The 144,179-nt window shown below is 41.3% G+C and overlaps 7 protein-coding genes across 13 annotated transcripts; 1 reads left to right on the forward strand and 6 right to left on the reverse strand.

Moving 5' to 3' along the window:
- Nucleotides 1-532: 532 nt before the first annotated feature.
- Nucleotides 533-29,553, reverse strand: dtnbb (dystrobrevin, beta b). 5 transcript variants are annotated; one of them, XM_078289424.1, is made up of 19 exons: nt 29,379-29,553; nt 27,202-27,248; nt 26,590-26,657; nt 26,194-26,274; nt 25,790-26,003; nt 24,292-24,377; nt 23,456-23,610; nt 23,186-23,291; nt 22,670-22,836; nt 21,374-21,498; nt 9,687-9,777; nt 8,990-9,078; nt 8,028-8,141; nt 6,020-6,116; nt 3,919-4,078; nt 3,376-3,465; nt 3,042-3,095; nt 2,829-2,854; nt 533-2,386 (listed from the first exon to the last, which is right to left on the reverse strand). In XM_078289424.1, the coding sequence occupies exons 3-18, from the start codon at nt 26,654-26,656 to the stop codon at nt 2,841-2,843; spliced, it is 1,710 nt and encodes a 569-aa protein (XP_078145550.1). In that variant the 5' UTR covers nt 26,657; nt 27,202-27,248; nt 29,379-29,553; the 3' UTR covers nt 533-2,386; nt 2,829-2,840. The 5 variants fall into 5 exon arrangements, with proteins under 5 accessions (XP_078145550.1, XP_078145551.1, XP_078145549.1 ...); XM_078289425.1 differs by lacking the exon at nt 2,829-2,854 and adding an exon at nt 14,284-14,358; XM_078289423.1 differs by lacking the exon at nt 2,829-2,854 and having other exon boundaries at nt 23,186-23,288.
- Nucleotides 29,554-29,810: 257 nt separating this feature from the next.
- On the reverse strand, nt 29,811-47,033 carry asxl2 (ASXL transcriptional regulator 2). 2 transcript variants are annotated; one of them, XM_071904003.2, is made up of 12 exons: nt 46,894-47,033; nt 45,138-45,220; nt 43,910-44,018; nt 43,287-43,428; nt 40,936-41,054; nt 37,852-37,972; nt 37,401-37,547; nt 36,921-37,081; nt 36,351-36,447; nt 36,105-36,210; nt 34,675-35,422; nt 29,811-34,560 (listed from the first exon to the last, which is right to left on the reverse strand). In XM_071904003.2, exons 1-12 carry the CDS (start codon nt 46,948-46,950, stop codon nt 32,683-32,685), a joined length of 3,768 nt encoding a protein of 1,255 aa, XP_071760104.2. In that variant the 5' UTR covers nt 46,951-47,033; the 3' UTR covers nt 29,811-32,682. The 2 variants fall into 2 exon arrangements, with proteins under 2 accessions (XP_071760104.2, XP_071760111.2); XM_071904010.2 differs by lacking the exons at nt 43,287-43,428; nt 43,910-44,018; nt 45,138-45,220; nt 46,894-47,033 and adding an exon at nt 41,313-41,381.
- Nucleotides 47,034-48,020: 987 nt separating this feature from the next.
- Nucleotides 48,021-54,012, reverse strand: kif3cb (kinesin family member 3Cb). Its single transcript, XM_071904011.2, has 8 exons — nt 52,594-54,012; nt 52,379-52,480; nt 51,904-52,026; nt 51,156-51,274; nt 49,957-50,073; nt 49,274-49,388; nt 48,572-48,747; nt 48,021-48,171 (listed from the first exon to the last, which is right to left on the reverse strand). Exons 1-8 carry the CDS (start codon nt 54,010-54,012, stop codon nt 48,021-48,023), a joined length of 2,322 nt encoding a protein of 773 aa, XP_071760112.2.
- A 689-nt stretch (nt 54,013-54,701) lies between these two features.
- On the reverse strand, nt 54,702-63,020 carry hadhab (hydroxyacyl-CoA dehydrogenase trifunctional multienzyme complex subunit alpha b). Its single transcript, XM_071904028.2, has 20 exons — nt 62,885-63,020; nt 61,997-62,038; nt 61,817-61,887; nt 61,595-61,728; nt 61,029-61,167; nt 60,801-60,920; nt 59,883-59,985; nt 59,469-59,591; nt 59,248-59,366; nt 58,915-58,971; nt 58,685-58,794; nt 58,464-58,598; nt 57,987-58,158; nt 57,734-57,820; nt 57,502-57,642; nt 57,339-57,407; nt 56,839-57,034; nt 56,588-56,702; nt 56,035-56,180; nt 54,702-55,159 (listed from the first exon to the last, which is right to left on the reverse strand). Exons 1-20 carry the CDS (start codon nt 62,949-62,951, stop codon nt 55,014-55,016), a joined length of 2,292 nt encoding a protein of 763 aa, XP_071760129.2. The 5' UTR covers nt 62,952-63,020; the 3' UTR covers nt 54,702-55,013.
- Nucleotides 63,021-64,927: 1,907 nt separating this feature from the next.
- Nucleotides 64,928-86,913, forward strand: rps6ka5 (ribosomal protein S6 kinase, polypeptide 5). The gene is made up of 17 exons (XM_071904020.2): nt 64,928-65,195; nt 68,192-68,263; nt 68,454-68,672; nt 68,961-69,076; nt 69,206-69,307; nt 69,610-69,693; nt 69,861-69,964; nt 70,062-70,212; nt 70,392-70,553; nt 71,984-72,109; nt 73,742-73,875; nt 75,053-75,146; nt 76,096-76,266; nt 76,633-76,824; nt 79,506-79,665; nt 80,148-80,311; nt 80,886-86,913. The coding sequence occupies exons 1-17, from the start codon at nt 65,126-65,128 to the stop codon at nt 81,195-81,197; spliced, it is 2,433 nt and encodes an 810-aa protein (XP_071760121.2). The 5' UTR covers nt 64,928-65,125; the 3' UTR covers nt 81,198-86,913.
- Nucleotides 86,914-115,975: 29,062 nt separating this feature from the next.
- mbip (MAP3K12 binding inhibitory protein 1) lies at nt 115,976-122,554 on the reverse strand. Of its 2 annotated transcripts, XM_071904016.2 has the most exons (9): nt 122,435-122,554; nt 121,916-122,014; nt 121,373-121,612; nt 120,690-120,786; nt 120,207-120,272; nt 119,375-119,533; nt 118,590-118,687; nt 116,473-116,511; nt 115,976-116,333 (listed from the first exon to the last, which is right to left on the reverse strand). In XM_071904016.2, the coding sequence occupies exons 1-9, from the start codon at nt 122,549-122,551 to the stop codon at nt 116,226-116,228; spliced, it is 1,023 nt and encodes a 340-aa protein (XP_071760117.2). In that variant the 5' UTR covers nt 122,552-122,554; the 3' UTR covers nt 115,976-116,225. The 2 variants fall into 2 exon arrangements, with proteins under 2 accessions (XP_071760117.2, XP_071760118.1); XM_071904017.2 differs by lacking the exon at nt 121,916-122,014 and having other exon boundaries at nt 122,435-122,547.
- Nucleotides 122,555-139,718: 17,164 nt separating this feature from the next.
- nkx2.1 (NK2 homeobox 1) lies at nt 139,719-142,104 on the reverse strand. The gene is made up of 2 exons (XM_071904014.2): nt 141,738-142,104; nt 139,719-140,784 (listed from the first exon to the last, which is right to left on the reverse strand). Exons 1-2 carry the CDS (start codon nt 142,102-142,104, stop codon nt 140,111-140,113), a joined length of 1,041 nt encoding a protein of 346 aa, XP_071760115.1. The 3' UTR covers nt 139,719-140,110.
- Nucleotides 142,105-144,179: the final 2,075 nt, after the last annotated feature.

Consider the following 144,179-nt stretch of genomic DNA (forward strand, 5'->3'; position numbering starts at 1 on the left):
AAGTCGGCCGGCCCGGTGCATCGCGATGATGAAATATGTTGCCCAGAGCAACGGCATGGCTCTTTGACATGTTTTTAATCGTTTTTTAATACAATGGAGTTCTATGGTTGCTGGGACATGGCTGCATTGGGCACCGGCTACATGGATGAGACTTGTTGGCAAAACAAAATCATTGCTGATTTTGTTATTTTCATAGGATTTGTTGACGGTAAGAAATGCATTAAAAAACATCAGCCTTATCCTTTAAGCACAGTTCAGTTTTTTCGACCTGTTGGTGCTACCATGCAGATTTTGCCCAACATACATTATTATTTCCTTCACGAACTGAACACATTACGCTGAAATCATTCCTAGACCTTTATCACATTACATTACTAAAAACCAGACATTGCTCATTTTCGTTTGAGATGAATGGCTACCCTGAATGACAAAACGTTGAACCAGAAGACAAATATGTAAAAGTAACTTAGATCTGATTCAAGTAAATAACCTTTCTGGTCGACAGTTATCTCTGTCGCAGACAGATAGCTTTCCCTATCCAAGGCAGACACAAATTCACACACAAACAAACTATATCCATCAACATGCTCCACCGAGTAGCACTTCAGAAAGTCTTTTTCTCCTTCTGATAATCCACATTCTTTACCAGGCTTTTAACCACTTGCTGTTATTTCCCTCTAAAGATCTGAAGAGTTTCATTCCAAAACCAGACATCCACCATTTGGCAAAAGTGGCATCTGCTATTACAAAATGACTGCTGATATGACAGTAAAATGAACTATGGGATATTTCTGAAGTTATTAGCTGCAGTTTAAAGGATTGAGTGGTGAATAGCAGTAATAACTTTGGCTCACAGTGGATATTTCGTGTTTTGGAATGAAACCCTTCATTTTGAATCATCATTGACCTTTGACCTGTAGCAAACTGAAGCCAGTCTGTGGCCAATGACTTCTAGCAGTTAAAGGACATAACCACCAAATCCCACCTAGAATAGCTCTGCAGTCCCTGAGCACCTACCTTCATTGCACATAAACATTTTCTCTATTCCTTTGTCCTAAATAAAGCTGTCAAAGCATTTTCTACTTACTTACTACTTCCTTACATCCTCACATACTGTATAAGTGTCCATTTTGTAATTCACAACTAAAACTCAATGCCTAATTTGTACTATTCATTTAAACATCCTGAGGTGCTTCCCTACCCTTTACTTAAACAATAAATACTGTTGCTACCAACTAGTCGGTGTATTTGGAAGGAGGCACCGTGCTGCGTGAGTTTTAAAATGCCCTTCAGGTGTGCTGACTTGGTTCTTTACGTCAGTTAAGTTTTCACTGGGACGAAACAATGAGAGTCAGGCCGTTATTGTGTTTATAGTAGCCCCTCGGTTTCTCTGACCACACAGCCCTCTTGTTTGCAAGGGTGGCTCACTGAGCGCACAGTAGCAGCAGTACAGTATGTGACTCAATGGGTGCGTTCACATGCACACAGTATTCTGGATACGAGCTCATATCCTGGTTAAGGTCTTAATGGGGATAAGCTGTTTATTTGCATCTTCATATCCCAAAAGCAGATATCCCTGTGTGCATGAATAGACAGAATAGTCTGAATATTACCATGGAAACTGAGCTGACACCCACTGCACCCAACAGTAAATAGTATAAGGTATAAGCTAATGTGGGCGGATCCCAACTCTCATGTTTGGGATTCTCATAATCGAGACGGGAGCTTATCCTGGCTATTGTAAACGGGATATGGCGTCACCTCTTAAACAGAATACTTGAATTCTGAATGTGCATGTAAACACACTCAATGTGAATTCTGAGGCAAGACACTTCTGACGCCCCAGCTGTCATCATAAACCCACAAAGAGCTGGCGTAACATGGTACAGTACCTAAATCCAGACATGAGTGCAACTTCATGCAAAAATGCTAACGAAAAAAAATACTAGCGCTAATCATACAAAAGCAATGACAGGGAACATGTCGTGAAAATAGGTCATTTTCCATGTCGGGCCGTTCCCCAGGTCATGTGTTTACAGTATTATATACAGAATGATCTGCTTCAATGGAACAGTTGGGGGAGAAAGCACAGCAAGCCATTCCTTAGCAGTCATGAGGGAAATCATTAGGTACTTACAGCAGTTTTTGTATACAGAACAACATATACACTCGCTAATTAGACACATCTTGCTACCTGCAAGGTGTGAGGAAAGGTGTTTCAGTTCACATAGTGAAATCCTGTTAGATTACAGCATGCATTACTCTACGTGCTAATGCCAGGGGGGTTGTTGTTGTTGTTACTGACTCTTCCCAGCTGATGACTGTATGTCCTTATTGGATGGAATGGTGTTGTCTTTCCCTCAGTGCTTCTGTGCTCTCACTGTGCCTGGAAACACACAGATGAAATCATGTTTTAGTGCTGCTGACAGCCCGGGCAGCCTGGATGCAAACATTTGTGAAATACGCAGAACTGAAAACACAAATTACTCTGTGTTCACACTGCTACTGTAGCACCCACACTGGCAGGTTTGATCTAGCTTACTGCAACAAGCGTGTTGCAGCAAAATCCCAGACATAGAGCAACGTCTGATTGCCTGATGAAGCTGTCATCCAAGTGTTGCAGTTCTAAAATGTTCCAGGTGCAGAACAACTTTTCCAGACCAGCAAATGAGGAAACAACGCAGCCGTGATTAACATCGGCCAATATTTCTCTAGTTGTAGAAAATTGATGTATTTTAATCGACTGGATTCTCGAGTTGCTTGCGGTGTGAACACAACCCTTGTAATATGCCATGCGTAATATAACATTACATGATTATAATTCATACTTTTTTTGTTGTTCATTCTGCCTCAGCTGGAAAACAGAGAAAGGAAATATGGCTTATTTACTATATAATGTAAAATGCCTCATTTTCATGATCAAACAAAATAAATGTGCGCCGTTCCAATAGAGTAAATATCTCCAAAAGTTTAAATTAGGATGCATTTATTATTACGACCATGCATTTAACTACAAGTACTGCCATTCAGCTCAGACTTACCTCTGTCCCCACCATTTCTCATGTTGGTCTCCTCTTCCTCTGCACCGTCATCTACTACAAATGAGACGTGAGAATTCAGTGATGATGTTTTTGGTCACCGTGTAAAGAAAACCATGTAAAAAAAATAAAAAATAAAATAAAATCTGAGACACAGGTGACAAAACATACTCAAAAAGACACAAACACGGAGGAACAAATGAGCCCAGAGAATTTAATGATGAGGTGTCAAATCCGTGATTAAAGACTCAACCCCAGGCAATAAAACAGACTCAAAGAAAATAAAATGCAGGTGACAAAACAGAGTCAAACTCTGACACATGTGTCATAGACCAACCTGAGTGGAGCTCTTTCACCAGTGATGACATGGTGTTTGTGATTGAGTCAGCAGCAACTAATAGGTCATTCCGAAGATTTCTAGGTACACCTGGGACACAAAGAGCAATATTCAATTCAAGGTAAAAAAAAACAAAAAAACACTCACAGTTACTAGTTTTGTTTTTACTAGTTACTAGTTTTTAGTTTAGTGATTATGTAAAGTACACATGCCGTAAAGTATTATCATTTGAGGGGTTTCATTTGAAAACACTATCATTTTGAGGGAAAAAATGCTAGCTTATGTTCATTGATCAACATTTTAAAAAAAAACATACAGATGATTGCATCCTCTAAAATGTTATTATTTTGTAAGTAAGGGCTTCAAGCCAATAAATTCAACAGTATTCCATAACAAGTTTTATTTTCATGCCAATAATCATTTGTCAACATAGTTTCCACGTTTTGCAAATGGTGGAGATTTAATTTTGGAATGAAACTCTTTGTTTGTTAATTGACAGGTGCTGGTGTGTTCTCCAAATCCACCTTGGAGGAAGAGCCTCACCCTGAGCGAAGGCCTCCAGCACGTCCCCTCCCACCCCCGCCAGGCAGTCCTGTGGTGTGTGAGTAGGGGTGGACCCAGCCGAGGTGGAGCGTATGGGCATGGGCATGGAGCAGCCCGCACCATGACTGGGGGAAGAATGAGGGGAGCCTCCAGACTGGGACTGCAACAGACAAACAATCAGCAAGTTATTTGACCATCTAAATTTGGTGTCTAATCATGAATGTCCTTGAAGAGTTTGACTTGTAGATGGAAAACAAAGTTTGTTTTTAACTTTCTTAACCTGTCGTAACTCAAAATACAAGTGTGTTACTGCAGTGCTTGCAAACATTACAGATATAAAACATTTTACAGTCTTGAAATACATATAAAACTCATGTTTAGTCATCTCATACTGCCACACCTCATACAGAAAAGTCAGGTAACAGATTCAGGTTCAGATTCTCTGATACGCCACCTTTCAAAGGATCATGCATGCGTTACAATAATTTGGGGGAGTTGGTGTTGCAAAATGTTAATGAATTTGGTGCAATCTTGATTTGCATGGCCTTGACTAAAAATAAATATAATATGGTCAACATAATGAGATTTACATACAATTTACATATGCATGAGCATGACAGGCCAAAGAGACTATTTTTGACCAGTGCTATTAGGCAGCTTTCCACTCATTGTGCACGATTAGTGCACAGCATGGCGTTCTGATTTGGTCATTTTCGTGACATAGCGCGTGGATCTAGGCCTCAGAGTGAAAAAATATCTTCAATCCAATTAATCACTATGTCAACAAAGCCAATTGTGGGGCGACTGTGTTTCAAGGGACGCTGCCATATTGCAATCACAGATTGCGGCTTTAAGGAGAGATGACCTTGTTGCCTCTAAAGGTGACTTTTATTAAAACAAACACAGACACAGATGTGGCAAAAAGAACTTAATCCTTTGAGGGAGAACAAACAAAAACAATGGTCCAAAGGCAAGAAAACCTTATGGTAATCCTATACTGGCTGGCTGTGCAGCGGCACACATCCATACACTATCTCTCTATAGTGCACCTTTACTGGATTGAGGGGGTAATGAGAACCATGTGTGGGTGAGCGGCTGGGGCCTGTGCTGGGTCGGGCGCTATAGCTCGCAGAGAAAGGGGCACTGTGTGTCCCTGGGACTGGTGCAGGCCCGGGCCGATGGCACAGAGCCAGGCAGCAGATGGCCAGCCAGACTGCAGTCACATTAGAAGGGAGGTTGTTAGCGCTGATGAAAGGAACAGGTCTCTGACATTTGGGCTAAGAAAAACACAGTTCTCTCAACTCGCCTGGACCATGGACCTGAGAAAGCTGGTTTTAAAGGTTGTATCTCAGCCTATGGTTTGAGCTATCTCATAACGTAAGAGCAGATAAGAGCAAGGGAATGGTGGGGTAGCCTAGATTAGAGGACTAGATCTCTGTAACCCAGTTAGATAGTGGATTCCTTCCATCATTGCTAACCTCCTTCTTAAAATGTATTATAGGAAAACACTGCAATTTCCCTCTCTTATTCCACTCCTCCTCATACATTTGAAAAGAGGGCTCAGAGGGCATTACAATTCTGCAGAATGGGAATCACATCTGAGTATAGGGGGGAGTATAGCAGCGTTACACTAAGTGCTATGACGAGAGCCAGTCATTGAGCCTTGCAAACTGAATTAAGGGCCACTTACTGCCTGCTTCTGCTCCTCATCCTATCAGCCAGCAAAGGTAAGCAGTGAGAGAGAGCAGGAAGAGTGAGAGAGCAACAGAATTAAAGCAGTGAAAGAAGAAGAAAGGGATTTCTGCATGCACCATAAGGCACTTTAACACGATTTTAGATCACTGTAATTTCGTTGTTTCAAATAAGTAAAGATGTTCACATCTCATGTTATCAAACACGCCACCAAGTATAAAACCCTATCGTGTGCAGTAGATTAGCATCAACAAAATCCGTAACACAGTAAAGAAGAACAGCAAAGTACCGAATGAATTAGGACAGTGTGTTAGTATGCATACACCATCACAGGGTCGAAATGCTGACTCAGAGGTCTTGCTGTCCCGCCTGGAGACTAATCTCTTGGAAACAGAGGTGATCATCCTACCTTTAGCAGCCTCATGAGTCCCTCCAACTGCACCATCAGCTCCCGCCTGCTCTCCTGCAAGGCCGACATGCGCCTCTCCAGCTCATCCTTCCTGTGTCTGTGGCAGAGGGAAGGAATGAAACACGTTTGTAATTTATTATCTATGTGTTTCCTGTAGAATTTTTGTAGATTTGGGGGTGTTGTTGGGGATAATTCGCTACTGGACCCAAAGCAAGGATCATGTTCCAGTAGGTGTTGCAGTTTAGGAGTGGCTTTTATTTGGTGATTTATATTATGATATTTATGGACAATTGTACTGTAATTGCAATTGTACTTGTTATGTATTTTCTTGGGGAGGGGTGGGGGGTTGGAGGGAGAAAACCATATGATGCATTTTCTTTGTATTTATGTTTTCTAGTTGTGGATACAATTTTCTAGCTGTGGCTCATTGACTATCTACTAGTAGATTGCACAAGTTCACAACTGGACACTATACTTCCTCTATACCTATAACAATATTAAATGCTGCTTGAATCCACATAGCCATTGTGTACTGAATGAATATGTGGAGTGATATTCTTTGTTTTACATCATCTCATTGCACTGTATTTGAGGTCCTGCTGCCCTAGTACAATGTTGTGTCAGTATGTAACGTGACACACTGTAAATTGACAATATCTGTACCAATGTAACCGACACAAACACCTGTGTATTTATTGTACTTGGTAATCAAAGTGACTCTGATAACCTTTCAATATTTCAAACTGATCTGTTGTCGGTTCCCTCAACACTAAAAAGAATGACATTTTCTATTCCCGTCTGGTCATCTTCAAAGGTTAAATGTCTGGCCGTCACTTTGGCGAGGAGATCACCGTCTTATCGTCACCCTCTGGTGTTCACAGGATGTATTACATCTAAAAGAGTCCAAAGCCTCAGACAGCCGTAGCACTCATGTCTGTCTCGTCCTCGTATCAGACACTCACAAACATCTGCTGCCTCTATCTGTCTCTGCTCTCTCTTATATCCCAGGGCAAAAGAAAATGCAATAACAGCGCAGTCCAGCCAGCCTCCAAACACCAAACACAGTGCAAGCCTCTACTTTAATAATATCCTTGGTCTCAGGTCTGAATTCTATAGTCACCCTCACAAACAGACTCAATGAGTAAGATAATGTGTCTAAACACTGTTGAATTACAACAGAGAGAAATCCACTGCACCTCAGGCAGCTCAAAAACAAGAAGTAAAGTAGAAAGAGATTATTACTGGAGTACAAGGATCAATTTATGCCTCAAAAATAAGGAGAGGAAGAAGAAGAAGAAGAAGAAGATAAAGAGAGGAATAACTGTGTCCTCTAGTGATCATATCTTTCTATTTTCCAATTGAATTACATCATGTTTTTGTGCTTGAAACTTGAAAACTACATGGTACAAAGAGCAGTGACTGTGTGAGTAGTGAAACTGAGAAAAATCCAAGTCCAGTCCTGCTAAAAGTATTGCAGACAATAGAAGCACTGATGGGTATAATTTTTGTTCATCTGAAATCTAAACCCTAGTCGTGACCTTTGACCTTTAAACCTCACAAAAACTAGCTGCTGTTGTCTGCCTTTTTAGGGCAGAACAGACAAACGAGGAGTCATTCAGGGCAACAGGCGCTGCAGCTTGCTCTCAGGATGAGTCTCTACTCTCTTCCAAGAGTTGAACCCAAGAGTCCCAGCGCCCTGCCAGCATGACAAATGCCCATGCTGCTGCTCAGGCTGATTCAAAAGCACACTCTTGAATCGGAAAGAAAGCATTGCTACTAGAAGAATGAGTTTAACCCACATAAGTACAAAAGACCTGAAGTTGTTTAGGTACTTTTTGTTTTACTACTATTTCCTCAATATGTCACTCTTCCTGTTGTTGGGCAATGAAAACAAACAGCGGCCCATCACTATGCTAGGAGATGTGTGTAGATGTCTGTCAGATGATAGGTTTCTTCCCACAGTGGGTGAAGCATTTAAAAGGTGGGGTGATGGCTGGAGGGTCGATACCTGAGGAGCCGTAGTTCGGCCAGGAGGGTGGGGTTCTGCTGGGCTTTTTCGGGGGTCGGCTGAGAGGCCTGCTCATGCTCCAAACGCAGCCTCTGGATCTCCTGCAGGATCTCCCTGAGGAAGTCAATCAGTCAGTCAGTCAGTCAGTCAATCAATCAACCCACCAGCCAACCAATCAATCACTCACTCAATCATTCATTTAAATGTGGGATGTCTGTGGGATACTTCCACACTGTTATGTAATCAATTTGTGATTTTCAATCCATGCCAGGAGTTAGTTTGTGATGAAGTGTTGCAATTTAATTTTTTAGTGTACTCCCTCAATCTGCCTCATCTACTTCTACTTCAGTTAGTGATTTCCTACATTTCCCAGAATGCCTTTTAACAACCCCCACGGAACGGGCGTGAACTTGTCGCATTCAGCTGTGGGTTATACATGTAGGTGGAGAGAGCGGTAATGATAGCCGAGTGAAAGTTTCTCCCTGTGACGAAAGTGAGAGTCGTATCCCTTACTCAAAACAAAGCATGTCTTGTGGCTGCATTGCATTGTGGTCTATCGCAGCTTCTGTGGGTGGAGGAATTAGTTTCTCTGCTTCTTCTGCGATGGATTTCTACCATGTCTCCCTGAACATTGCGTGCAAAATGATGAGTCTAGAAAGAAGTCCTTGCTCTTTGATTTTGAGATACTGAGACCAAACCCTGATGTTTAGCCTTGATGTTTTAGATAGCTGAAAAAATGCAAGGTACATTGCCAATAGCTGTTTTTAAAAAGTGTTTTAAACAGTGTTTTTTCTCCCCTTTAATTCCCCTGAGGCCACCCATTCTGTAAATATATGCAGTCACAGACAGCCATCATATATGCTGTTTAAAACTAGATGCAATGAGAACAAACAAAATACACTGAAGATCCAACAGTGATTTGCTTGCAACATATCATTGATATCTAAATGACAGAACCCCACCTGTTTTTGTTCTCTAGCTCTGCAATCAGCTGCCTCTGTTGCTTGTTGGCATCGAAGTTGAAACTCAAATCTGTTGGAGGACATTGTTGCTGAAAGACAAAATTATCATAGCATGGAATTAACAAAGGTAGGCAAACAAAAGTCAAACAACAACCGCTATCTGCTGACCGCAGTGAACAGTAATGATGCTCTGCTGGAGCCTTATTATGACTCTGCATAAACACGGGGGCCATTTCAGCTCACAACAGCTCCGGTCTACCTTTCAATATAACAGCGAGACAGCAAAGTGCCCTGCGAAAATGTTCATCTTAACAAAAAACAAACCTCCTTGTTAATTTTACTTGTTTCCAATGGAAATTTTCTTAAAGCAGGTGACACTATCTTGAATAATTTGCCTTATTTTAATCACTTGCTTCAAGAAAACCCTTTAAACAAATGAAACTGCTGGAAATAGGTAAACTTATCTCACCCCTTTGGCAGATTATTTCCACTTATTTTAAGAAAAATAACATTTTAAGTGCTGAGTACAAAATGGAATGACTTGTTTTTTTTTGCACAGTGTAGAATCCTCCAACTCCAGCTTCAACAGTTAAGTTCTCCAGCCACAAAGCAGCGTCACACAATAACTTGTCAGAGCATTAAATGTGAAATGCAGGTTGACTGAAGCCCACCACGGGGCGTCCTGCGTGACACTCACTGTGGAGTTGCCCGCCTCGGCTGCCAGGCGGGCAGCGTAGCGAGCGATGAGGCGGTGCTCTTCATCTAGTCGGCTGGGACTCTCCAAGACACTGCCCAAAGTCAGAGAGAGAGAGAGATACATCACACACACACACACACACACACACACAGAGCAACAACTTCCAACACTGAATCTAATGTCAAAACAAATTATATAAGTAGAAGGACAAGTTTGTGCCATCGCTGTGATTATGTAAAAGAATTTGCATCAAACAAAATAAACTTTCATTGAGGTGACCTTTCTATGTGCCACTTGATTATGACTCTAGTGTTGATGGGCAATCTGTGATAATTGGTTATTACAATGAACTGAGATGGACAAAAGAGAGAATGCAGAATGACAAATGCATTAGTGACTGCGCCAATGCCCATTCCGGCCATTTTACAATTGACTGGGAAAGTCAAATACGCATGTGACTTCAAATGATGGTGGGCGTGGCATATGGCATGAACAGATGACAGGGCATATGCTGTCCCCTCTCAGCGAGCGGTCTGCAGTGAGGAGTGAAGGAGAGCTGAAACGACGCTGGGCTCTCAGCCTCCGAGAGGACGGCACTCCAGCTCTGACTGGGGAGTGACTGATGATTAAGCCCATTAAACCCAATCTGGCTTCAAACACACTGCATCAACAGCTAAAGTCCCTGCAGCCTTGGGCGCCCCGGTCCTGCTACACACTGCAAAGATGTCCATTTCAGCAAGGATTGCATTAAAATCTTATCTCTCTTAAAACATGTGAAAAAAATTGCTAATGTGATAAGATCGTTTCAATTGCTTCCGGTGCTGTTTCTCTTTTTTTCAAGCATTTTCTTGACACCAGCGACAATTTCCTGAAATAAGGCAGAATAAGGCAGATCACTCCACTTCTTTCAAGATACTGTAACCTGATTCAAGAAAATTCTTCAGACAAGTTGATTTGCATTGGGAACAAGTGCAATCACTTCACCCAACTGGCAAAGCAAAATAGGATTTTAAGGCTCAGTCAAGACTTGTTAAAAATGACATTTTCTTACAGTTTACGGCTTCATCCTCAGCCTAAACCAAAGACGGAGCCCGAGGTTTATAATGATAGAGATTAAAGTAATATATTAAAGCACATCAGGATCCTGCTCCGTTGGCACAGGAAGAACTACGACTCTACAGACTCTTTCGGAGCTGGACTGTTCGTCTTGCTGCTTCTCTCTGGGCGATCAATCTAGAAGACGCTCCATGCTTTTGCTTTGTCAGGGAGTTTCCTGCTACCACCTAATGGTCAGTACCAGGCTGCCAGCCTTCAGACAAGGATGTGTGAAGTGCTTATAAGCCCTCCTGGACTGGCCTTGATGCTCTTCTTTACTAGTTAATTTATTCTTGTCTCCCACACAATGCAATCTGCTATAATTAAGTCAAAATCTTGAACTCAAATGTAATATTTCAGACACCACTGCTCGGATTTTGAAGAAACTCGGAGAGGTGACACACTTTTGCGCTGTGTTCTGGCGTTTGCAAAAATCACACTAATTGGTCTGATATGGGGGCTATAATTAAATCAAATCTCAAATTTCTATTTTTGAAAGGCCCTAACTCCTACATTGCAAGTCCAATTGACATGAGACTTGCAACACAAATCCAGTTATCCTTACAAATTACACTGATTGGCCTTTAAATATTTTTAACTCAAACGTGATATGTGCGTTTTGGCGTAAAAAATGTTTTACATTGATTGGTTGCTACAATTAAAGGTTACCACCAGTCCAATTTTGATGAAGTATCTTGTTACTGATTGGCCCAATGGGTGCCTGCATCATTCATGTGGGACAACATGTTTCACTTGTTAAATTTTAGGTATTTAACATATTCTGTTATCCAGTGTGTTGTGCTTTGACTGCAACAGTAGAATAACTTTACATTTACACATATCAGGCCATCTCTGCACAATAAAACATGACAGTGCAGATAAATAGAGGATCAGTTAGTCAACACTAGGTCTTTCCAATGCCTCCATTTTCATGAAGTATATGTCACCCACTGAAGTATTTTAGAGGTTGATAAGTCCCTGTATCCACCTTAGGCAAGTATTGGCAGCTCCTGGTATAAACACACACTTGCTACCCCTACCAGTTGAGTTTTCACATCCACAGACATTTGGTCAATTCTCAGTTAACTCTAAATTAAAACTCATCGAGCTCGAGCCAGGAAATTATTATTTTTTTTATCTTCTGCCGCTGTGGTTCTGCATGACTAACAGGTAATAAATTGCGCGGTGTCGGTTCGCCCTTGGAGGACCAGTGGTGAGCGATTGTCTGTGAGAGAGAGCGAGGCAGGAGGCAGCAGATGCCGTGTCAGCAGAGCAGACAGTATCAGAGACCAGACTGTGATGGAGGCTGGGAGCACGACTCGCGCGTCTAGACCCGAGCACAACACCGTTTCATACAGAGGGCGTGCAGTTTCTAGTCTGGAGCGACATCGCATAGCAAGCTCAAAATCCTAGAGACCAGAATGCCTAGCTGACTGAAATATGAATTGTCTTTTTTATTCTGATAAAAAATGGAATAGGAGAGGGACAACAAGCAGGGACAGGGCTAGTGCTGCTTTTCTCTCTTCAAGCATGACATTCGGTTTGGGGCTGTTGAACTGAGGCAGAGCCACAAGGAGCTTTGCATTATTCAGCAGTGGCATCTTTGACTCACAGGCCCTTCATGTGAAAGGAGGCAGACCAGTGCAGAGTAATTATAACGATAGATTAATATTTACAAACCAAATGTGACAGTATGTCAGCTCGCAGTGAGAGGCTGGTAAGAACTGGCCCTCTGCTCTCTGCAACCAGACCTAAACAAGCCTGCTCCTTCCCTCCTGATTCAACACCTTATCTCCCGGTATCCATACTGACACTCAATACAACCTATTTTGGAAGCGTCATGGTGGCTTAATGCGCAATTTCTGCCCTAAATATGGCAGCTTTGTAGTTGTTATGCCCCCCCCCCAGGCACGAGCATCCTCAGTGCATGACATCTCCCCAAAACAGCTCTGACTCACAGAGCAAAATGTCAAGACAAAGGTTATCAGGCTTCTTCATTACTGCCACAGTGAAACAAACCTCAGGAGAGTGGTGCTTTTCTCTGTACATGCTGCAGCACGTGCCGTCTTCACTGACCTCCACTGGGCTGGATGCAAGGCATCATTTACCGCCTCGGGTGTCTCTATCATGTCAGCTTCCTTCAACCCCCGCTCTAATCTTGATACTGTCGGCCCTCCGAGGCAAGACTGAGTTCCGCACTGCAAAAAATGTCCATCGAGGCAAGATCTAGTATTGATTCTTAACATCTCATTTTTCTTAAAACAAATGGAATATATCTGCCAACAGGGTGAGATAATCACACTTGTTTCAAATGCAAATCAAATCAGTGATCTGCCATATTTCAAGATATTGCCACTTGTTTCAAGAAAATTTGTTAAAACAAGTGAAACTGTATTGGAAGCAACTATAATGAAATTGAAATGATTTCACCACTTTGTCAGATTTCCTTCACCTAAGATACAAATTTAAGACTCAGTAGTAGAATAAATGACTTGCTGAGATGGACATTTTTTGCAGTGTGAGTGCTGCCCTTCAACTGCCTCAAGCTTGCTGCCTGGGCTCTTGGTACAGTATGATAACCCAGCACCACAGAGCACAAATGGAAAAAATATCTGCACACCGCATTCGAGCGCTTTTCAAATTTTCAACCAACAAAGTCTTTGTCACGGAATCAATCCAGTACCTGGCTTCAGACATGTTGGATGTGCACACCTCTACTCGTGTTGTGCACAACATCACGTCTCTTCCCTTCAAACACATGTGCCACGGGAAGTCATCAGAGCATCATCTCTGAGCAGTTCCATCTTGCTAACACAAATTGCAGGGAAGATGTGATAAAGAGATACCGTACGCAAAGGGAAAATCCACTGAGCCTAGACCTGCAGGACAGAGTGCAGGTACATTACTCTCCAAAGCACTCTCCATTATCGAATTCATAACCACAATGCGCTATTAGACGGTTTATTACCATTGTGAGTAAATAATAATAGAGGTGGCCTTTAACTGAGAGGGGCTGAAATGAGAGGACAATTAGGCTGCTTTCACGGCTCCTTGCTATCTGCTTACATGATAAGGCTCCAATTCTATCATAATCTATTTGTCAAATCAGCCCTCTAAGTGGGAGTGCTCACATATTCCTCATGACAGCGTAACAAATTTTCCTCTAAAAATACACTCACAAGGGCATGCTGCTCAGATGCAAAAATGTGTGTCAAGTGTGAGGGAACAAATAACATCTGTAGTCTCATTTGTCTCGCTTTTCTTGTTATTTCGACTGATGAGAGAGAACCTGTCACCTATTCCAAGCACAGAGTGAAGAGCGTGTCATTAGAAGTTGTATAAAACTTGAATTAACATATTGTCACCTTTAAAGTATGCATTACAGTTAACCAATCACCAAAGTGAACCTAATTATGTGGCATGATACTAACAATATCTTCAAAAGGAGTGTGCGGTAGCAGTTATGCCTGGGGGTGCAGAGAGCTGTACCTGAGGCACTTACCTTTTGGTAGGAGTAGGTGCCCCAGAGGACATGAGCATTGTGTCGTTCATGTTGTTGGCCACTGGTTTCGGCTGACTAAAAGACAAGATTAGAGGTCTTTAATGCTACACTGCAGCCCTGTGGTGCTTGTCACCAGGGGGTGGAGGAGAGGACATTTGCATTTTATTAATAATCATGAATCAGCGATCCTGACTCCAATTGAAGTCATTTGTACAAAGCAGGTTAAGGTTGGGGAGTCACTGTTAAGTACTGCATGGAGTGCACAAGAATGGCAACACATTGTACACGAGTTCACTTCAAATTGTCGTGAAATAATTGACTTTTCCCGGAAATGGGGATTTAGATTTTTTTTTTTTTTTAACGCTATTAGCTTAAACCTAATTAAAATGAGCAGGAGGAACAACAGCAGACAAGAAATCTAATTAAACTGGAAGTCTGTGAAAAACTAGCAAAGGTGACATTGCAGGAGGTAATTTGTGAGAGTAAACAAAGCGATGGGGTCCATCTGGCGGCTGAATGAGTGGCCCCGGCGCTCTCTCTGGCGCCCAGACCAGGACCACAGTATCTCATTAGTGGATCAAAATATCTGTCTGCACATCTCAGCCGTTCTCAGGTTCACACTTCCCAGCACGGAAAATAACATGCACTTATGAAGGCACTCCATTTCCATATCTCTGTAGTTGCATCTCCTCAATCGGTCCATAGTATCTTTCTGTAGTTATCAGCCCTTACTCCATTATAATTGACTGGTTTTTAAAGCACAAAAATAGCAAAGCACATTCAGTACAGTATTGTGTCCTTATTGTGCCTATTTCTCAAATCAGCATTTCTGGCAAAAACAAACTATTTACATCCACATTGTGCAGAATACTGTAAGTAAGCAGCATAAAGTACCAAAAATCTTTTCCTGGTACAGTGGCTCTGCGCGCTTCCACAGCACACACAGTCTTTTCTGTGCTGGAACTGAATATTGTTGTGCTTACTAAACAAAACACAACAGGGCAAGAAAAAAGAAAGCGGCATCATTTTTGGATCACTAATTGTATTCACGTCATTTGCAGCAGTATTTGTTCCTAAACCAAATTGCTTATTCCCTGCATTAATGTAGATGCTCACGGGGTCAGCGTGTTCTTTTTAAAGAGATGGTGCAATTATTTATTGTATCACACATTTGAAATTCCCCGAAGACTAGCCGAACAGATTCAAAAGAAAAGCATGGAATAATTTTTTGATGGTCCTTCATGAGTAATTCATCAGTCCTAATTTTTAGTTTCTAATGTAATTTGCACAAACACTAACGCTGCTAATTCGGATAAGTTTCACGGCATAAGAAAACAGAGAGGGAAGAACCAAGGTTATCCCTGCCACTACTCAAACCCGCACATGCTGCCTCGTCTCCTTTGAGGCAGACTGTACACACAAATACTCCACGTAAAAAAAATCACAAGCCAAGGGAAACATATTTTCTTTTCATTTTAACGCTCAATATATTACTGTAATCTGCCCTAAATGTTCATTCCAGACAGATGAGCACCGGTAGAAGTCAAGCGCGGATAAGCGGGACGAGGCACGAGGCATCACTTACCTCTGTGAGGATGGAGAGCCCCTGCCTGGCTAGCCAAATACATCCAACTGCTGCTGTTGCCAGATGCCTACTCTGCCCTCAACTGAGCAGGCAAGCATCTCAATGTACTACACTGCTGCTGTCTCCAAGGAAACTCGGCAGTCACATGACTTTATGACGATGTAGATTCTCTCTCTCTCTCTCTGTCCCTCTCTCTCTCTCTCTCTCAAGCTCTCTGCTCTGGCTCTCTCTCTCTCCAACACACAAAGCAGTGTGTCTGCACATGAAGACACACACACACACACACACACACAATGACAATTAGGGAAATGCCATTTGCTCAAAATATCTCACTTGCAACCTCTAAAAAAGCCTTCCGCCCAAATTCTACCCTCATCCCTCAACAGAAAAACCCGTAACTAGCCTCTATATAATTACATTTACATATCTTGACTCTTCCCCTGCCTGGCACACTTACCTTGAGCAAGTTACATAAGTCACAAGCTTTTCACATCTACCCTATAAATAATCATCGGTGCTTTTTGAGTATACCGATATAACTCCTGTGAAATAGTAGGACGCAGTGAAAAGAGAAAAGAATGGTTGAGCTTCTTATGTAAAGGCCTCGGAGTGACAGTATGCAGTTTATTCATGTTTTATTTTCCCTTGAGTTCAAACCCAGCCTCTCTGTGTACTATTTGGATTCGTTTTAACAGGCTTCCCAACTCATTAACATCACTGTCTGCAGCCCGTGGCCCACTGAATGATAAATGTAGATTAATGACACTCAGATAAGAGTAATCTCTCTCTCTCTGCCCAAACGGTAGACATCACCCTAAGACGTCTCCGGCTCCGGTGGCGTCTCCACCTCTCCGGCAGCCCTCGCCGTCCGGCCAGCCGGCGCCTCAGAGGTCAAGAGGGAATGAATTGACACAACATTTAGGCACTAAAAGATCAAAGTCTGCAATGCGCTAAGCCTCGTGCTACCTGCGTGCCGTGAATGACAATGTACCCCTTTCCTTGTACTTGGCAGTTGGCAGGGGGACAGGGAAAATTAAGTCGGGCTTTGATGGCGTCCCGTTCTCTTCATACACCATTCGCCTCACTCCGTTTCCGACAAACGCGGGATGCATGGCCGCCTTCGATCGCCATCAGCCAGCTAAAAATAATATGCAAACATGAAGCCTCCATCTTCCTGGCAAATGGTCTTTCCTTTTCTCTCTTTCCCCCTGAGCCTGTCAATACCTCGGCCATAAAACCCAATGGATCACCCTCCCAGAAAAGTGAATTACATGCCTGTTCTCCCCATTTTAATGACACTGATGGAATTTGCATTGACTGGGAGAATGAACAAAGATGTAAAACAGCGGAAGCCATTATAGAATGTGAGGGATTTCCGGGGATTATACAGTGAGTCTAAAAATCGGTTGCTAAATATTAAACACGGCACTGAGAATTTGACGCCGTATGTATAATGTGTATTCCACATGAATGCAAAAAGTATGATAAGGTGCCTATTTTCGACTCATAGTCTGTTTCGGTGCTTAAAGTCTTTTGGCTGAAGCGGTGCTAAATCTGAAGGTAAGAAGCCGTATCATAGATTTAAAGTTTCTGAGGCAGACGGTGCATCCAAAACCTATAACTCCTATCCAAAGCACAAATCCCCGAGAATCTCACTGACAGTTTGAGTGGAAGGCAAATTCACAGCTCAGCTCGCTGTTAGTCTTTGCTTTCAGATGCCGGTAAATATTTCAAAACAGTATCAGAATAGCTACACTTTGTCTGAGACGATGCGAGGGGTTGGGCGACTGGGAGTCTCGTGTCCGTGCGATTCGGGAGTTCTGATCAAACCTGACGCTCTACCCTGATTCTGCCATTATCACTCACTCAGAGGCGGATCTTCGGCCTCACGCGCGCACACACACACACACACGCACACACACACATACACACACACACAAACACACCTCAGAAATCATGTTGATGGATGTCATCCAGGTCACAACATGAAACAACAGTGGGAAGTCATTTCTACACTGACAACATTCATCATTTGAAACTGTCTGAACACCGCTGCACTAGTTTTGGAATACTAACAGTAAGTTTCTCTCTCTCTCTGGATCGGTCCTGGGACCACTACTATTCATTATATATATCAACAGTCTCGTTCAAAATGTTTCCAACGCAAATTTCCACTTTTATGCCGATGATACTGTGATATACTGCTCTGCGTCTACACCAAACCAGGCTCTCTGTCAGCTACAACTTGCTTTTAATACTGTACAACGTACCCTGTGTGACTTAAAACTTGTTTTGAATGCCGACAAATCAAAACTCATGATGTTTTCGAATGCAAAATCCAAGCCACTGAACCTCCCATCTATCACCACTTTTCAGGGCTCTGAGATTGAGTCCGTATCTCAATACAAGTATCTAGGAATTGTAATTGATGATTCTCTCTCATTTAAGCCTCACATTCAGCAACTGGTGAAAACACTGAAGTTGAAATTGGGTTTTTATTTTAGAAACAAGTCTTGCTTTTCCTTCGAGGCCAAAAGGACACTTGTTGCTGCCACCTTTATGTCTGTGCTGGACTACGGCGATGTTATATACATGCATGCATCTTCGCAATGCCTACACACGCTGGATACTGTCTACCATGGAGCACTGAGATTTATTACAAATTTTAAAGCCCTTACTCACCATTGCTCTTTGTATGCTCGGGTTGGATGGTCTGCCTTGTCCACCCGCAGACTTAACCATTGGCACATCCTTATTTATAAGGCTATTCTTGGTCTGCTTCCATCTTACCTACGGATCTACATCCTTCAAAAAAGTATGGGAAGTTATCGTCTTCGCTCCCAGGACTTATTCCTACTAACTGTCCCTAAAGTCCGTACTGAACTGGGAAAAAGGGCGTTTAGGTATGCTGCTCCCTCTGCTTGGAATCAGTTGCAAAATTACCTGAATCTTCGGGAGCTGGTCTCACTGGATGCTTTTAAAGTGTTTCTAAATGACTTGGAAGCAAACACATCTGGCTGTAGATGTTTTGAATGTTGATGAAATGTGTTCTTTGTTTTCATTCTAAATTGTTATATGTTTGTTTTATGTCTGCAACCGTGTAACTGTGCTGCTGCCTGTCTTGGCCAGGACACTCTTGAAAAAGAGATTTTTAATCTCAATGAGACTCCACTCCTGGTTAAATAAAGGTTAAATAAAAAAAAATAAAATAAATGTATCCTCACAACAATTTTAGCATAAGAGTAGAGCTTTTCTGGGACTAAATATCTCAGGAATACAGTTTGAGTGAGGATTCCTGTAGCCAACAGGATATTTAACATGGGGATGAAGGGCAGGTAATCACTGTATTCCCTCACAATTTCTCTGAAATCTACTGTTAACAAACAGCAGTCTGTGCCACTCCTCTCCTATGCTTATAGCTACAAAGAGAGCAACAGTAACATTTACAACTGCAATGTTTTATTCAAATGCCATGATCTCAAATTACGGCTCTTTGTCAAATTCCAAACTAATAAAAGTTCTGGATATTTCCAGCGATGCTTATAAATACATGGAGTCTTCTTTGGAAATGATTTGCCAATAAAGATGGTCTTATATAGTAATTCTTCAATTTGAGGACATGCACAGTAAGAGGCGTTAGATCTGAACAGAAAATGAAAATGGAATAAACACGCACATCCATCTAGTCACTCGTGAGTAAAGCAACATATTTTGAAAGGTTGTCAGGCTACTCGGAATTTCACTTAGTCACCACGCACAAATAAAAATGTGAATGCTTTGGAAACCACAACAGACATTTTTTCCATCATCAGAGACGTCAAGTGTTTCAGTGGCCAACTTCCCTGCATCACACATAACAACAGGGACAGAGAGACATACAAACAAGTCCCAGGGGCCAACAGTCACCTCCGTTAACAGTCAGTGACCACACACAGTCCCACCAACCTTCAAATACCATCTGCCAGAGCATAAGAATGCACTTTGTCCATTGCAATCTCTTAAAGTCTTGAAGGAAAACACAACAACAAGAGATTCCTGGAAGTTCTTCCCCAGAAATATGCAGTTGAGAAATACTATATGGTTAGTTTTGTGTCAAAAAACTAACATGGCTTTGCTTTTACAATAAAAAGTAAAAAAAAACCCAAATCAATACTCAAACAGGAGCCTTAGTTCAGGGCAAATCTTTCTGGGAATAAGAATCAATGTGACAGACTTTCATACCATAAAATCCTATATCACCAAACTGGATTCTCCTGGACAGAACTCAATATTCTGGTGGCCTTACGTCATCTAAACTAATCAAAATCACAAAAGGACATGGATTACTGGTTACTGAGGGCGCCGGAGAGACATAATCTTAAATAGTTTTAGACACAAATTTTGTTTTAATCAATATTAATCTACTTGTGTGATGTAATTTCATGCTACATAGCCTATACTGCACAGGCTAATCCAATCGCCTCATCCCTCAGCTAGAGGGAAACATCCGGGTCGACAGTTTATTTTCCGTCTTGTAATGAATTGTAAATTTATGTAAATGTTAACTTCATCTTGAATGCATAACTTTGGTTACAATGCAGAAAAAACCCTTCTGTCAGTGAGCGGGCGTCTCCAAACCGTGATGTGAGAACTGATTCGGAGATGCTGGTATCTATCACGCTGTAATACAGGAAATCATGTTGATGTATTTACATTCTGTCTATTTTTCTTGGCATTCACTGAGCTGGTTTCTCCCTCTGATGTAGCCCACTATCAATTACTCACTGACACTTGCCAGGAGCAAAGCATACAGACAGCTTAGATTTATGATCGTGACTTGAATATGAAGCAGGATTTTGTTATGAAATGTGCCATGAGAAATGATGAATTTTCAAATGAGAAAGTTGTGAGTTTTCTTATGATCCTGCGAACAACTGATCAGTTTTTCATCTGAAACATTATCAGATCTTGTTTTGGTGGGTGCCAAAACCTCACAGACTTACAGTGCGGTCACAATGATGAGAAAAACATGAAGCGACCTCAGCGATGTGGACTACTGCAGATGTATCTCAGTGGTGGAATTGATTATGGAAATTGTACTATTTCTCAACTGAAATGTAAATGAGTGTGCAGGTTTAAGACAGCACCAGAATATAATGCTTTTTCTATAATGACTTCCAGGAGCCTCAAAGCCAAGAGTGTAAGATTTATACCGTTGCCCCAGTTTCATTGCCAATAGAGTGATGAGGACGACTAGGCCGTTAACGGCAGCTGTGGGTAAACCTGCATAGTATATCAGCATTTCCACATTAACAAATAATCAAGGGCTTGACATCTTAGTGAGATGGCACTCTATACTTCATCGTGTGACAGCGAAATGGAAAGATGGAGGCAGTTACATGGCGAGAATAGACTATACATCACCACCATACTGGGCCGTGCTGCGCTGTTAATCAACATGTATGTTAGGTTTCCCTCATTAACGGCACAAAGAGAGGTTACAGATGCCTTGACAACGGCACTCACACTGTGTGGGTGAGCTCCTGCGGTCTCTCCGCCTGCTCAGGGAACACGGGATGCGGCGGCTCTCCGATGGGAACGCAGCCTAGAGATTTACTGATTGCATGGCTCAGCTTTTTGGCCGGAGACTTCTGTGAGGAGGGCAAGACAAACATAACATCTGTCATCTTGTGCGTTGTATCCACTTTTTATCATCTTGTTAGAATGGCAGAAACAGTCTTAAGCTACTTCAGTGGTTAATTTGCATAACTACTGCAGGCTGAAGTTTGTTTAATGTGTCAAAAGTGCGTATAAACAGAGACTTGTGCATATAAATGATGTGCTATTTTATACGCAATTTTGGTAGATGCTTTTATCCAAACTGCCTTACTGTGAATCAAATCGCATTGTTAGCACTAGGGGTCAACCAGTGTGGTTTTCTGAAGGCTGATACAGATATTTTTCAACTGAAGTCGCTGATAGCCGATATTCAATATCTTTAAATTTGACAGTTTTCATGCGAAAGAATTACAAGGATTCAGCGTTTCCCCCAGAAGTTTGTTCTTGACAGGGTGGAAAAGCCTCTGAAGCAGCGTTTAGACCATCATGTACTGTAAACTCTCAACTGAAACTAATGAATTTATTTTAGGTGGGATAGCAGTTCCTTAAGGCAGTGTGACCGATCCCACATGTTCAATGGTAGGGGAAAGATTAAATGAATAAATAAAATATTCTAAAAAATGAAAATTTAATTGCCGGTTTTACAGTAGCTGTGGTCAGGGAGGAACCTCCATAATATCAAAGATGAACGACATAGCTGGACAATATCTGATGTTTAATAAAAGGGAAATATTGGCATTGAACTACAGTACCAAATCTGTCATAAATGCCTCATGTTTTATACTTCAGACAACGTTTTCTGCTTCATGCGCTCAGAGATTTCATTCTAGTCTTGAGGCTTCCTAAACAGTCATTCTTCTCTGTGCAAAGCCGAGAGGGATGGGAATTGGATTTGGGATCCAGTGCACATAACTTCCCTTGTTTCAATTTACAACATAATGATTGAGCTTTGGGGGAATGCAGCAACACCGAGAATTCAATCAATACAATTTCATTTGGCAAAATGAGTAAAACCCCATAAAATCCTTTTTGGATTGCTTTGAGAGGACGGTAAATGTAGAGAAAAGGCTGAATATTCTGCAGTTACACTCAGACGGCGGCTGTAAAATCATTCTACACACACAGAGCAATATTGACTTTTGAATTGTTTGGAATGGGGAAAGACATGATGTAGGATTGAGAGTAATCAAGGCTTTGTCTTACCCAAGATGAGTGCTCCTTCATCTGGTGCTGGTTGCTATGGGGACCGTTGGCGTGGCCACGCCAGAAGCAGCTCTGACAGAGTTGGTAGCCATGACACTGTTGGCACCGATACCGAAAACCCATCATGCTCTCACTCCGGCAATATGAACATTCCACTGGATGGAAGACTGGATGGTGAAGAGACAACAAAGACAAGGTTTTCATTAAAAAAAAAAATCATATGAAGAATTTCATTCCAAAATGAGATATTGATTATTTGAAAGCAGTGACACCTATTCCTACAGAATGATTGATAGCACAAAATAAACTCTATGTATAGTTTAAGGGATAGCAGGTAAACTAATTATGGCTTTCACTGACTGGATCCCCTATAATTTAGAGATATTGAATGATGACCTTCACATATATATTAAAAAATGGATGTATAGCGTTTTGGAACTGAATTTATATGCAGTTGAGGGCCATATCTGACATTAAACCAGCTCACAGCAAGGGCACAACCTCACCAAATCTTACCATTTTCAACATTAGCGAGTCGGTGCATGAGTGGTAGCCACACTAGGCATTGAGGGGGAGGATCTGCCATCAACACATCCAAAAACGTGTTCAGCAAGATCTTCTTCTAGATACAAACACACACATGCAGTCAGTGAGAAGAGTCCATTAATAGAGTCGGGAAAAACAGGATTCTCTACAAGATCTGCAATCTAAAACTGAGTGAAGACAGGGTGGTAAAAGCGAAGTAGTATCTGATTAAAAGGGAATAAGGTCTTCCGGGCCTCGTACCTGCTGAGGGAAGCACGTCCGGACTGAATGCTCTGTGTAGCCAAACGAGGGGCCTTCAAACACGGCCGTGGGCAGCTTCAGCACCTCCCGAAGAAACTGGTCAAACTTGGCAAACACCATCACTCCGCTTGAGTCAGAGATCTGTGAGAAAACATCTGAGAGAGAGAAAATGTCAAAACTTTTAACTTTTAGCAAGAACAGCATGCAAATTACAGGGGAGCTTAACCCCTCTGAATGAGAAAATCCCCTTAAATCGTCATATTTGCTAAAGCAACATATTACTCTGTTCTCTAGATTATTCTAGATTATTCTCTAGATAAATTTCTTATTTATTGTTTTTATTACATTTTATATATAGTTTTAAAGGCTGAGAGAACCAGGGCACATGCATTTCTGGGATTAATAAAGTGATATCTTATCATATCTTATCTTATCTTATTTCATTGCATTTGAATGTACATGGTACCTTTTAAGTGTATATGACAATAAAAACTTGAACTTGAACTCTAGACTTTTCTCTGGATGCAAAATATTGATCACCCACAGTGCATAAACTTAGCAGCCAGTTAAAACATGCCTATTAGAGACAATTAAAGCAAATGCATTGTATGAAATGTTATATTACATATGTTCCAATAGCGCCCCTGTGTGTAATATTTGAGCAACTACATTGAGAGACAAACTGTCGCAGGAGTGTGGAAACCCTGGAATCTGCAGCAAACCAGGGAATACAATTCCAGAAAACCAGGCAAAAAATAAATAAGGCTAATGAAAAAGCTGCAGCTGATCCACAGAACTGAAAAATTATGCATAAAATGGTTCAAAGATTTACTTACAACGTAGCTTGTCCACAATTTTCCCTCCACACATTGTTGCCAGCATGGCTTTCATTGAGAAAACTGTGAGTTTTCCATGGCCTTCACTGTGAGTAGAAAAAAAGGTTTCAATAATACATTAATATATTGCATGTAAGAAAAGATGATATATTCACTACAGAGAAATATTTCATGTTTTAGGACCTTTCAGCCTAGGCCTCAGACCTAGACCTGTCTTAGTAATTATCTCATGAAATAATCTAATGAATTTACAATCAACAATTTTATTTTATTTATTTAAGCTTTATCTAACCTATACTTCTGTTGAGATTAAGAATTTGGAATCAGGAAAAAAGTAGCATAATATACAGCATTGCATATAAGCAAAATTCAATTGAAAACATGTCAGTGTAAAGTCGAAATTCCCTATATTAGTGCTAAAATGTATAGCAGTTCTATAGCCGACCAGCAGGATCATGAACCAAGCCTTAAATCATGGCTTAACAAAGCACAGATCATTATTATTATCATTATTAGTCTGCCTCAAGATCCTTCAAAATCATTTTAACTCGCCAAGGGAGACCAGCTCTTTCATTTCAGATTAATTTAGCAATGGCTTCCAAGCCGAGGTAGCACAGTACATGAAAGCTGTTTCTGCCTAATTCAGTTCGGACCTCGGGGACAGATAGCAAAAACACTTCCTGTGATCTTAGACAGTAATTTCCACCAAGTTTTCCAGAGATATAAGAGCATGAATAATAATACGGAAGCAGGACCATGAATGGCCTTGTAGATAAAAGTAAACCATTGAATAGCTCCATGAATGGACGGGGCAAGCAGCCAATCAATCTGAGCACACAAGGTACAATAATGAAATCGAGCTTTACAGTCGATAATAAACCTCCGCACTCCATGTCAGACAGTGGCTAAGGCACTGGGCAGACATTAGAAGGAGGAATAGACAGCATCACCAGGGCTACTTAAGCTGAAACAGGTGAAGGTGTATGCGATATATTTTTTACTACCAGCATGTCATATCAGCATATTTAACCCAAAATTGGTCTGTTTATAGCCAGGTTTTCTGAGGCCTAAAAGCTAGTTGCATGAACTGTGGCTGTCCTCACATACAAATCTGTCTATTGAAATGAAATATCCTACACTTCTCAGCCCTGATGATATTGTATATTTACGTTATAAATAATCATATCTTCCAAAACCTTTTGATCACTGTTAATCTCTCCTGATCGGTATGCAAAAAGCAAATCTATTCTATGTTTATGAAGTTACATAACCTGGATTTCTCAGGTTAGATTGAATGCTGAATATATACATGTATGTACAGTAGAGTGAAAGGTATAGTTTACTGTCTATCGCTGTTTCTACTGTAAATGAGGCCCCTTTTCATCCCTGTACCATGAGTGTATGCACTGTATTACTATCCTAGTTTTGGACAAACTCATTCTGATGATCACTACCTACAGACTGTAGTGTTGCTCTGCACTGACCGACCGCGCCGTACCTGTCATAGGTGGCCACCATGAAGTTGAGCAGCAGCCCGATGGACTGCTCCACATTGATCTGGTGGGTGGTGGGCAGCCGCTTGTTGAGCTGGTAGTAGATGGAAGACAGGATGGTCTCCAGCCGCGACACATTGATCTCAGCGTTGTGGTCCAATGTGTTGAGCCCGCTGTCACGAAAGGCTTCGATCATGTTCCAGACGTCCACCAGATGAACTGGGAGGGAGGTGGGGGGAGCCAAACAGGCAGACTGTGATCAATTAAGTCTGTATGCATTTTGGAACACATATTTCTATTCATTACACCCTGACATGGTGTCATAAGAGTCATGTGGGGAAGCTGAAAAGAGAGAGAGTGGAAAGTTTTACGCAATTCTCAGAATAGTGAAAAGTAAAAGTTCTCTTACGGTTGCATCTCTTTTGCACAAACCGGAGCTTGCAGGCGGTCCTGTAAGTCGACAGTCTAATAACATCGAAGTTCTGAGCTCCTGTAAAACAAAGCCACGGAGAAAGATTATCCGTCTCCAACAAGCCACCAACAAAACCCTATCACATTCTCCCACTAATGGACGAGAGATGAATACAGTGTGCAGTCAATTCACTGAAAAGAAATTAGACTCTTTACAAACACAAACAGGATTACACCCGGTACATTTAAACACATTCATGTCTTTGTGTGGGAGCAATTATATGTGTGAGGGACTGTGCATCTCCTATGTGATGTAGAGCCAGTGACAGAATTGCATAAGCCTGCGCCGACTGTGAATAGTGAAAGGAGATTTCTCTCAGTCGAGTCCACTCACTCATTTCCATGAAGAGCTGTCTCTTCTCCACCATGGCCTTGCCTCGTTTACTGCCTTCCTCGATCATTCTGTAGCATATCAAACAGCAGAGCATTCACCGCTTACCCACTGGTTTGAGAACAGCATGTGAAGTGCAACACACAGGTCCAAAATCATTTCGATACCATGCAAGTGAATATGCTTTATATACATATCACTCATGCAATTGAAGAGATTGTCTCCCAGAATACTAAATATCAATTTTGGCAGTAAAAGAAACAATTACCTGAAGTTCATGATTCAATATGTCTAAAATATAGAGGATTGGATCTTTATGCGTGTGATATTTTGTCAACCAAGGACATACTACTCTTCAAAAAGTACTGTGTCTTTTATAAATCATTTCTTGAGAGTGTCATTCTTTCTCTCACATTGGAATAAAACTTGTGTTCCTATACAATGTGGATATAACACAGTAGTATGCATCATTTGTGGTATACTGTGATGTAATTGTCATTGTTGACAAATATACTATGACTTTTCACACATAATTCATATGATACATCACATTTTCTGTACAAGTGACAGCTTCAGCATTATGTCTGGTTTTAATAACCTTTAAAAAGTCTTTACCTGTCGCTGGCTGAATGTCAAACAAAGCGAAGCACTAGACGTCGACCCTGTGAAGAGAAGTCATATTGAAATAGTTAGTAAGGCTTTCCTAAGACTCCATGTCTCCATTACTGTGAGAGATAAGCCATTCTTCGCTGACAAAATGTAGTTGACTTTTAAATAAGTAATTAACACCCCCCCTCCCTCCTTCAAGGACTTCATTAACTCTCAATTTGTGCTTTTGTTCCCCTCTCTCCTCCTGTAGAGATTGGTGTGCTGGCTAGGGAACACTTGAGTGCCCATGGTCTGTGTAAATGATAATTCTCCGTGACATCCCGCTCAGCAAAGACTGCATCCTGTGGGCTAATGACACCGACTGGGCTGCAAAGGAACCACTTAATGATGACGGACGCAGAACACATTACGGCCAGCCAATGAGCGATGCACGCTGGGTACCGCGAACGAACGGCCTCGGCCAAGGGACTGAACGCTCAAACATGCCTCAATCACATGCGTGTTCGTGGAGTACACTCTCTGACCGGGGGGGTGAGAAACAAACAGGGGATCTGCATCAGCTGACCAGCTGAGCGTGAGCAGAGATGCCAAGGTTCTGCTACCCTCAGGAACTCTGCAGACAGGCAGTTTTTTCTCTCTTCAGTTGTTTTTTTTTGTGGTGAGCCACAGTTTCCTCTTTATTTTAGAGACACTCTTTTCAGAGTGAGCTCTGCTGTTATGACAGCGCCTCTTTCTAGTCACCCAACTTGTAACTTCTGGTGAGTGGCTCTCAATGTTGTGTACAGAGACCAACAAGGGTCCTTGAAAGGGCCATTTCCACCAAAATTAAGTGTTGTTTCATTTTAGTAGCCTACTATTTCACTGGCTAGTTAGAACAATTGGTATTCTGATCACTGATTTCACTGCCTCCATTGTTATTGCTCCATTTTAAGACTAATATACCATTCTGTGCTAAATCAAAGAAGACCAATTTAATGTTCTGAAATAGTGTTGTAGCCCTGAGAAGCATTGCATTAACCCAGTCAGGATTAAAGGTTCAGTTTCTACTAGGACCATGCATGCACTGATGGCACTTTGAAGCATTTTGGATTATGTGCCAATAAAATTACATATGTATGGGTTTCTGGCTAAATGCAAATCTATTTGGGTTTTTTTGGGGGGATGGCAAGTTTGAGAAGCGCCTTTGCAGTTCGGAAAAAAGGGTAGAAAACATTAGCTGAGCAGTGGGAGACCCAACAGACACACGTCAGCAAAATAACACAATGGTTCATTGTAAATATTTAGCTATGGAGTAACTACAGCAGTTCATATGTAGGCATCTCAGCCCTTGCATTGGTAGGCAACATCAGAAAAACTGTTAATAGTCCAGGACAACAAAGTAATGACAATTTAATTAATGCACAAGCGGATTAATTAATGTGATGAAAAGTCAGAAGTTATCAATAATTTACATACAAAACTCATCTCAATTCATAGGAGCATAGACAGAGAATGTCATTAAAATCACTGTGAAAAAGGCCTTAAAATTCATGTCAATAAACTGTATCCATTATGTGTCTGGTATGAAAGACAGGATTGCAATAGTCATCTGTTCAATCAATCACAAGCCAATGTGAAGGCAGATCTATGGACCCTTCCCCCTTGATACAGTAAGTATGTTGTAATCATCATAGGCCGTAATAAAGGTGCATTTTACTGTAACCGCACCTTCAGCTTCGGGGTAATGACAACATCCGTTGACGCGAGTCAACATAAGGACTCGGCTACTGCAGTATCTTCCGAGCACTAACATCTTTCACTTCCCCATGTCACAAGCCTCAAATCTTACAGTGGGGAACCGAACAAGACTTACAATTCACTTCTGAAGCAACCGCACGACAAACGCGGCCATATTGATGATTTAACTCCCTATTTACCTTATTTCCGCAATGTGAACGGTGTGTCGTGATGCCCATAAATTTCGGTGGAGAAACAATGATAATCCTACATCAGTTCAATTCTTACTGGTCTCTCTCGAAGGCTGACGACAGAATAAGAGGCATACCAGGCAGCTGGCCTTTACCGGAGGAAAATCACGCAGGTTGCGTTAGAGCATCATCATCATCAGCATCAGATGGAGAGGATAAGTGGTCCAGGGTGAATAAGGAGGATATTTCCTCCGTGATTCATCGCCACACTCTCACCTTTGATGAATTCACGCGCTGTCCGCCGACTGTTACTGCTGTCCGAGCGATGAGAAACGATTCGGATGATCCATCATCATATTTCAAGTTCCTCTCCTGTTTCATTCGACTCAATCTTGGGAACTGCGGTTGTAGCAGCACATAAAAATGTACGAGCGCCCCGCTCCGCTCAGCATCATCAGCGACCCAGCGGCAGAGGACGGGAAAGCGCAAGCAGGAACGGAGATGCCATGCGCGTTCACCTACTATAATTTACGCATGTGCGCACGCATGCTGGTTAAAGGCGCACTACTACTACTGCTGTTACTCTGAATCATGACATATTCCTTCAGCATATTACACAGGAGAAGAAACATGAAATACGCAGATTAAATGAAATGTATCCCTCTGTCTGAGATGAGCCCCAATAAAAAAAATGACACACAATCAAAATGGTTTCTTCTGTTATTTATTCATAATAGTCTATATCTTTTGATAAAATACACTTTGTTTACAAGTGCTGATTACTATATTACATTCACCTGGAGTTTAAATGGAGACAAAATGACACGGACATAAAGAAATTCACCTTTGTGACAAACGTGACATTTTAAAACATTTCTGATTGCCCATGACACTTTTCCCAGCCAATTCAATGGACTACTCTTCTAAATGCACACACACAACACATATCTTTTACAAGTCAATGATCAGAGAGGAAAGACAATGGGGAGTGCTGCCTGGATCACGTTTTAACCCTCACAAACATAGAAGATGTCAGCTGCCTTTTGGGGTTGTGATTGGATGTTTTTTTTTTGCAGTTAAATCCAGTCCCCAGCACAATGTCCATATGAGAATATAGTTTCATAAAATCACAGACATTCAACCAAGAAAGACCTATCAATTTATGGGGGATAAATTAAATCTGATGTTTACACAACCAAACATTGGTATAACAGTTTTTAGTTTCAGTCAATGTCTATGCTAAATATATGAGAAACCCGTGAGATTCTACCACTACTTGGCCTAAATGCATTTTCCACATCAAATAATTTCCCACAAATACAACAAATAAAAGTGGACCTGGATTAATCCACTGACCTACAAATGTTGTCTTAAAAACATATCTTTTTGTCTTCATAATGACACAAACTCCCCAAATTTATCAAAAGAGCAGACAGCTTAAGGGATACAAATATTAGATAACACCTCTATGGAAAAATAGACCAACGGATCCATTGAAAAACCTGGGCCATACAGAATCAGATACCTGGGCAATTTGAATTACAAAAGTAGTTATTCTATGTATGGTGGTCTGTCCAGTCTAAACAAAATCATAGGAAAAACGGACAGCCAATATATTATTATAGTAAATACCCTGTTGATTTCAAAAACAATTAGCAAATAGATTTTTATATTAAAATATATTAATTAAAATATATTACTTTGATTAACTAGTCAGACATCAAAAACAAGATCTGATTATTTTGTTTTCTTAAGGTGACTTTGGCATATTACCATGGAAATAATTGCTATAAAACATAGGTCTACTTTGCACCTCTAGGAGATTTCAAAATATTATTGATACATTTTCATTTGCAATCAGCATGCACACCCACAAAAACTGCTGAGGTAACACTTTACAATATCCTTATTCCAGCATATTGTGTTTTACTATGTGGCAAAGTAAGCATCCATTAATACTGCGATAACACTTCATGAAAATCTATCTAGTGCATAATGTACTTACAAGGCTGTAACAACACAATGCAAATACAAAGTATACAAACATAATTGTTTCTAGTTGCATTGTGTTGGTTCACCTTGTACAGTGAGCACATTATATATTAGCTAAAATTTCATTAAGTAATTACACAGTATTATTACGTGCTTACAATACTTCATCATAATACGGAGGCTAATACTCTGGAATAAGGCCATTTTAAAGTCAAGTGTTACGCCTGCCTGTTAATCGGTGTCATATTGTACCTCCAAATCATTTTGTATAACTGAAGCATGCTATGCTGAATCATTCTATGATAAAGCATTTAGCGTTTTATCACAACTTACTGTTCTTCTATTTTCTTTCCACAGTAAAAATTGCTTTGTCATAAACAGTTGGATATGCTCAAGCAAGGTGTGCTACATGAATAAAATAAAATACAATGAATTTCTACATCTAGGCATATAAATGAGCAAATATTTACAGTGAAAGAAAAAAAAACCAGAACGATTATCTTCTTTTTCCTCCCTTACCTTGAGTGTTTTTTTACTGTTTGTCACTGCTGATATTTACTCTAGCTATACAGACATAAAAGGATGATTAGATCCACATCAAGGGAGACAATATCTACAAGTCTAGGCTTTTTGAGGAGGAAATGTAGGCTCACACAGTAGGAACTGACTGATTTAGAGCATGACCTTGGCCTGAAATGGAAAAGATCTCGACTTGCTCTCCTCACAGGGAATATATAGGTATTTTTATATATAAATGATTCTTTCTTTCCCTATGTTTAAACACCAACACAAGTGCTGTACATTGTTACTACCATATACCCAGGTGGATTTTCAAGTGCTTCGCCCTGTAGCTGTTAGTAAAAACAAGGTGATGTGCAATCCTCATGTTTTTTTTTATAAAGTATCATTCAAAATTCCTTTTTATATTCTTTCTGAAAGTATACATTTTCTTTCTAGTTCTGAAATCTGAGTGTGTTCAGTATGAAATGTACAGTTTTATATAAAATAGTTACTGTAAGTTGCACTTCCCTGCCACACGTGCATAAATGCCAAATAGGAGGTACTCTACAACTGATGATTATCATTAGCGCCCTTTTTTGCCTTTAAACCATAACAGCTTAGGCCCCCAATAAAAAGTGTCAGTCTAAAACACAACAACACAGTCATTATGTTCTACAAAAATATCAACATTCATTTTTTTCCCTCCTTTTTTTAAAAACTACACATATATCTTTAAAAAAATATATCACACTAACCCTAGCCAAGTGCAAAACATTGCCAGATTTTACATTTGTCACATATCTGAAAGACTAGTGATTTGAATCAAACTGATTGACGTTACTACCAAAATTGCACAAAACAAACAACTTTTCTTAGATGTTGGTGAAACAATAGATCATCCAGTGTAAATCCTCGGCTTTCCAATAGCAACCGCATGCTGGCTGCTTTGGCTGGAGCATGGCTAATGTGCTTCACCCCAGTAACTGATTTTGTATTGATTCTGAATGACCTGGTTCTGCTTTGTGCCTTGATGCAATACAAACCAAACAAACCACGGTATCTGCTAATTATTATTGTTACGTTCATATCATCGTACCACTAAACACGAGACACAGAGTTTTGAGGGGCCGATGCAGTCATCGTGGCAAAAGGCTCCGCATCCCTTGCACATGATCATTGCCTTCAGACGGCAGTAGCATTTAGACTGGACATCCTCCATGCCGGAGCCCTCCATGAACGACTGTTCTGGCGACGGCTCACCCTGGTTACCGTGGTCTAATGAATGACCAGCAGGTATGGTGGTGACAGTCACTGAGAAAGACATGACGCTCCCGTGGACGCCGCCGCCGTCAGCCTCGGACAGGGATGTGGAGGAGGCAGTGCCTGCAGCGCTGTGGTTCAAAGTGTGAGGTACAGACATGCTGATAGTGCCACCGTAGCACGACCCTACCACGGGCTCCTGATTATCGAGCGTTCTCTGGGTTTGAAAGGCAGGCGGCCGCTGGTGACTGGGGTCCATTCCCACGTGGGGCGACGTAAGATATGGCTCGGAATTTCCTTGATTACTATTGCAGAGTTCGAGGTGCCTTCGGTGTGACTGAGGAAAGGGGCTGGTGTCTTTGGCTCTTGCAGTGGCGCTGTTGTTGTCGGCACCGGTTGCACTATCCTCTGATCCTACAGAAAGAGGCTCAGTCTTTACCTTGGAGCAATCCTGAAAGCTCACTGCTTCATCAGACTTTGTTATGGAGTATCCCTGCTGCTCCATTTTAACCCCAGGAGGGGGAGAGAGAAGTTTCCTGGCTGGTTCCACTTCTTTAGCACCCTCTTCTCCTTCTGTGTTTTCCCTCTTTAAGTTGGACACAGAGGTGTTTGGGATGGCAGACTGGTGCAATCTCTTGCTGCTCTCTGACCCTCGGCCGTATGTAGACACATTGAGCAGGTAATGCCCTGTCATGGCGGGCCTGGGCATCCTCTTACGGCCCAGGAAACCCACAGAAAACCTGGGCCGGTCCTGACGCTCCTCTGCGTGCCCCAGTTGATGGGCTGCGTACTGGAGGGTCTGAGGCCCAATACCCCCGTAAGGCTGGCTCTGTTGGGATTTCCTCTGCATCAGAGCCTGCAGGATCTGCTCCTGAGTCTCTTTATCAGGCAGCTCCCTGTGATGTCTTGCGTATTCTGAGAAAACACCAGCTCGTCCTACTATGGTGAGCTGGGTGGAAATCTGTTTATCAGATCTGTGCTCATCGACACCACCAGTGGCTGAGTGTAATGCCTTCCCCTTATTACCAGAGGGTAAGCCTGCCATCTTCACTTCCACCTTGGCCAATGGCTTTGGGAGGATCTGCTCCAAGGGAACCTCTTTGCCCTGCAGAAGTTGAGTGACAAGTGGGTTGTTTGCAGGGATACAGGAGCTGGTCCTGGTTGTTGATCCAACAGATGAGGGGATTTCCTGTCCCTTCATACCATGCGCAGATAAGGGGGTGGGCTGTGCTGACAAATCTGAAGTCTTTTGAATGCTGTGGGGACCTGCACTCACAATACCAGTAGAATGACCTCTCTGTTTGTCATCAACTCTGAAGTTAGAGGTTTGAAATTGATTTGGGTTTAGCTGACCGAAGGAGTCCAATGGGCGAAAAGGAGGTGTGCTGGTCTGACTGCTGCTGGTGGTGGCTGGTAGCCTAGTGGGTGGCTGTGGGGATGTTGGGCTGGGGCTGGGCGACGGCTGCGTCTGCTCACCACTGCCTCCCCCCGGCCCTGGGCCTGGTACTGCTCCCTTAGATGCAGATGTCACTGCAGCTGCAGCCGCCGCTGCTCGCTGCGCTCGAGCAAGCTGAGCTTTGGCTTTGATGTCAGCCAGAGTGCGAGCACCAGTCCGGCCTGGACTGCTGAGGGGGGCAGGCAGGGGCGTCCTGGGTGACACCTGGCTTGGTGACACAGGGACGGAAAGAATTCGTGACACTGGAATCTGAAAAGTAAAAAGAAAGTGATATTATAGACATGTTTATAAACATGCATGTATAACTGAAAAGCAAAACATCCATAATACATTTTCAATTTCAAAGCATACATCTATCCCTACCTTGAGTGGTGGAACTCTCTGATTAGTTGCTGGAGTCGGTGTAGCAGGGCTTGACATGGATGATGCTGGAGGAGATACGGAGGAGACTGAAGATACTGAGGAAACTGAGGACATACGGGGCCTTTTCTCAGGTGTTAGTTCACCCTCCAGCTCACTGGGAAACTTCCTTTTCAGTGACTCTGTGGAGCCAGCAGGCTCAGGGATGACTGACACAACCTCTTCACTCTCCTCAGCGGGCTTATCCACAGACAGCGGCTGATCTTCTTTTAACCCAGAACTGGCCTTTGGTGGAGGGTTCTTCTTGACAGGGGAGTGGGGGAGTTCGATTTTCTCCTCCTTCACTTCCTCTTTATGCTCCTTTTCAGGTGGAGTAACTGCTGTGCTCCTTTCAATCCGTCTCTCAACCACAGGCGCTGTCACTGTAGGCGTTGGCCCAGACTGCGTAGTTCTGTTCAGCTTGCGATCCTCAGCATACTGCGAGCGCCTAGTCTTCATGGGCTCCGTGGTGGGGACTAACTCTTTTTGAGCAGGCTGTGCCTTTGGAGGCTCCTGTGATGGTGGCGGTATTGGCTTCATGTCTCTAGCAGCGGTAGCAGCAGCAGTCTGGCTGCTGTCCTTGGTGCCCTTGGGATCCTCTGGTACTTGAGCAGCAGGTCCTGTCTGGTGAGGGGGGGACTGGGGCCTGGCAGGCTCCTGATTCAGATCAGCCTCTGTCAGCTCTTTAGATTCCTCATAGCTGAGCCCAGAACTACACACAGGGAAAGAAGAGGGAGAGAGGGAGAGAGAAAGAGAGACAAAGAAGAGAGAAATCCACAAATGAAATGTTTTCCTGAGCAGTAACACAGAGATGGACACAACACTGATAAAAGCACAGATTAAAAAGGTACCTGTTGGGAATAAACGTAATAAAGTTGGGCTTGAACAGTGTAACAATCACTCAAATCAGATTGAAATGACATTTGATTACCAATATTCTTGTGAAGAAAGCATAAAAAAAAAAAACATATTACACGTGTAATTTTTGTTTTTAATTTTTTTTTAATTTAAGTTACTCAGAGCCCCTACATTTGACAGGCAGTGTTCACTTTAGGCATAGTGATTTGTTGTCATGAGTGTTTCGATTTGAGTTGTTCATACATCATACCAACTACTGACAATTTATTAGCTGAATTCCAATGAATGAATGAATGAATGAATGAATGAATGAAGCTAAATTCATACAATTTTATGTATGACAAATAAATATTCTGCACCTGCAGTGCCAGAAAGGGAGCAAAATGTTCCCCTACAGTTTATGAGTGACATTATATCATATACACCAGTATGAAACAGCAAAGTTGCCTGTCTTTTGAATTAATATATTATTTTCCAATTTGATTTTAACATGTAGTAATAGTTCCAATACATTATTATAATGAAGCACAACCTACTTTTCACCATAGTAGTTTTCAAAGAAGGCCTCCTTCCAGTGCTCCACTTTCTTTTCCTTCTCAATTTCTTGTCGCATTCTTAGCTGCAACTCAGGAGTGAATTCACCTGGAAAGAAAAAGAAATAAGTAGCAACAAGCAGTGGAAAAATTTTCTTTTTCTATTTAGCCACATTGATCCTTTGTGATGGAATGTTTTTTATATTGAACTGAATTCTGTTATTTCCTGTTGGAAGCAGTGGCACTGACCCTCAGCCAGTCTCTCCTTCCATGACTGTGCTGCTGATGTGAAAAACTCGTTGTTCAAGGCAGAACTGGTGACCTTCAGAAGGCCATCCATGCAAGCCTGGGGAGAGGAGGGGCAGCATTATGATCATTATCATGACAACCACCATCACTGGCGACAGCGAATCAAATTAGCAATTAAAGACTAACTTTTGCTTCTCATGCATGATGTGCAATTGAACATCTAAGATCAGTGAATGGACACAAATGCATCTACAGAATTTACCGCACACACAACTTTAGAGTCAAGTTTGCCTTATGTACTGATTCTGAAATGTATATCCATGTGTAGAGATGTTCTTTAATTTTTTTTTAAAAGATCTGAAAATATTTTATGAGATAGTACACAATGGAAATAGACAGGAAAGATGAGAGCAAGGGATTATGTGCAATAAAGTTTGCGTGCTGGAGTGATGACAGAACTACATGGTATGTGTCTTAGCATACTGATCCACCCGGACTACCCTATACACTCTTTACACTGAACAGCAGCTTATGCAAAAGAAGCATAAAAATGCATAATTTTAGAGCCACCTGCTGGTCAACTTCGGGCAGAAGTTTCAGCAGCCTCTGTTGGCAGTCTGGGGGCAGGACAGAGAAGGTGTGCTTGTTGATGATTGCCCGCAGGTTGGTGTTCACCAAAATGGAGTCTGGCGTCTCCACATCTATTTTACACTTGGTACGTTTCAGCTGCCCTGCAATACAGAACAGGAGACGGGTATAAGCCTTGACAGACCCTGGAATGTATCACTCTCTTTAGCTGGCATGCTGCAAAAAAAATGTCCAATTTTCCTTATTAAGATTTTTTACAATTCTGCCAATTAGGTGGGATACTTTCACTTGTTTCATGACAATATCTTGAAATAATGCATATCACTCCACTAGCATCAAGGTAATGTTATTTGATTCAAGAGGCAAATTAACTGTTTTAAGAAAAATACGATTTGAAGACTCATTACTAGATACAAGAATACTCAATTTTAAGACTCAATAGACTTGGACATATTGACTTACGTGCACTGAGACGACCTGACCTCTGGGAAACCTTCCTAGCTCCAGCAGGGTGACACGGGTCAGTTTTGACAGAGGAGGAGGAACTGGAGGAAGAGTTCTGAGGGCTTGCAGGACAGTGATCTGACTCTTTCAGTTCCCATACCGATGCTGCCAATCATAAGAGTCATATTTGAGTGATGATACAATGCCTTTTGTTGTATAATTAAGAAAAACCTGCCCCATATAAAATAGTAAAACAGCTATACTTGGGTAACTGCTAATAAAGCGAATAACTTATTTCCAAAACTGTATGTAACATCATGCAATGAATATTAAGAAAATATATCAGCCTAAAAACTGACTCTGAAGATGACAGCTCAGTTCTATGAGCTAGATGTGTACCAGTTGCGCAAGGCAGGCGTGCCACTACTAATTTCACATTATGTGTCTCAACTTAATAGTTGTCACTTACCAGTCTTTGTAGTAATGTTGTCAGCCATGTCTTTGATGGTCTTCAGAAGCAGTCTGGGACTGGAGGTGGCTGGCATTCCCCCCTGTCTACGCTGGTTTCTCTGCTGCTGCTGCTTCAAGGCCTAAAAACATGCAAAATAGGGAAGGAATAAACAGCCGACAATAAGAAAACAAACTGAGTTTAAGTGTGTAACCCTCTGTTTCCCTGCAACTACTCCCCCAGGCCATTGCTGTAAATAAGAATGTATTCTTGTCAGCTTGCCTGGTTAAATAACAGTTAAAACAATAGTGTTGCAATAAAACATGCATTGCATAACACAAGCACAAATCATCTCCATGTTGTAAATCTGTCAAGAAATCTAGTTTGATCACCTAGCAAACAAAGTCAACAGATTGAGGAAGCAATCCAGAACAGTCCATTAGGTGCCTTTCTTTCTTTTCAGCTTTTTTAAATGTATAAGAAATGGCAGATGGAAAATACACAACCGTCTCTATAATACCTAATACTGTAGCCAAATCGTCATCTTCTAAGGTTTTCTAAGCCCAATAAACCAATACAAATTGGTCTTACAAGGCTGAAAATTCCACACCAGCACAGATGGAGTGAATTACAATCTGTGCAATCAAGTGAAATCTAATTAAATGGAACACAAAAGGCACGAGGCAGCCAATAGGAAAATGTTGAAGGGGTGGATTATGAGAACATTAATAAAACCAGCTATAGGCATTTTCCCCTGACGCCTCATTGTTTTTACGTAATCAGCACAAGATGTTTAACAGACAGGGAAATGGATATAACAAGTATAATGAACGCCTAGTGAAAACACCAGCACTGGTTGTGTGCTTACAGATTTAATGAAAGTCTGGTAAAGTTTGGTGAAATTTACTGAAAACTGTAGCAAAGTATGCAAAATTATAGGAGGTCTTATTTTATTTTTATTTTTTTTATTGATGTTTTTGTGTAAATCTTACAATATAGTACAGTCCTTACATGGTATAAACCATCCACCATCATACAGATTTACATTATTTTTCTTAAAGAAAAACGACATAAAAACAAACCAAAACAAAACGTTTATGCCACTTTGCCACTATCGTCATATCAACTTTGTACTGTATATTTTGTGTCACAATAGAACAAATGAGCAACCAATAAATAAAAATAAAAATACCACGTGATCAGATCCTATACATCACAGTGACCACTTACATTATAAGAAGGATAAAGCTGTATTTAGTTCTTGGTCCTTTCAGTTGTCATCAAAAAGTGACCCTACACCTTGGTCAAAATATCCTCTCTCCCTGCAACTCAGTAAGTCACCCTTTCATATGATGCCATGCGAAACATTAGTTCCATCCATTCATCAAAGGTAATAACAGTGGGTGACTTCCAATGTCTTAATGCAATTCTACATCCTGTTGTCGTGGCCATTCTACACCACAGTCTTTGGTATTTAGACAACCTAATATCTTCTGGTAACAGTCCAAGCAAACACACCGCTGGAGAGTTTCTCATTCAACACTTTACTCAAAAATAATACAATTTTGTCCCACATATACCTTACTTTCTCACATTCATACAACATATGTACTAATGTACCCGTTTCTTTATCACATCTCCAACAGGTGTCACTATTTCTCAATTTAAGTTTTGACAATTTACTGGGAGTCCAGTAGCATCTATTTAAAATTTTAAACAAGATAAGTTGTGACTGTGCTTCCCGAGAGCATTTTAATCTAATAGCCATGTGGTATACATGGCTATTAGGTTCTTCCATGTGTCTTCAGAAATATCTTCACATATGTCGTTTTCCCAACTCAATTTTAAACCTTTCAACTTGGGTGCATGAGCATCTCTAATAAAATCATAAAACCTTGATGCACCCACTCTTCTGTGCCATCTTCTATAAAATAATTCTTGAATTCCAGTTATAAGGTCAGGTGAAGTTTTAATCATTGCCAATATATAATATCTAATCTGCAGGAACCTCCAGAAATTTTTATTATCTAGACTATAATCATTCTTAATTTCCTCAAAAGGTCTTAACCCATCTTCCCCCGCTAAATCCCCCAATACATGGATTCCTGATTTGACCCATTCCTCCCACATGAAGGTCTTCTTATCAATTTTCAGTTTTTTATTGAACCATATGGAGGCTCTTGGTGTGAGATATGGGTTAGCTCTAGTTAATTGATGTGACTGGTTCCAAGTTTCTCTAACAAAAGACAGAAGAGGGTTCTTAAAAGGCACAGCTCTGCCTGATTGTGTTAGGAAAGCTTCTAGAGAAGAGGGGAACACCAATTCTTCCTCAATCCTGACCCAAGCTGGTGCTTGTCCTGCAGAATGATTCTCACTCTCCCACTTTAGTTGGGAGAGTGAGAATGCATAGTGATACCAGTCTAATTTTGGCAGAGATAAACCACCTTTTTCTTTGGCTGCATATAGTTTGGTATGGCTAAACAACGGCCTTTTTCCCACCCACAAAAAATCACTAACTATTTTATTATATAACTTAAGCAACTGAAGCGGGAAAGTTAAAGGAAGCATATATATGAGGTAATTTAACTTGGGAGCTATTATCATTTTCACTAAATTGATCTTACCAAGAAGGGAAATATTCATTTTGGCCCAATTCTGCATTGTAGCTTTAATATGTTCAATTACTGGGGTAAGGAGGTCTTATTTTAACATTCAACATCAAAAGGGATTAGAGATGAAAAACCCGATCAAAATATGTCATTCACAACAACAAACAAAAAACGCCAGCAAGACTTTAGTTGTTGAGACACAGCTGAGTAGGAATCACTTTTTAAAATTGGCATTATATGAATGCCAGACCTTAAACTACATGCACTGAAATATCTGTGTACTTGATATGTGTGTGTGTGTGTGCGTGCCTATACATGCACACAGGGGAGAAGGATGTTGAGGGTTTGTATGGGTGCATGTCAATATGAGGGTGTGGCAGGGATTCATGTTACATTTGAGGCGTGTTTAGGTAAGTGGTGAATATACTATATTTACCCCGCCAGATAATTATATTAATGCATTTCAAAATAAAAAAAAGAAAAAATAGATGAGTACCTGTTTCAAAGCTTTCTTGCTGTGTTTCTGAGAGGGAGAGATGAGCTTACTGGTGGGGACAGAGGGTGACGAGCATCGAGGCTGCGGAGACGAGGGCTGCGACTGCAGCTTGGAGGGAACTAAGAAATACAAAAGCACAAAACAGACGTTACAAAATACACACTCCCGAAGGAGGCATACAGACTTTATCACAACATGCTATTGTTGAGATGAAATTGAAGCCACTAACATGCACAAAGAGGCAGATTGCATTACCTTGCTAAAATATCAGATTATTGAAAAGACCTGAACAACTCAATAGAAAGATAACTCAAAACAACTTCTCTGCTGTCTATTTCCTCATCTCTGGAAGCTTGCAAAGCATCTTTTCCACATACCGTAGCTGTGCCACTTGGTTCTTTTTTGTTGCCGTTTTATTAGCATTTGACTTTGCGGTTCTTTGCATTGATTAGTTCAAAAATAATAGTTATCCTTCCACTCAGCTCTAAGACAGGGTTATTTGCTTGCCAGCTTCTAACTTGTGCACAATGAGGAAGTGGTCACGGGTCACACTGAGAAAATACAGTTTCCTGTTTTAACAGTCACTTAAAATATTCAAGTGGCAGAGAGAAATAATGAGAGCCAGTGAGAGCACAGCCTGAGAAAAACTAAATAATTGGTACTTGACGAAAAGTAAATTTTCTGAAGTTGCACTACAGTCATGCACAATCAGGTGTGCAATTCAAGATAAAGCAGTGATTTCACCCCAAAGACAGACAGATAAAAGAGAAAGAAATGAGAAACTTAATTTCAATCTGTGACGTGACCATCATGTACAGCCTGCTTCTCCACTGACAATCAATGGAAGGCATTGTAGATGCAGAATGTTTGTTTAAAGGAAAAATCCACCCTCAGATACTCTTATACTGTTAGATATCATCAATTTGTGATGTTCAGTGCATTCCAGAGTTATTTTGTGATGGGTTGCTGACTTTTTTTGCCCACAAGCTGCCTCATCTACCTCTACTTCAGTTACTTTTTCTACATTTCCCAGATTGACTTTTGACAACCCCAGAGAACGGGTATGAACTGGTTGCTTTTAATCAAAAGGTGGGTATATGGGCATATAAATATAGCTAGCTAGCCAACTAGTTTGTAAACATTGGGGAGTGTCTATGGATTTCTTCCTGTATGGTTGTTGAACATCAATGCAAAATGGTGAGTCTAGAAAGAAGCCCTTACTTTTTGTGTCTGAGGGACTGACACCAAAACCAGATGTGTACTGTTGATATTTTAGAAAGCTGAAAATTTCCTGCCCTCAAACTCCACTGTAGCTGCACTGGAAATATCTCCACATGACGTCCCACCATCTATGTTTGGCCGGTTATTCTCAGGAATAAGAAAAATACACCACCAAACAACAAAATGGGCCCAGGAATGAAAGGCACATTGCCAATAGCTGTTTTTAACATTGTTTAAGCGTTTTAGGGAAGATTTCTCCCTTAAGCTTTTCTACCATTTTACTTGAATTCCCAAGAAACAACTCTGCCTACATCAGGAACTTACACTGTATTGCAGACCCCTATAAAATCAACTTGGACCCTTCATGAACATATTTCCAACTTGACTTGGATTCTACAGTGGGAGATCACAATTCAGGATGCAAGACTAACTCTGCTTTCTTGTTTATGGCAACACTGAAGGTTCTGGCATGTTATTAAGAAGCTATTAATAGTAATCAGGGTGGGGGAAGTGAGGAGGCAATGCCTTCCCCTCCTGCAATAACTACTGTCAAGGTGCCATTAAGCAAGGCACCCTCTACTGCTCCAGGACAACTGCTCAGCGGCCCACAGTAGAAGACTGTGACTATACTGTGAGGCTCCCAGGTGTGAATGTGTGTAACTGTGTAAGTGTGAGGTAGGGTGTTGCTGAAAATGAGCAAGTGTGATCAGTCAACCTACCCTGGTTACATACAGATTAAAACATGCAAACATAACTGTTCTGGGAAATAGGAAAAACATATTTGAACAATATATTTTAGTGGTATTCACCATTAATTACCTCGCAAATCTGGTCTAATATAGAGGGAGAATACAGTGGATTAGGCAAATAAAGTGAATGTGTGTGTACATTGGTTGCATTTTTTAATCCCTCACTCTAAATAGTAAACAATCTTTTTTTTTGGAATCCGCTATGTAATTATGTTATATAAATACTAAATGAAAATGTAACAAAGCTATTATAAATGGTGATTTGTCATTCCTGAATGAAACACCTCATTAGCTTTTTGCGAAAAATATAGCCAATGATTCTGTCAGTTACGCAGTTATGTACAAACTGTTACTTATGATCCTGTAGGCTGTGCACATTACCTCTCCGCCTCCAGCGTCCTCTCCTGCCCTCCTGAGTGATGGCATTGCTGTTGTTTTCTGAGCTTCGAGAATCAGAGAGATTGTCGCTGCTGTCCTCAGAGCCTTCCTCAGACAGCTCCTTTGCCACATCTGAGATGTCCTTCTACATAAAAAAATAATAGTATATTTATTATCTTTACGCAATACACAATGAGAGGTAGAGTTAAACAGAAAAACACACAATAATTTGTATTATATGTATCAAGGATACAAAAAGTCCCCCACTCATAGAATCTCATTTAAAGCATCAATAATTTTAGATCTATTTAGTTTTTTTGTTAGCCTGTTATGGTGCAAACCGTGTCAAGTTTTTAATATTTCGCTGTCTCCACTGTCATCAGGCTAAAATGATATGAATTACTAACTTTATAATGTTAATAGGGATATGGATATACTGGGTGCATTGCTAGCTTAATTCTACCCATGTGTATCTATAGGTCAAACAAAGTGTGAGAAAAGGATGCTTGTGAATTATCTTTAAAGTGCTTATAGATAGGACAGTATTGTTTTACATTATAATTAGCATATTCACACCTTTGGCCTTGTGGGCAGAGCGGTAAAAGCTGCTTTGTTGTCACACTAACCTTCAATGTGTAGACTCCCATTCTGCCTGGGACTTTGTAGAAGATCCCCTCTTCGCCACGAGAGTTTGTGTGTAGCATTGCATTCAGACATGCCAGCGGCGAGGTTCCACTAGATCATGAGAGAGAAACGCAAATTACACATCTGTTCCCCAATAAAACAGACAGCTGGGAGAGTGATGCAAGAAGGGCAAAGCCTGCTCTGATATCTGGGGGGGGGAAAGCTATCATGCACTGGGAGGAAATCCGTGACTTCAGTTCAGATTCACATCAGTGACGCTGGGAGGCATTTTACTCTATGGTTTGTGAGGAATCAGTTGCATAAAATTGGTTTAGGACTGATCTAAGTACTGCAGCACTCCGGAATCCTCAAATTAGACTGGTCTGACATCAAAATGTCTGTTGCATAAAAATCAAGACTGGTTCATTTTCCGCCATAAAAAGTTAGTCAACCTCTCCCAAAGCAAACTTGAGTTAAGACTGCACAATAATCGCTCAAGAGTCATACAAGAGATGTATCTAGATGTACACAGTGAACTTAAATTTATTTTTGCTAACTTATCATACATTAGGCACAAAGAATAGACACAAAATTACAATGTCTCGAGTTTGACAAGGAACGCAACTTCTGAAATTAATTTTGTCAAGCACACTAGCTAGGCCTACATATATTACTGGTTAAAACCTGCCAGATAATTTGTCGCACTAAATCCACACTGACGAAAATGACATATATTGAACTCGCCTTTCTATAAAGTAAATCTACATTACTGACAGCATCCATGCTTTTAAAATAGTTAAACTGGAAACGTCATTTTTATGCAACAGGTGGATTTTGATGTCTTTAGCAAGTCTGAATAAAATACGGATTTCAGTCCAAGTCATACGGTGTCTTTATGCAACTGAACCAACGACATGTTATTGTTAATAACATGCAAAAGGTAAAACCAAACAAAATGGCATTACAGTGAGTTTGTTAAGGGAAGGGGGGCTAGCTTTTTCTTACCTTCTGGATGAGAACAGTGACAATGAAACAAAAAGAAATGAAACAATTAGAAATTGAGTGAAATAGTCACGACTATGTAAACCAATAAAAGGGAAGTACATGATATGAGCAATCAATAAAAGAAGGAGAAAGCGGTGGTGCTCTCTCATGAAAATATGGCTCCTGTGTGAAGGGCATTTGCTGTGACAAGGCTGCTGCCTCTAAGACACCAGAAGAATAGTTTACCTTATTTCTTTCAGCCTCTCTCTTTGGATCACCTGCAAGATCTCTTTATGGCTCATAGGTGTGTTAGGGTACTTCTCCAAAACCTGAAATTATAACACACAATACAAAAAATACAAAAAATAATACATAATAAAATCTATAACAGGATTTAAATGGGCCACAAAGTTGCAATGACAAAAATGACAACTATTTATTTTCTGTAACTACTGTGTAACTAAACTATACACTACTGTAAACTATTTCTATGGACATAACTGCTCTTATCCATCTAACAAAAACTGCACTTTGCCATGTATCAGCTTAGTTATTCAAATGAGAGTGGGCTTTGGAAAAATATGAAGTGGTCTCTGGGCTTTAGTTTATTTATTCAGTTGATTTAGTAATATAGGCTACTTCAGCTGGAGCCTGGAATTTCACATTTATTGAATCTTTCTGACAAGTGTCCACAACGGTATGGACTGGCATAAGTGCCCAATTCCCTTGTCTGTGTAAATGCAAGGTATGATGCTGTATCAGATGCTTCTTCTTGTATGATGTTAGTCCACTCGGTTCCTACAGGTCAAGTTTAATACGGATTGCTACCAACATCAGTTCTGATGGATCATCTGAGCTATACAACGTTATGGTATTGACCCAAATGCTCATCTAGGATCATATCTGGTTATTAACAAGGCATTGGCATATGGCACATAGCTTTCTAAAAGTTTTTAACCACTAAGTTATCATTTTCACATTATGGGTAAGGGTGCTGTCACTCTGGGTAACACTGACATGACATGAGGAGAGGGGGGTGCAGCATGACAGTGGTCACTTAGATTTGTTTTGTTAATATTAGTTCAAATCAAGACATGCGAGATGTTGAGAGTTGTTGTTGCCTTTATTTTACCCACACTCCGTCTATCAACACATTGCTAGCTTAGCTAATCAGTAAGAAAGGACTTTATCAGAGTCATTATGCCATCCAAGTGTTAGAAAGTAACGTACAGTTGCTTATTTGGGACGATGTGTGAACAAATCAGTCTCTGCATACAGTGAAGCTAAAAAGCACGATTGAACAAGAGACAAGCGCAAAAGCAATAACGTTACGTTTTGTGATTATGTAATACATTGTTGAGAATTTAATTACATGTAACTAATCGTTAGCTTGCTACGCTAGATAGCTAGCTACTATGCTAGCAAGACTCAATACTGTAACGTTACTCCATGGCAAGTAAGAGATCTCGCCCTAACGTTAGCATGCCAGAGATTAGCTTGGTCAGCTAGAATGGAGCTAAGCTAACGTAGAGGAAAGGAGATTAACAAGGATACAACACGTTTCAATGTGTTTTATTTGCAAGTTATATCAAACAAACTTGTTGACGAACTGAGTTGCGTTAGCAGGAGCTAGCGAGCTAACTGGCTAGCACGCAACACTTTGACGTGTTTACTTCACGGTTACTTTAGCCGACTTCATATCGTGACAGACATGTCACCCTCACCGTCTAGACACAACACACACAGGTTTTGGGAACATGTTTGGGTGCACACAACATGAACACATTCAATTATATTTGTGCTCTAAAATGACAGATAACGAAAGCTATGCAGCTAGTGACAGCGGTCTTCCAAATGTCTAACCGTCAACACAGGCCTAGCGCCGTGTACGCAACATTTCGTCTGCACCAGCAGGTCATGAACTCATAAACACAGTTGTACAAGTGGGAGCGTTCAAGGAAAACAACCACAACAAACGGTAGATAAAAAACAGCTATAATACCGTTTTAGCGGCTTCTGCCCACGTCCTCCCCTTCTTTTTCTTCTGTCTCTCCCTCATTGTTGCGGACTTGTGCAGAGTAGTGTTGAATTTGTCTGTTTCAGTTGAAATGTTGCTTTAGTTACCGCGTAAGATCCACTCCGTCTGCCATGTTGGACTTACTGTAAAGAGTGTCATGTGACTCCGAAAGAAACGTCATCTTACTGTATAGCTGTCAAAGTCCTCAGTTTCCCACATATATCAAACTACAATCATGATCACGATGACAAGCGCAGACAGCATCATGACCTTAGGTTTTGGGAAAATACATTAAGCACATGAAGAATCATTTCAATCCGTTTATTCTGATGTGTAAGCAAATGGACTTTGCACAATTTCACAACTATTAGAAAATTAAGGCAGCTAATCAAGATAGCACTGCAAATTTCTTCACATTTTTTGGCTCACAAATAATTTAGCGAGAAAGAGGGAAACTGAAGTAATAAGTAATCAGGCATAGCATATGGACTAAACCAGGTTGGCCCCATCCCCTTCCACTTAAACCCGCACCCATTTGTCAATTTTTTGGCATCATAGTATTGTGATGATTATCTATAGTGTTTAGTTGAGCTTCAGGAATCCAGTGACTACATTGTTTCTATCTTGAAAAAACTAAAAACAAACAAACAAAAAAAACAGTAAAATTCATCTATAAGGACTTAAAAGATCCCCCAAACTACTCATGTTTGGCCTGGTTTTGTGATACCTTAGTGCTTTTAAATCTGGTCACAGCTGACATTTTTTGGCTGTGCTATTCCTCAAGGCCACAGTAAGCCAAGAGACTACATGGTTTAGGCAACAGTAGGCAAAAAAAAAGCGAGCAAACGGGGAAGGGTCACTTTGAAGAGCTCCACTGACCGCTGTATTCATGTGACTAGCATTTGTTGAGAATGAGTGAGGGATGACATGTTTATCTTTCCAATTACACCAAATACATGCTTACTGAATTGATTCTCTATCTTGACTTGAAATCAATTTAAAATCAAGAGATACTGAAACCCAATTTTTGCCCACCCCTTGGCTAATGTTGAGTCCTGTTTGCCACTTGGAGCTGAGGCCGGCCCTGTGCATACAGTAAGTATTCGCACATCTCAAGGGCTTGTCTGAACGGCACCTCCCAGTGGAAGATAGGCAGCAGAGGATGGTCTCTGTCTCTGAGGGTGAGAGCAGCACTGAGATCCTGACGTCAGAGAGCTGGACGAGGAGGACGATGGCACGGATGCTGCTTGCGGTGCCTGATACCTGTGTAAAGACACATTCACGTATTATTAAAGCTGCAATAAGTTCGATTTTTACTGTCCTGTAGCACAAAGTTATAATAATATATCTGTAGGCTTTGAGAGGATTGTTGACTCAATGATTACTTTGCCAGGTGCTGAGATTTCTGGCTTTCAAAACTCACTTTCTGGCCTGTATGTTATGGAAGAAAAACTCCCCATGGTCAATAAAAGTAATAGATTACTTAATGCCCCTTTAAGTGACACCACTGGAGAAACTGGGATTGACCCAACATATAGGTATCAGGGGGATTATGATTCTTAACACTGTGATAATGTTCAGTCAGAGTTATTGCATGTAAAGCAGGAAATCTCAGCATCTGTAATCATGTACGCAGTCTGCATTTTCTCAACTGTTCTCTCACCAGGATCGGGATTTCCTGACCCGTGATGCAGCGGTCCTTTCCCTAATGGGAACATTTACCAGAAGATCCCGCATCGGCCTGGGAGAGAAGGCTCTCTCCAGGTGAGCTCCGTTAAGGTTCAAGGTGAACATGGTTGGTGGAGCCATATCTAACTCCAACAGCATAATATTCTCAGCCTATAAGAAGAACACATGAGAGTAAAGGCAAAGTTACAAAAGCATCTTAGGAACACACGTGCTGACTATCAAATAAAATCAAATCCATTACAAATCTGCCATTTATGCAAAATTAATATTGATGTTAAAATCAGTGGCTTACAGATACAGATATCTATTTTCTATGTTAAACCAAAATCTAAAACTATTTTCTATCATTATCCAAGGTATAAATACTATAGATGTAGTTTTAATTAGTTTTTATCATGTTAGAATTTTTTTTAAATGAGATCCAAAGAATTCAATAAAGGGACAGTATAAAGCATACATTTAATATAATATACATAATATATAGTGTTAAATATGAGGAAGTTGTAATTGCTGTAATAGCTAGTAATAGCTGTAATTAATTTGTATGTACATTATATATGTAAACATACAGCATTTGCTTTACCTCAAAGAAAACTATTATTCTGACCTGGAAATTTAGAAAATGTTACTCCGTTGTACTTTTGCAAACTGTCCTCATGAATATGAAAGCACTGACCTGGTATCTAGATGGGGCCCCTGTTGCCGTGGCAACTGCCATCTGTGCATATTGGCTGATTGGCCTCTTGTATCCCACAACCGAGGAAGGCCTTCTCCTGACCTGAGTGGGTACACTGACATAAAGACATAGGAAAGGAAGGTTTGGATTCTGTTTAATGTAAAAATACCAAGGGGAGTGGACTGTCCGGTCTCCTTTAAAAAAAAGAAATCTGTTTCGTGGAAAGGCAGAATGCATAAATTATCTATAGCATTTCCTACATTTCCCAGTATGCCATTTGACAAGAACTAGAGAATGAGTGTGAACTTGTTGCATTCCGGTGTGGGTTATATGTGTAGGAGGAGAGAGAGCAATAGTGATAGCAGAATGTGAGTTTTTCTAGTTGAGAAGAAGCAATCTTGTGGCTGCACTGCATCATGGATTTCTCCCTGTATTGTTGTTGAACATTTGTACAAAATGTTGAGTCTAGAAAGATATCAAACTAAATTGTAGCTGCGCTGGAAATACCTCAGCGGGACACTGTCTTCATTTGGCCAGAAAAATACACCACCAAACAAAATGGGCCCAGAAATGCAAGGTACATCACCAATGGCCACTGTGTTTAAGTGTTTTGGGGTGGGTTTTTCCTTTAATGCACCACTTACAGTATCTTCTGTCAACACTAGTGAGATCAAATCACTGACCTCTCTGATGGAATGACCGGCAGGAACCTCCACTGATCTTCCTCACTGTCAAAGTGCAGCCTGTTCATAATCTTGTTCTTTTCCTTGGGAGGTATGAAATTCTCAATCAAGAGATATCTGCAACATGCAATAAAAGTACATGTGTCAGTTGAATGTAAATGTAAACAAGTGTAAACGTGAAAATTAAACAAAAATTGGAGATGCTCATCACAGCTGGGGGCATCCTAAACATTCCATTGAGAGCTTTTTAACTGTATCTTGTTGAAGAAGTACAGGTTCTGTACAGTCCAACAGCACATATTTGAATGTGATCAGGATGAGCTCTGACACTCTAATTGATCAGAAGCTGTAATTTCTTCTATGGAGAATAAAGTAACATTAGCAAACATAGCTTATAATATATAACATACATACATAGCAGTACTGCTTTTACAACAAAGTGATTTATTATAAAATGCCACAATGTGTTTCTATGTGTGTGTCTTTTGATGATAAAAAGATTTAGATATATATTGCCATACATCACTGTCCCACAGAAGTCCATGCAAATTAAACCGCTCTAGATAAGAACGTCAGCTAAATGCCTAAAATGTAAAATGTAATGAAGAATGCAGAAGTAAGTTCTCCTGTCGTATAATATAATCTAAATTCATTTGCATATGAGGCTTAGGGGAGCTGAGGGAAAAATTGTTGTGCAAGCTGAGTTAAAAATTGAATTTTCACCATAATACAACTTTTACTTCATTTAATTAAGAACAGAAATGAATCAATAAAGAACAGAAATGATTTGTGGAAAATATTTTTTACGACAACATAATGAAATTTGATAGGATCCAGGTACAGCGGAGGTAAGTGTATCATCCTTTTCTGATAGGAATATTACTCTTGAAGACCTCACCATGGTAAAAATAACAAAGTTAGTTAGCTCTCCATTGTGATCAGAACAAATTATGTTTTCTATGTCGTCTCTGTCTTTCTAAACAAGGACATGTTGAAAACAGAATAGAAGGCCACACGTCTGCAGTGATGATGGGGTCAGAAATGTATGCATGATGTATTGATTTCATTGCACATGAATGATACATTGAGACGAGTAAACAAGACAGGAAATGCACATAGACATGAATAATGGTTAGGGTAATACCAAATCCGGTGTAACATCAAAGGTCACATGCGTGATTATTAATGTGGATACTTACTTGTACTTAAGTTCTCTGGTGAGCTCATTCTGCGTCTGCTCAAGCTCCTGTCTGGTTATGACATGCTCATTAATGACATCTCCAATGTCATCCTTCACGCACTGTAGCTTGGTGTACAACTGTATAAAAGAGAGACACATATTACTTAATCTTGCTGCACTAGGCAAGATTTTTTTTATGTAAAAGTACACCTGTGGCCTAAATCACAAAGTAGGGCTGCAATAGAGAAGAGTGTCCCATCATCCCTACTTGAGATGCCGTAGATTTTCCAGATTTTCCAGATTTTCCCACATGAAATTCTAGTGTCAGGTATGGTTGCTGACGGGAAATCTTCTCCACCCAAAAGAAGTGATGTATCGAAACTTGAAGCATGAAATACAAAACTTTTGCCTCTCTTATCGCCGGGTTGGTAAACACGAGTGTGCTGTGTGCAGTTTACTGATGCTACATTACATGATTTCTGGGTATTAAAGCTCAAACAGTTTTCAAACAGTTACCTCTCGCTGCCATTTGGAGTTTATGTGCAAAGTTACCGAATGCAGCTAATCTTATGATTGAATCATATCATAAGCCACAAACAATTATGGGAATAAACAAATGATCTTCCTTATGTAAATCATTTACATTGTTGTATGCATGTTTAACTGTAAATAACACAACCTGATTAAATAATGGTTACAAGAACTGTGATTGCTCCTGTATACTGGGAGTGGGACGGTGACACATATCGGTGAGTGAGTCATCTTACCTTCTTCAGCTTCTTGGTCTTGAGTTCCACCTCCTGCTGTAGGGAGGAGAACGTCTCTCTCATTTCTAATGTCTCCTCACCCTGCAACATCATCTGCTGCTGGATCTCTCTCTCCCGTCTTATCTGCAAATCACAGGCAGCATTTAGGTTGAGTACAAACAGCACGCCCCTAAAAAGGATGCGTCATGTTCTGAACATGTGTGTGTCTAGTGAGCTTAGGACAACCTACAGTTATGCTACTTTCAGCACATTTCATATTGTTATTAATGTATTTCGTGTTGAAAAGTAACACAAAAGTATGTTTTCCAAAGCTAAACACTAATTTGTTGAAAATAAAAATATGTACAAAGACATCGGCACAAGTTGATAGCAAAACCATTACTTCAACCTATTTTGACTAATACATTATTGTTTGTATATCAGCTATTAATTACTATTGCCACATATATCATGTTTCTATGGCATTTTTTTTTACCTGCACTGCAATCTCTTGTCTCTTCAGCTCCAGCATTTTTTGTTGTTCATTTGTGTGGTCAATTATGTTCTTTCCTCCAACCAACAGTTTGCTCTCCATAGCCTGCAAACAAAGACATGATGCAATACATTATTTATGTGCAATTCTTTTGTTCCACCAGTATCTCATTTATCAGATACTGTACTGTACTGTACCATGATGTCAGTGTACTGTACCTTATATTTCTCAATGATCTTCTCCATAGCCTCTTGGTCCTTTTGCATATCATCCACGTTTTTTTCTTTTTCATCCAGTTGCCTCAACTTCACAATGCTTCCCTGGCTGGCATTGGCATTGATCACAACCTTGGGGCTACCGCCTCCCTCTTTCATGTAATGTTCCACGTCCCGTTCCTCCTCTACAGCCTTCCACACCTCCGTGTCCTTCTCGCTGAAGACCTCCTCCTCCATGCCGGCCATACTTTTACTCAGTCTTTTGCTGTCCCTTCTCCTCCTCCTCCTCTCCTTTGCAAGCATCCCTCGCTCCTCCAGCTGAGCTTTCAGACGGGCGATCTCCTCCTGAAACTCCCTCAGCAGGGCGTCTTTGGGATCCTCATTAATCCGAGGCTTATTCTTTATATTCTTGGCCCTGCTGGCGTACCTCAGTGTTGTCAGGGACTCATCGTGGTGCCTGTCTGATGGTCCCACAGTTGCTATCATGACAGTCTTTGCATTGCCACCCAGGGAGTCCTGGAGCAAGCGGGTGAGTTTAGAGTCTCTGTATGGGACATGGGTGCTCTTCCCATCCACCAAGGCTGAAATGACATTCCCCAGCGCTGAGAGGGACAGGTTGATTTTGGCTGCTTCCTTCAGCCGCTCCCCTTTAGCACCTGTCTTGCTCTGGCGCTCGCTGCCTGCCAGGTCGACCATGTTGAGCTTCCCAACCCGGATGTGGTCTTCACCATCTGCCCCTTCCTCACTGCACTCCACTGTTATCACAAAAATCGCATGAGACCGAGAGCTGCGTTCATTCATGTTAGTGAACCCTACTGACCTAGACTGGTCGCCTATGTGCATCACATGCTCAATCTCTGTGGCATTTTTAGTGACCACTGAAGACAGGCCTTTCACATACACCCCATACTCAGGGTTTTCCTTAAGTTCCAGTTTCTTGTTGTTGTCTTTGCACAAGAGATCTCTGATTTCCTCCTGGTAGATTTCAAGGTATGATGCCCTCACCAGGTACTTCTGATTCTGAGTTCTGGATATCTGCGTGAAAATGTGCTGAAATGAATTTGGTATTACTCCCCTCCTCTCGGGATCGTTTGAAACGCCCTGCATCGTATAGGTTTTACCTGTCCCAGTCTGCCCGTAAGCAAATATAGTCCCGTTGAAGCCTTGCAGCACGGACTCCACAAGAGGTCTCACTGTATCGTCATAAATGTCGCTTTGTTTTGAGTCCCAGTCGTAGACGGAATCAAAGGTAAATGTTTTCATAGGCTCATCAGGTGGCGCTTTCGGTTTCCTAATAGTGATCTGCCCCAGCTTGCCATCAATCTCCAGGATGTTTTCACACTCCGTTATCCCCTCTCTTCTGTTGAACGGCCGGCAGCGGACCACCACCCTCACTGCCTCACAATGTTTGGTTTTAGACATTTTGGTCAAACACAATGAGCTCAATTACCTTCAACACCTTAAATTACCATTTCCTAGGGTGTAACGTTAGCCTAGTCTTGCGCGTCTTTCTTCTCCATACAGGTGCGGCGGCGGCAGGTTTATTCTTGACTTTCTTATGGTGAAAGCAAAGCGGCCACAGTCAGACACACCTCATCTTTTCATCGCCGTGGGCCAGTCTGTCCCGCTTTGATCATCCCGATGAACGCCGTTTCTCCTCCGCCCTGGGCATCCTTCCTTCGGCAGACAAGTGATGACACAACATATAAAGGATGCTGCGAAATGCGCCTCCGCCCGGGGAGAAAAAAAAAAACACCCCATCCACTCCGGCCCAACCCACGTAACCGTCCCGCTGTACACACCCTGCTCTGCGGACAATGGAAATAAGACATGTGACCTGCACAGCGAATTGGATTTGAGCAAATCTTCTCATGGTACAGCCATGGTCTAATTCTGTAATCGGTGATAAATTACCCTCCAATTAGCACGTGAGAGCAATTAAAGAGAAAAGGAGTGGGTTTGATTCAATAACAAAATTTAATTTAGTGCTTCAAATATACATCACTGCTCAAACCATGAAATAAAGGCCACGATTTTGGCCTAATGTAAAAAAAAGGAAAGACACTCTCAGAACCCTACCGGTAGACATTCGTTAATGATGACAAATAATATGCCAATTGAGGAACATTTTAATTCTCTTGCATCTATATTTCCTTTACATTTGCAATGTGTTAACAACATTTAGCCTCTTGTATGCTCCTGTATCACATCACACTATATATGATCAAATAACAAATCAATAATGTTACAAGTACAAAAAATAACCTCATACATTTCTGCTCATATTTCAACATCCTGGAATTTCAGATGATATTGTGTTTCCAATATGTTTGTCCCCCTCTCACGATCTATTAATGTTAGGCACATTCTAGTGGCAGATTGCATGAGTTCTATTAAGTGCTACTGGCACACAGTGAGTCAGGTCACTTGTGAAATTTCTTGCTGGGGTCCTTTGCATGGTCCAGTAGTAGTTGGCATGGTGTGAACTGATTTCCATAGACCGCTTCGAATCTCCTCATCTTCTCCACCAGCTTGTCAGCACCGAAGGAGTCCACGAACCGGAAAGGCCCTGAACGCAACAGGATATTGAGAGGTATACTTAATATGATGGAGATATTACAACAGTATACATATTAATGGTTGATATGGATAATGCTCTAGGCTTGTACTCTTTACTCTATGAATAGAATTACGTGCTATTCTACAATCACCAGTGCAGTAATTGAACCATTAACCATCAATGACACTGTAGGTACAGAGGTACCTCCAAGATCACTATTTTATTCTAAAGTGACACATGTCAGCACTGGCCCTGGTCTTTCATAATGTTTCATTCAACATCCATGAGGGGGAAAAAAGAACAAAAGTAAACCATTCCACTCGGTCAGGCTCTTTTTCCATGATAGAAGCCATAGATATTTTTTAAAGAATAATTCTGCACCCAGTTTGAGCTTCTTTCAGCCTACTGTGCGATTAAAATAAGAAAATAAAAAAATACTAGTGAAAAATACTAGTATGATGTACAGTAATACTGTACACTGATAGGGTGGTAACATTTTTTTCTTCTTCTTGTTTTTCGAGTTTTGTTTTGGCATTTTTCCTTTATTTGACAGTTCAACAGTGAAGAGAGACAGGAAGGATGGAAGAGAGAGAGAGGGATGACATGCGACAAAGGTCCCGGGCCAGACCCGAAGCCAGGATGCCATCTGGACGCCCCCAGTAACATTTTTTTTAATCCAATGACGTATCTTTGGACAATTGTCCTTGTACATGGCTGCATCTCCAAATGAACACCGGCTGCTAATTTTAACCACTGGAGGGCGAACTGAGCCATGTTTAGTGAAATAAATACAGTGCCGGCACTACATAGTACTAGTACATACTACATAGTTACTCCTCAACATGAGCTGCTCTCATGACCAAGAGACGTGTTTGAACTCTGACCTCCAAGGCAGGGGGGGAATCCCAGGCCGAACACAGCCCCGATGTCTCCCTCCACTGGGTTGTTCAGGATGCCCTCCTGCAGGCACAGCACCGCCTCGTTGACGAACCGAGATACGAGCCGGTACTGCACATCAGAGTCTGATGAACTGAAGGAAGATTTGACACGTGAGAGAAAAGTCCAACAGTGAAGCATTCTAAAACAAACATTCAATATTTAAGAACTCTGAAGGAAAGATTAGGCATTCGGATTAGTGTTGGGTATCGAAAAATGAATTCCAATTCTGAAATTATAAGTAACAGAAGTGGATTGTTTAGCAGTTTGTCTACATTAACAGGCAACAATTTTTAGCTCTACTTGTGATAAACAATAGTGATTATATAGGTTATTTCAATAGAGGTACTCTCCCCAATAGTCAATAATGAGAAAATACAAAAATGCCCAGCCTTAATTATGTTTACTAATTGATAAGATTGGCATCCTGGCTACAATCAAGATGAGTCACTAAAAATGGACAAATATACGATAAATAACAATTATGCAGTGTTAACTCACACAGCAGGATTTGGTGTCATTTTGTATTTCTGAAGGATTTCATCGATATCTGGGTTGACATCTTTGACTTTGAGTCCTGGTTGGTAGACATAGCAACCCTTTCCTGATTTGCGGCCTTTAAAAAACAAAGAGTTGGGATTCATATATTTAGGACAAAATAAATTATACAATATGCACAAACATAAATGAACTTATGAAGTACTTTAGCCAGTGAACATTATGACACAATCCTTCAACATGATTGCTCATACCCTTGAATCCCAAGTCCACCATGGTCTTCAGAACCTCAACATTTCCGCCACCAAACCGTGAGCCAAAAGCTTTGCCCAGGTCCTCAGCCACATGGGCAGCAACATCGATGCCGACTTCATCGGCCAGTGTTGCTGCACCCACAGGGAACCCAAAGCTTGTGGTGAGTGAATCCAACTTCTTGGGGTCAACCCCTTCCTGTAAGTCAACAATAGGGAAATGAATACCATAAAACCTGTAATAGCTTGTAACAAAATGTCTTGTTCAACTGGACTCGTTCAAAACAATGCTCCATTGAGTACTAAACTGCAACAATTTGTATGTACAATGTCATTGGGGTAGTGTGTTCCCTCTTAATTATTTAGATCGCTGAGGTGGTATTTTTAATAACAACACTGAAGTCAGTGTGCATTTCCACTTACCCATTACTGAGCCAGTATGGCACAGAGTGTGACTAAAGCATTAAGTTCACAGCTGTATTTTGCCTTCTGATGCTACTAACCTGAAGTACTCTAACTGCTTCAGCCAACATGGGAGCCAAACACCTTGTGGTATAGAATCCAGGTCCATCCTGCAAAGATCAACATCCAACAAAGCATTCAAGATCATGGTTGGTAGCTACATGGGAAAAGAAAAAACAACCATGATGCCATGCAGAACCTCACCCCAACAACTATGATGACTTTGCCCTGCTTGAGGCCGACTGCCACAGCAGACGCTGTCGTGTCCTTTGAGGTCTGATCAGTGGTTATAATCTCAAGGAGCTGCATCTTGTCCACTGGAGAGAAGTAGTGCATTCCAATGACCTAGGGTACAGAGAAAATATTCAGCAACAAGTATTTTCTTTAATTCTGACAAATGGATCCTTTGAACCTACTAAGGCTCCCAGTTACAAACCTTGTCTGGTCTCTTGCTGGCAGCAGCAATATCCTTGATGGGCAGAGCAGATGTGTTGCTGGCAAATATACAGTGTGGAGGAATCACCTGCAAACAAATGGTTGTTAGATTAAATCATAAAACTAACAGTCACAGCAAAATTGCCATGCCCTAATGTGGATTTAATGCTAAGTGTGTAAATATCATATATTCCACATTTACAACAAAGTAATTGTAACTTTGGCCTAATGAGTCACTATTCAGTTACACTTACAGCCTCAACTTCCTTCAGGACTTTGTGCTTGATGTTGATGTCTTCAAACACAGCTTCGATAACCATGTCAGCCTTTTCAAAGCCACTGTAACCCAGCTGGCCAGTCAAGTTGGACAGTATGGAGTCTCTCTCAAAGGATGTGATGCTCTTCTTTTTGGTCTTGTCATTGAGCCTGGTTTAAAAAAAAAAGACAAAGAAAGTCTGAAGATTCATCAATGTGTATCAAGCTTCCTCACCTTTCATATTCTCCACCTTGCCCATTTCAGGGTCCTGACACGTTTTTGCTATACAAATTGCATCTATGTTAAAATGTCACATTTATTTGCTCATATAGCTGATTTCAATGTTCTTGGTCCCTTGGCTTGCTAATTACTCCTTCAAAACGTAACTATATCTACTAGCAGCCAAGCCTGGCCTCAAATACAAGGCTTATCAATTCTAGAAAACGGACATGATACTCCTCGCTCAGAGACCCACCCTTTGAAGACCTGCTGCTCTCCCCTGGCCAGTCCGGCCACAGCGGTGTCCTTCAGGATTGTGTGCACACCCTTGTCCACAGTCACCTGGGCAACACCTGCTCCCATCAGACCTGCTCCCAAGATGGCAAGGGTCCTAGTGGTTAACAATAAAGACAGACAATTTAGCTCCCACTTGAAAAGGCACTGGAAGTGTGTAAGATCTCAAGTCTCTTAACTTACTTCACTTCTCTTTGAGGGGTTCCAAAGCGGTTCTTCTTGCATGTAACTTGACCATGGTAAAGACCGATGAGGGCCTGTGATTCTGAGGTTCTTGCCAACTGACCAAAGTTCTGTGGCAAACATGGAAATCAGTGAGATTACACTGACAAAACTCTCAGTAAAATATTATGGCCAAAACCAGATTTGCTGATGATGATGTAAAACCAACATTTCTTTCTTCTTCTCCTCACCTGAGATTCAGCTAAGTATCCAGAATCTGGGCCTTGTTCAACTCCAGCCTTCACACACTGAGAGAGGGGGAAAGGTAATCAGTTAAATAGTCTGTGATGTTAAATATAAGACAAGTTCTGAAAAATGACCCAAAGAGATTGACAAAGCAGAGAAGGCAAAAGAAACTCTGGTACTCAAGAGCACAGCTAGCAAGAAAAATAGTGGTTGGATTTCCTTTGCTACAAATGGCCAATAATTTTAAGTCAGGTTCACTTCTTCAACTTCTTCCAATTCCATCCTAATGAATAAATGTAGTAGTTGAAAATCATAGCTTAGGAAGAGGTTTCACTTACTTCAATGATTTTCAGGGGTGCTGGATAAAGTCCCTTGCTCTGCTTCATAACTTTACCATGGACAGTTTTGTAAATTTGATTTCGTACCAACTCAAAGCTCATAATGTAGTCTTGAAGTTCTATGGAGACAGAAAATAACCAATAAGGTATTTTTATTCATGATGAAACTCACTAAAGAAACGAATAACTGTTATATGTTCAATCTCTCCAGGGCCACTTACTCTGCACCATGCCTTTCTCTTTGCTGAGAGCGATTTTCTTATTGACGATTCCTCTGGCACATTCAATGGCAATTTCCTCAAGGTACTCAATTGTTCTTTCCTCTGGACTCTTCAGCCCAGGTCCTAAAATACAACATGGAAAAAAATGGCAATAACACCATGGTTAGCTTCCTGACAATCACAACTTTTGTCTAAACATTTAAGCTAAAGACCCATGGAAGCACAAACAAATACTGCAAAACCATGTGTTACAACCTGTAGTGAGTTGCTGACCTATAGAAACATTAGAATTTCTACAGTGTGTAATACTTCAAGCAACCCATTTCATTTCAAGCAATTCCAGATTGGGTCAAAAATAATCATTGGTTAATTTTTCCCTCATTACATTAATTTAAATTTAAGATAGCACTTTACCAAGAGGGGCTACTAGCTGGTGGACCAGCCCCATCTTCTTGGCTTTATCTGCTCGGATATTTCTTCCTGTCAGCATCATATCAAAGGCACTGGGAAGACCAACCTAAAGATAATGACAAGAAACCAGAAGCACAGAACATAAGTGAATTGATCCATCATTACATTGCAATAATAATACTAAGAGCACAGTGCCCTGTACATATGGGCTGTTACAACCGTGATATTAAGGTGAAATAGTGGACTGATGAAGAAATGTGAATTTTATGACAAATATATTTCAACTTACGGCTGTCTAGAATATTAATTGTGTTGATATTCTGTTTCATTTTTGTTTGTCACTGTGGCTAATCCCATTTTTAACCTGGTTACTCAAGTATGGTTTTGGGTCGATGTATGTAAACATCATAACTCTGTTAGAATAACCTGGGAAAACTCCTACTCCAATTAATGCCTGGCTTACTCCTGTATTAAACAGGTTACTGTGGCATGTAAATGTCTTATTCCCTTCACTTTTGTTTTCTGCCATCTGTGCATACTCAGACTCACACAGCTTTATGGGTACATTTTGATGTCAACAAAAAGCAGCAACAGAGATACTAAATCACAGAGTATCAAAGGTGCATGTAAACAGCTTAAAATGTGGCGAATAGCCAGGTTACTCTGCATGTAAACGTAGCCACTGGATGTCTTGTCCTGACACAAGGGACCAAATAAGAAATAAGTGTTGTAGAATGCTTTCACATGCTGTTCTCTGGGTCAACCTGCATTTTATGATGTTTCTTGTCATTTTCTTGTCCTTTGTAACCCAAATTAAAATAATAACCCAAATAAATCAAATTAAACAGTCAGTGCCAACGAAAAGAACATTTATGTCAGATTCAGAAGTACACCACAAAACCTTCTGATACCATAACTAACCATTTTGGGGAGTCTCTGAGTCCCACCAGCTCCAGGTAAAAGACCCAGCATCACTTCAGGAGTACCAAGGACCGTCTTCTTGCTCTTTGTTGCAATTCTGTATTGGCATGCAATGGCAAACTGAAATGCACAAAGACTGTAATTAGTTATCATGTTATTATCAAAAAATAGTCAAGGATTGTCAATGTAGGAAAAAATATAGTTGGTTGCCAAAATGAGTTGTATCACCTCTAGGCCTCCTCCTAAGCAGGAGCCATTGATGGCAGCAACAATGGGCTTAGGTGATTTCTCAATCTTCTCAAACATCTTCTGCCCTTCTTGAGAAAGTTGGGTCACCTCTTCTGCACTGTTGCAGGCCTGGATCATACTGCAGAGGATGGGAAGGATGTTAAAACTTACATTTCCAATAACCCAAGACACTTTTTAGCATCAGTTAAGCATCAGTTATAATTTTTTTTAGCGTTTAATGTAAAGAAAAAGGAAAATCTCTATGCTATGGTTGCTGAAAAATACATTTTTTTATTCTTGGAAACAATGTTTCAGTAACAGGGTAATATTAGAATACCACACATAATAATAATAATAATAATACACAGCAGACACACAGATGTAGTTAGTAGATGTAAAGTAATCTGAGCATTGTCATATAAGTTAATAATTACAGACAGAGACATTGTATTAACCACAGTAGCTCAAATAATCTTACAAAGATCACATTACTAATCGAGTACAAAGATCAAAATACAAACTTCACAATATTTAATATTCAGTGGATTTGAGGGGGTTTATCTTACTTAATGTCAGCTCCTGCAATGAAGCAGCCAGGCTTTGAGGAGATGAGAACAGCGCTTTGAACAGCATTATTGGCCCATACTTCGTTCATAACTTCTGTCATCTCCTGTTGCATTTGGACTGATAGGGTGTTGACCTGAAAGAGGAATCAAGCATGAAGTTCACATTTACTCTACATAGTTCAGAAATGCAAAGTGTCACATTCATCTCTTAGTGCCTCATACCTTCGAATTTGGGTCATTGATCCGAACAACAGCAACATCCCCCTTGACTTCATAGTTCACATGGGTTCGGGCTAAAAATAGACAAAGCAAATAATGTGCAGTGAGAAAGTAATTGCGTCACTTGGCAGTTCACCAACTTCACATTCACAACATATGAATTGGTTTTGATTTAAATATTACCTAGCATGGCGGGGGCTACTGTGAAGGTGCGGAAACTGCTGCCTGTAAGGGAAATGACATTAACACAAGCAATCAATAAGATCTAATTATAGTCATCTATTAATGGTATATATATATAGGGGAGGTAGCCTATGTCGTCCAACTGCTGTAAGTTACAGGCTATAAAACTAGTTTCCCTTTCACTCCTGCCACCCACCCTTGATATATCCTAGCCCGCAAAACAGTTTTGAAATAAAATATCCAGGGACAAAACACACTTGACATGTCGATGACACGTAGAGATAATATTCCTATGACCTCAAAAACCTCGGTCATGTCTATGCAATCCAGTGGAAAATGACCTTTCACCTAAATTCCCCGCCTACCATTCAGACGAAGGGGAGAGGGGACCAACAGAGGCACGGGTGGTCACATGAATGGCGAATGAATGGCACAAATGTCCACATTGTAAATTCAACATCTCAACTGTCTTGAAACCCACATCTCCCGTTAACTGTTAAAAGTTACCGGTGTAAACGAACCGTCTAAGGAAAAGCTAACAGGCCCACTATGTGATTCAGTAGTAGCCAACTGTAACGCTAACGACATTAGCTAACGTTGAAGTTTGATCGTTATAAGTTTTCTCATGTATTGATTTCACTTTCATTGTGATATACGTGCAAAGTGAACACACAGACAAAACGCTTGTATTTGTAAGCTGTTCCAGCACACAAATGTTTGACACCTAAGGTTAGCATTCTTCGGGGCTAACAGCTAATCTAGCAAGCTAATTTCCAGCTAGGCTAACTAACTCTGAGCAAGTCTCGCATTCTCAGTAGTGTGCAGCTTTTTGGCGCTGGCTTTCTTTCACTCGACAGATTCCCTACAATGAAAACATATCATTTCTACCTGCGGTGAGAGCGTATCTTCTTGATGTTATTCTGGAGAGAACACCAAGGGCTCGAACACCGGCCATCTTGGGAGGGAGGTCAAGCAACAAGCGGCGTGAAGCTAGCTGTCAAGTGCTATCATTGGTACAGGAGATAGGAAAACGCAAGATTGGCGACTAGTTTTACTTCCTGAAAGACAGATCAAACGGACCAGAAGCTGATTGGCTGCCATTCAGTAGACCCGCATGTCATTGGCTGGAACTAGACAGACTCGCAGCTCATTGGTCTGTTGAAGACTACAACACGCCTTCTTATGTGTGCGTATGGACCATTGATCGTTGACCATTGATCTATAATATTCTATTTCCGTATATTCTATTCTGTTTCCTTTTTTTAAGTGGACATTTTATAAAAACAAAAAAAAAACAAAAAAAAAAAGTACAGATATATTGCTACATTTCCAGTAAAGACAATAAAAAATAACCTCAAATGAACTAGAGAAAATGACTGAACGCTGTCAACTGGAAGAATAATCTTAACCTCTTTTATTGCTCATGCCATCACTGGTCATACACAAACGATTATTTAGTATTATTTATATGACATACATAACTTACTGTAGTCGTTCCAAATGTGTATATAACCCTTTAATGTAAAAAATGCATTTGAATTATATTAGAAAGCAATGACAACATGCTACCTTAAGGCGGAGGCAGAGTACACTACATATAAAAACAGCAATCATATAGTTTGTGTGAATAAAATTAAATACATAATTACAGTAACTAGTTGTACTTTTTTGATCACATAACAGACATTCCAGATTATCAAGTCTCCTTCAGCGATGAAGCTGGCCACCCATTTTCTTTATTCCGTTTGTTTTATGGCAACAATCCCCAACACAAACCATTTCCATTGCGTGTTTTCTTCTTTTAATGTCTTGACTTAAATATCCAGGTGGAGAGACATGTGGAACAATGCTGAAATAAAAACAGATGTATGTTTGTATGTATGCATCTATCTATCTATCTATCTATCTATCTATCTATCTATCTATCTATCTATCTATCTATCTATCTATCTATCTATTTTAGTGTCCTTGAAATTAATTCCAGGTTTTGGGATGGGCGGGGATAATTATGACCTGGTGATGTAATCATGACCTCGTTGTATCTTTCATGTATGAGCGTTCAGTGTCTTCTGCATTTGTAAAATATTTTCACCTGATCTGGCAGGTATTGATGGTTTCTGAACTGTGGACGTTATTCTCAACAAGTGATTTACTGCTTTACAATACCGCCATCTACCGTTCACTGTCAGTCAAGAATCATGCTGCCATCAGGTGCTGTCGGAAAAATCGTAATCACGATTGGAGCGCACATGAACGAGCCAACGAAGTCGTAAATACAGCATGGGAGAGCAGAGAATTCACTAGAGTTGCCGAGATGTGGCGTTTAGGGGGCGTGTCTTGAGGGAAAAACGGCAGAGAGGATGGAAGCTGTGTCAACAAATGATGGTAGAAGTGGCATTCTGTGTGAAAAATTAGTTTCTCTACACGGTTGTATTTTCACCCTTTGTTTTAGTTGCCACGCATATACAACAACTTGGCTACTTTGGCAACTTGGGCTAATATATTAATTAAAACATCAATTACATGCATGATGCGCATTTTCTCTTCATTCATCGCAGTTCAGTGTCGCTTTATTTCAAGCTAGAGGCACTGCCCTTGCTGCCACACTTCACAGATGTGTCTACAAGCTTAGACATTTCTCAGAGCTGGATTAAGATACTACTACTTCTACTATTCCACTTTGAAATAAATCAAAAGCCACCAAATCCATTTGCATTTATTCTGACCAAGAGCAAGTCGTATGCGACTTCCGAACGCAGAAGTAGGATTGTACGAGGAGCACTTGAAGGCAGCAGAATTCTTTAGATGGAGGCGGGTGTATCTGTCGCCAACACCAAAACGTCCAATCAGAGGTTAGATTTTCACATAGCAACCCCAATCACCGATCTAGGGGTGCCTGGTTGCGAAGGTAGTGGTAGTGGTGGTGTGGTGGAAGAAGCAAGTGTTTCCTTTGGGCTTGCTTGCTGCTAGGTTTAGCAACACATATTTTCTAAGTTTGGTGCCTAGCTCAAAGACGTTTGCGGTATTTGCTAAATAATTTCGTTTTTGCATGTTATTAAACTAACTTGCGAGGTTAACGTAACGTTGCTGGCAAAGCATCTTTGAACATAATTGGAATACGAAATTACGATGCCATCCCCGATGGAGGGATCTTCAAGAGAAGGTGACCTGTTTACTGTGAAACATGAGCTAAAAAATGGTAAGTTTAGCTACGAGCTGGTTATACACTCAATAGGCAGTCTATGTTTATCCGCCTCTTATCTTTTGGAGACACGTGTGGCTGGACGAACGTTAGCTGGTTAAGCTAGCTTGGAAGAGGCAACTGTCACTGTCAATGGGCGTTTGCAATGGTCACTGCTAACGTTAACATTACTCTTAAATCCCAAAAAGGCAGGGGAGGGCTAATGTTAGCTAACTATCCTCGTTAGTTGTATCTAGCTAACCAAGGCAAGCTGGCGTTACCTAAACTAGTTACTGACGTTATCTAAGATAGTTAATAACGTTTGTTAATCTAGTTAATAACATTAGCTTAGTTGTTAATATACAAACCAGACCATCCGACATAGATTTTCAAGTTTATGCCAACGTCAACGTTATGATGTAATTAGTAAATAAGCTATTTTTTCCTGTCAGAAGCCTGGATTTGTTAGCAATCACAGCTATCTTGCCCAAAGCCAACGAAGAGCAGACAGAGCTCCAGTGCTGTCAAGTCAAACAGCTAACGTTAGCTTGCTTTCATTTGGTCTGTGGTCTATAGATGGATGCACAGTTCTAGTTAACAACGGCATCAACAGTAGGTAATGGTACTTCGTGTGAAGAAGGCAGACAGATAAAATCATACGTCTCTTGGCTAGCCCTGTTATATGATTCCCCATCATAAGCTCCCCAAAGTGACTTTATGACTGTTGACCCTGGTTTTTGTTGCAATAATGTTACTGAATGATGAGTAGTGCCCGGTATTGACATGCATCCATCAACACCTCAAATCATGACATCAACAATCAACAAATAACAGCAAAAAGGACAGGTTCACCATCAAACTTTCCCAGATATTTATAATAATGACTCTGTGGTGGCAGAGTCATTATTAGCATGGGGATTTTATTTTGATTTGAGTAGAGTAGCAAGCCGACCCAGTAATTACACAGGCATGTTGAATGAAGTTGGACAGTGCCTCAGCTACAACTGGTTTATAATGATAATGTACTATTCGTGCTGCAACATGACTAGACTGCACCCCCATTCACTGCCCTGCCCTAAATATGCAGTTAGTCTAGTTGTCATTGCCACTAGTTTTTTGTATAGAATTTCACACAGCACTTGGGCTTCACACTTGGGCTGTTGTGAGATACCTACCTAAATGTAAATAGTACAGCAAGCCTTATATTTTGAGGAAAGAACCCCAGGATATGACATTTGAGGAACATAAGCATTTCCCTCCTGTAGGTTGTAAAAGTTCCTCTTGTCCAGGCATGATCTGGTTGGACACTCCTGTCAGTCTATTAATAAACACTGAAATCAAACTTGGCCCTGGTAGGGTGAGTTTGACAACGGTGTTATGCAACCTGAACCTCTGACCTCAAATTTGGAGGACAGCGTTGATGTGTTGAAATGATATGCGCTCGAATTGCTTAATAGTTGCAGCATTTCTTGTCCTGTGTAAAAGGAGAAGCAGCGGAAAAGATTAAATCAGCTGCCTTAATTGCCCAGTGCTCTGTAGCCTATTTTCAGAGTGTGAGACAGAAGGAATGTGTTCACTACAATGGACATGCATGTCTAAGAGTGTGCTACGCTCGGTCGGCTGTACTGGAAGACTGTGATATAGAATGACATGAACAGCAACATGGCATGATGCTGAGGAATTACTGTGTGCTAAATTCCATGAAGATCATTGAGGGAAGATAATGCACTTCTGCTAGTTAATGTAGCCAGTTAACTTGCAATTGCACGGAAGACTAGCTTATATGGTGTTGTTTATTTGGGTGAGAGTTAAGTTAGTCTGGTTTCCACTGCAGAGTATATGTATATATTTTAGAGCTTTGTTTATCCATGGAAAGTTTACTGAGCGTGCATGTGCTTTTTTCAGTAAAGCCTCATCACATCTATACAGTTACACAAATTCACCCCTGGGACCTGCTCAGTGCAATCACGGTCTTCTGCTGTTGGCCACACATTCACATTCACCACCCAGATTTTCCTAACTAGTTCAGGGCTTCAAACTGCTGACCTTCCAACCCCAAGCTCACTTCTCTAACCTTTAGGCTACCATGCCCCCTTTTAGCTTCTGCCAACTTACTCAACATGGCACTCAGCTTCCCCAAAGCAAAACGGCCGTGATTTTCTTGTATGTGTGTGTTTTTTGTTTCTTTTTTTGCATCAAGATGCCAAAATACATTAATTATAACCTGGGCCATAGTTACAGAACAAGTATAGAGGGCTGTAAGGTGATGTAACATGCCTTTTGGCAGCCATGCTGAAGGTACACAGCTTTTGGCAGCAACGGCTGAGATCAGCTGATCAGTTTTAAATAAACTTACAACTTGATGGTTTCAGCAGTATGTAATACACATGGATAATGTCTTTACTGTCTTTAATGTACTCAATTTGGCTGAAGAGTAATCATTTCATCACTGATGCATCTGATCGGTTCTGTGTTTAGATAATGTCAGCTTTCGCTAGCTGGTTAATCAAAGCATCTGATCACCTTTCTATCATTGTTAACATCTTGTTAACACATGAGCTGAGCTAATTTTTCAAGCTACAGCTTGGAGTGCCTTGGAGGAGAGGCTAGGGCCAAAGATGATGACGACCAGCAGGTTGTGCTAATTCTACAATGAGTCCTCCAAGATGGCACCAGTCAGGATTGCTAGGAGATTTGTGATGTAAAAACCACTATAGCACTTTCGGTGTGATGAATATAGCCTAGATATTGAATTGTCCGTGTCCTGGGTAAGCCTCTGTCGGCCATGCAATAGACAAATAGCTGTTGTGAGTCACGTTTTTTGTTTTCAGGGACTTTTTCAGATCCTGCTACTCAGTGATGTTACGTATTTATTCACAGCTGTAAAACTATATATTCACACATCACTTTCCCCTTTGAATGAATAACCATTACGCTCATTCATGTTGTCTGCTGGTGTAACTGATGTATTATTTTGATATTTCATCCCCATCTGATTTCTGCTCTGACTTCAGCCAACCTGACCGGCCATGTAGAGAGGGTGGGCATTGAAAACTTTGAGCTATTAAAGGTGTTGGGCACAGGAGGTGAGTGACACTGCTAAACTTGAAACTACTACTATGTAGGTCAGAACATGACATGCATGTGATCATTTGCGTGCCACAGTTTGTTATCTGATATTTGTGTTCATATCAATCGCTTCTGTTTAAGGCTCTGCTCCATACTGAGCTTTGCCTTCTTTGTTTCTTTATTTCGATGTGTTCATCTCTCTTCCAGCATACGGAAAGGTATTCCTGGTGCGGAAAGTGAGTGGTCACGATGCAGGGAAGCTGTACGCCATGAAGGTTTTGAAGAAGGCCACCATTGTACAAAAGGCAAAGACGGCTGAACACACACGGACAGAGCGGCAAGTCCTGGAGCACATCCGCCAGTCGCCATTCCTTGTCACACTTCACTACGCCTTCCAGACAGACACCAAGCTGCACCTCATTCTCGGTCAGGCTCTTTCATGTGGAAATGCCTTTTATGTACTAAAGATTTCCACTTCTGTGTTGTCGCTTATGTTTAGACTAGTGAAAGAAGTGGTTAATGATTATGTTTAGCCTTGTGAAAGAAATTGATTTTCACCAGCCAAATGAATGCACATAAGCAGGGGGCTACCAGAAGTGTTTGCCTTTCCCCGTAGTGAAACCAACCAACTTAAATTATTTTGCAGAAAATTTGGCATGCATGAAACATCCAATGGTGTTTTGTGATTTCCTTTTCTAACATCTTTCATTCTAGATTATGTAAATGGTGGGGAGCTCTTCACACACTTGGTGCAAAGGGTGCGGTTCAAGGAGCAGGAAGTAGCCCTCTACAGTGGGGAGATTGTGTTGGCACTAGAGCATTTACACAAGGTAAGGCCTCTTCAGCTTTCCTCATGGCCAGCAGTGCCTGTTCAGAGCAATCTGTTGTCCTCAATAGTGTGCTGCAACATGCTTTACATTTCAATTGCCATAGCCCCTGTGCCATTTTTCTCATTGCAGCTTGGCATTGTCTATCGGGACCTGAAGCTTGAGAATATTCTGCTAGACTCAAGCGGTCATGTGGTACTCACCGACTTTGGCCTCAGTAAAGAATTCGATCAGGTATGTTTCAACAATATGTACCAAGGTCTTGAGCTCCTCAGCAAGGAATGTGCAAAGTGGTGGAAGCCTAATTTCAAATTCACACTCAAAACTGAATGTCTAGTCTGTTCTCATAATAGGTTTATAATGAACCAAAAAAAATAGTTTTTGCTTTTTTTTTTTGGTTCATTTCTTGAACAGTTTTTGTCTACTTCGTGGGAATTCGGCAATACAGTGTATACATTTTTTGAGATCATAAGACCAAGATCCTCTATATGTTATGTTATATTAAATTAAGTTTTTGCTTTTGTGTGTTGACACAGATGGAGAGGGCATTCTCTGTCTGTGGCACCATTGAATATATGGCTCCAGAAATTGTGGAGGGAGGAGAGTCCGGACATGACAAGGTAATTTGTAGTTTTATGCTGTCTTTTCTTCTGTTCAACCACATCAAGCAATCCTGAGTCCCCTCTGTGTACTCATGAACGTGTGAAATGCACTCCAGTGAACTCTTGAGATTCGCCTTTTAGTCTGTTAGGTGAGAGTCATGGTTGGGTGCTTTCATGTTTTGCAGGCAGTGGACTGGTGGAGCCTCGGCGTGCTGATGTACGAGCTTTTGACTGGCGGGTCACCCTTCACCGTTGATGGAGACGAGAACTCTCACACAGACATTGCCAAGTAAGGATTCTCCCTGATCTCCTGCCACGCTTTTCAGTGAGCCTTCAGTTATAATGATTCCGCAGCACTGACCACGTCTCTCTCCCTCACATCGCAGGAGGATTTCAAAGAAGGATCCTCCTTTCCCCAAAGATATGGGACCACTGGCCAAAGACCTCATCCAGCGACTCCTCATCAAAGATCCAAAGAAGAGATTGGGCTCAGGTCCTAATGGAGCTGAAAATGTGAAGAAACACCCGTTTTACCAGGTGGGGTTCATCGCCTCTTGCATATTTCACAATATTTAGAACTATTTATGGCAGGATGGGATGTTACTATACATCATGGGGCCACTTTTGAGTGGGCAGTACTTAGGTAAATTGAGCATTTTTCTAAACTATGTTAAGAAGGAATGGGTCTGACTAGAATTTTTTTCAACCCCCTTTAGAAAATTAACTGGGAGGACTTGGCAGCTAAAAAGGTGCCTGCCCCATTCAAGCCAGTGATTCGAGATGAGCTGGACGTCAGCAACTTTGCAGATGAGTTCACGGAGATGGACCCCACCTACTCCCCTGCAGCTCTGCCTCAGAACTGCGACCGCATCTTCCAGGTGGGAGGGAAGGGATGTTAGACAACCAGGCTATTTTGGTTGAGGCCCAGGGTTTTGTTGCTTACGAACAGGAGAATTATTTTGTGCTGCTTTCAGGTCATCACACAGGACAACATTCATATTGTTGGCACTTGTGCATTTGCATCCATTTATGCTGATGTGTGTCTGGGCTTTGGTTGCAGCAGTGTAAAATGTTGACTGGAATGAAAAACTGCATTAGACATTACCCACTTTTGGTCTGTGACTATATTTGACATACTCCACAGCAATTGAAGTAATCAAGTGAAGTTTTGAATGTCCTCAAAAGGTTGCTGTAAGTCAACACGAGTCTGTCTGTGTGCATTGGTATTCAAATTGACTAAAGGGGCTTTTATTCAAGGCTTGTAATTGCTGCCATATGCAGCTTTTATTGAGGTAACAGATGTGAATGACTATTTTTGATGTAGCTTTGAACCATAATATGGCCCACAACTCTATGCCAGCTGATGGCTGTCTGATGTATTGCATGAAATTTCAACTCTGATTGCCTTCTGGATCCTTGAGCTCGGCAGATCAATAGATCCATTAACAGGCTTCTCTCGTGGAATAAAAGGTTACACTTTGAGAGAATCACCATGTCTGTCTCGGTTACGCCTTCAACCTTTGATTGCCAACTTCATCTTGGCTTTTTTTCCCTCTCAGCTGCCATTCACACAGTCTGAAATTTTGTGGTCTTTATAATTTGCAAGCCTAGCAATCTTTGAGATAACGACAGCAATCCCAACTTTAAACCGTGCACTCGCCCCCCGCAGTGCCTCACAAAACAAAATTAAAATTGCATTAAGTGCGCCAAGATGTAATTTCACAGCAGAGCAATCAAATATTCAAGCCCGGCAATTTAGGGCATCTCATGCATTCGACATCCATCCTTCCGTCCATCCATGGCTGTCACTACATACCACACAGCTGTGTGTGTGCTTGCGTGTGTGTTGCTGAAAGAGGGAGAGAGAGATTAATGCCAGCTCAAAGCCCTGGGCTCCCAACAGCTGGAATTAGGTTGGCAGCACTCCACAAATGACAGGTCTAACAATAGGAACAGCTGGACAGCCAATGTCACTCACCAGTTAACAGAATTAGGCCTATACAGCGTTGGGCTGGCAGGACTTTTTTATGCATACTTTTGACACAGAAACATTTGAAGGAAAAAATGTAGGACTTTTTAAGACTTTACAGTGAAATTTAAGTGTATTTAGCAATTTTAAACCATGGATTTCTAAAGTATGACCAGCTGGATGTTGATGTTAGTCTTTTCTGAGGCTGTAAATTACAGTAATGGATGTTCCCTTTCAACTTAGAGATTCTATCTGTAGTGCTGCATACATAGCCCAGCCCGCACTTTATGTCTTAGCAAAATGTAAACATCTAAAGACATCCTGTGTGTCTGTGCACAGGGCTACTCCTTCATGGCCCCCTCCATCCTGTTCAAGAGGAATGTGGTGATGGACGACCCCGTCCAGCTGTGTGGGGGCTCGGAGAGGCCAGGCTCTGCTGCAGTGGCCCGCAGCGCCATGATGAAGGTAAGATGAATGGGCTTGGATCCCTCTGCACAAACACACTTACACTAATGGCTGCCATCACAGACAGATGAGTTTTTTTTCTTCCTGTCCATTCCACAACTTTTTCTTTCTTTCTTACTGCACTTAGATTCAGTTTGGACGAGCCTATTTTTTTATGATGTTTGCTCATGAATGCACTTTTATTTGTGTATCCGTGCAAAATAATGCTCTTCAAGAAAGGACGAGGGAGTAGTACATTGCCTTTAGTGTACTTATTGACCCTGTTTCTAGCTCTCTCAACAACATCCTGAGTAACCATTGGTTTGGAGACGTAGTTTTGATTTAACTGATATGGAAGTGAGCGGTTTTGCAAGTCTTTCAGTTCAGTTACCAAGGGCTTAAATCCAGTGGTGTGTTATTTTGGCCAAATATGAATTGTAATGGATCATATTAAAACTTTGAATGATATCAGTCTAGCACAAAAAAGCTCTTTCCCGAGGTCTTGACCAGAGTTTAATTAATCAAGACGTTAATGAAAAGGGAATATGTATTTTGGCTCACCTGTAAAATTGGTCAAAGCCTACTTACATCCTTTTTGGCTCCAAGCTCTTACTATGCACTTTTATAGAACGGGTTGTTTCAGCCAAGTAATCAAGCAAAGATGCGCTCCAACCATGCTGAGAACTCCTACAAAGCCTAAAGCCTGGCTAGCCGTGCTTTATTGGCTGCTATGCAGTTTTTTTGTTGTAACCAGGAAGCTAGTTAGCAATCTTTCTTTTTTTTCTCCATTTTCTGGACTTCTAAATTCAGATCTGTCAGTATAAAGGGTGAGACACTTCACTCCTCTATACGTGGGCACTATCAAACTTCATCACAATGTGGTAAAAATAATTTGCAACAATTCATATCTGTTCTTTATTATTAAGCAGTATCTAATTAATAAAAGGAAGTAAAAGTTGTATTAATGTGAAAATGTAACTTAAATTTTCATCTGTTAGCTGCTATTTAATCACACAACTCCCATAATTCTCTTCTTGCATGCAAATGAATTTTGACGATGTCACACGCCAGGAGAATGTACTGGGGTCTTCATTGATTATTTTTCATGGACTGTTGCGATAGTTTATGGCGATACACTGTATATAGCAAAATCTTTGTATGATCGTAAGACAACACAAACTCTGACATTTTATAATAAATTACGTTGTTGTATAAGCAGTGCTTCTACATAGGCCTATGTGATATGCTATAAGCTTTGTTTGCTAACGGTTCAATTGCTAACATTACCTAGCAAGTCAAGTAGCTTTGGCTTACGTTAGTGTATTCTACACAGAGGAGATGAAGGCAGCTGATATACCAGGGAGCCCAAGACATGACGTCACATTCAAATAAGCCGCTAATTAATTAGGTCTATATGTTACCACTGTGAATACACTGTGGGACTGTACTGAATCTGTACTTATTGTTCTAATCAATGTATACTACATTGAAGAAAACTTTAGTCATTACACATGCTTTAATGATCAATGTATTAAAGCCATAATATCCTTGAGGATGTTCTTTACTGTGATTATGGGTACTTTGGTGATGCTTCTTGGGTAGAATTGCTATCTGACCTGACACCTTATTTTGGTCCAATGTTCCCCTCTGCAGGACTCGCCATTCTATATGAGTTATGAGATGGACCTGAAGGACAATGCTCTGGGAGAGGGTAGCTTCTCCATCTGTAGACAGTGCACACACAAGAAGACTGGACAGAAATACGCAGTCAAGATTGTCAGCAAGAGGTATAGCTCACAGCCTGCTTGCTCCTATGTGTTTGTCACCCTAGATGCTGTTGACACTGTGTGATTTTAATAGTTTAGATGGATAAATCAGTCAGCCACCTTCCTTCTCTTCCTGGGGGAAATTGGAGTGTGGTCAGCAGGGTAGTGTAGTAAAAGTCAACAAAGTAAAGCTAATCTTACAAAAAATATCTGGACGAAAAATGTTGTTCTGCAAAATTGACAAATTCATTCATTGACTTAACTACCTAAGTGATATTCACAGGGTTGTTATTTGCCTGAGAAGTCAACTGAACATTGCTGGTGAGGTTAGAAGCATTCACTGTCAAATATATATAAATACAGCTCTGCTCAGGAAACTGACTGTTTTTGCTGTTGACTGCTACAGACTGAGCTGTGATCACACTTCTTGACTGCAGGAGAGTTAAAATGTGGTGACACCTTCTGACAGGAGCAGACATTCCTCCATTGACACATTGTGACAGGGACCAAACATTGTGGCTCTAAGTAGAGCAAGCATCATTGGGGCAACTCTGACAGAAACATGTGTTCCTGAGATACTGAGATCCCGAGAGACACCCTCTGAAAGCAAATCACACTTTGCTCACAGCGTCACAATGCAGTTCTTTTTTCCAACCAGGCCTTGGTTGTAAAAATTGTGTGCTTGTGTGTGTGTATCAGGGTCAGAAATTAATGGGGGCTTGAAAGTTCATAAAATGCCCGTGAAATTAAAAATGCAACTACTGGCTGCTGTGAGCCACCGTATGACCGCAGCAGTAGAAGAAAATGCCGACCCTAGGCAAACCACTGCATCACCAGGAAAATAAAACAACCAATATCATAAAAAAAAAACCCTCAACAGTCAAGGGGTGGAGGACTGGTTGGGGACAGAGTGGGCAAACAACACCATCTTCTTTTGTAAGGCCTGCTGCCAGTTTCCAGCAGTGGGAAATAAGTTAAAACAAATGTTAGTGGTACATATTGAGTGCCAATATGCAATGCAAATCTATTATTGCCCCAGAAAAGGATCAAAATTCCCCTAAAAATAAGATCAAGGAGACAAAAACTGCCCTCTGAAAAAAAAGCTAATACCCTGGTGTGTATGTATGTATGTATGTGTGTGTGCTGTGTTTTGTGCTTTTGTGCCAATGATTTTACCTCCCACTTGTTTTTGCTATAGAATGGAGGCACAGACGCAGAAGGAAGTAGCAGCCCTGAAGCTCTGCGATGGCCACCCTAACATTGTGAAGTTACATGAAATTTACCATGACCAGGTAAGGTGAATTACAGCGGCTATATTTGCAATCATAAGTTCTATTTTGCATTGCTCTCTATGACGCCTGTGGAGACTGCAGCCTTATTAAGTCCTGGAACTGGAACAAAGCAGATTAATGGGGATGCTGGAAGCCCTGAAGGTCTCTCTCTGTCTCTACATGTATTGTCCCATAAACATCTCTCCATGCTCTCGATATTTCACACCAAATCTATTTTCAAACTGCAGCTGCACCAACACCCATTTTGTACCACTATATAGAAACAACCTAGATTCGCCTGTGTCTCGAGTCTAGCCCCACACTTGACCCAAATTAAGTGCGCATATGTTACAAATATAGTGTACCTTGGTTATTGGGAAGGTGTGGCTGTGCGGCTGACAGTGCACAGGTTCATTAGCCCAGGCCCTTCAAATCCAGGAGCACCACTTTAGTGCTGATGAGCTCGGTGGGGTTATTACTGTACCTCAGAGGCCTGTGACCCAGATCAAAGCAGCGCCGCCTCGCCTCGCCCCAGTCCTGCCTTTGTTCCCCAGCTCCAGCGCTAATGAGAAGCCCTACCCCGCTGCCCAGACACATTATTCCCTTCCCACTTTGTTTGGCCCCTTTCACTTTACTCAATACTATTACGGTTTGATCTCGCCATCACGGGATTGAGGAAGGGGTGTTTTCGTTATATTTGTCATACAAGAGAGAAATTTCCATTCACCATTTCAGTTTCAACTGTCAGTTCAAGCTGTGAGAACAAGATTGATGATATCTGCATTAGTCATGAATGAAGTTGTTAATTCAATATTTATTTAGTTGCAAAATATAGGAATGTTTGCACTTTTTTTAAGAGGACTGTTGATGTAAATACAATATTTCATTCCATGTCAAAGAATAAAGGCTGGAAAGGGGTGCAGAAGAGGTGAAGTGTAAACATACTCTGTGTGTTTGTGTGTCGCTGTAGCTCCACACGTACCTGGTGTTGGAGCTGCTCGGTGGAGGAGAGCTGCTGGAGAGGATCCGCAGGAAGCAGCATTTCAGTGAGACGGAGGCCAGCCGCATCATGCGCAGACTGGTGTCCGCCGTCAGTCACATGCACGACGTAGGGGTGGTGCACAGGGACCTCAAACCAGAGGTACTGAACCCACACTCAGCCCAGGGAACAGTGGGGCTGCAAATTCTTTTCTTTCTGACCATAGTTTGTCTCACTCTGACGAATGCAAAGACACTGGATCATAAGCTTCTGAAAGAGAATTACTGTGTTTTACTGAAGTCTATATGATCTGTCATAAAGTGTCATTTTGACTCTGGGGTGTATTACAAAAGAACTCCCCATGCCCACCTTCCTTCAAGAGGGGATTATAATTGTTTGACCCCTAACAAATGGTCAGTAGCATCTTGTCTGGCAAGTCTTGAAGTCCAGTTTAGTGAGCTCTTGAGAAGACCAGTTGTGCTGAAGAGAAAGAAATGATTGCTGTCCCTGTCTCGAATTGCTTTGTAGAATCTGCTCTTCACAGATGAAAGTGAGAACTCTGAGATAAAGATCATAGACTTTGGCTTTGCTCGCCTCAAACCGCCAGACAATCAACTCCTGAAGACTCCGTGCTTCACACTGCAATACGCAGCACCTGAAATACTCAAATACGATGGCTACGACGAGTCCTGTGACCTGTGGAGTCTGGGCGTCATTCTGGTGAGTGGATGTGGGATGGCAGTGCTGTGCTCTGGTTCAATTAAAGCAGTTGGACTGATGTAGAATCATTCATGATTTTACTCTTTCTGAGGGGTCAAATCAGGAGTCCAACACTGCTACTTTGAATGGAGGAAGCATTAAAAACTACTAATATTTTATTATTTCACAGTAACTCAAACAAAAGTGGTAAACATGATAGCAGGACAGGAAACTTTTTGTCCACTAGCCACAGTGGCTTGTACATAGAAAAATGTACTAACCACTTTGTTTTGTCTGCCAAATAAATTGGCAGTAAATGGCCAACTGTCCAAATAGACAAACTTCAAAAAGCAACTGCAAAAATATACCTGCATGTGGCTGGCAGCTAGTGTTAATTTCCCACCCTGTCTAAGAGTGTATTCGTATGTTAAATTTGTAGCTGCAACCAGCAGCTAGTGTAAGTCACTCTTTCAGTTGGTTGGTCCCAAAATTTTCAGAAAAACCTACTGTGCATGTAGAGCCGCTGGATATAGAGATACAGCACTTATAACTTTCTCAGGCAGCCACACAGGTGCTTTAGCTCATTTGGTAGGGCAGCGGACTCTCCCAAAGCGTCCTGGCTTCTAATCCTGGAGTTGGCAAAAAAAGGTTTGACTCTTGAACCCAGCAAGCACAGAATGTTTACATTATGCTATTTAACATGGTCAATTTAAAAGATGGCATTTTCCCACCGAGATTCTAAGAAAAAATCTCAAAGTTTAATAACATTGATTGATGTTGCACACAGTCAAGAATATGCCTAAATAACAGATTATTAATTAGGCCTATTCGTGAACATCCTTATTAATGACTGCATAATCTAAACAAGTGTCGGCCTATTTTAGGCTACTGCTTAACGGCCCAATAAAGTAACCTGTACCAATCTGGTTGCAGCTTATCATGAATTACATGCTTATTTTTTCCAAATTCTGTAAATCTTTTCACAAACCACTGGGGAGTTCTGAGCTCCAGTTTGAGAACTATATGTTTTGCGTGACTATTGACTAATAATGATGCTATTGACGGAGACATTTTTACTACTGAATGCACACTTTATGGATTAGTTCCATACAGTGTTAATGTGTTTTATTTTATCCAGTGTATGGATTGATCATATATTCAATTGATTTTGCCTTTAAAGATATTGTGCTTCAGGGCTCTGTGTGTGTGTGTGTGTGTGTGTGTGTTTGTGTCTGCGTGTGTGGGGTGTGGGTGTGTGTGTGCGCATGCATGCATACATACATGTGTGTATGTTTTGTTTAATCTGTTTCACATGATATCCATCTCCCTCTCTTGTTCAGTGATACAATTTTCGGTGTCCTGTGGTGAGCTGACACAGTTTAATATTCACCACAGAACGAAGAGCAACCAGCCCTGCACTCAGAGCTGATTAAGGCTGTGCTCATATGAGACATTGCTTCCCGGCAGCGGAAATGTCATCCTAATTCAACGGCTTTCTGCATAGAGGAGGAAAATTAAAAGGAGAGGTAGAGAAGAGAAGGAGAGGGCACACAGGGGGCGGAGAGTGAGAGAGTGATTTCTCCACTTGGGCAGTCATGCGTGCAGAGCCTGGGCTCTCTCTGCAAGTGCTGCTTTGCGCCGTCGCCCCCTGGGGGGGGATAGGAGAGTAGTGCACCTCATGGAGCTTTGATGAAATGGCTCCTGACAAGCTGTGTGCACAATGCCCTGGAAGCATAGCGAGCCGAAACAGAGAGCGAGGGAGGGAGGGAGAGGGAAAGAGAGAGAGGAAGAGAGACCAGGGCGCTACAGAGCCTCCACTGCCAAAAGGGCTGCTCCCTCTGCTGTGATTTTAATGAGAAATTCGAGGGCAGATGTAATCAGGCCAAGGTGAGAGTATTCTATTCAGTCAGCTAAGCACAGACCTCCCAGTTTTTTCTCTGCCGAGTGTTGGTCCAACCACGGTCGACAGCAAACACAGCAATGGAAACACATGGGACCTGTCTCAGGAAGTGAGATTAGTGGGTTAGTGAGCTAACTTTGGGCTTAACCCTGGCTTTTTCGGTCCCATGACGGTGGCTCACTTTTCAGCAGTGTACATCACCATGGCGACTTAGGCTGCACACCTAACCTGCTCCGGAGCAGACTATGTTCAGGCTATCAGATCCACACATATAAAATGCACGCCTCCTCACCAATGACCTCTCTGGAAAAATGGCATTACCACTCCTAGAGGATCCTGTGGCCTTTTTTTTTTTTTTTTAAATAACCTTTATTTCAAAAATAGTTGACTGTATCAGTAATGAATGAAATTTACATTGCATATTAAGTGCGCTGAAATTCTTTCATAGGATTCCTGAGGCTGATTGATGCAGTATATTGCACCCACATTCTCATCAGCTCAGCCCTGAGAAACATGAGACTCACTTTGTTAATAGAAAATCTTCAGCCTAAATGTGACGACACACTACTGTATCAATGAAAAGTATGCCCACTGTACCTTAATGATGGGGCAGTGACAAGTCTAAAAGTTTGGTAGTAGAAACAGTGTTACTTTTCACTGTTACAATGTTTTTCTTTTACTTTATTGTGATATGAATTGCAGTGTATTTTACACTGACTAGTTACTTACTAGTATTTGAGCCCGGAAGCTTTGTGTTACAGTTGTTTTGACAGCAGATTGAGTGGTTTCCTTCTGGTTGCAGTACACCATGCTGTCGGGCCAGGTGCCTTTCCAGTGTCAGGAGAAAAGCCTGACCCACACCAGTGCTGAGGAGATCATGAAGAAAATCAAACATGGGGACTTCTCTTTTGAAGGAGAGGCCTGGAGGAATGTGTCCCAGCAGGCCAAGGACCTTATACAAGGTGAGGATGGGGCTGGTGGCTCGCTGTCAAATCCGTCTGTGTGATAGTCTAATTTTACAGATTGGCTGTTGCCAATATACTATTTAGTGTTTTTATCACCGGATCAGAAATTTGATCTTTTTTGATGTTTAGACTACAGTGAAAAGTTTCATTTTGTAATTAAGATTTGACTCGGCAGTGCTCCAGCCTAGAGTGTCAAGTGTAGATGGCTGAAATACTTTTTTTCCCCCAAAACATTTCTTTGATAGCATAACATGACAGTAAGGACAGAAGAGAGAGAGGGCAGGCATGACAAAAGACAAAGGTTTTGTACTGGAACTCACCACATCATCAAGTTCAGGGTGTGTGTCTTAGCTCACGATACCTAGCTCACAGATTACCTCACACTGGTTGAACTACCTATTTGTGCCTCACTTTTGGCTCACCTTTTCGCTTGCGTATTAAGAGTGCTAAAGGTAATTATTTGTGTCTTTTTCCTGTAGAGCTCCTGACGGTGGACCCAAACAAGAGGATTAAGATGTGCGGCCTGCGTTACAATGCCTGGCTCCAGGACGACAGCCAGCTATCCTCCAACCCACTCATGACCCCGGACATTCTGGGCTCCTCCACTGCCTCCGTCCACACTTACGTCAAAGCTACCTTCAATGTAAGAAATGACCGGCAGTGCGCACTGTTTTAAGTTGTAGGTCAGGCTTTCCCAACTTTAATGCCTCCTGTTATTAACTTTGCTTCCTTTGAACAAATCCTCTTCAGTCTGCTGCCAAACTGCTGCTGGTCACGGACTGTAAAAGCTACTCTGAAAGTCATACTAATTGACTTGAGAGATGAAACTGAAACATCAGTTTGATGTTAATGCACAATTTTCATGTGTTTTAAATGTTGGTCATAGGTATTTTTAGCTTCAATATGGGATGACCTGCCCAAAGAGGTTGGGAACCCCTGCTGTAAGTTTGTATTTTTTGCACAATGTGTAAAATACACTGGGTGGTACAAAAATCATTGAATGGTTACATAATGTGCAGATGAAATGGAAAAATCAATAATAAATGTCTATAAAACAATCTTATCACAAAAAATCCATAGATTATGATAAAAGTAAACATGAGTTAAGATGACATAGAAAGTTTTCTGCAATCACAGAACAGAATTTTCCACCACCTTTGATGTGAAAATAGGATGTGATTTTGAATAACGGTTTGCCAATCTCTTTTCTGTCCCAGGCATTTAACAAATGTAAGCGGGAAGGCTTCCGCCTGCAGACGGTGGACAAGGCGCCGCTGGCCAAGAGGAGGAAGATGAAAAAGACCAGTACCAGCACAGAGACCCGCAGCAGTTCCAGTGAGAGCACCCATTCCTCCTCCTCCTCCTCCCAGTCTCAGGAGAAGACACCCCCAGAGGGCGACGCCAACCCCCAGCCCTCCAGCAGCACCCCTCTCACCCCCCCCGTCAACACGCCCGTGGCCCTGGGAACGGACTCTGAGCACGCCCACCAGCCAGCGCCTCCAGCCTTTCACTTCTCAGAGGGGCAGTAAGAGAGAAAGACGGATTCATGAACTGAAGGATGGATCGGACCAGTATAGAGACGGCTCTCTCTCTCTTTCTCTCTGTCCTTGGCAGCTCTCTGCCTCTGGCTCACAGTCAAATGCATGGACAACCGCACGCCTCCAAACCAAGCATGCAGCAGGAGCAGCAACCACCACCTCAATCAATCAATCAATCAATCAATCATCACTAGCAATAGCCTATCTCTCTCACTCTCTCTCTCACTTTCACACACAGACAGTATCAATCAGGGACTGGACCAGGAAGAAGTTGTCACCGGTGTCCAAATGAAAGGGCTGCCCTACTGCCCCAGGTCCAGACAGACAATGGAGAGATATCCTCAGTCTCGTCATAAAATCGCAGCTCAGTCTCTGTCCGGTCCAATTGACTGTCTTCACTTTGTCCATGCCTCCAGAGGTCTAAAGGGAAAGTCGCAGTGTTTACACCATGGATGCTTTGTATTTTTTGTCAAAGGGAGAAAAGAAAATGCGAAGTGCTGCAGCGTAACATGGGTCCACTTCTCTTCCTGAGAAGTCTCTGCAAGATGGAGCAGGGTATTTATATGTGAATTTACAGACTGAAATTTATTTATGATAAGCTATATTGTTAACTTATTTATGGTTCAGACTGTTCTGAAATGAATTAATGGATACAGTGTGAGTCTTTTAAAAAAAAATCTAGATATTTTGTGTATGTGTATATGTTTAGACCTTTTCCCTTTGAACTAAAAAGACTGTTTCTGTGTAGTCAGATGGTTGTTCATACCTCTTCCTAATCATCATAGACACCAATGCTTTAAGTAGCTTCTTGAGACACAATTGCTATGTAGACATTGTAAGATGTCTAAACATCATAAGCAAGGGAAGAAATTAACACTAGCCATCAGCCAAATGGTGACAAATGTTGGCTGTGGCTGGCAAGTGTGTCAACTCTAGGTAAACAACCATCTGTTGGAGGTTCTTTAGTTGGGTTTCTAAAATGGTTTAAGTCGCTGGTGAGGGTTAGGGTTAGGGTTGGATTTCCTGCCCTGTTCATAAGGATTAAGGAAGCAAAAGTATAAACATCTATTTGCAGGGTGTTCAGCCAAATAAATGGTCTCATCATTGTACGGGGAATTGTGACCCCTAGAAGAAAAGCTATATTTAGCTAGCCTGATGTTGTCCAGACTCTTGGTTATCTTGCTTTTGATCTGGGAGTATGACTACTACAGGAGCATGGCTGACAAATCACATGGTCTGACCCCCAAGCCAATATTTAGCCCAACAGTGGAATTGCCCTGGCAGTAGTTTGTGTTGTGTGGTGTAGGACTTAACAGTCAGTGTCTCAACATGACTACAAGCAATTGGATTGGGTGGAATATCCTAATGGAACATTCAGATCAGCTTAGTGGAGATCTGCTGGACCCAAGGCGACGGGGTCAAGAAGTTTGAGGTTGAGTGTGCTGAGATCCAGGATGCCAAATGGCAGCTTAAAGTGGCTTCCTCTTCAGATATAACAAGATGTAATTACTGAGAAAAAACAAAAGGAGACGGTTATGTGCCAAAAAAAGAAAAAATGCTACCGAATCAGGTAATGGTCGGGGTTGAGACTACTGTAGGTTAAGGGTGGTGATGCACTGGGATGTTTTTAAGGCAGTGTAGATGGTCAATTCTCCTAGCAACAGGCAACAAAGTGAGAAAATCTACTCATGTGTTTACTGGCATCAAGATGTTTCAATGTGATAAATGCAGCAACACAGAGAAAACTCCTCGGGCGTTGCTGTCCATCAGATTTGCCCAAAAAGTTGCCCTTTGTATCACTGCCTTAAGTCTTAAAGTGAAGTCTACTACAAAGCATCTACCCCCTTGTGAGAACATCAAGTTCCCAATGAGGACCTCAAACAAACTCTCCTTTCTACTTTTGTCTCAGTCCCTTGCTCTCTTTACCATGTTGTACTGCATGACTGAAAATGGTGATCTTTGCACTGTGTGACAGCTCTCACTTCCAGTGAGGCAGATATTTGATTAGTTTTAGTTTTATGTCCCCAGTGCATGATGTGAACTGAAACATCAACCTCTACTTTTATTTGTTCTTTGGACTTTTTGGAGATTGTTACTTGATTTTATGTGAGTTTGTTTACTTGCACATTTAATATTCCGATATAATTCGGGACATTGAAGTATTCTGTTTGAGGTGTGGTGGTTTTTACAATAGCCTGAATATTGTAATTTCCCCAAACCTGACTATGATCATATGCTGGGATTAGCCAGGATACTTCTCTTGATTGGTTTTTACAGTCTGTATAAGTCTGTTCCCATGGTGAAAATTGAAATATCCTGTTAATGATGTGAACAGGGGTATTTGTGACCAGTATATGAAGATGCCTATAAACAGTTTCTCCTGAATAAGAGCTTAATCAGGATACAAATTGTTAGTTGGAATACTGTGTGCATTTAAACACACTCCCTCATCTTCTTCCATTTTAATGCACTCTGAATCGGAACCAAAGCATTAAAAAACACTTCAAGGTAGCTGCTCTAAGCTGCATGAGGTATTTCCTTTCATGCAAATATGCAAAGAAATGCTTCTTTTGTCGCGGTTTTGTTTGTATTGTCCAACTGGTGAAATATGTTAGATGTTTCTAGCTAAGATCATTTTGTAGCAGCATATGGTATGCTTGTTAGAGCTCAAAGATTCTTCATTACGGGACTTAATATCCACATTCAACACATTTCCATGCTTAAAACTATGCATTGCCTTTCCCTGTTGTATTGCTTTGCCATTTTGCAAAGGCCATACCAAATGAGTTCAAACACAGTGCTTGAAATGGCATAACACAATGTACATATATTTCTACCCACACAGTATCAACCACAGTAAAAATAGCAAAGTAGGACCCATTGCCTGTATTAAAAGCTGGAAACCTTGGAGCTAAACACTACAAAGCTCTTGCCTAACTTAGTTCGCATGAGTTCCCCGTTGCTGCCTCATTAAGCCTCTTTTCTTTTGTTTGGGTGTATTAATAGCTCAAGTGGAGGAAGGGGAAGTGGAGTGTCCTATATTGAACTCCCCTCTGGGAGACAGGCTCTATTAGCTGATGTGCTGCAGCGCTGTTTGTTCCAAAGAAAATACTCCACTCACTGCCTCTGTGGGACCCAGCTCACTTTCTGTTTGGGGAAAAGAACAGTGTATTACAGGAAAGGGGTGTTTTAGTACCAGAGTCTCTCGAGGCTGATTCTGAACTAGTTTCCCCCCCTTTGATGAACCGCTTGTTCAGTGTGCCACTAAGAGGGAGAGGGAGAGGGACCAGTTTTGATGCGAGGTCCTGTTGTCTCTGATGCAATTTGTCCCATGGAATTTGAATGGAAGTTCCTTTTCTATCCATTTCAAATTCTTTGGTGTTTCCTCTTTCATTGCTGTACTCTGAATTAAGGCACTCCACCTGATGAGCTACTCATTGTTTTACGGTAGATCAATGACATGGTAAAGCAATGCCGTATGCTTTTGTAACTTTAATGAGATAGATGATGAAATGAGCAGTTTTGTATGAACTGTTGCCTGCAGTTGCGAGTTGCAGAGCTGAGGGGATCGGGGGATGTTCCTGTGTGTTTTGGGTGCCATAGCTGAAGTGACATCAGACTGCTGCAGAGTGTCATGTTAAGGTGGGATCATGTCGTCCCTGGCCTGGGTGTCTCCTGCTTCTGGTCAGCAGTGAGGAGTTGATTTGGAGCTGTCCGCGGTGCTGAAGTGTCCAAAACTCTACTGGTGCTGAAAGAACAGCTGGCCTTCCTCAGTGAGCAGTAATAATGTGATACTTTACTGATCCACATTGGGGAAAGTTTGCTTACCCCCTTCCAGGGAGGTCAGCTGCAGAACGGCACCCCTGTCTTGCCCAAGGACACTTCAGCAGGGCGAGTGCTTGCCGACACGGGGGCTTGAACACAGGTTCTTCAGTTACAGATTCACTATGCCCACTACCCAGTAATGTTGGTGACATGATCTGTTACCCACAGGATCAGGTGTTTGATTTATTGAGGGCCTTGAGGGAGGGGCTTATGCTTTTACACACAGCTTTAGGGAAAGTGATCTTGTGTTAATGCCAAACTGCTATCATTGCATGTATCACCATCATCACCACCATCATCACCCATCATGCATGGTTAATGTGCTATTGCTTGATTCCTGTGGATATTTTCATCGATTCCACCCTTCTCACATCATTATTGAAGCTTGTCTAAGTACTGTAGCAGTGAATCCCTTTGAGATTGGTCAATATTAAACTGTTTCAAAACATGCAATCAAGCTTTAAGGGCAAAATTTTGCACTTGTATGTTATTTTAATTGTGCAATTGATTTTTCGTAAAAAACAAAAAACAAAAGTCCTTTTGAATTTGTGCGGGGTCAGATGTTCAACTTATTCATCTGTCTGTCTCTTTTGATGGCTACTGTCCACCATTTGTAAGACAATATATATATTAACCTCAACACCGAATAGTACTTTTACTTACTGCAAGGATACACCATGTGCATACCTGCTTTTTTAGGGCACTGTGAACATCATCATTCAGGTCTTCAGGCACACCAATGATAGTATGAGGAAAAGGGATCACGTTTTGCTTCAATAAATGCTTTACCTGCTGGCTGAATACATCTGTATGTTTAATAATCTGATATCAGTCATGTTCAGTCCAGTCCGGTCTTTTGATAGATCCTTGGCTTAATTGAATCTATGACTGGTATTTACACCTTTTATTGAAGATATTTTGTGATACCAGGAGTTTGAGTTGTATGTATGAGTTGTTGCTAGGACAATAAATGTACAAATTCCTGTTCATTTATTGATCTTGACTAATAAAATGATTCTGATTAGGTACAACCCTTTTCACATCTGCAAAAGGTATTCTAATTCGAAAGGCATGTTATGAGACATGACAACTTTAGCTTTATAAAGTTCAATTATTTATATTCTATTTGTCATCAACGTAAAAATGTCTGTTATTGATGTTCAGCTGGCAGCCTCTAGAGGGCAGTGTTTGATAAAATACTACAGGTGGACAGTCCAAAACCTCCTGGGTAGCAGATCAGCTTGTGCTCACTGTGCAGCATTAACTCTATTCAGCGTTTGTGATTTATCCATAGATAAGTCCGATAGGAAAATGTGTGGGAGACATTTCAAAGCTATATGATCATTTTCCATGTTATCTAGCAGGGCTAGAGATTTTATGTGTATAGTACTAAGTTCACACTGGAATTGTCTTAGTTGGTCGATAAATGCATATTTAAAACCAAAAGAAGATTATTTGTGTCTTAAAAAGTGAACTGTAAATACTGTAAATGTCCAGCCATATTATTTTTATGGTATGACTAAAAAAAAGTCACGTGTGCAGTAGGTTTGACAGAGAGACACCGTTCACTAAAGAAGTGTCTTTTAAAGAAAGTGATTCAAAAGATGAATCTACATTCGTTTGTTTCTTATGTATTTTGTATTGTCAGGATTATATGACAAAAATACTAGTGTGAGACTTGGGAATTGTTGGTCTGGAGAAGAGTTGAATCAACTCTGGTATTATGGACAATAAGGGACTGATTGATCATTTGTAAAGTATTGATATTTGAGCATTGTTTGTGTTTGCAGATTTTGCCTGTTCAGTGTTTAATATATCTGTGAAGAAATGTTTATTTAAGAAGTTAAGGGCTTTAGGGTTTTTGAATCCTTTATAGAGAATATCATACTGTTTGTCACATGTTCAAATAAAATTTTTAGTTCACTAAATATCATCCATTCAATCCACATCAGTGTATCGCTCAATTGGCTCGTCTGAGATGCAGGTCCTTCTTAAGTAGACATGACTGCCTTATGTTTCTATATGGTATGAAGTTATTTTGTAGCTGTTGTATACTTGAACTTACATGTATCAACAGGAGAGGGCGCTCTTTGGTTGCCTCTCAATCAGTCACACTCTGATCACTCCTTTCAAATTCATCTACTCCTCTGAAAAAAGCTAAAAGTATGAATATCTCCTCCAGTGAAAATGAGCTTCAGCTGTACAGCAGGTAAAACTCAAACCCAACCAGTCATTTGCTTTCAAGGCCTGTTTGAAAGATCCCAGTGGGCTGATGAGGTCATCGCAGAGGGGCTGTAATCATTGCAGAGCGAGGTTGTCACCAAAAAGGTCAGATGTCATTTGTGTACACAGTTGCTCAAAGAAATATCTTGCCCAAATGAGTTTTTGCTCGTTTTGTGGCGCAGCAAAATAATTTAAAAGCGCAGCCTATTCAAACAGTAATCTATTGCTTCAAAGTATTCATGAAATCTAGATTTTTAGGTATGACATTTTTAGGTATGACATATTAGGTATTCAAATAAAAAATCTACAGTAAATCTAGAGTAAAAAAATCTGTTTAACATTTCTTGTTTCTTAGCATTCATCTTTAGTTTGTAAGGTTTTAAACAATATTTTCCCCCTTTTGTTCTATTTCTTCTTTCCATGCCAACAAATCTAATGTCACTCCCCTTCAATATAAGTAAATGGCATGTTTTGGAGTGTACAGTGGCTTCTGCTTCATAATATTTAAAAATAATAATAATAATACTTGAGCATAAAGTGGAATTTTGTTTTTCTTATGCACAGCTTTCAAGTCCACTTATTGTGGTTTCACCCCACTTGCTGCTATATGCAACAATACAGGTGCACTTTCAGAGCACTTTCGCTTGTCTAATTTTGCTATGGATATAAATATGGACATTGAGCATGAGAAACTCATTAAACAGTGTGTCCTCTGTGTGTGTGTGTGTGTGTGTGTGTGTGATACCTCTTTTCTTTGAAACCTCAGGGACTGCACTAAAATGCTATCCATTACCGAGCCACGAAAGAAGCTATCAGCTAATAAAGAAAGACAGAGATAGACTCTGAAAGAAAAACATTATTTAAAACCTCTTACCACAACCTAAGAAGAAGTCTGAGTAAGACGATATGAAACACTGGTCAGTTTTTGCCCTGAGGTAATTTAGCAGGTATTTGTAGGAGGGAAATAATTAAGTTTTATACATTTTATAGCTAAGCACATTTGTAGACTTTATTTTTCAGTTGGACAGAATGGAGTAGGGATAGCTTAGGGGGAAAAAAAATGAATGCTTTTAAAAAAAACAAAAAAAAACGGAAAAACGGAACCTCTGTTTATTGTCCTATAGAAGTATAAAGAATTCTGCCCACTTTTGAAATTACCTTTTTGTTCACCTTCAAAGCATTCTGTAGGTTACAACCTGAAACTATTTTAGCTTTGTTGTTTCCTGAAGATTCTCCCACCTTTCGTATCTATATCCAAATTCCACTTCATTTAATAACCTGATGGTTTGTTGCTGAAAGTACTTGAGTCATTATGATGCTCAAAGAGTGTTTCAATTAAACTGGTTAATGTGAGATAAAGAAGAAGCCTCAGAAATGCCAGCCAAAGGAACTCCTGTACCAAAACGTATTCATATAGTAATCACAATCAGAAACACTTAACCATCCAAATTCAATAAATTAACCAGAATTTGTCTCAGTGATATTGATGTAGAAGTAATTGTAACTAATGTCAAATCGACAACTTACAAAGTCCCACTATATAGTACAAAAAATGTGTGTATATATATATATATATATATATATATACATGGAACAGTGTAGTGACATTGTTTTGCTGTTTGTGACTGTGAGGGAGAGTTTCACTATGGGGCAGGGCTGAGTTTGAGAGATGAATAGCAAATGTGACAGGGCATGATGGAGGAGTTTGAGCTCTGAGGTGGGTTATGAGGTGTGTGTGTGTGTGTGTGTGTGTGTGCCTCCATGTATGTGTGTTTCAGAGGGTGGGGTTTAGGACTGGACTGTAGAGGGGTGAAGTGCCTCGGATCCTTGGGACTGGAACGCATTTCCTTTTGTTGCCCTCCAATTTTTGACTGGCTTGCCCCAGCGCATGAGGATGATGGGGCTGTTTCTATTATCCAGCTTCCCAGACCCCCCCACCCTCCCCTCTGTCCTACCCCAGCCTGTTCCCAAAGCGATTGGCATTCCTGGGGGCCACCAGTGAAGCAGCTTTAGAGGGAAGGCCGCTGGCTCCTGGGTGGCCTCTTGTGCACGGGCTCCAGGGGGAGGAGACAATGTCTTATTAATTGACTGGGCGTCTTGGGCAGAGTGCAGGAATTTGCAGAAGGGGGAGATGGAAAGTGGGGATGAGGGACGAGCTGAGAGGGGCGGATGGGTGGGACGGGGGTGGGGGGGTGAGGTGGGGTGTGTGATTCCCAGTCCACCAGTGGAGATTCATTGACCTCTATCTCAGATTTATTTCAGTTTGATTTACATTGCTGTTGGAAAGCGAGAACGGTGATGTTGCGGAGATACACTGGCTGTTTTAACCAAAAGCATGTGCTGTCTAAAACTAGTCTCTTTCATATTTTTTTAAAAATCATTCTACATTGTATATCACATTCAATTTTTGTTATAATTGCTTCTAAAATATCACTGTCATTGGGTGAAAACCTTGTATCCCCAAAATGTCAACTTTTTAGGAACTCAGGTTGATGACCATTCATTTTTGAGTTTATCTAATTGGCTGTGAAATAGTTTCATATACCCAATGTCCAAGGGTTGTAGAATTTCCTCAACCCATAGAGGAGCATGCAATCCTTCAAACTGAAGTTAAAACATGAAAATCACCAAAGGTTTTCCCCCCCAACAGTGACGATTATGTTGCGCGGATGCTTTCCTGTACAGCTACTAAGTCTCTACAGGAGATTCGCAGGTTGAAAATGGCATCGTGGTGGGCAGGCAGCCGTTCCTCTACAGCAGCGTCCTGTTTTTGTGCAAGTTTGATGGAGTGGGACAGGGGGGTGGGACGGGTGTAGCATCTCCCCATGTGGTCCCCCCAGGTGTCCTCACCCTAATCCTGTTACATGCGTCCCCCATTAGCACTAATGGAGCTGCCATTGTCCCCCTGTTGTGCGCTGTTGCCCCCCCCGGCCCAGTCACCTTGAGTCAGTAAACTCAGCCCTGTCATGTTTGGACTGCTTCCCACACACAGGGGTCTCCATGACGACGCTGGACCCCCCCCCCCACCCCCACCCCCATCCCCACCCTCACTGACACAGTGCTGTGGCTGCTGGGACGCCGGAGGGAAAGGGGGGACACAGCTAGGGATGTAGTGGAGGGTAAAACTCGGTGTACCCGCCTTTATATTTGTCAGATCTAAAAATTTATTATCTACATTCATGGTATCTAATTTCATATAATTTACATCAGTCTATCAGATTGATCTAAGTTACAAAAAAATATTGTTTTCTTTTTTTTCAATTAAAAGAAACAGAAATTAATACTAGTGTCAAAATATCTTTATATTGTGGTTGTTTATATTGATGGTTGTTCGCCTTATGGTGTTCATAGACTGCAGTTCATAGTTAACCTCCCTTTTTCTTTAAAAGGGAGCCGAGGAGCTGAGGAGGATATAACAGAGGATACTGTACAACCAGTTTGTGGGTACGAAGCCGTTTGTGGGTACGTACATGGCTAAAAAGTGAGCAAAAATGCATTCATAGAAGAAGAAACAAATGTCCTCCTCTCACTGTTTCGCTGCTGTGACATTTTCTGCTTTTGCTTTCCGGCTCCTCCAAATATATTTTAGATGCACCTGTGAAACCTTTAATTTAATAGAAAAACAAAATGTACTGACAGAGAGCGATGCAGACATAAACTGTGCACGTGTGTAGTTGTATGTGTGCGAGAGAGAGAGAAAGAAAGAGAGAGAGAGAGAGAGAGAGAGAGAGAGAGAGAGAGAGAGAGAGCTGCAAAAGGAACGGGGCAGGAGAGTGTGCATTTGGCCATCTTGTTTAGTGCATTTTCAGGTGACCCGGCCCCCGCGCTGCATCCATCATACAGAGACTGGAGAGAGGTCTGATTGAGCTGACCTTCGGGCCTGCCCCGCCGACCCCCGGGCTTCCTGTTCTTTGTCAGGCTCTCACAATACCGCTGGTATCACACAGACAGGGGAGGTCTGAGAACCGACCAGGGGAGTCCACCCAGGCCGAGGCGGGGGGTGGGGGGGCAGGGGGGGCAGGGGGGGTAGTAGGGCAGTAGAGTTGGAGGGGTTCAGGGAGGGAGCTGAGGACCCCCTTTTCAATTTCGCCCGGTCTTTCCAAATGGGGAGAAAAGGGAGAGAGTGGTGTCCTCTGTCACCCTGCCATACAGGGACCTTTAAAAAGCAGCCTCAGTGGTTTCTCAAGTGAGGTGTCTTCTCAAGAGACAAAAAAAAAGGGAAGAATGAGCAGGCGAAGAATTTAATTGTGGTCCTGTGTGGGGGACTGGCTGTGGGAGGACGGCCACTCTAGCGTTTGTAAAGGGCCGAGCCGGTTTACTTGTCCCCTCTCTGTGTGTCTCTTTGGCCCCCGTGAACTCTGAGGTTGGCGGGAGCAGAGCGGCCGCATCGCTGATCTCTCTCAGGTAGAGTAGCACTCATAACCAAGGGCACGGCTTAAAAGACCATAGCCATTACCAACGTATAACATCCATGTTGAATTATCTCTCATACAACCTTCAATATATAATCAGTCTCTCAGTCTCCTTCTGTCGCTCTCACACACAGCCTTTGTCTCTTTCTTTCTGACCTGTGTATGCAGTGCGTACGCGTGTTTATGCGCATGGACGAACGCATTTGTGCGTTTGTGTGTCTACGCATGTGCACGTGCAGACGAGTACTTTGTGTGTGAGTGCGTGTGTGTGTGTGCATGTGTGTCTGAGTTCAAACTCTGTGTGGATACATGGAGCTTTGTCTGAAGTGCTCAGCGGTTACCATGACAATACTTCTTTGCGGGGGTTTGGAACAATCACCTACCTATATTTCCTCCCTCTGGAAATGATATTAATAAAATTTGGCCTTGGGTGCCAACATGCATAGGGTTGTAACTGTTTGAAGGACGGTCTTAATACATTGTGTTAATCAACTGTGTCACAACAGAATATGTACTAAATCTTTTCAGCATTGCTTATTCATGTGCAAAAATCAATATTCCTGTGCTGATTTACCCTCCCATGTACCTTACAAAATGTTCAATACATGACAATCTATTGATTGAGGAGCCTGTTTTGTGCAATGCCTTAGTGAAATAGTATGATAATAAAAAATGTTAAACTAAAGGCTCAGGAGTCTTAGATTCCTATCCTATTGATTACTCGGGGAGCTCTGTCTGTCAATCTGAAAAAAAAAAAGTAAAAATAGAAAGGATGGAAGAAGGAGTGATTAAAAAATAAATCACTTAAAAAAAAAATCATTATGAGACATCGTCTGTCCAAGTGGGCAGTTAATAACGTTGTTGATGACAGTGTTTAAAACGCTGCTTTTCTCCGCGGGCTGATTGGGCCGATCTTTAAAAAGAGTCTGGCAATGGCACCAAAGACAAAACGCTGCTCTCTCCATGTCCCTCCATCAGCTGCTGCTCTCACCCCTGATGCTGGCCTGGGAGCGCCTGGTCAGAAGGCTGATCCACACTCTCCCAGCTCAGACTGTATCCTGTGGCTCAGCACTCTGAAGCTCCACTTCTATTTCTTCTGTTTCATTTGCAATGCTAATGGACAGGAGACAGCTGTCATCTTGCACAGACCATGATCAATCCAAAGCCAGGGAGAAAAGAGGGGGAGACAAAAAGATAAATAAAACCGTAGGGTAAATAGGTCGGCCTATTATCTTCTGGCCTTGCATGGGTGCCGGTCCTCGAGAGCATGAATTTCAATGAAAGTCCCTTTTCACTGGAAGGAAGAAGAAAGAGAATAAAATATGAAAAGACGCCTACGGAAATGAATGAGAGCAGAAAATTAAAAGTGGAATGAAGGAAAGCAAACAAGTTTTGTTTTCAGAAGCCTTGTTGAAAGTAACTCAGCCATGGAGGGTTTCATGAAGAGTAGGTGCTTCGTAGGGAAAATAATGCTTCAGTATGTATGTGTGTGAGTGCTCTTCATTTGGAATGTAAAGCTCTCTCTTCTTGAGAACGCATATGCCTCATTACTCAGGTTGGTTTTCTATTTCCTGAAAGCGTGCCTGGCATGATTGTTTATGACAATCCAATACAACAACAGCAATGTTCAAGTATTTGTACTCAACCGCATACAGTAGCTTATTCCCTGAAAGTAATGGATATGCCCTTGTTGCAACAGACCATTCATTTAAAGTATAGACTTCTCTGCAATAGCTATCAGTGACTGCATCAACTGGTGATGGAGCCATGGAGTCAGAAGAAAGACAGTGAATTTACTTCTGTTTTTCAGCCGTTGTTATTAGTATCATGTTCATAAAAGCAAACATATATTATATATCAAATATTACCACTGTGTTACAATACAGTGCCATTACAGATGAAGAACAACATATTAGAAAATGTAAATAATACATGAAATTAGTGGCAATAGCGCAGAAGCAGTTACAATAGAGGTGTAATGCAAAATGTCCAGAAAGTACTGTGTAATTGGTAAACCATATGATGACAATGGAGGTCAGTGAAGACACAAGAAGCTATTACTTTCCCTTCACTGCCTACACTTTCTCCACTAATAATGTTTGCCTAAGCTGGATTGAGGGAAATGAGGTGGAAAACTCGGAGTGTGTGTGTGTGTGTGTGTGTGTGTGTGTGTGTGTGTCTGGGAGGGGGGGGGGGTCTATTTCAGTGTGGTGGGTGGGTTTACTGTGAGGGGGTATCAATTGATTCCTGTTGTGAAGGAGTAGCGACTATGTTTCATCTTAAGATGTTATCTCTCTGGGGTTCTGTCTCTCTCTCTCTCTCTCTCTCTCTCTCTCTCTCTCTCTACACCCCCACCCCACCCCACAACCCTACCCCACAACCCTGTTGATGTCAGAGGCAGTAGCCGTAATCCCTGTGCTGGGCCGCCCAGATCATTATAGACTCTGATCTGCAGTCCCTGAAAGAGGGAATTAGCTGGGAACACAATCCCAGCGACCTTTGTGACACCGGGACAAAGCCTCAGCTGCCGGGGGTCCAGCTCCCTAAACCAGTCCATATGGCTCAGACAAAACTGTTACAATGGCCGGTACAATGGAAACACGGTGGGAGGGACAGCCGGCCTGCCTCTGTGTGTGTGTGTGCCCGCGAGATCTGTCACTTTGTCTATCTGTTTGTGTACTAATATGTTGATCTGAGGTCCTGGATTGTCCAATGGGCAGCATGAGGTTTAGGGGTTCTCGTCCCAACTGGGGCCACCCATGTTAAAAGCGTCTACACTCAGCAAACGGCATATGCTATGTGGATGTTTTTCCTTTATTTTCTGTGTGTGTGAAAGTATGTATATCTGCGGTTCACAGCTTTCTCCACATGCTATTTCCTCCGTCTCCGTGCATGGGAAAAGGGAAGCGTCAGATGTGAGTTGAGGTGGCGTTGCTCCTCCTATAGGCCCCCAGGCTGTTTCCTATATAAGTCTCTCCTCTGCCCTTTCCCTGCGAGCTGATGGGTTTCCTAAGAGCCCCCCTGGTGTGTTCATGCTGAGCGGCGCTTTGTGTTTTCGGGCAATTGGAAAAGACCCCCTGCTTTTAGAATACACACACAAGAGCTCTCTCTCTCTCTCTCTCTGTCTCTCTCTCTCTCTCTCTCTCTCTCTCACACACACACACACACACACACACACACACGTTCTCAGGCGCTCCAGACATTCATGCTCTGTCTCTCAGTCTCTCTCCCAATCCTTCTTTCTCACACCCGTACGCACACACAAACACATAATATTACACTTTCTCCCCAATGCTGAAACTTTACTTTCTTTGTCCCTTTGCCTCTTTCTTGTGCTCTCTCTCTCTCTCTCTCTCTCTCTCTCTCTCTCTCACACACACACACACACACACAATCCTAACAAATGTAGAGCACAGACTTTATCTACAGTGGAGGAAGTGTTGTTACATGTTCGTCCTAAACAGAACGGCAATCATTTCTTTCCTTTTTTGTGGTCTTTCTGGTTGCAAATCTGTGGAAAACTTGTGAATCTTCCAAACTTTCTTTTCTTTTTTTGCTCCTAAAGTGTACTACCACTACTTGCTAAAATAAAAATCATGGCTTTGTGTACTTTGTGTATAAGAAAGGAGTTTGCAGATTTCTTTTGGGCCTCTAGGTATTGGATAAGGCATCATGTGTGTGAACATTTCTTTCCTTTTCGTAGTAGTTTTGCTGATACTAATTCTGTGGAGTATTCTGTTAAGTGTTTTGGTTTCCAGAGTGTACTGCCACCACAAGTATTGAGTAAAACATGGTAAGGGATAAAAGGCTCTTATTATCTTGTGATGTCGACAGTAGTTGTGGAAGCTAAGTAATGAGACATATTCTCCTTTAAGATGGTTTGCACACTCTTTCATCTTCCACGCGTTCACAAAGGCAACAGCAGTGAGAGATGTTCTCTAAGACGATTCTTGAAGATCCCATTCATGAATTTAAGAGAGAATTCATTTCATATGCACCTGAAATAGTCTCTGGCATTTGTCACTTTGAACCAGGAAGGTCATCATTAACGGCGTGTGACATACCTTGATTTCTTTTAATAATGAACGCAATTCACTGACAAAGAGAGGCGAGTAGTCAGTGCCGCTAAACGGTTATAAAGCTCCTGTTTTCACTTAGCAGAATGAGTTATTTCTCAAATGGTCCTTGCTGATATGAAGTGGGTTAGAGAATGGACCAGTTTTCGCTCATGCAGCACCGGGACTCAGATATTTTAAAACACTGAGAACTATTACAAAAAAGACTTATTGAGCTACTATTCAAGATGAAAATATGAAGACGGTACATACACTCAGCCGTGATGAGTCTCAACATGACTTACTTTCCAGGCGTGTGTCCTTTTTCACCAGTGTTAACATTTGGCATGGTCCTTACAGAGTCAATAGTGTTACAGCGGAGGTGCATTTACTCTGGGGCCATATTCTCTCTTTCTCTTTTCTCTCCACTCTCTTTTCCGCTCTTCACCCTCTCCAATTAGGGGAGCTCCAGCTGTGCACCAGTCAGGATCAGAGGCTCCCTCTATTAGCCAAATCCATTTGTGTAGCGATTGAATCACTCCCCAATCTTCTCTTCATTCCCTGGCCACACAATCCCAAACGCATGTATACACGAATGCAGCTATACACCCACGCTTGCACGAGTGCACACACACACACACACACACACACTCTGCCATCACCCCCACCCCCACCAACCCCCCCTCTGATTGTATCACATACAATAAAGCATAATGGAAATATGATTACCTATCCATCAAAGAACCAATCCTCCATTCACTCAAATGTTTAGAAACACAAGAATGACCCTGACAAAAACAAAACATAGAACTACAGGCATTTTTTTCACTTACTCTCAAAATGATGTTTAGAATGGTGAATACAAAATAATTTTGAATTTTATCTAATATTAGAGTTGCAATGGGTTACTGGAGTTGCAATAAGCTGATTTTTATTTATTAAAAAGCGTCAAACTCTTTTAGAATCATGCAGCAGATGTGCCATGTTAATAATAAACGTATTGCTTAACTGTTTTCCTGGTATAGATCCTCTGACCCTGATACATTTTCTATTTTATTCCAGCAGGTGGCACAATTGTGTAGGAACTGGTCTCAGGCCGGGCATTCATCATGTTGCCATAGATGCATCATAAAAAGCCTGTAACCCCGGGTCTTGTTTCTCATAGAAAACCGTATCTGTGTCTTTGTTCACTGTATGTTAAGAGATCTCTTGACCTTTTGCCCTGAAGATAGTGTTAACAAGTTGCCCAAATGTCATGGTCTTTTTCTCTTGCAAAAATTATTGTTGGGTGAAAAGAAAGACTCAGATGAAGAGTATGTGGTCCTTCCACAGAGTCATATAATTCAAACTCACCAAGGGCAACTCTTTTGTAAATCCTCTCCTCAATCAAGTGTACTTTCCTGTCTTCCCCTTCCTCGTTCTCTCACTCTTATATTCTCTTGTACTCTCTGTACCCCTCCCCGCCTCACATTCTGTCTCTCTTACACACACGCACGCACACACACACGCACACACATGCGCACTTGCTTTCTCTTTCTTTCTCTCTCCTTGGTACTCTTGAGTGACAATGCCAGGTCCTATTTAGAATGGCCACATCAGCCCCTATAAAAAACTTCAGAGTGGTACTGCACTACAACGTTTTAAATGATGCCCTCAACAACTTTAATGGCTGTCAATTTTAGCAGTAGGATTAAAGGGATTGCACTGGAAGAGACAAATAGAAACACACTCTGGGATGCCAGGAGTATTACAGGCACACCATATTTCTAGGACATACACTAATTATCAAAATAATTCAAGAACGGTGTAACCTGACCGTATAAACTCATGTTAGATAGGCTTTATGGGGGCCTTGAATTTCAATGAACTTTCTACAGTCTGCATAAACTCCAGCCCTACTTTCTTACTTGAGGAAATGGCTCACACGCAAAATATGAATAAACCATGCTTTTTACTCTAGTGAAAGAAAAAAATTGCACACTCAGAGCAAACTCTTAAGCCTACACAAGTTAGTGAGAGATTCTGAATGACTTCTTCCCTTCTTGAGCAGTCTTGAGAAGCCTAACAAGCATTTTGTTCAGCTTTAAACCACAATACAATTGGTCTTGCTTTTATAGGATGTGCAAATAATAAATTGAATATACTATACAGACTTTCAGACCATGAAAGGGCTGTAAGACAGATTAGACTGCACCACAGCAAATGCCCCTCTGCAAGTACATTTGTATCCTTGTAGAATGTTTTCAAATCCTCTTCTCAAAACACAGTAGGAAGAAACATGGGGGCCGTTCACCCTCTCCAATTAGGGGAGCTCCAGCTGGCAAGGCAAGGCAAGGCAAGGCAAGGCAAACTTTATTTATATAGCACATTTCATACACAAGGCAAATACATTGTGCTTCTGTGGGGGTGCTTCCAGCTGTGCACCAGTCAGGATCAGAGGCTCCCTCTATTAGCCAAATCCATTTGTGTAGCGATTGAATCACTCCCCAATCTTCTCTTCATTCCCTGGCCACACAGTCCCAAACGCATGTATACACGAATACAGCTATACACCCACGCTTGCACGAGTGCACACACACACACACACACACACTCTGCCATCACCCCCACCCCCACCAACCCCCCCCTCTGATCAAACGTGTATCACATACAATAAAGCATAATGGAAATATGATTACCTATCCATCAAAGAACCAATCCTCCATTCACTCAAATGTTTAGGAACACAAGAATGACCCTGACAAAAACAAAACATAGAACTACAGGCATTTTTTTCACTTACTCTCAAAATGATGTTTAGAATGGTGAATACAAAATAATTTTGAATTTTGTTTATGTAATATTAGAATTGCAATGGGTTACTGGAGTTGCAATAAGCTGATTTTTATTTATTTAAAAGAGTCAAACTCTTTTAGAATCATGCAGCAGATGTGCCATGTTAATAATAAATAAAAAATACTCAACCAAACTTATTGCTTAACTGTTTTCCTGGTATAGATCCTCTGACCCTGATACATTTTGTCTTTTATTCCAGCAGGTGGCACAATTGTGTAGGAACTGGTCTCAGGCCGGGCATTCATCATGTTGCCATAGATGCATCATAAAAAGCCTGTAACCCCGGGTCTTGTTTCTCATAGAAAACCGTATCTGTGTCTTTGTTCACTGTATGTTAAGAGATCTCTTGACCTTTTGCCCTGAAGATAGTGTTAACAAGTTGCCCAAATGTCATGGTCTTTTTCTCTTGCAAAAATTATTGTTGGGTGAAAAGAAAGACTCAGATGAAGAGTATGTGGTCCTTCCACAGAGTCATATAATTCAAACTCACCAAGGGCAACTCTTTTGTAAATCCTCTCCTCAATCAAGTGTACTTTCCTGTCTTCCCCTTCCTCGTTCTCTCACTCTTATATTCTCTTGTACCCCCCCCCCCCCCACCCCCCCATTCTGTCTCTCTTACACACACGCACGCACACACATGCGCACTTGCTTTCTCTTTCTTTCTCTCTCCTTGGTACTCTTGAGTGACAATGCCAGGTCCTATTTAGAATGGCCACATCAGCCCCTATAAAAAACTTCAGAGTGGTACTGCACTACAACGTTTTAAATGATGCCCTCGACAACTTTAATGGCTGTCAATTTCAGCAGTAGGATTAAAGGGATTGCACTGGAAGAGACAAATAGAAACACACTCTGGGATGCCAGGAGTATTACAGGCACACCATATTTCTAGGATATACACTAATTATCAAAATAATTCAAGAATGGTGTAACCTGACCGTATAAACTCATGTTAGATAGGCTTTATGGGGGCCTTGAATTTCAATGAACTTTCTACAGTCTGCATAAACTCCAGCCCTACTTTCTTACTTGAGGAAATGGCTCACACGCAAAATATGAATTTTAAACCATGCTTTTTACTCTAGTGAAAGAAAAAATTGCACACTCAGAGCAAACCCTTAACCCTACACAAGTTAGTGGGAGATTCTGAATGACTTCTCTTCTTGAGTAGTCTTGAGAAGCCTAACAAGCATTTTGTTCAGCTTTAAACCACAATACAATTGGTCTTGCTTTTATAGGATGTGCAAATCATTAATTGAATTGAATTAAATTGAATTGAATTTACTACACAGACTTTCAGACCATGAAAGAGCTGTAAGACAGATTAGACTGCACCACAGCAAATGCCCCTCTGCAGGTACATTTGTATCCTTGTAGAATGTTTTCAAATCCTCTTCTCAAAACACAGTAGGAAGAAACATTTGGAGGCTGTTATATAAAATGCATTCGTGAGGGAGCACACTTCCTGATCCTCCTAACTCTAATGTATTTTCCTGCCCAATCGTCGGCCCACTGGGTCCCCGGGAGTTCAAGTCCCAGAGACGCCCCTGGCGCTCTTGATGACATGAGTTTAAGAAAAATAGCTGTGGCTAAAAGGCTTGGCGAGGTGTTCTGCATGGGCATCTGAGTGTGTTTGTTTGAGGGGGTACACTTGACCTCCTCCCTCTCGAGGAGAGATGGAGGAGACAGTGGAGAGCTTCTCAAGGCTGTCAGTCAGACTGTTTCCTGTCATGCTGCTGCTGCTGCTGCTGCTGCTGCTGCTGCTGCTGCAGGCTCGGCTCCCGTTCTGCCGGCTCCGCACGCACTCACACATATAAAAGAATGAATATTAAATTGCCATGGTGATTTTGCACCTCTCTGTTTTCATGCAGTGTTGGATTAGAGGCACTCAATATTTTTCTTTGCTTTTGCTATTTTCTTTTTGTTTGCCTCGTTGAAGTGCATTTAAATGTGAAAAATGTATCTTAAAAAACTTGAAACTTGAACTTGAAACGTGCACACACACACAGACACACACACACACACACAAGAAAAACTAAAGCTGGAATGAAAAAAAAAAAAAGGTTTTTTCAATTGCTTTTAATCTGTAATTAATTTAATCTCTTTATCTGTTCTTATAGTTGTTTATTATATTACTCTTAGTTTATATTTACTTATTTTTAAGTAATGTTAATTCTTTGTGATGTCTTAATTTTTTACATACCCTCTGCTTTATGTGAAGTGTCTTTGAGTAACATGATAAGTGCTACACAAATAAAATGTATTCTTCTTCTTCTTCTTCTTCTGCTTCTTTAATTTGATTGACTTCTTTTTCTTTTCCCTGCATGAGACTTTCATAAGAAAAAAAGACTCTGAAACGTATCTGAATGGTTTTGGGAGGTTATGTGATGCATCCATTGCAACAAAGACGCTGCGCATCTCAATAGGGGCTGTGTGATGTCCTTGACCTTTGACCTCACTATGTAGTCACAGAACATCCGTTTTTGTGTTTCTGATGTTGAAACATACCATCTCACCAGTCACAAGAAGACGGTCTAGATTGTCCTTAGATGTGTTCAAACCAGTCAGAAATTTAATTTATATTGCCAATGGAATGAACAACTGTGATTTTTTTATACATCAAGAGCTTGGAATCATAAGGTTCTATCTATCTATCGATCTATCTATCTATGTTCAGCCAAGTTTTCTAATTTGTATTTTTTACCGGCTTAAATAAGCATTTTGCCATTATATAACTAACTGACCAAAATGACCAAAATGTCAGATAGATGATTTTAATTCCAAGGTCAACATGTTGTCCATATACTGTATCTTCCTCATGCAAAACCTCCAACGAAGAGACACAGAACTTTGCCTCTAACTTGTGGTTGTTTTCCCGTTCTCTCATCATCGAGAGAGATGATAGTGCTGATTGTGATTTGTATTTTCAAAGCCGGGGCGGGAAAGAGTGTGGGTGTTCAGGGGGTGTAGGTGTTTGCAGCAGAAAAAGACAATACAATTAAATGATTAATGCACAGCAGGGCTACCGACAATTAAAACTATTATAGAAATTAAAATGGCATTATGTCACAGTGGAAAGCTGATGATACCCGTGCCGTCTTTTTAAAAGCAATTTTCATAATTCCAATAATTGAAATTACGGCATATTCATTCATTTACTGGGTGAGGAGGGCTAAGAGCGGCTACTAATGAAATGCAATCATTAGCATCCAAACAAAGTAATTGGGTAGTCCTTTATCCTTGGAGATAGGTGATAAGGCACAATCACCCCCATCACCCCCCTCCATCAAAATGCAAAAGCAAGTAATTAAAGCACAGACAAAGATGAGACCAGCGCCGCTGCAGCGCTGTGCACCTCTGAAAACAGCACTGATTGCCTTGATTAGAGACCTTACTGTACCCTCTGATTTTGTTTATGGATACTTTGACATTCTTGGGGGAATGGTGGGGGTTGGGGGGGTTGGGGGGGTTGGGAGGGTGAGGGTGGGTGGGGGGTGTTGGCGGGTGGGGGTTATGAGTTTGTGTTGGGGATGGCTACAAACTGGCAAGATGGGAAATTCTTCAAATTTTAGCAGATGTTCAGCACATATTGGGGGGCATCTCAGGATGCTGGTATCAATTTGAGGTGGATCAGGTTCCATAATGCAAGTGAATGCACTGTAAGGAATGGATTGAAAATGCTTAAATTCAGATGGGTTGTATTCTACTATCTATATTCTACATTGTTACTGAAGAGTCCCTTTTCCCAGCAACGAGCCTTGAGGTCATACTGGTACTGTTGAATCCATATTCAGCTCAGTCAGATATTAGCTCTTTGTACATACTTGAGTTAATGGAAAATAGTTCTGTGTATGACAATTACCAAGCTGCTCCTGAGGACAGAGCGGCAAGAAAAGGGAGGATGGGTGTAGGTGGAGAGGTGGAGAGGTGGGCTCGAGAAGAAGAGAGAGGTTGAAGTGAGAGGAAGATGGGCGCATGAAGAGTCTTGAGAAAAAGAGCTCCTTCTCGCTCTTTTCTCTAGAAGGGACACTATTCTCTAGCTCTCTCTCCCTCTCTCTCTCTCTCTGTCTCTCTGTCTCCTTTTTCCTGCTTTCCTCCTCTGTGGGGTTTGGGTGCTTCTTCCCAGTATGCCACCCCACCCCCCCCACCCCCACCCCCCCCCCCCCCCGCCCTCCTCCTCCTCAAGACTGCCATCCTTGGAGAGCGTCATTAGGCCCTCCTGGAGGGGAGTCAAGAATATAATGCGAGAGGGGCCACCTTCTAAAAAAGAGCCCAGTGGAACCTTTTCTACTTGTGCCGTCCCCTCATTAACACCCTCCTCTGCTCCCGCTTCCACACCTACAACTTCAATCTCACCTCTTCCTCTGCTCCCCTGTTCATCTTCGGCACGAGGTAGTTTGTGTGTCTACCCCCTGAGGGCCGGGGAGGGAGCCCATTTTTGCTGGTGAGACAGGGAGTTAACATGGTCGACCCCCCCACCCACCCAAACGCCCTCACCCACCCAAACGCCCTCACCCTCTACCTCCACCTCTGCTCAGATGGACTGATGAGAGGATAACAAAAGGACCGAGAGGGAAGAAACTCCTCTTCTTATAGCCTTGGCCCTGAAGCCCACCATTCCATTTTGCAGCCTGTGAAAGTAGGGCTTTTTATCTCAAAAGATCAACACATTTCTCTCCTGCAGGCACCTACACCATTTCTCTCTCCCATTTTCTCCCTCTCCCCTCTTTCTATACACCTCTCTCTTTCTTACTCCTTGGCAAATGGGAAAACTGTCCTTGGTTGGATTCTGTTTTTCAAAGGAATCAATTCTCCTTTGTACACACTTGATCTGACCCTGTGACAGGCATTAAGTGTGTCTTCTGCCTGATACAGAGGGCTCGTGTTCTGTGTGCTGATGGACACAGCCCATTATCACACACAAGCACACACACACACACACACACACACACACACACACACACACACACACACACAGAGAAACATACAATGCGCATTTGTTCACATGTGCATGCATGTAGACACACGCCCACACACATACATGCACACAAGCATGGACTCGAGTACATACATATGCATGTGCACACATCACACATGCATACACGCACACACATAGACACACACACAGTCAATGGGGCCTCAGGCCAGGTGTGCAGAGAATAACAGAGAGGGCTGTTTGTGATTGAGGTTTAAAACCATAGGCCATGTATTGAGCACAAAGTCATGATTTGGACACAAAGACAGGAATGGACACAATGGACAGGAATGGATTCAGTGTTAGACATGACTAAGACACACCAGCCCAAGGCCAAGAGACTATAGGGTAGACTAACGGCAGCAACTAAGCCTACATGTAGAAAGGCTGACAAATTACTGGAGGTTGCTGGTTTGATCCTCGGTGCCAACTGCAGGGTGTTTCCCAACTCCAAGCTGCCCACTGGAGGGCAGTGTCCAAGAGCAAGGCACCAAACCCCAAGTTGTTCCAGAGGTGCTGTGCTGCAGTCAACCTGCACTCTGAAAAGATGCACATGTGAACATATGTATGTATCTAGTAGAGATATGCATGCAGGACATATTACCGTAAATCAGCCATTAAACTTCATCTTCTTCTTCTTTTTCTTCTACCTACAGTTGTAAAAAGCTGCACAGAATATATTTTTGCACAGTCAATCTGAATCAAAATAATTCATCAAACTCTAATACTACCAAACAACTGCCAGAAGTTTCCATTGTGAAGATCACGATTAAGTTTACTCAGAGAAAGCTGGTCTCCTGTATGCGCTGATTTCAGACTGCAGAAAAGAACACAGATCTCCATCACTTATTCCAGTCCTCATTCTGTCCTCTACCTGTCTTTCTCAATGCTCTTTAATTGTCTGTGATTTTCACTTGTTGGTCTGTCTCACAGCTGATACAAAAACCCGCAAAGTCTTGAAAAGGCAAAAAATGAGAAAAGAGGGAGAGAAAGGAGAAAGGGGAAGATGGAAGAATGCGTTTGATTAGCGCAAGTTTGCCGTTCATGGCAGACCGTCTGAGAGCCATGGGGCCATTGTGTTCCTCGTGTTCGTGTGAATGTTACAGCGAACAGAGAGGCTAAAAAAAAAGGAGACATGGAAACATGCACACTGACATTTCTTAATCAAATATGGCAATCAGGGGGCCAACCAACAGCATGCCATTTGCAATCCCTTTTAATTCATAATCAAAAGCCGAGCAAATGAGGGAGAAATTGAGAAAGACAGAGGGGGGGGGGGGGAGCGAGAGAGAGAGAAATGAGGGAGAAAGAGAGAAAGGGAGAGAGAGAGAGAGAGAGAGAGAGAGAGAGAGAGAGAGAGAGAAATGCGGGTCATTACATCTCTTTTTACTGGCCCGATGAGAGCAATGTAGAATTAATCAGAGGCCATTAGGCTGTATTTACTTACCACTGCAGGGGCTCGGATCTCTCTCTCTCTCTCTCTCTCTCTCTTACTCTCTCTCTCTCTTTCTATCTCTGGATACAACCCTGGTATGATTCCCCCACCCAACCCTATAATGGAACATGGAGCAGGGATAAGAATAAGAGTATAACGAGAACGATCTCTGGATATGAGTGTGAGTGTGTGTGCATGTATGTGAGTGCATGTGCATGTGAGTGTGTGAGATTGTGTGTGTGTATCCCTGCTGGTACAGTATGTAGCGTCAGGTGGGTGTTGTATGCACTGAGGACCCAAGTGCTGGAGAGAAGAGCTGGAGAGATGCTCTTAAATCAGAGTGTGTAATCCCCTGTGGGGTCAGCGCACGGCCTCTGATGTTGACTCAAAACTCAGGCTATCACACATCTCCCTTTCCTAATGCACCGCTGCCATTACTCACCCGTGTCCTGCCGGTGCCAAAATCTCTATAATGGGCCTGGTTCCCCCCGAAAGCATCTTGGCACTAAGTTAGTGCCATTGTAAGCAAATGGAGATAAGATCCTCTTTCTGCTCATGTGCATTTGTGAAACCACGCCCTGTGAAAATATAGGATTTTTTTCCCTTACAGCATGTGCAAATTGGCTTCCAGCTGTTTTGCCACGTGACATCTTGTATTTTGTAACTCAAGGGTCAGCTTTCAGTGACCATCGAGGTTAATTCTGCTGGTGAGACGGCACTTCAAAGCCCCTGGCACTGGCTGACCACGCCATTACAGCACAAACCTCTTTAAACAACTGATAGTGAGACAAAGGAGGCTGTGGCATACTTTCTGTGGGCGATATGAGCAAACAGTTAATGACGTTTACTTAAGATTACCGGGTCTCACCACCAAAGGAGTCTGTCTTGGAAAGAGAAAGAGCCAGCAGAGAAGAGAAAGAAGGAAAAGAACAAAAGGAGGCAATTCAACGCTTTAGTCATTTAGTCTACATTGTTGTTTGTCTGTTTGTTGGGTGTGCCAGAGGAGTGGAGGAATGCTGTTTAGAAGTGAATCATTCGCCCGGGCCTTGACTGACACACACAGGCAACTCTACCTGTGCACAAAAACACGCAAAACATTTCATGAATAAAAGCGCTAATTTAAGTAGAATTTTCCCAGACAGCATCACTCATTAGGGGATTCAATGAGTGATGAGTTGTTTCTAAAAAGAGGAAGCGCACAAAATCGTGGATCATGCTGAGAGTGTTAAATGGAATTTGCCTTTTGACTCAGAAGTACGAACAAATACAGGTAAAGGTTGCAAATGTGACACACTTGTCATTTGAGGGAGGCAGGTATGGGTGTGTGCTGATTTCTGACCACAAAGAAAGAAAATAGATGTCCATAGCTTTACTCCATGTGACTCTCTAGGTGTTGTGTCTGTGCAGCGTAAGAGGCTCAGCATTGTCATTTTTCTTCAGCCCCTTAGGAGCTGCCATCTTAGTCAAGTGACAAGTGTGTAGTAAGTGGAAGAGGTCACATTGGACAACGCATGAGGAGACCACTCTCAGGTGACAATGAGCAGTTGAGCAACTGGCCAATTAAAGGGTTACAATGCATACTGTGTTTACAAGAGGGATGTCAGCACTTGATGCATTCATCATGCTTAACATTCACCCTGAGAGACGGGTCTCATCTTTGTGCACTACCAAGCTTGTCTAAGGTAAGTGTATGCATACTGTAAGTGTGCTGTAGTTGCATGGTGGCCGTATCTGTACTCTGTATGTGTGCTTGATGTTCAATCTGAACCCATGTTAGCTGTATCACTGCAACTTGTCATTATGGTGTATTTTCATGATATGTGATTCTATCCTTCCATGACATAGATGATTGCCACTTGTTTGATTCTTTGATGCTACCTCCTTACCTTCCAACCTAGCTACCTACCTATTTACCTACCTTCCTCCCTACCTCCTTACCTTCCAACCTTCCTCCCTACCTCCTTACCTTCCAACCTTCCTCCCTACCTGCTTACCTTCCTCTCTACCTACTTATTATTGACCTTATTAACTAGCTGTGTCCATATTTCTGCCCCAGGTCATGGAACTGGAATGAAATCAGTGGCAAAAGTTTGAAAACATTTTAAAGGCAATGCATCATATGTGCTTGATTGGTTACATCTATCAACCACATCTTTGACATGTAATAGAAGTAAAATGAAAGAAAAGCAGTGCATAAAACCAACATCTTATGCCAGATGCTGAATCCATCCAACATATACAGTATATGTAACTTAGCATTCCTTACCTTAGCCACATGTGCTCAGGCAGGGTGTGTATATCTAATGGGCGGGTCTGTGTAGGTGCACTGCATCTCCCACACCTTGAGTGCTGAAGTTTGCCTTCTAACTTGCCTCCTTTCCCCCACAAACAGAGAGCCAGACGACTGTCTCCGCCACACAGCCGCGACTAAGGAGCGGCGCTGTAAATGGATCCCCGAGAACTGCAGCTGATTCCTCCTGGAACGTGTAATTTTCTCATTTCGCTCACAAGCGTTCGGCCCTACACCAATTAGCGCAGGGCCCTGACCTCAGATGTCTGCACCAGGAGATATGGTGGTGAATGATGCACCACGTGGCGCACCTCAATCAGCCACTCGCACCCTCTTTCTTTTTTACAGCCATCAAATCATCGCCATATACATAATTCATACACCTCAGAGGGAATTGGAGGTTTATTATAACCCCTCTCTAGCACTGAGAGTATGATTATACGTCAGCTTCAACTTTACTTTATAAAAATAGGATGATGGGCTGTCTTTCCTTTCTATCTACATATCATCTTTCAAGAACCCTCCTGTTACGCAGTATCAGTGTCTGTTGTTATACTGAGTTGACTTTTTCCATCTTGCAACATTAAGAGAAGTTTTCATGTGTAGCCATGCTTTGCGAATGGAACGTCCATGGCACATTATTCATCGTACAGCTTTGCACACCAGTAATAATTACAATCTAAAACTCATTAACTGTTAATATGTGGAAATCTTTTATCTAATGTTTTTTCTCTCACGCGCCTAACTATCATTATCATGCATACATGCAGAAAGCATTTATTTCTATTTCGCCTGGCCATGTCATAGAAATGTTATGCAATACCAAATCTCACCATGGGGGGGTAGGGTCATACCAAAGTGCCAGTGCTGTCACCCATGGCCTCTCAACACGAGAGAGCCATGAATGTCAATGAGGAGGGTGTAATAGGCATAGGGGCTAATCTAAGTATGATGGTAAGATAAGATGAAACTTTAATGATGGGGAAATTGGGGTTGGAATCATCGTCTTCTTACTCAGATATGGAAACTAGTGTGTTATGAAAGGAGAAAGACAGTATGTGGAAGAAAATAACATAACTCTCCCTAAAGATGATTGTTTTTTTTTACTTTGAAAGCTCAAATAAGTTACACTGTAGGACTAGGTATTACTATTACTAGGACGAGTATTAATAATAAATCTGTAACTTAACAGCATAGTTATACATGAACAAAGACATTAGTCTGCACCATAATAACCTACCATTAGATGAACTTTGTTTGCTTTTTCACTAACCTCTTCACTAACCCCTCCACGTTTAGAGGACTGAAATTATATTTGATTAGCCTTCCTATGCATTTATTTTGATTTAATTTGACGCCGCTTGCACTTGTGTGCACATGCTTGTGATGTAAATGCATGTATGTTCGAGTGTCCAAGTGTTTAAACACGCATATATATGTGCGTGTGTATGCACGTGCATGCATGCAGGCATGTTTGCGTGTCTGTACGTGTGCGCGTGTGTGTGTAAGTGTGCAGCATGCACATGTCTCTCCTCCTCGACGTCGTCGTCTGTGCACCCCACCGGGCAGCTCTTGGCCTCCTCCTTTCATTGCTAAGAAACCATCCATTCTGTGTGAGTAATCAGAGCTGTGCCTCCAGGAGCCCAGCCAAGCCTCTCATCCTTGGGCTGCTCAAGAGCTGCTTTAATTAACCATCATACCACAGATGGGATCGATTTTTCCCCCACCCCCTCTTTCTCGCTCTTTCTCTATGCCTCCCCCTCTCTCTCTCTTGCTCTCTCTCTTCCATCTCTGCTGCTTCTTTCCTGCACCCTTCTCTCCCATACACAAGCCCCATAATTGCACTGGAACAGTGCCAGCCGCCAGTTGGGCCCCAGACTGCAGGCCTCTCCTCTCTCTCCCTCTGTTCTCCTCCTCAGCCCCTGGCCTCACCTGCTCAATACCTTATTAGTGTCAGGATCTGTAGAGAGCCATTGCGGATTAACTAAAGAGATGTGAGATTGATTTCTGCCCCTGCAGATAAAATTGAAGTTTTCTCCGTGTGTGTGCATGTGTGTGCGTTGTGTGTGTTAGGAGAGTGACGGAGAAAGAAAGAAAGAAAGAAAGAAAAAAGAAAGAAAGAAAGGACAGGAGGAAAGAGAGTGTGTCAGAGACAGGGAAAGAAGACAGAGAGAAAAAGCGAGAGAGAGAGTCTGTCTGATTTTTAGTATACAACCATGCAGGAACGTATGCATGTGCACATGCAAGTTGTGGGTGTTTGTGAGTTCCTGTTCTCTAGTATGTACGAGGGTTTTTGAAATGAGGGTTTGCTAATTAGCTATCGGAAAACCCACTTGAGCCTCTGCCTCTCTCACAACAAATTAATCCCCCCCTTGCTTTACCTTCATTGGTTTTCATGCAGTGCTATGTAGGCACTAGACAGACCCGTGTCCCTCTGTGTCACACTGTATTTTGGAGAGAGGCCCTCCATCCATACACATGAACACACACACACACACAAACAGACACGGACATGCAGTTGCGCACACCCACACACCCACCCTCACCACCAATCTGAATGTCCAATCTCAGATTCTAATCTGCCAGAGTAATAGTCAAAAGAAATGACCTGTTCGCGAAAATAGCCCCCTATTGATTATTCATGGCGCTTGCATGGCTCCAGCACGGCTATATGTGTGTCAACGAGTTCACCGAGGCAGCCAATTGGGCGAGAGATTAACATCTATTTCAGAGATAGGTGAATTTGTTGTGGAGCGGAGGAAGGGTGGTGGTGGGGGCACAGGGTTGTGTGGGGAGTTGGAGGAGGTTGTGGGTGGGGGGTGTGGGTGGGGGGTGGAGTGAGGTGGAGGGTTGTCTCCTCAGGATTGTGCTGTAATCACAGGCCTCCGTCTGCATGGCACATCTCAAGAGTGGTGTCAGCTGGGCTCTCTTCTGTTTGCTAATAGCAGGGGGTCAGGCCTCTCTCACAAAGAGGTGCGTTTGATCCCCAGGTATGGGACATGGAGGGAAAGAGGTGATGCTGAATACTAACAGGGTGAGCTACATGGCTGCTTGTTTTTCATCATGGTGAATGTGTGTGTGCGTGTGTGTGTGTGCATGTATTTGACACCCTGTGTTTTGTAGGCACGCTGCTAAATTAGCTTACAGTCATTTTATGATTGAAAAATGTGCTGCTGTCCGCGTGCTTCATTTGACTCAGGGCCTAAAAAACGAAAACTGAAATAATATTAATAATAATATCTTAAGGTTTTATGTAGGACATAAAACAGAGACCAATCTGACCAGCCTTGGGGTAGCCAACGAAACTTTTTGAGCAAATATGGCCTGTTCTTGCTGTGTGATGGCAGGTGCATTGCCTTTGTCTTGGTGTGTTACAGCTGCTGATTTGTAGTGTTGCGTTTATGTGTTGTATAGCAGCCGTTTGGTGGTTGTGTAGTAGTTCACGGGTCCCAGGGCCCAGCTGCCAGAGTGAGGCAGAAGAGTCAGACGTCATTGTGGTGTGATTTCCTCCTCTCCTTGCAGATGGAGTGTTTTTGTCAGAGCGAGGGCCACTGTGATTGCCTCTTCGCCACTGGTGTCAGCCCAGGATAATACTGCAGCCGTCCCCCCAGGAACAAAACAGGATCAGCGCAATCCAATTTCTTTTTCTCCACCAAAATGGAATAATTTCAAAGAGACAATCCCTGGTAGCCTCCAAAGCCCAGGAAAAATCAAAAGACAACCATTATGGCAAAAATTGTGAAAGAGGTGTTCCACCTTTCCCCTTGGCTCCGCCAAATACCATGCCCTGCACTAACAAGCAGAGCCACAGATGGACAATGAAAGTCGATTGAAGAGCAAGGCTAGCAATCTCACAAAACAGAGCACTAAAGTGATACATGAAAGATGCATGCAAACAGACTGCAGATGAAGAAACCGTGTAGTTCCCAGGATGGCCCCTCCCATCAAGTGCTACAGTCAAATCTTTACATTCAAAGTACGGTGGTTTTATCTATGACTCCATACATCTGCAGCAATCCAAGTTCTATGGCAACCTGCCCTTTACAATCCTAATGACACTTCAGCAAAGTGTGGTGGCTGAGAGAGGGCGGGAGCTGGGAGGCTTTCCCTCAGAAAGAGCTGAGAGCATCTTATCGGGAAAAGGGGCTAAGAGTGTTGTTGTGATGCCTGACTCCATATTCTTGGGTCATAGATATTCAAGAACCGCACCTCCCTTTCCATCCTCTCTTCCTGTTGCCATAACACATCAGTCCGGGCATGGAGTCCTATAGGCAGCCACCTGCAACTCAATATCCATTTAGATCTAGTGACGCAAGGGGGTCGAGCTCGGGCTGATGGGTGGTAAAGGCGGAGAAAGGAATGGGGATGGAGGAGGAGCAGCAAGCCTGTTCCGGTTCTTCCTTCTTGTCGCCTCTTGCAGTGAGGCGAAACCAGTCCTGTGAAACTTCAATAACTTCAGATCAACAGCCTAATGGGAGTACAAAATAGACCTCATCTACACTGCACTTTTTTGTACCTTTTTTGAGATATAATTGTGCACATATTTGTCAAGAACTTGCTGTGATACATCACACGATGTGCCACAGCACCTGTGATGCTATGCACAGGTGCTTGAAGGACAATAACGGAGTAGCAGTCTATTATTGTACAGTGTGAATGAATGAAGAGTGATTGAGTGCAGTACTCCACACCACCTATATACAGCAGAAGTATTGCAATGTGAGGGCCAGAGAGAGAGAGGGTGAGAGAGCTCTAGAGGCCTAAATGAGGTGAGGGGAAGTGGAAGTGTCCAGTAGGGGGTATGGAGCTGTGGGAAGAGAGGGGGGAGGAGGGCTTGCTTTAAGCAGCGCCTGGGCCAATGCATGAGGGTTTGGGGCTAAGTGTCTCATCAGCATCCAGCTCAGGTGCTGCCAGGGCCCACGCACTAACTATGCCCTGACTTGATTGTAATTGCCTGAATTCAACTCCCGCTGCTCCCTCCTGGCAATATCACAGGCACATTTAACTCCAGAGAGCCTGGGGACCGTGCAGCAGGGCCACAGAGAGCAGCTGACGGCCTCTTGTTGAAGCCTGTGGGCTGCAGGGGGATCCTCTCTTGTTCTGTCTGCTTTCTGGGGAAGGGTCACAGGTGCACACCCCCCCTCCTCTGGGTGTTTGTGAACATGAAACAAGTGTGACAGCATTGCATGTACTCCGACAGTGATGGCATGAGCACGGCGAAGGTATTTGCTGTGTTGTAATTGCTTTAATATCGTCTTATTGGAAATGAAATTTTGCCCCCAGCTGTCCTGGGGCCACTTGTACAAAAGGCTCTATGTAAAAATGTGCTTACAAGCAAATCCGCAGCAAAATAGTGCTTCATGAAAAATTCATCTTGAGAAATTGAACTTTTCTTCAAATTTTGGGTATATATATGTCAAAGTCTAAAATTATTCTGCAACATTATCCAAGGTATGAATAGATATGTTTTAGTAAGTAAGTAAGTAAGTAAGTAAGTAAAGTTTATTTCTAGAGCACATTTAAACACAGCTTGAGCTGATCAAAGTGCTGTACAATAGAACATTAAAACACAAAGTAAAAATAAAACACAAGGAGAAACATACCAACGACAACAATAAGCAACAACAAGGGACAAAATACAGAGTTATAAACATGACAACAGATTAAAAGATTAGTGGGCCAAAAAGGCCAGAGAATAAAAATGTGTCTTCAGCCTAAATTTAAAAACAGAGATGGAGGGACATAATCTTTAAAATGATCATACAATGGAATCAAGAATTCATTCAAATCTCCCTGGTTCTTGTCAGCCTGTGTTTACCATGCCAAATTCAAACCCTGAACATACACTTGATTGACGCATGTTGTTGATATTGCCACCTACTTCTAAGAAACATGAAAATCATTGTTATGCTGTAGTTATGGTAATGTTTTGGGTTGAAAATTGCCCAAATCGACTTTCAAAAGAAGAACAAGACCCTCCAGAGGCCAGAAATAATTGCACAAACAATCTGAGACCGCCATCAACAACTGTACAGTAAGTGCATTTAGTCTGTGTTTTCCCCCCAACAATGCATATGAATTTGGCCCCAAGTCTGTAGTTACAGAACATTCAAGTTGCCTAGATTTGAGTTCTGGTTATCTTTTGTTTCTGCCATTTGTGATTGACAAGGGTACAAATGAAGTACTCCCCTCTTACACCACCAAAAGCCCTTATTCAAAAACAAGATAAAAAATTACAAGTAGAAATAGAATTGCCAGCAGTCATATGTAATCTATGTTTCCCAATGGGCCAGCTTTGGAAGCTGCAGCAGGGTTAACTTAAAAACTTAGCCTGTGGCGCTCCTCATCCTGTGATAATAGGCCTGTCTGTAATGATGAACAGGCTTGTAGCCAACAGGTGGTCTCTTTAAAAGACCGGAGCCACAGCACTCAGGATGGGGAAAAAAACTGCCATGGCAAAATGTGTCAGAATCTAATGTTCTGCAGAGTGAAAAGCCTGTTTTCTGTCTTTTGTTCCCAGCTAGAGATTCAGCCTTGTTCCTCATTGTTCGGGGCACAAACGAGCAACAGTCTTTTTTGACACGGAGCCACAGATGAATAAAGACTGGAGCTGACTAGTCACAGGAAAGAGCTTTCTTTTTGGAGGGCTTGGAGCCCATTAAGAGTTTGTGAGATATGAATGGATATGAATCCTCTCCTTCAACCCCACCATAAAATGCAATGGGACCCATACAAGACAAGGAACACCTCTGTGTCTTTTTACTGAGGTTCCCAAGCACATTACAAGAAATAAGGCAGAGGGAAGATTGATCGACAGGCAGGAAGTACATAGAGTCAACATGGAAGTGGCTTTGTTAATGTGAAAGGATACTGTGCCCACCCAGCCTCAGAGTAATAACCACTGACACTACTGTTGACATATTGACTTTGTATTCTGGAACTTCAAATTGCTGTGTGGTAGAAACTGAGTAATAACAGTGGTTATACAGTATAACTACATTTCTGTGATATAAGATGTCCCATTTTAGTTGTAAATCACTAGCTGTTTTCTGGGGATCATGTGTGTCTAGCGCCTTTGGCGCTTCAAGCCGCAAACATGTCATTGTGCTCATGACATAAAATAGACAGGATAAAGATAATGAGATATTTAGTGAGCCACACTTCATACAGACGCTAGTCAGCCTGCTCAGCTCAATGGGCAGATGATGGGTGGATCCCAGCATACCATGCCTCGAAAATACAGCCTTTTGTCCAACTCCATAATCCATTTGTTACACTCAGACCAATTTGTTCTCATTAACCCTCATAAGGGGACTGTGTCTGAGACAAAAGCTCCTGGGGAACAATAAGCACCCCCCTTTTCACATCGCCACGGCTCAAGTGCTCCCCTTCCCAGCGCATTGTGGCCCTTGTTGCCCAGAAGGTTCCAGTCTATGAGCAAGAGACGGACAGAGCAGAACAAGTGAGGTACACCTGAAAGGGGGAAAAAAAAAAAAAAAGTTTTCCCCTTTCCATGTTAAGAATGGAATATCTTCCAAAAACACAATGCAGCGTCTTCCATTGTCGTCAGGTCACTCAATCAATCACTTCTGAAATAAATCCTGACATGAAATACAAAGAGCGCTAGTGAAGAAAAGGAAGGGGAGTTACAGTAATTTACAGAGATGTGTGAGAAAGTTACATTTCTTCTTTTCCTGACACATTTTGTCACACCTGTTGCAAAAGTCGAATTTTTCATGTATTATTTTATTTTTCATTGTGAATATTATTCCATGGTAAGCATGAATTCTATTTCAAAATGCTATATATACATTTTGATAAAGGTAATTACCTTAAGTGTATCATTCAATAGCTCTAAAATATAGAGGATCCAGTCTGTGACAGTGCTATGATTTTGTCAAGCATGAACCAGTCAAGCTCTTCTATAGAGAACTATTTTTTTTTCTTTTACAAATGATCAATTTGTAAAAGTCTTTTTTTTTTCTATAATGCTGGATATGTCATATGTCAAACTCTCCTTCTACTCTTTCTTATACTATTATAATAGTACCATAGGTTTAATCAAAACAGAAAAAAATATGGATTTTCTCACAATAATTATTGCAGACTTGGTATCATTTTTCAGTCATTTGCTCAGTCTAGCTGCATGCAAAAGCCTTTTACAAACACGTCACAGTGCTTAACACAGCGCAATCCCATTTAATGCTGGTTTGTTGGGTCTCCAATATGTTTTCCAAACAGAGTTTCAGTAATCAGGTCATTTGTTATAATGACAACCATTAGGGGTGATCATCCTCACACAGCAGTCAGGCAGACAAATCAGGTGCTCTCTCTGACTCACCTCAATTACACATAGACACACACACACACAAACATACTCACACACACACACACACACACATGCAGACACACACACAAGACACAAACTTTCATAGACTTAGAAAATCAGGACCAAAATGTATAAATCTGTGTCAAATTCAACCCAACTGAATCCCTATATTTTTTAAGTCATGGTAATAGGTAATAAGTAATAAGGTAATAAGGTTCATATTGTTCCCAATGGACGCTTCAGTCAGGTAGAAAATGCCCAACCAAAACAATGCTCGCTGGATTCTCAACCAATAAAAAGAATAATTGATTGCAATCACATTGTAAATTGTGGTTAACACTTGACATGTTAAATGCATGATTAGATTAGAAGTCAAAAGATTTGGGAAGGAAAAAAATATCTTTATTTACAAAGCAATCACATTTCACTTAACTACAAAACTATGTAGAGAGAACATTGTTCTGCTGTTCTGATATCCATAAGTCTCTAGCGGCCATAAAATGAAGCTGATATCTTAAATGTGTTTGTGTTTTAAATTATAGAGACGGTAAGGATGGGTGCTAATGAAAAGCAGAGGAATAGAAAAAGAAACGTGTCTCGGCAACAGCAATAGACGTAGTGTGTGTGTGTGTGTCAGGGGTTAGAGTGGACACTCTGTTCCGTATCCAGGCCCAAATTCGTTCACCCTCTTCAGCAGTGCTGCTTTCACTGCACTGATCTTCCCATCCAACTCTGTCAGACTGCAGCCCTAAAGGACAAAGTAAGACCAAACACTGTCAATCCTACAGTATCAATCAATTGCTCTGCACAGGCAAACACAAACACACGTTAACCTGCACTCATGGATGAAGTGCAGTCACAGTACCTGGGTGGAGCACGCTACTAACCTGAGTAGAAGATGCTTTTGGTCGCTTGTGCAGGTAACTCTACAAAAAAAAGCACAGGAATACACATCAGACGACACTGGCACAAGCCTAAAGGAACATACACAAGTGCTTTTCCTTTCCCCTCCATAGTTGGCCCTTAAATTTAGCTGGAGGAGTGGAAAGAGAATGTACACACACACACACACACACACACACACAATGTAGAGAAAACGAAATGCCATATCAAAGTTTAGGCCTTGGATTTCATAATAGCCACTGAAAAACCTAACTAAAACAGCTGCTTCAAATGAACAGATGAGGACATTACAAGAAAAGAACAGACAAAGACCTTTAATAAACAAATCACCAGGAGTATTTTATGGAGAGCAGCAGACACTTGCTGAAGATGACATGGGAAATCTGTATTTTTACTCAACAATGATAGAGGGGAGCGGAGGTTTCTCCACTGAGACCTGGTTTTCACCTTCAACTCATACATCCTCATGGATTCCTTTACTTTCAAGTTGCTCTATAATTGGTTAAGGAGCCACTTTGGTATTTAGTGTTAAAATGTTGCTCCTGAGATCGTGGGCCAACTGTGTACAGCTCTTCAGCAAACACCAAACTATTTTCAGAAATTGCAAAAAAAGTGGTACTCCGAATATAAAAGATCCCATCAGTTTATTCAAAGACACTCGACTTCTCTTGCTCTGCTCATACAAACATGCAGTGAGTCAAAAGCAGATGGAGAGCAGCATACTCACAGAAGCAGCATGCTGTGCTTAGAAATACCAGTGTGAAGAGACATGCAGCATCTCAAGCACACTTACTCAGATAACTAAACACATGCTGGACAGACTGCTCAAGACGGGAAATTAGTTGGAGTCTGTGCTACTCTCCTGCAGTCTTTGGGCTGAATATCAAGCCCAGTAAATCACGTACTGCCATCTTTTGTGTCTGCGTTATTTTAAAAAGCATGGTGCAGTATTGATAAGTACATTATAGTATAAGCCATTTCTCAAGTGAGCTGTCAGCAGCACATGTAATCACAGACATTGCATTTTTGATTCAAATCAGTTTATGGGGAATAAAGGGAAAATTGTATGACTGAAAGTATAGGGGAATATAAAGGGAAACTCTCAATCAGCATTCAAAATCACAAGCTTCTCTCAATAAGTCGATTTCATTTTGCAATGATTGGCCCAGATCTTATCAACAGCTAACCCGTATTCTACATGATAATTTAGGCATCAAACACATAAAAGCTCCAACTGACGGAGAGCAACTGAGACTGACTAGCTCAAACTATTCTTAAACGTTTCTCAGCAACACAGTATATCGCCCCCTGTTGAAACACTGTCACTCCACTACTGGCTTTGTTTACAAAGTGATTTATTGGCTTGAAGGTATTTTATTCCCCACTCTGAAAATTATTGTCTGAGCTTTTGATATAAGGAATGTCAATATGTGACAGCTAAATACAAAGTTCACACATATTTCAAGACTTTAAGAGATTTTGTTGCATTTGTACACACAGGGGTAAAAAATATCTGTATATTGCATTATGAGAGGTTAAGGTCCACAAAGGTTACTTTCCACCTGCAAGTCAAACCTTTTTACCAAATCCAAAGAATGTATGTGCATATAACTAAAATTCAGATGGTCAATAAAAGTCTGGATTGCATCTTTAAATTTTAGAAAGATCTCCAACAATCCAAAAGAGAGAAAATCCCACCACCAACACCTCATCAAACACGGCTCGTACACTTTTTCAGTTTAAAAATGCTGTATTTTTCCAAACCTTAATCTATATATTATTATTGATTATGGCTGCACAATTATTTCTTATGGTTTCACCTTGTACTATAGGCTGACAGTATTACAATAAAGGAGTGGTGCACTATATAATACTTACAATAATACTTGGTGTGGTGATGAATGGCTACACTGTACACTTGTTTGAAACCTTGTGATGACTGTGTGTGTTTTATCATATTTTTATACACTAGTTGAGACATTGTCAAAATCATGTCCCATACTTTTCCAAACTTTCCTGTGTAGGAACCACGACTAAACACTGACTCTAATAATTAAGCAGTGGTTCACGTGTGCCCAAATCAAAGCTTTCTGTTACTTACTGTGGACTGAAAGTACTCAGGTGAGAGTCCCTCCAGCTCCAGGATGCGATCCTCCAGCTTCTTCAGCCGCTGATAGACAGTCAGCGGGACGGGACCCGCTGAGAAACAAAACACTTGTTGAACAGCCTGAACACAGACAGCATTACATAAGCAGCCGTAGTAAGGAAAACCAAATACATCTCCATAAAGAATGACATAATAGCAGTAGGAGTGAGGAGTGTGATGAACAAACGTTGAAGAAAGGTCACGACTGATGGCTATATACTGTATGTACAAGTTAACAATTAATGACTACAAACACAGTTAAAATTCTAGCAACACTAACAAAGTGTCAACACTATTCATATCATCATGTCTAAACCAATTCATTGGCTCATTTTCAAATACATTGAGTGGTATCATCTTGGATAAAGGGAACACCACAAAATACACTGCAACACTGCAACACATTCGCAAGTTAATTACAGGCATGTGTTAAGTGCTTCCTATAAAATATTATGGAAAAGTAGAATCATTTACATTTTAAAGATTTGTTTTGTCCACGAATGCCAGTGTTTTAGTTTAATTTAAAATAACCACATGTTGAAGTTGAAATGTTAAATTCCACTTAAAAAAGCATCTGCAATGGTCTAGTAACAACTGTTTTATCCTCTCATACATGGAACATTGCACTTATTGAAACACAACGATGCTTCAAACATTATTAGAACTCTAAACTTTAACAGAGGGATTGGGAAATATCTTTATTTATCTCTGAAAGATAAGGCTGCAGATTTCCTCCTGACCTGTTGGGAGTTTCAGGTGAGTCTCGATGTTGTGAAGTCGTTCTTCTATGGCCGGGTTTCCACACTCTCTGGCCGCCGGCCCCCTCTGCTGCTCCTCAGCCTCCCCCTGGCCTCCCCCACCACGAGTCTGTGGCCCGTAAGTGTTTACCACCCGTGTAACTGGCCAGCCGGGGCACACAGCACATAAACAGAAGCCATAAACAAGTATTAATCACATACTAGTTAAAAAAAAACAGGCTCTAACAGGGTTTTTGGGCTTTGTACCAAACACAGCAGATGCTTTGAGGGAGTCCTAAACAACATTTCAGTTTTTTCTTGTAATTTTTGTTAAGTAGTCTAGTTGAATTTGTACATGTATTGCTTAATACTGCATCACACCGATAATATAGTATTGCACTATTGCTTCATTTGTGCCATTTTTTTTTCTGTTGTCTGTTGTCTGTTGTCTGTGTAACTCTCATTTTACTCTTGTTTGTAGTTGGCAGTGACCCAAAGAAAAAGGTTTTTGTTTCACTGTACAGTTGCGTAAGGTGGAGCGACAATTAAATGTAATTACATGAATTAAACCAAAAACAATAAATTAATAGTGTTTCTTAAAAAAAAAAAACAACTAAGAAAATGTTTGAGGTGACAAACCTGTAGCTGCACTGTTGGGTGATTTTCATGTTGTAACTCAAACTAAAGATTTCATAATCCTCTATAGCTTAAACAAATATAATGACCCTTAACCCATTCAAAACATATTATATAATTTCAAAAATACATAGTTGTGATTCTAAAAATAAGGCTTTTTTTTCCTGTTGACATTTCTAACATAAATTAATTTTCTTACCTTTCACATGGCTTTTAAACCCTGGGTAAGGAGTGAATACTGCATCTGTTCTGGCACAGCTGTTTTCTACAGTGGAGAAAATCACCAATAATAAATTCATGGAGAGAAAAAAAATATACAAAAAAAACAGTTTGTCCTTACTCTTACATATATTCTGTAGAAGTTGAATTACAAGATAGGAACCTCATTTAACAGATGAAGAGTGAAGGGTGTTTCAACATTCTCTAAGCTGGCCAATAAAGTGTCTCCTGATTTCTATTGCTGTTCTTTCACACAGGCTTTGAATTAAAAAAGGCCTTCTGTCTCATGTTTTTCTGGACCAAGCTGGTTTTATTTTGAGGCCGAGTGTGTTAGCTACTTCAGCTCCACTCTTGGAGCAGTTCAGCCTGACCTCTCGCCTGTGGAAATCAGCTCTCTCCCAAACATTGGCAATCTGTGTGCAGCTCCCTCTCCACCCTGCCCCCACCTCGCTCCCATTCTCACCCTGATTGCAGTCGATCACGTTGCAAAACTCCCGCACATTGTTTTCATTGATCTCCATCTGCTTGCGCTCCATAAATGCAGATATTCTTCGGTCAATCTGGGGTTGGAACAAAGAGAGACCACAGATGATGAGACATGGTGGATTGATGAGCTATTGATAGGTGTCAAAGCAATGACCCTTTTTGCCTATTTAATGCTAATGATCAGGGACAAAGATGGTGCAGCAATTTACATTACACTACACGGAATGGGGAATGGAGTAGGAAATTATTCCAGGTAGCCAAAAAAGTTGAATTGCTTGCCATCATCAAATGATGCAGTATGAATACTGTTTGCTTGGCTACCAAAATAAATGCACAACAGAATGGGCCCTCTTGTCCTTCATCCACATGCAATCTCAAAGTAATGAGCATCCACTTCATAATCCATCAAGGACCTGGCCCTCTCTCAAAGCCCTCCAGCAATGTGGGCTGTTTTACCCGACCACAGCGCTGAAGGACCCCTTATTCTCCGCTGAACTCAGCTTATCAGGTCTCCATCAAGCATTTGCTTCACTGCATCACTTCATGTGCACATCCTCGGGAGCAATTACTTATGATTATTCATTTGCTTGACAGGGAGTAAAGAGGGCTCCAAAAATGTCACTGCCTGAACAGCTGACTGATCTGCTGTCACAGACCCACCTCTGACTTCCTGGCTTTGATCTGCACCGTGAGGTCATCAGCCTGCGACTTGCTCTCTTCAGCCTCCGAGATGCCTCTGCTAGTGGTGGGAGGATGGGGCCCAGACGGTGCGGCCGCCTGCTCTTTGAGTGAAGATGAAACAACAGCATCATCATCCTCGTGTCCTCCTGATGCGCCCTCCTTTACAGATGAGGGCTGAACTGCGGCATCCGCCAGTGTCTTGAGGCTTTCTGACACAGACTGAAGAAACAAAAATCCATACAATGTTTTACAAGCGGCAGAAGAGAGATCCTCTCAAGGTACACATATAAACAAACACACCACACTAACATTTATTCACAGAAAAATTGTATAATCCTCTTTCTGAGAATACCGTACCATCCTAAATAATAATAATATATATTTTCAAAGGTAATTTTGCAAAAAAGAAATCGAGTCTCAACACTACTAAATAATACCTAAATAATAGTTTACACAACATCAGAATCATAGACTGGTATACATTACATATTGCCTAATTTGCTGTGTGGAAGCCCACATTACCTGTAATTTAGAGATGTGCTGCTGCAGGCAGCTGTAAACATGAGCAGCTGGAGATGACGGCAGATACACCGCGTCCATGTTGACTTCACCTAATTTAAGCTTTATTGTAAAAACACAAACAAACACACATAATAGATTACACGTATAACATATATTTAGCTGATCTGTGGATTCCAGTCTGTCCTGGTCATCAATTACAGTAGATTATGTTTACATTCATGAGGTAAACTAGCTAGTGGAGCCCTGCTTGAATGTATGAGAAACTGCAAGCTTTTGGCTATTTACAATAAAATTAAATCATGTTCGGCCCTAAAGAGAAACTAAAGCGCAGTTACTTTGTTGCAACTTGCTAGTCAACACGTTGCCTGAATGGTGTGCAACAATGTAACGTTTTCCAGGGAGAACAGCGACAATGGAGGAAAGCAGCCATGCTACCCCGGTTGCTAAAAACAATAGCATGTAACAGCATGGACTGAACGGCTGAGACCCGGAGCCACGCGGCTGAGACGGCAAACCAACCTCTTCCCCGAAGTCTGCTAACAGCTTCAGGATCACACACATGCAGTCCCTATAGCTAGACATTTGACTGGCTTCATTAGGAGGAGCATTTCCACTGAGCTTCATTTTCTCCGCCATTGCATTTCCGCGTCTGCAGAATGCCGTTCTCTGATTGGTTAGAATGCGGTAGCGTGCAGTAGAGATGAGCGCGCGCGCGCGCAACGCGCACACACACACACACACGCACACACACACACACACACACACACACACACACACACACACACACTAACACACGCACACACACACACACACACACACACACACACACACACACACAAGCCGTTAATGGCCATAATAATTTAGCACCACAAATGCCGTGTGGGTAGTTTAGTTTTCAAAGTAGGTAGTTGATTTTCACATCAGTGCAAATTATGAGAAGTTTCAATGGGATAGCGGCAGGAATAGAATAGAATAGAATAGAATAGAATAGAATGCACTGATACTTCTGAAGTAATCTTTATAATGATATAATAATAATCTTTATAGCTCTATAATGACATGGAAAAGAGTTTAATCATTAATTCATTCAGACAATCACAGTGTCATTTTTAGCAAAATAAGCTTGCAGGTAATGTTGATATTATGAAGAGAAGCTACAGCAGTATAAAATGTTAATTCATCCTCAGTATGAGTTAAAAACTCAGTGGTGCTGGCACACAATACGCACAGCTTCTATAGAGCAGAACCTACCTTTCAGTAACTGGTGGAATACAAAATGAAAGATGTTGCAAAAAGAAAATGATCTATTGGCTCCACATACTCAAATGAGCCAATAAATGTGTATCTGCATTTGTGTACCTGCACAATATCTGGCTATCATACAACTATCAAATAGATTGCATATGTCATCATTCCAAAGTATTTTATATTTAGGATTTTCACTCCAAATTAGATTTGTGTTGAAATGGCAATCAGACATGGCTACCTGTGAGACTGGACTGACAAGTGTAAGGTTTCTAGCTGCATTTAACTGTATTCTCCATCATTTACTTTTAGTAGCAAACAGGAGAAAGAACGGTCACTCAATTATAAGAACATTGTCCCTCAAACCATGGTGGGGGTGTGTGGCAGGGTATTAGGATGGGAACCTGGCCACAATGGCGTATTTTTCTGCGTTGAGTGACTGTGGGAAAATCTCCCTCCTCTATTCAGACATTTTTCCCTTCTTTTCATATAATGAGGAGAGAGACTGATGAAGGCAAAAACAGAAAATGAACAATTACAGGCAACGAGAAAGCACAACCACTCAGAGCTGAACTCAGCAATGCTCTCTAGAAGGGTTAATCATTTTAGGAAGGGGGTCTGAAGACAAGCCTTTTAGTTTAATTCATCTCTGGGGTGATATTTTTTTCCCTGCAACAGGAAGGGAACTGTAACACTTGACATGGTTTGACATGCTGAGCCATTGCTGAATGTTCCCACACAGCAAGGAGCTCAGAAATTAAAAACTGCTCATTTAATTTGCCTGGCTGCATGCACAAGAGCTGTAATTAATTTGTTCTTTAAATTGGCAGGAACTATATTCAAGGTGCTCAAATCTGACAAATCATGATCTTGGAATTATAAAATTCTATCTGACTTTATTTATTTATTTATTTTTTTATCAAAATTGTTTTTCAAAATAGTTTTCCACATATTCATGATCTTTGAATGTTATTTTATGCTTGTGGGTGTGTATGTGTGTGTTTTTTTAAAAGAACCTTTTGGGGTTAAATATTTTAAAAAGATAGAAAATACATAACAGTTTTGCCCAATGGGATGCCAATTCTTTGATGCTCAAAATTTCAGAACTGCACCTCAGATAGACCCTTCCAAGCTCACAAAATAAAATTTTTACTCCATGTATTTTGCCTTTACTTCCACAGTAATACACAATTACAAATCAGCCATATTTGAATGAGAAAAAAGAGACAACCATGAATTACAACCATGGTTTTTTGAAATGATGCTGTACAATACCTTTTGAAAGGGTTTGTAGATAAACAAAATAAAAAAAGCACACAGGAATACACACAGGAAACCTTTATTTTCATTAAAGTTAACTGGATATGTTGGATATATTTACTTTGGTTCACAATAACAGGACTTTTGCATGGAGAAGGAGTTTGTCTTACATAGGGAACAAGCTGGTGGAGGTGGAGGAGGAGGAGGAGGAGGAGGGAAGGGAGTGAAGAGGGATTGTTGCTGCCTCTTGCCTCAGTCACATCAGCCACCTGCAGGAAAGTAAAAGGGTTCGCTTTTGAGCCTGTCTGCTCCGCGGTGGCAGATGATGTTGACAGAGCATGAGACGGAGTAAAGGCCAGACGGGAGGGTCAGGAGAAAGAGAGAGAGAGCAAAATGTAGAGAGCCAAGTGGATTGCAGAGGGAAGGTTTTGTCTCGTTTTATTGAGAGGGGAATAATTAAATGTATCCTTTTCTCTGAGCCGGGGACTGGATCTCCGCATGGCAGATGATCATTTGGAAATGTTTCTTTTAACAAACTTTCTCTTTCAAATTTATCTTGCACCAAAAAGAAGGAGCAGTAAAGTGCGTGTGTGTTGTGTGTGTGTGTGTCAGACCTAGGATTGCTGTTGTTATGCACTTCTTAACAGAAATTAACAGAAAATTGATGGTAGTGAATGTAGCTTTCTTCTTTTTTTTGGAAAAGAAAAGAACTTGCTTACCCTGAAAACACCACAATGGCTAAAATGTGAATGCAGAAATGCCTGGTTATTTCATTTATTTTAGAGTTTAACCACAAATAACAAAACACTGAGTGAGGTCAGAAAGAAAGCATCTCCATGCTGAATTTACAGCTCCCATAGACAGATTCAGGGAGAGGCAAACCTAGCTTTACTACAGTCTCTGTGAGTTACTGCGACAGGGAAAACATCACATTCCAGTGCATTTGCAGGCTCCCTTGAAAGTTTGTCATGAGGGTTGGCAGGCAGGTTATTGCTTTAAACCACTTCTGCCTGTGGAGACCATTAATGATATGGCCAGAGTGCTGAGGATCCTCATAAAGTTATTAACTGGCTTTTTTTTTTTTTTTTTACCGGCTGCACACTTGCTGTTCTGTTCCTGCCACATTTCCAATCAGCATGAGCCAGATGCACGACCACCAGCACTCCAGCTCTTCCATGCTCAGTCGCACGCCGCTTGATGCAGATTCTCTTACACATGTGGAGCGATTCAAGAGGTCTCCTATACCTGACCCATGCTCAGATGTTTTCCCTCAGACGGTTTTCCACTACATATCTGCATGACTTCCCTTTGTCTGTTTCGTTTAGGTGTCTCATACCTGACAAAATCACCCGTAATGCTGATGAGACAGCAAACGTCAGCACTCAGACCGGCTGTAAGGAAGGAGCAAGTCACCGGTAACAAGTCGGAGCCCCTAAGTTGTCCTCCCTACAGCTGTGGCAGTAACCTGGGGAGCCTAAATGGCAGAAGTGAAGTGCAGTGAGTCAGAGTGCTCCAATCACTCTGCAGTCTTCCCCTGAGAGGCTGCATGTTGATAGTTCCCTTGTTATTATATCCTCAGAACTATGGGGACTCGTCTGACACATGGCCGTCTGCCAGCACCAGATACTGATGATGAAGACATGAGATATTTATTATTGATAATGACGACAAACAACTGATAAATGAGAGTGATGCTGTAGTCGGGGAACTGAGTCCTTTTTGAACAGTAGCAGTAACAGCAAGCAGTTCTAGTAGAAGCATTGAAAGTGCTTGTGGTTGTAAATAAGAGTTTGGCAGGGTAAATATTTGGGGTCTGGGTAGCAAAAACCCAACTTCTGTAAATGCATCTTTTTAAATGCAATGTACACTAAAAGTTTGGACACACATTTTTCTTTATTTTTACTATTTTTCACATTTTAGAATAGTAAAGACATCAAAACTATGAAATAACACAAATGGAATTATGCAGTGACCAAAAAAAGTGTTAACCAAATCAAAACTATCTTAGATTCTATCTTAGAACTATATTTTAGATTCTTTAAAGGAGCCGCCCCTTTGCCTTGATGGAAAGGCAAAGGCTTTGGAAAGAAATTCATACATAGGCATCAACTTCACTATTTATATTTGTCTAAAAAAACAAATTTCAAGCATTTAAGTATAAGTCTTTAGATCAAAATGGCTTTAAGATAATGAAAAACATAATACATTCAATCAGGTGTGTCCAAACTTTTGACTGGTAGTGTATATAATAATGTGGTAATGTATAATAACTCTTTTAAAATAATGGTTGACATATTTCAAGGCATTTGTCTTTGAATATTTGTAACTTTTCGCTCAGTCAGCAGACAGTCCACCTTACCTCTGTCTCTAAAACTGTCTCTCTGTGGTCCTGGGACTGAATCTTGCTATAATATTCCCCCCTCGTTTCATGACACCCCCCCTCCCTGCCCCCACCTTCAGATGGCTGCACCTGTCACCTGGGGGCCTCTGCCTACATTCAGGATCAATTTACATAACCTCATTTAGCAGTTCACAAATCAGAGCCATTAAGAGCTGCTAACAGGAACCAAGGGTTCTAATTTAGCCTGCCTTTCACAGTGGGAAAATTGTTCGGCTCAGGCCTACAAATAAAGACTCAGGTCTTGGCTTTGATTGTTGATTGTGATGGTAAATGTACAGATGATTAGAACAGATTTCCCCCCTATATTGATTTCCTGCCAAAACACAGCAGGCACTGGTCCTGCACTGGGAAACCACTGGAGGAGGAGGTGAGGGCAAAGGGAGTTTGTTGCAGACATGGATATGTATAAAATATTAAGCGTATTAAGGTATTTGTTAATAAAATGCAATGATTATCTGCAGGCCTGGAGTTTTTTTTAAATATTAAATGAAGATGCTAAGGTGCTCTAACATCTATTAATCATTTGTGGTCTGCTTGTCTGTGTGATTTACTGTATACATTATGTAAATAAGATATTTTATCAATCTGAAAACTAAATAGATTCTGACAATCTAAAAAATACTATCCAGAGAAATAATGAACAAATGATGAATTCAATATAACAATTCATTTACAGTAATTTAACCCAGTACAATTTTTTTCACTCCACTATGCACATTAGAGCACAGCACATGTCCCCCAAATGAAAGCCATACAATCATGTGAAGGATTTGCTTAAATGCTTTTATTTACATTTGTGTGGCAATGTGACAGTAGCAAACAAATTCAGAGTGCCATGAATAGCTGAAGTCAAGAGCTGAAAAATTATTTTCAATCTGCATTCAATTTGGCAAAGATGGGGCTCATAGAATAAAGAGGCTGATTCAAATTTCCACTTGTTCACCACTAAACTTGGAGGTACCGCACCGTGAATGTGTGCTTTTAGGGGGCATTTTGGGGAGCACATTTAATTAATCAACAAATCAACGCTCTTCTCGCTTGCCTTCCAGACGCATATGTTTGCACTTCAGGCTGTAGGATAAGGAGGAGGCTCTGCATGAGATGTATCTAGCTGCCTACAGATTTAGTCTACTGCTGTTGCAAAATGTGATTACATAACATCAACCATCAGCAGGCGGATGAGAACAGAAACAACAATAAAGATTTGTCAACGTTTAGAAGATATGCAGTGAAAGACCCAGACACATGCATTGACTGTATAAAAGCTTGGGGTCAAGTCACACAAAAGTTGAAAATGTTTGTGAGGTGTGATTCAGTAAAGTGCCCTGTCCAGCTCGGTCCGGCTCGTTTTTAGCCATTTCACTTGAGGATAATTTATTACAAGTAGTGCAGAGCAGGTCTGTGTGGGGGCTGGGATTTAGCAGAATGGTGCTTGAAAATGCTATAGCAACCAACAAGAGGTAGTGGGCCTTTGGTAAAAGCAACTCTGATTGTGTAAAAGGAGATAAGATAGCATACTGATCGTGATGGTAAAACATGACATTTTAACATACAGTTCAGGCCCTTTTGAAAGTAGCACATAATAGTCTAAACCAATTAACCACAAATGCAACTGTTATACAGATTGTTTTCTGATGATAATAATGAGAACATAGAGTTGTGAAGTTGTTTTAAATGGACTACAAGCAGGTCCATCTAAATCTGGCCTTCTAGTCTGATTTCTAGACAATTTTTGCCCACATGAACATGCCAGTTTGCCTTAAATCCAACTTGCTTTCAAAGGTCCCAGTCTGAGTCAGATTAAACGTTATAAAGGGAGTTGGACACCAGCCAGTGTCTTGTCCATCACTCCTTTAAAAAGGACAGGGAGAGACAACTGTTGTTGCTGTGTAGCCTAGACGAATTACTTTTAATGAACATGTAATTAATGGAAATAGACTGAACGGTTTCAAAGCAAACAACGATTCTAATTGATTTGCATTTCCCTTTTTGCGCTCCGATTCTCTTTGTCCGGCGTCTCTATTGATTACCCGCTATGTGTATCGCTCCGCATGTGTTTTCCTTCATTAACAGATAACGGGTTCCTGATTACTCCCATCCCTGGGTTTAATGTTGCTTAATGTCTACTTTGTTCCCGTGTCATGTCGGAGGGCAGCGAGAATAATGAGAGGGTGGGTGGGCCATGATTGGCCCGTAGTAAGGCAATGGTGTTTAGGACGCCGGCTGCAAGGGGATCAGTGGAGAGGTTAGAAAAGCAGAACCTTTTGGCTGACTGAAACGCAGCATGTGGCCCTGGCCCCGGAGTCTGATTCACTCTCACTTTCACTGGTGTTTTCTGTTAAATTGCCATTTTGCTATCAACACCTGACACCCCTTTATTGAACTGCCCATCACCCTGACATCCCTGAGATGTGTGTTATATGCCGGTGACGGCTTAGACCAATAAAGAGTTTAACATAAATTTGCTTTTGAAACATTATTCTACCAGCTACTCAGTGGGGATTAGCTATAAGCCCTTCTGTCGATTTCCGTTCATTTATAGCCTGTAAATTGACCAAGTAAGAAATAACATAGGCTCCTACCCTACTGGGCAATTCAGCAACCGGAATAAAATACACTGACAATGGGCTTAAAAAGAGAACTACCGCGTTGTAAACAGAATTGCATGTTAGCTAATTGTTAATTTAAGCGGCTCGCAGTGGCTAATTATGTCGGCACAGCCAAGCCATTTGCATGATGGACCAGCCACCTGCCTGAAGGCGCTGCCAGGGCAAACTATATAATTACTGAACAGCAGTGGGGCAATTTTTGACTGTCGCCCCTTTTGTGTTACATGAATTCCTCGTAATGACATATTTCATTAGGGGGGCAAATAGCACCCCTCCTCTTGGTTCCCGAACAAAACCTGCAAGTCTCAACAGGTCCTAATATAGCCGACAGGACCTAGTCTACATCCACCTCCACCCAGTGTTTTCATTAACCTGTAGTTATGTTTCTTTGCTGCGAGTTAAATGGACGGCTATGCCTTTTCTCAGCTCAGCTTATATCCATTGGTCAAATGGGACCAGGCCTTTTCTTAAAGTGATTGGAGCCTGAACTCATTAAGCTGTCAAATGTCTGGGCTTGGGATCTTGATTGCTTATTGTGTAGCAACATTCAAGGAATGCTTTTTTTCTGTCTGGCTTGAAGCAGAGTCTGTAAAGAGCCGTAGTAGCCCAATATTTACAACAGAGGCCAAAAATAAATGATAGCCTACTCGCATGGACTGACTATTGGACTCAAGTTTCCATTAGGTTTTCCTGAATGTTTTACCACTTTGTTGGGATTTGTGTAAAGTTAAAAATGTTCTTGCGATAGCTCAAATCCAGAGCAATTATATGGAAACGCCATGAAATGTATTTTAATCATAGGCCTGCAAACGAGTCGAAGCGTATTAAAGCACCTTGACTCGTGTGGCCATCCTTAACGGAAAAATCACCATAATATTCATAATGGGGCTTATAGTGTGACTGCACTCATAATGAGATTATAGTGACCTTATAGGCTACTTTATAGTATTTATTGCCCTTAGTGTCAGTATAATATCCTTATAACATTCTTTGGATATACCTACAGGGACCTATAGTTTTATTGTGATATTTGTATAGTGGCCTAGCCCTCTGAAAAACATTCTTACGATTACTATGGCACTTTTTGTAAAGACTGTTGATTTTTTCACATTATCGCCCATAAACCAAATATTCTAATGGGTATAGCCTTGCTATCTCCTACAAATAAGGTCAATTAAAATTCGCTTTAAGTCTTGCCATTTGAAATAGATAGCTTCGGACTATTCAAACATTCATTAAAGGGAGAAGTTACAGCCAAAGGCCTATAGAGCAAGCTGCGGGATGTGGGTCGGTCTGGAGGGCTTGGTGTTAACGGGGTTAGTGATGGCTCGTTGGTTTCTAAAGGACTCCTGCTGGTACTGTACACAGACATGACAACTCAGCTTTAGTCTGCTCTCATTTAATTGGCCTGTTTAACGGGAGCGCGCCCGCCCGCTCGCCCGCCCGCACACACACACACACACACACACACACACACACACACACACACACACACACACACACACGCACACACACACACACACACACACACGTACTTCTATCCTTGTGAGGACCTTCCATCTACAACTTTCACATTATCCCATATCCTAATCCTAAACTTAACCCAGATCACCACAGCCAAACTTAATTTTACACTTTACCTTAAACCCAAGTTCTAACCTAAACTAACCTTAACCTTAACCCTTATCTTAACCTAAACCTATCCTGGGGTGGCAACCTAACCCTATCCTGGGGCGTCCTGGTGGCTCAGTGGTCTAAGGCGAGTACCATGTAAACGCAACGTCTGACCCAGAACCTTTATCCCCAAAAAAATCTTTTAAAAAACCCCTAAACCTATCCTAATTCTAATCTGAACCCTAAACCCAAGTCCTAAACCTAACCAGCCTCTTAAAGGACAGGCAAAGGGACTTCAAAATGTCCTCACTCTGAAGGTGTGAAACTCAGACTGGTTCTCACAAGGATAAGTAAGGACAAGTACAACAAAACACACTCACACACACACAGGAATTGGATGATGAGAATGTAAGCTCCTCCACTATTGCAGGGGCCAAGAAAGTAATTTACTGCATTAGTTGAACTCTTAGGTAGACTCAGCCAGGAAAAGTGTTTAATTAAGGCAGGCGAGGCAGACCGATCAGCCTCTGACGTAAATGCTTCACATGTACATGGTCTTATTGCCGACAGTGCCTGACCTTAGAGACCAGACTGTATGACTCACTGTACCTTTTTGCCCAATTCACTGTTGTCATTTGAGATACAGGCTTCACAATTATATTGTTATAATTACCCTTTTAAAAAGACAAGTCATTGCTTTTGTTATCACCCCCACTAAATACCAGATTGAAGTTGAATTATCCAGAAATGGATTATCCGAATCCTCTGATTAGAAGAAATGGAAGAAAAGTATATCTTTGCTCACCCTGATCATCCACAGGATAGGTAACTGAGTTATCCTGATTTTTAATGGTAAGAGATGAAGCAACCGCCAAATATGGGGTTTGTATCAGAAACATAATGTAATGGATCAAATTAATGCTCCCTGGAGTTAAAAGTAATTTTACTTTTGAAACAAATGAGTAATGCATTACTTTTTTGAATAACAAAAAACAACTGGGTGTTGGTTGTAACTCAAAATGCTAACCAATGCTAATCATTTGAACTTGCTTTTTGCATTCCAAATACACTGATTTGTGGGTATATGCTGGTATGTGTGTTTTTAACATTGTTCAGTTGTGGACCTTTGCTGTGTGTCTTTGTGTGTTGCCTCCGTGTCTGCATCTGTGTGTCAAAATGAGTAATTGTAAGGCATCAGTCATCTATTACAAGTTCGAAATATAGCAATACTAGCCTATAGCTATCTAGGTAAACTAGTTTGCTAGCCTGCTGACCTTTCAAGATCATGAATGTCATGGTCATAAATGAATGAATAAATTAATGAAAAAAACATTTGGCATTTTCAAAATCTGGCATATTTATAGTTTTATTTTTGACCAGAGTTCCTTCTTTGCCATTCAACTTTGCCAAATAGGTAACTTGTGCACTGAAAAACAGTTTCTTTGGCTCCGCCCATTGAGGCTAAACTCAACCAACAACATTATTTTTAACTCCAGAGCAGCTATGCCTGAGAGAAATGTTTGTAAACTCCAATCTGCAGTTATGTGTGTATGTTTTCAGTCAGAAAATCATAATTATTGGAGGCATCCACTGGACAAACAATCACAAACTTCACCAACTCTAATTACCAGCCCTATCTGGTTCATCTCTTAACTTTCTAATAGAACCTTCTCCATTCTCCTCTTCAGCAAACATCACATGGTATGAGGTGCCACAGGGTTCAATTCTTGGTCCAGTCCTTTTCTCATTATGCTCCGCCTTGGCAATATAATGTATCGAATTACTACTTGCTGCTGCAATGGCCCAATTTCCCCACAAGGATCATATCAGGTTTATCTAATCTAATCTAATCTAATCTGATCTAATCTAATCTAATCTAATCTAATCTAATTGTATTGTATCGTATCGTATCTTAGGCACAATACTTAAATTCACTGCTATGCAGATGATATCCAGCTTTATTTCCCATTTAAACCTGATTATCCAAAGATCCTTGACACTCTAAGTAACTGCCTCCGTGTTGTCAAATGCTGGATGTGTGCTAATTTTTTTTAGAACTTAATGACAACAAATCTGAAATAATTTTATTTGGTCCTCAAAGCTCCAGAGGCAGATTCAGAACAAACTAGGTGGTCTATCAGCCAACATTAACTCGGGGGTGGATTTTGACATCAATCTGACTTTTGAAGATCGGGGTTAGAAAGAAGTAGAGTCTTAATTTTTGAATGAGCAATATATCAAAATAAAAGTGTTTTTATCCTCAGCTAATTTTGGGAAGGTCATTGATAATATAAACTCACTGAGCTATATTGCAGAACTTTTAACCCCCTATGAACCTGAGATCCTCTGGCAGATCTCTTCTGATGGTTCCTTCGTTTAGACTCAAGACCAAAGCTGACCAATCATTTGCCATCAGGACCCCTAAATTGTGGAGCAACCTGCCAGAGGAACTCAGACTAGCTAAATCAGTATCATCTTTTAAATCTCTATTTTTCTTAATTTGTCTTTTATTCTCTTGTTTTTATTCATTTTTAAATGATGATGATGATGATGATGATGATGATGATGATGATGTTTATTATTATTATCATTATTATTATTATTATTATTATTATTTTGAAGGACGGTTTAAAATTTGGTTTGATGAGATGATAGGCCTACCTAAATTGAAGTATTGATGGTTCATTCAATCTTTGATGATTCTTGCTAAAACACAAGTCAAAATAAATAAATACATAAATAAATCAATAAATAAATCAATAAATTGGTCCACTTAAGTTATAAAAAAAAAATGTTGTGCAAAATCTGCATTGATTCACAGAGTCATAAAATTACACACCTGGCTCATATCCAAAATGTGTAGGCCACACATTGAATTTCATGATCCTAGTTTACTCCAGCTTGGAGAAATTCGGGGTGTTACAACTCATAACCATGCTCCCCGATCTCCCCTAGAGCACCGTATTTATAATGCAAGAACAGGGGCTTGATTGTGACTGAATGAAATGTGATTGAATAAAAACACGAGTCCTTGTATACTCAGTTCAAATCAATGAAAATATGAATAGGCGTCGTTTTTGCTTTTTAGATCATTGGGCTTTTAACTTACTGCAGGAAGTTAAACGTTTCTTGGGCTTCTTCGCTTGTTGTTTCTCAGCGGCACCGAGGAATAGCTCCAAGAAACCATTCTGCATTTTAGGAGCAGGGAAACCTAGTGGTCAGAGAGACCGTCCCGTTACAGGAAGGGCGTGCGTTCGATCCCCGCAACAGTCACGTGTCCTGCCGAAGCGTCCTTGAGCAAGACGCTGAAATCCTACTGCACACTCGTTATTAAGTCATGTGTAGCCTACAATGGCATCACAAAAAATGTGATGTTGATAATCACATACGGACATTTAGAATTTCATCAGCTTTTCATGCACTCGAGCATGGAATCCATAAATAGCCTATGTATTTGTATTTGAAATTTCTTATTCTTGTCATTTTTTGCCTTTTTTTTCTTCCCAGTCTTGTAGACAAATTGCAGCCAGCGCCATTGAAATTTTCTTAGAAAGAAACAAAGCCAAATGAACACCGAAGACGTATAAAATGCGCTTTGTTCATCAGAGAGAGAAAAAACAGACTCCACTCAGCCAGCTCTGAATGCTGCATTTCATGGCTGCAACAATTATGCTGAAAGGTCAAGTATTACAGCATCTTGCGTTCCGCCTTGCATGCAAAGTATTTCAGTTCGCAAATGACCCTCGGGTGCGCTCTTCGCACAATGGCTTGAAGAACCAGATAAACGCAGGACAATTAAAGATTTTTGCTACCAGTTGACAATAACATTTACCAGAGGGAGTGATTGCAGTTGCTGCGTAATTGTCCTATTTGTAATGCACATTAAGGAATGCTTAGGCCCTGCTGCACTGACATGTTTAAGAACTTTAAAAAAAATAGTTCAACAAAAAGAAAGTACATTATTTTTCTTATGTCTAAGCAAGGCTATTATGACCTTTAGCCTATGAAAGTTTAATTATGTTCAGCCTCTGGTGATGATTAAAAACGCTTTTTTTTAGTCTAGAGTTTGGTGCATATTTATAATATAGAATTATATCGAAAAGAAAAGCATGCAATTTCTAGAAATCTATGGGCTGATCTCATTTTTAGCTTTATAAACCTTAAACACTGGTCATATATGACATTGAATTCCTTTCATATAGATGATACGTTTAGAGTTGTCTCCTCTTGCATTTTTAGGTATTAATTATATACACAATATACAAACTAATTAACATTGTCAGTCATTGTGCGGATATTCCATTCACACACAACTAGCCTATATTTCAGCACCGCGGACAGCACCCAAGCCCGTCTATCTTACATCTTTAAAACACATCACGTTTTAAAACGACGAGGAGCCACTCTCACATTCATTGCTAAGATAGTGGTTTATGTTTCCATGAATAAGTCCGGGTCAAATGATGAGTTATTGGCTCCATGAGTTAGAGGTTTATCTAACTGCGACTTAATGTGAATAGCTTACAATGCATTTTTTTCCCACGCCTGCACACGTCTGTATAGGCCTTTGCTTTTTCCATTTGTTCTCCTCACAATGGGAATATGTAGGGATTAACTTGCACAGCCGCTTCAAAGCTGTAAATCAACGAAGTCAATGAAGACGCTGTATTCTTATTTATTTATTTATTTGTTCTATTATTCTCAATTCGATTGTTGTAATCACTTTGTCTTATCAGTATTCTCTGTTTAGCTTATTCGTATCTGTATTCTGTTCTCTGCTGAAGCGACGACCCTGACCTTTCCTCACATGGATCGTGAAAGTTTAATAAAATCTAATCTTTAAAAAGTTTAAGTTTGAGATCTGTAATTGGAAGTCTTCTTGTCGTGAAGGAGCCAGCTTGTGGTGCTGAAGCCTGGCCACAAATATGGCGCCCCACTGCAGCCACACACTGCAAAAATATCCACCTTAACAAGTAATATAGCATTAACAAGAATTCAATGATTATCTTGAATCAGGGGTAATTTTCTTGATAGTAGTGTAGTGATCTGCCTTATTCTGCCTGGGGTTTCTGGAGTTTCCAGATATTAGACACTTCATTCTAGAAATTTCCATAAAAAGGTGAAATTGCATTGGAAAACAAATTCAATTATTTAACCCTACTGGAAGAATGTGTCATTTGTGTTAAGAAAAAAATACGATTCTGACACTGAAAATGAGACAAAATGATAAGATTGAAATTTTTACAGTGCAGGTTACTAAAGTCAGTAATTGTAAGTCAAATTTCATTCTCTAAAGGCAATATCATTTGCTTTGCTGCCACTTATTGTCGCAGCCACAGTAAGAGTTTAAATGAATCTTGCAGATGCTGGTTTCTTGACTCTCTCGTGGAATTTAGCAGCCTTAATTTAAGATGCACCCATTTTGAATATCTTAATCAATTGAAAATTAAAACCTATCTTTTAGCTACTAGGTGGTCTCTCTTCACTGTCTCTAACCACATTTTACTGATACATAAAATATAGGAGGTGCAAATAGCCTACAAGGGTCCTGGATGCTAAAATGTATCCAAAAGAGAGTGGAAGCTAAACAGGCGAATAAAATTCACCAGCCAGCCCTAACTCAAATATGATTACCTTGAGATTAGGGACTAATTGCTTGGGGTTCATGGAGACCTGCCCACCATAAAGCCAGGAGGACTTGGGGAGTTACACTGTGGGTCTCTACAAAAGAGAGCGATGAGAGCACACACGCTTCCAACAAGTCATTCTCAACAGCGACAAGCTCCACACAAAGACCACACACCGCGCCAAAGACATGTTAATGTAATCCCAAAGTTCCCACTTCTTCCCCGGACAAAACCAGCTCGGCAAATACCTAATAGAACATAGTTTCTGATGCTGGTGAGATTTCGCTTTAAAAAGTCCAAAAGGCTTTCGGTTTGCCTAAATGGTGGCATGGGGACTTCTACTGCCTCAAAGTGATACACACAAATAGAAAAGAGTCGAATTTGAGAATTTAGTGAGGCTGCTTCAGTTAACATCCCAATTTCATAAGGGTATTTGTGATCAAAAAAGTTAACAAAAAAAAAAAGATTGCATGTTGGGAGATAAAATTGAATGTCGCCTTAATTTATACCCTGCAGTGAAAATCAGTTGTATTTACTCATCACCCATAAAGAATCGTCGGTCTAAGAAACTCAATACAGGCCCACACTTACAGTAAAAGAGTGCAGGCAAATGATTTGTAGTCCGAGTCGAAATTACATGCCAAGCCTCTGAGGGTTTGAGCAGAGAGGAGCAGCTATATGTAAATGTCGCATAAAAACCAAAACATATGATGGTGAACTTGTGATCCTGCAGGCCAAATGTAATTTCGTATAACATCATGTCTTAGTGGCTCAAAATGAAAACTGCATTTTTGGTCCAGTAGCCTAGACGCACACAGAGGATAAAACCCTTCTATCAAATCAGTGATCCCATGTCAAAGCCAGGCATTAGGTAGAGAAATAGGAGTCAGGTGTAAACTAGGCCTGCAGGGCGTGCAGGGTGAGGTATAATCGACAATGGCTCTTGCCTTTTGGACAAAATACACCTGATACATTTTCCTTGTAGCTACAGATTAGGCGGTAGACATTTTTATAACTTGATTTTAGAGTATTCCCACTTCCCACTAGTGAGATGAATGGTTATACGACGGGTCAGTTGATTAACGAGTGGTCAAACAGCGTAGCCTACTATCCTAGCACGCCTGCATTAAGACTACCTATAAGTGCAGCGGTTGCAATGCACGTCGATTTCGTGAAAATTGAAAAAAGGAGGGGCGGGGTCAGAGGAGACTAGGTCGCCTAAAAATATAGGTTTACAAAATAGAAACAAGTTTACAAAAATCAGCATTCAAATAAGCCAACAGGGCAGTGTACAGGGTATTATTTAGTATAATAGACGACGTTTAGCCTATATTAGCAACGAGAAGTGCGCCTGGACCAGGTGTCACATATTTCATAGTGGCCTATTGGATTTTGTCAAAGTCATCGTATCTTTTCCAGATTGAACCCCTTTATAATAATATCTGTCACAACACTGAATTGAGAGTAACAACTTATTTCCGCCGTAAACGAACATTACCTCACAATATGTGTCGCTTAGCAACCACGTTATAAACTATTGTTTAAGAAGCTATCGGCCCATTGCTTGGAAGAAAACATAATGATTATTACTATTTAATTACGTATATCACTGATCATAAATAAAAAGAAATTGTTGAACATTTGTATTCTCTTTTTATTGGCTATACCGCCGTTTTATAAAAGCATTGCTTCAGCATATCAAACAGGCTACACTGACTGCACGATAACATTTATCCCATTAACATCTATTAGCCTGTGCTAAGTAATACAAGGACATTGAAATAGCCATTGTTCTTTGGAGACAAACAGGCTACACACTCATAAAGGGTTTTGAGTTTGTAGGCATTTTCTTTAAATTAAGCTCATGCACGCGAGACAGAAAATAAAAGAGTAAAATAACTAATCTTTTGCAAACTTTTCGCTGACACGTGTGCTGGTTTGATTTCTTATCAACGCGTGAAACAAACAGCGCTTTGCCGTTTTCTTTCAATTCCCTGATTGATTATTGATAAACCAACCCCTGCCTCTGATAGCCCAGCGCCGAGAGTTCGCCTCGCGAGTTATTTGAGAAGAATACGGCGTTGTTTGGTCAGGGATTTCATCGATAAGCTGCCCTTTGAGCAGCGTTTGTGTTTGATGTTGGGAGCCGAGACCTCACCTTTCTGACTCACATTCAGCATACAGAAAACACCAGCGCTCAAAACAGAAAGAAGAAACACATAAAGGCTCAGTTTACTCTGCAGGGCAGCTTGTTTGGGCTGCAGCCTCGACGATAAGCCTGGGCAGTGTGTGATTTGTGAAGGAACAAAGTAGAAAAATAGGCCCAAGTATTAAATTGTCATGTCAGAATAAGAGACCGAGCGTTGATATAGCATATAGTGTTGTCAATTTGCCAAGCGTAAACCTATGGTAGCGCAGAAATAATAGTTATAATAGGAGGCAACATTACCTCCATGAGCTGATCCATTTTAAAACGTAAAACATGCAGTACAATTTGGAAAAAGTATCTAATATGCTCCAATGCTTATAAGAAAATGAAACATTAAATACTGTGCTTCCTTTTTCCTTAAAGAAGATTAATAAGCCTATAAACGGGCTGCATAATAGAAGATGTAGACATGTGGTCATTTGATAATAATAATAATAATAATAATAATAATAATAATAATAATAATAATAATAATAATAATAAAATGTAGGCTAGTGGTATCCCAGCTCGGCTTAATTTTTGTCCTATTGTTGATTTTTTTTTCCATAGGCCTCTCTCAGCTATTCAAATCAGAATAGGATGACATATTTCACAAAAAGTGAACTGACTTTTGTTTCCATAATTTATTAATAGGACTGTTTTGTAGTAAGTCAAATATCTATATAAGTTACAAAGAAATAAAACGTACAAATACCAATGAAACGACAACAAACCCGGCAATAGCGTCAAAAACTTTGTACAACAGATACCTAAAAACTATTTTCCAATTCAAACCTTTTACAGAAATATACAAGCTAGATCTACGGCTTACATTAAATTCTATTATAAACCAGAGCCATCTGTGGGGGAAAAAGTTTAAAAGCACCCATATAGCCTACAGCAGGCCCGTACGCCTCCCTGTTCAGGTTCACTTTATCCCAACTAACCCAACAGCAGGTGCGGCCTATGACTGCTGATTCTTCTTTTTTCTCAATATAATTTACATAAATAATTCCCAAGAATTTGCATTTGCACATCCGCAGTTACTGGTCAAAAAGTTTTTCTTTCCCCTTCCATGCAGCCAAGTCACACTTCCTTCCAAAGATGAAAATATCAAGAAGAGCTGGACCAATTCACACGGTTCTTGTTCAAATGCGGCACATTTACAGTGAACTCGCCGAGTCTTGAGAGGAAAGTGTCTCACGTCGTTTTTTAAATAATAACAAGATGAATTCATAGCTGGTGCTCTTGTCACCACGTCCTGCCGTATAACAGGGCTGAACACTGCAGGGCCGAGCCGTACTCTGCGCCGGGGGAGTTCAGGTGGGAGAGGCCGGCCACTTGGCTCTGGAGTGACGGGGGACTGGAGGAGTGCTGTGCCAAGTCTGGAGAGTGACCCGTGCTTCCCACCTGCTGGGCCTGGTGCTGCCCGAGGCCGGACGTGGTGTTGGACATGATCATTACATTGCCACCTTGCTGGTGGTGCGTCTGTGCGGAGGATGTCGGAGTGTGGCCGCTGCCTTGGCACGGCTTCCCGTCCTTCACCAACACCGGCACGGCCACCCTCCGAGGGGACTGCTGCTGCTGCTGACAGGAGCCGCTCTCCTGCTGCATCTGCTGCTGCGACACTTTGTCCTTAGCCTGCCTCTTCATTTTGTACCGGTGGTTCTGAAACCAGATTTTGACCTGGGTCGGGGTGAGGTGGATCATACTCGCCAGGTGCTCCCTCTCCGGCGCCGAGAGGTATTTCTGCTGCTTGAAGCGTCGCTCCAGCTCGTAGACCTGAGCCTGGGAGAACAGCACTCGCCTCTTTCTCCTCGGGGTGCTGGACAGGGGACCCATGCCTTTACCCACGTCTGCCAGCGAGCTGAGGCTGCCCATGCTGCCCATGTTCATGCCCGAGGACGAGCCCATAAAGCGAGAAACTGGAAAGAAAGAGAAATACAAGGAAATAGCTGATTTCATCTTCACCAAAATTGTGACAATAGTGCACGATATAAAAAAACAAACAAACAAAAAATAAACAAAAAAACAAAAACACAATTACTGTATAGGTTAAGCAAAATGGGCCGCGATTCACCGAAATATTTAACACAGGTTTAAAGCAGGTGATTTAAAACAGGACTGTTGTAGTTTCACTAACCCTGGCATCCAGGTGGTTCCAACCTTGTCAATTAATATTCTTGCAGTCAAACAAGTGCAACTCATTATGATCTGCATTTTGACAAGCAAATGAGTACCTAGAGTCCTAAAACGCACCGCAAAGAAACAGGTGTCCTTACCCATAAACACAAACCCTAACGCATATAACCTAATATAATATATTATATTATAGGCGTATATATTATATGATATTATATAGGCTTCATATAATATCACTGGCCACCAAACCTTATTATATTGACTGAATTTCTGGGGACAAAATGGAGCAACGACTGATGACTGACAACATGTTATTATTTGGACAATGTGATCAATTATTTGACATTGGTCACCAAATTATCTACATAAACGCACACAGCTTGGATGGAACACTGGTCATGAAAACTCCTCTGGTGAGATTTTTCAGATATTGCCACCAAAAAATTTGTGGCGTTTTTTGGTTGATCTTTCCTCTCCATAATAATAATAATAATAAAAACTACCAGATGAAATTTTGAGTCACTTAACCCAAGGTATGGCGAGTGCCCACCTTGGCGCTCATATACACACAGGTGAGTTGCAACCAATAAGACAAACAGACAAACAAGCACTTAAATGCAACATGAACATATGAAGCACCACACATCTCAGAGAAGTCTGAATTTCAGCGTCCACCCTGCGGGAACACAGTGACCTGCTGGCCCGTGAAGTGAAAATACAGGTGAAGGCTACTCACTGGTGGAGAAGCGTGGATCTGGGTTGGCTCCGTACCAGCCGGTGGCCGTGGCGGTGCTCCTCATGCCGTCCTGGTAGGAGGGAAGGTCGCTCATGTTGCCCAGGTTGCCATTGCAGTAGCCCCCCATGGCAGTGTGTGACAGCTGAGAAACACCTGCCGCAGTCATGTGGTAAGCCGCAGACACAGTCCCATTATGGCCCATGTGGTGCTGTTGCATCGCCGCCTGAGAGACCTGCGGCTGCCGGTAAGAAGTGAGCGGTGCCCCCAAGTTGTTATTCTCCATACTTACTTTCTTATAGCTCTCCTCAAGGGGACTCAAGATATCGGAAACAGAAAAAGGAGTCGTATGCTTAGGGCTCATCGACATTGTTCTGGGGCTGGAGAGGGAGAAATTAGAAGGCAAGGCAATCTCTCCTTCTTTTTTTTTTTAGGCCAAAGCCCCTCTGGTTCCTGTTGTCTCAACGTCGATCCTGCTAGATGAACACGTAGGAGAGCGCCTCAAGTCCGCCTTAATTGGATTGAGTGGGAGCTCGGTGCTGGCTTTGGTTTGTTTTAGCTGGGTGCCAGGTTTAAGGCTACCATCAGAGGCGGGGCATCGGCAACAATACAAAACAGCTCTAGCCTCCTTTCGCCCAGCGTAATTTCACTTACAAGACATGTGCTCCCCTCCCACTAACAATAACATAAGTACTGTACATGATCATAAATGTCCATTCCGTCACTGTAGCGGCTGCAGCGATGTCTGGGCGCACAGCTGCATTTGGAGTTTCTGACTTGTTGCTGTCGCTGATAAACACGCGGCTGCACCTTGGGATTGCAGTGACCACAATACACTTTATTAACTGTAGTGATGTTTACGAGGGCCTCTTGATGAAAGGAGGCCTATATGGACTTGAGAGTTGGAGAACCACTCCTCAGTTGAACTACTGACTTTTAATGGCCATGAGAGGCCTCCAGTGATTGCAGGATTGTTTGTGTTATGCCTTATCGTACTCAGACATGCAAAAGTGCACTTGCGGGGAGGGAAATTGACTGATACTGATAAGTAAATAAATACACATCCGCGTGTTAAGTGGCTGCGTAAATGATTAACCCCTTTTTTCTTTTGATATCATTGGACGCAAGCAGCGTGTTACCTAAATTCAGATGCACACACTCGTCTCAGAGACCCAGTAAAAAAAGAAAATAGAGTCTGGAGTAGAAGAGCCTCTCATGTGAAGTTAACGGCGTTCAAGTACTCTCCTGCAGCACAACGCCAGGTAGCCCTCAGTAGCGTCTTGCCTTAATGCTCAACGAGCCATAATAGTTTAACTCAATCATATCTCATTTCCAATATTTTGCGTAGAGGTACAAGAAAAGCTTCTGCCTCTCTCAAACCACCTTTCAAGTTAAAATAATCATTTCCTTGCTCAAACATGCGCCATTGCAGCCAACTGTACCAAACCACAGTGCGCTTTTACGCAAAGCGTGTAGTCAGATTTTTCTTCACTGTTCACCCCAAACATGTTTCACGCAAGGCAACGTAACGGACCTATAGGAATTAAACAAATAATAATAAATTACAGGTCCTAAATATTGTCTCACTCAGTTTAATTATTCTTATTATTATTCTTATTCGTATTATTATTATTATTATTAGGCAATGTTATTATTATCATCACTATTGTTGTTGTCGTTATTGTTATTGTTGTTGTTGCTGTAATATTATTATCATCATTAGTAGTGGTATGAGTAGTATTGGTGTTGGTATTAGTATTGCTATTAGTGTTATTATTATTAATAACAGCACTTGAATAGCATATTTGCATCTGCAATATCAGCTAATTAGTATATATTAGAGACTGACACATAGTCCTATTATTGCCACAACAAAATTGTTTCAAACTATATGACACCCTTTGTGTCATGAATATTAATATAAAGCAATACATCAATTAAATACAAGCTATGAATACTTACTGATCAACTTATGTCGCCTGCTTTTGTATGCAGATACAGCAAAATAATAACCTAATACTCGAAAACAAGTGGTCTTGGTTGATAAAATAACTTCTAACCTGAATAAACGATCTCTGGATGTCAGGATCATACCGGAGTCAAAACTAAAATACTGTTACAAATAATATAACAAATCTTTTTAAATTTCAGTTTTGCAAAGCTCTTGTCGGTAACCTGGCAGCAGACGGTACCGTCGCCTAACAGAAGCCTGTGCTTCTCGGTTCAGCCAATATATCCATACAGGAATTAAAGAAACACAGCGTCTTCTGGTGGCAGCCACAATCATTTGTAAAACTCTCATACTTTTACTCCATCGGTGAGTCTCTGAATCTTGTTTCTTGTTTCATATCAAAAACAGCCATTTGCAAAACAGTGAAATTCTAACAACTTTAAGTCTATGAAATTATTGCTCTGTCTCATGCTATTAAAGTTGAATTTCACAGA

The sequence above is a fragment of the Centroberyx gerrardi genome, chromosome 17 (genome assembly GCF_048128805.1).
Source record: "Centroberyx gerrardi isolate f3 chromosome 17, fCenGer3.hap1.cur.20231027, whole genome shotgun sequence".
Classification (NCBI taxonomy): Eukaryota; Metazoa; Chordata; class Actinopteri; order Beryciformes; family Berycidae; genus Centroberyx; species Centroberyx gerrardi.

Excerpts from the sequence above, each read along its gene's own strand:
- mbip (XM_071904016.2), bottom strand. The coding sequence starts at position 122,551 with ATGGCGGAGAAAATGAAGCTCAGTGGAAATGCTCCTCCTAATGAAGCC. Across the intron at positions 122,015-122,434 it reads TAGCAGACTTCGGGGAAGAG|CTTAAATTAGGTGAAGTCAA; the intron begins GTTGGTTTGCCG and ends TTTACAATAAAG. Across the intron at positions 118,688-119,374 it reads TCACCTGAAACTCCCAACAG|CGGGTCCCGTCCCGCTGACT; the intron begins GTCAGGAGGAAA and ends TTTGTTTCTCAG.
- kif3cb (XM_071904011.2), bottom strand. The coding sequence starts at position 54,012 with ATGTCTAAAACCAAACATTGTGAGGCAGTGAGGGTGGTGGTCCGCTGC. Across the intron at positions 49,389-49,956 it reads CCGGTCATTCCATCAGAGAG|TGTACCCACTCAGGTCAGGA; the intron begins GTCAGTGATTTG and ends TCTTTATGTCAG. Across the intron at positions 48,748-49,273 it reads GGGCCCCATCTAGATACCAG|GCTGAGAATATTATGCTGTT; the intron begins GTCAGTGCTTTC and ends TTCTTCTTATAG.
- rps6ka5 (XM_071904020.2), top strand. The coding sequence starts at position 65,126 with ATGCCATCCCCGATGGAGGGATCTTCAAGAGAAGGTGACCTGTTTACT. Across the intron at positions 69,965-70,061 it reads TCTCACACAGACATTGCCAA|GAGGATTTCAAAGAAGGATC; the intron begins GTAAGGATTCTC and ends CTCACATCGCAG. Across the intron at positions 72,110-73,741 it reads CCCGCAGCGCCATGATGAAG|GACTCGCCATTCTATATGAG; the intron begins GTAAGATGAATG and ends TCCCCTCTGCAG.
- hadhab (XM_071904028.2), bottom strand. The coding sequence starts at position 62,951 with ATGGCCGGTGTTCGAGCCCTTGGTGTTCTCTCCAGAATAACATCAAGA. Across the intron at positions 59,986-60,800 it reads CTCAGAGACTCCCCAAAATG|GTTGGTCTTCCCAGTGCCTT; the intron begins GTTAGTTATGGT and ends CATTATCTTTAG. Across the intron at positions 57,035-57,338 it reads AAGCAGTTAGAGTACTTCAG|GAAGGGGTTGACCCCAAGAA; the intron begins GTTAGTAGCATC and ends GTTGACTTACAG.
- asxl2 (XM_071904003.2), bottom strand. The coding sequence starts at position 46,950 with ATGAGGGAGAGACAGAAGAAAAAGAAGGGGAGGACGTGGGCAGAAGCC. Across the intron at positions 37,548-37,851 it reads CAACATTACTACAAAGACTG|CATCGGTATGGGAACTGAAA; the intron begins GTAAGTGACAAC and ends TATGATTGGCAG. Across the intron at positions 35,423-36,104 it reads GAAAACTACTATGGTGAAAA|TTCTGGGCTCAGCTATGAGG; the intron begins GTAGGTTGTGCT and ends CCCTGTGTGTAG.
- dtnbb (XM_078289425.1), bottom strand. The coding sequence starts at position 26,656 with ATGATCGAGGAAGGCAGTAAACGAGGCAAGGCCATGGTGGAGAAGAGA. Across the intron at positions 4,079-6,019 it reads GACTCATGAGGCTGCTAAAG|TCCCAGTCTGGAGGCTCCCC; the intron begins GTAGGATGATCA and ends TGTCTGTTGCAG. Across the intron at positions 2,387-3,041 it reads GAGAAATGGTGGGGACAGAG|GCACAGTGAGAGCACAGAAG; the intron begins GTAAGTCTGAGC and ends GTGTGTTTCCAG.
- nkx2.1 (XM_071904014.2), bottom strand. The coding sequence starts at position 142,104 with ATGTCGATGAGCCCTAAGCATACGACTCCTTTTTCTGTTTCCGATATC. Across the intron at positions 140,785-141,737 it reads AGATCCACGCTTCTCCACCA|TTTCTCGCTTTATGGGCTCG; the intron begins GTGAGTAGCCTT and ends CTTTCTTTCCAG.